Here is a 134,375-nt window from a genome sequence, read left to right as displayed (position 1 = left end):
TATACAAACAAATGTATCAGAACATGTGGCAGAAATGATACCGAACTTATAATAGTGAAAAAAATCCAACAATTATAACTTCTGCACCACGCGTGTTTCTGGTATAACATTCAATAGTTGCTCGAAACAAACGTTTAAATATCCGAAATTTAAAAACAAATTGGAAACATTAAAACAAAAAGGTCTAAAAAGAAAAAAAAATTAAAACGTTCTGAGAGTACTTTTTTTAAGGAAATTGCAACTTTTTAAAAAATTATTAAAATGAACTGGGAAATGATGAGACAAATGGATAACTAAATTCGTACTGTTACCTCTACTTTTACCAGCACAGCATTGACAATGTTTATGAAGAAAAGGAAAACAAAATCACACATAACAGTATTGTTTTAACCGATTACAATTGTTTTTAGATTTTGCCATAGTATGATGAAAACAGATATATTTCGCCCCGTATTTTTCAGTGTCCAAAAATCTGTCGTGTCAGTTGAAATTAATGGGAAAAAATCTGAAATATAGAATATTTTTCCAATGTCAGTTCTGAATATAATTTTTGTGTGATTATTTTATTTTTATATCCATGTCCACTGTCAAATTGAAATGACAAGTTAATGTTTGTGTTGTTGTCAGTTTTGTTATTAAAATATTCAAAGAAAAAATACTTGAGGATATACGATATTTCCTTTGCAAACAGGATACAATGAAAACGAAAGTATTACATATACAGATAAATTTTCACTTTTAACAAGAACAATATGTATAATGATATAAATAAGCTCTTTAAATCTGAAAAACTTGCAAAAATAAAATACTTGGACTAAGAGAAGAAAAGTAAAAACCAGAGAAGTCGGATTTATTCCAGATTTAAAAGATATATATACATTTTTTCAAATTAATCAATTTGTGATAATGGTATGTTTGCTGAAGAAAATCTTTAATTTAGATCTGTATAAGAAATATACAATTTGAATATCATCGACGTCTTAGTGGTTGGATGTCCTTCTGAAGTAGGTTAGGTGTGATCATGAAGGTAGGAATTCAACCACGGCTCCATAGGATGAACAATGTCCGTGTAAACATTTCACCTTATGTAATGGCTACCTCAGCTAGGTCTGCTTGATCTTAACTTTTTTGTTTTAGTGTTGAATTTAAGCTCTTTTTTCAAGTGTGTGCTTTTTCAACCGGTAACAATTTATTACCTTAAACAAGCATACTTTCATTTCAAAATTGCTTATTAGTCAGAGTCACGTTTTACGGAATGAGAATGTACTTATTCTATGAGTTGGTAGATTATGTGCGTTGAATTGGCATACAAAGAAATTAACCGATCTGATATGATGCGATGTTAAGTACCCGATAGTTGTGGTAATGGATCTTAACAGGAATAACACAACGGATAGTGGAGAAAGAGATGTAGAGTATTGTGGAACACACAAGTCCATCCCTAGTGTTAGGTGAGATTCGTTATATAATTCTTAGGTCACTCTGTAGTTTTGTGTTTTACATGCCATTATTTTTTGAAAGTGCATTCTTATTTTTCGTCTTTTTACCTTTTTACTAGTTTTACATGTAGCAGCAAATTTTGAGAAAATAAAAGCAAATCACAAACACATAGCTATACGTTTATAGTGAACACACAATGCACGATATATAATGGTAATCTGAGTATGGTGGACACGGAAGGCTACCGCACCTGGCTCTTACTGGATAAAGTGTTCGACCATCGTCATTGTGACTACGAGTACCTTCAAAGTACTCAGAGTTTTCATCCATACAAATGTATTCCGATGGATACTCATCGTACCAAGCACCAATCAAAACACCAGAATACTGTTTGTGCCATCCTACTGGACATGTTGTTTTAGCTGGTATCATTAGGTTTGTTGAAGCTTCGTGCACCTGACAAACAGAACATGGCACATCATCATCAATAGCAACATTTCTGAAGTTAAACTGATATTCGCTCCCCCAAATCCTTGCATAATAGCCACCGTGGAGTTTTGAAGGAAAATTAATAGGGGTTGGTTCAGGGTCGTGTGGGAGACACAATGTACTTACACCACTTCCTTTTTCGTTCCAGTGCTTGCCTGCAACTAAACCTATAAACGAAATAACAAGAGTTTATTGTATTGTCTAATTGCATAATCATTTTTTCATCGAGTTATTCATTAATATGTACTCTAGTATACATACATTTATTATCTGATTATTCGAAAGATTTATAACTGCTCGACAAGATGAACAAAAAAGTAAAATCACAAAAAATACTGAACTCCGAGAAAAATTCAAAAATGAAATTTCCTAATCAAATGGCAAATTTAAAACATGAAACAAAACTTAAAACGTGGTATGGCTGTCTTCCGCCAAGGTGACTTTGGATTGTATTTTAGCATAACACAATTAGTCAAGAAAAAAATCACTAATAAGAATTTCCATTTACAGGAACAAAGTAATGTGTTATTGTCTTTAATATTTTAATAAAATGTTATGTTACAGACAGTACCTGAATATATTGTACTTGTCCCATTTACAGCAGGACAGGATTTTCGACCCCATATTGTGTATACTGTGGTAACTGAAATAACATAAACATGTCCATTTCTTTAAATTTTATTAAATAAATAAAGGCAATAGTAGTATACCGCTGTTCAAAACTCATAAATCCATGGACAAAAAACAAAATCGGGGTAACAAACTAAAACCGAGGGAAACGCATTAAATATAAGAGGAGAACAACGACATAACACCGAAACGTAACACACACAGAAACGGACCAAGCATCAGACAAAACACCACGAGAATAACAAATATAACATGAAAACCAAATACATGAATTTGGGATAGACAAGTACCGTGCCACGTCTTATCTCAATTTCTCAAAAATAAGAGAAAACACAAACGACTCAACGTTAAAATGCAACACACACAGAAACGAACAACAATATAACAATGGCCATCTTTCTGACTTGGTACAGGACACTTTTAAAGGGGAATAAAAGTGGTGGGTTGAACCTGGTTTTGTGGCATGCCAAACCTCGCACTTTAATGGCAAAGTTAAATATAACACTGAAATGACAACATAATATTACAGGACTACAATACAAATTAATAGAACATATTAGACAAAGAAAAACATGATTATAGCTATAATAAATTTTCTGCAAATACTACTATCTGATTTTTCTGAACTGAATAAATATATAAATCCAAATATATTTGACTACCATTTATTACACACAGATCAGAATTGTTCAATTCAAATTGAATGACAGTCAGCATGCATCAATGTAAACCTTTTCTAGTCTTTGCGTTTTGCTAACTATAATATACCTAGTGTTTCTATTTACTTACCTTGTTTCTTGTTCACCTCGATAGTTTGAAGCTGCTTCTTCATTGCCGAGTTTTCATTCTCTAACTGGGTCATTCTGTTTGTAATCGTCTGTAACTTTTGAAGTATAACATCCTGGTCATCTATTAACAGACGTTTCTCGTTTGATTGACCAAACAAAAAGCTAATATTACCTAACACGACAGCAAGCCAAATTATAAACATTTCTAACGTTAGTATGTATTGCCAGAAAAACTAGTGCAAAGCTACCAAGATAAGATAATATACACATATCACGTGTCACGGTACTTATCTATCCCAAATTCATGTATTTGGTTTTGATGTTATATTTGTTATTCTCATAGGATTTTGTCTAATGCTTACTCCGTTTCTTTGTGTGTTACATTTTAATGTTGTTTCGTTATTCTCCTCTTATATTTAATGCGTTTCCCTCAGTTTTAGTTTGTTACCCCGATTTTATTTTTTGTCCATGGATTTATGAGTTTTGAACAGCGGTATACTACTGTTGCCTTTATTTATGACAAACCACGGTTAAACACTGATTGAAAAGTGTATAATTTTTTGTTTGACTTCAAATGAAAACAGGTAAATTATGATTTGATATTAGAACAACAGGTTTGGAAGCCCAGGTTCTACAAAACGCACTGCAGACAAAAATAAGGATGTCGTTTAAACGCGCGACTGGCGTAAATACAAAAATTCAATCATAGTATGTATGATGAGGTTATTTACTAGACTACTTCTAATATGGCTTTTCCGTATTTTGTTTATCAAAATTATAGAAAATTATGTATAACTGTAATCTGTGTTTGTTATAATGATTTCCAATGTTGATATCATGATGAAAATATCAAGTACAGAGTTTTGTTCACTTAAACTGTGGTGCAAACAGAAATAATTGTAATGAAACCATTCTTTGTTTTATTTCTAAAGCATTACATGGAGCTTTAAGATAACACTGACCCATGTAATACGATAATACAATGACTATGCAATGTTAACTTAGCCTTAATAACTATTCAATTGAATGATAACATCAATGTCTTAGATGTAAAACAGCCTTTAGGAAATTGTTTCTGTTGTCTGCGTTTTGTATAGTATATTGCAAATTCTTGTGAATAATGGAATGTTATTATAATTGCCTAAAGTTTTAACATTGATCTTTATATATATATTATATATAACTTGGGAAAATACCCAAATGTTATAAAGAAAACTAAATTAATTGATTGTTATATAGTATTAGAATAAGAAGATGTGGTATATTGCTAATTTGACAACTCTCCATCAGGTATAAAAGGATGTAGGAGGTTAACAACTGATGACACTGGACAACCTTAAACAATCAGTAAAATCCATACTGCATAGCTATTTTTATTGAAAATCATATTTTTGCTACATGTATGCAAACAATTTTGTATAATACATAACTTCAGATGTTATTGGTTCTTTTTCAGAAGGATTGAACTTCATCACCTAGAATAGATGGAGAAAACATAGAAACAAGACCAGAATAAATTCAAAGACAAAAGTTGGATCAGTTATTAGTTTCTTCACTCGGTCAATGATTTGAAGTTCTTTTAAATACCAAAAGATATTGAAACCACAATAATGTCAATGTTCTGTGCTGAATGACCAAAAAGTTGACTATACGATCACACAATGCTGGATGATAAGAAACTATTAATGTTTTGTGTGGAGGGATATTGTGAATAAAATAGATTTACTTAAATATCTACTAGTATGTTAAGCCTAATAATAGAGTTTTTCATTGATTTCAAATGGTAAAAAATTGTGTTTCAAGAAAATATTCTATAACTCATCAATAAAAATATATTGATACTTACATTATCTGATTTGTTGTTTAAAAGTTTAGTTTTGGACAGTTATAGAGCAATATGTTGAATTAACATTTCCAAAGAAAAAAAGATATTCAAATTAAAGATTCATTTTATAACAATTTACTATCAAAAAGAATACATTGTAACGTACACATTACTGTATATCTATATCTATATATTTATAATTTAAATCCAATAGGATCTTAATTTGTCCCATAGGATATTACAGATCCAATGGAATAATTATAGTCCCATGGGATTTTTTTTGTCCCATGTGACAACAAATATCCCATGAGACCAAAAACAATCCCATGGGATAATGGTCGATCCCATGGGATTTTGCCTTGTCCCATCGGATATTGAAAATACCATGTTTTTATCAATCAAATAGCAAAATAAACATAAAAGTAACAGTAGAAAACCAATGAAATTATTGAATCCCATGTAATTCCGCACATTTTGGTTATATACATGATATTGTAGCTCTTGTTTGAGGCGGCGTCGGATTTGCAAATGAGTGTTTTGCAAATTAAAAGTGTCCAGTGTTGAAGTTATAATTTTGTTTGAGACCACTAAATTATTAAATTGAACTGAGCCAAATATATGACTAAATTCGTACTTTTAATGTTATAAGTATAGAAAAGGAAAAATGACAGTAAAAGCACAATATTACATAAAAGTATTAATTTTTTAATTGTATAACAATAATTTTGGGTTTTGCCATAGTATGATGAAACCAGATATATTTCTTCTCTTTTATTTCCGTATCATAACAACTGTCCTGACAGTTGAAATTAATCGAAAAAGTAAGTAAATCTTAAATATAGTATATTTTTGTCAATTTCAGTTCTGAATATATTTTTTGTGTGATTAATTTATTTTATTCTATATCCATATCCATGCACTGTTAAATTGAAAGGACAAGTTAGTGTTTGTGTTGTTGTCAGTTTTGTTATTAAAATTTACAAGAAGAATACTTGGGGGTATACGATATTTCCTTTGCAAACAGGATGCATTAAAAAAGAAAGTATTACATATACAGCTAAATAATCATTTTTAACCAGGACAATATGTAAACTGTTATACATAAGCTCTTTAAATATGAAAAACTTGCAAAACAAAAACATGCTTGGGCTAAAAGAAGAAAAGTAAAAACCAGAGAAATCGGATTCATTCGAGATTTAAAAGATATATATACATTGGTTCAAATTATTCAATTTGTGATAATGCTATTTTTGCTATAGACTATATTTAATTTAGATTTGTATAAAAAATATAAATTTTGAATATCATTGACGTCCTAGTGAATTTGTGTCCTTCGGAGAAGGTTATGAGTGATAAGGTATTTAACCAGGTAGGAATTCAACAGAGGACCCATAGGATGAAAAATATCCGCGCAAACTTTTCACCTTAAATAATAGCTTCCACTGTTAGGTCTGATTGATCTTCACTAACCCCCTAAACTAGACTGACCTATAATTGAGTGCACACAACTCATTTGAAATCAGATGGATAGCTGTTTCATTCAGATATCATACCACGTCTCAAAAATATTAAAAATTTGAATACTGGTTGTTGACTTAATTTAAAAGCAAAATATGTGATTTTTACGGTAAATTTTGTGGGTCTAATGGTGATACAAAGGAAATAACCGATCCAATTTGTTGCGATTCAGCAATACCACAACGGATAGTTGAAAAAAAAAATTGTCGAGTGTTCCTGGTTTTAAGGATGTTTGCCTGTCATGTTTTGGAATTTTTGTCAGATTTTCGAAATCCTCTGGTTTTATCCATTTGAATGCCTTAAAAAAATTGCCCATGGACCCCCGTTTTTCTTTTTATAAATCTTTACCATGTATAATTATATGCCATTTGTAAAAGTCTTAAGAAATTTTATTTATTTTTCAATAGTATTTGAGAACTTTAACTGGTCAATGATTAAGCTATGAAAAGTCAAGAGAGAACATTTTCCCGCCAAAATTCATATGGCTAATATCTCGAAAACTAGCGCATTGACCGCTATAATTTTTTGGCTCTTTTGATTCCTCAATTAATCCCATAGCAATATATACTAGTTTTATGGAAAGTTATTTATTTTGAAATAGAGCAGCAAACATCCTTAAGTGAGATTAGTTATATTACTAAGTTCACTCCGTAGTTTCCTTTTTGTACATTCATTGTATTTTGACTGTGCATTCTTCTTATCTTCTCGCTTTTTCAAAAGTTTCAGATGTAGCAGGAAATATTTAGATGGCCAAAATAAAATAAAATCATAGGTAGCTATACTTTTATAGTGAACACACAACGCACGTATATATTGGTAATCTGTGTATGGCGGACACGGAAGGCTCCCACACCTTGCTCGAACCGGATAGAGTGTACGCCCATTATGATCATGAGAACGAGTACCTCCAAAGAACTCAGGGTTTTCGTCCATACAAATGTATTCCGATGAGTACTCACCAGACCAAGCACCAATCAGAACACCAGAATACTGTTTGCGCCATCCTACAGGACATGTTGTTTTAGCGGGCATCATAATGCAGGTTGAAGCATGGTTTATCTAACAAACAGCACAAGGAACATCATCATTTATAGCAACGTTTCTAAAGTTTAACTGGTATTCGCTTCCCTAAATCCTTGCATAAAAGCCACCATGGAGTTTTGAAGGAAAATCTGAAGGAGCTGGTTCTGGATCGTGCGGGAGACACAATGTGTTTACACCACTTCCTTGCTCATTAAAGTGCTTGCCTGCAACTAAACCTTCAAACAAAACATACGAGAACATTATTGCATTATCTAATTGCATATTCGTATCATCAAAATGTAATTTAATAGGTTGTCAGTTATTTGATAGATCGAAAATTTAAAAGGGACAGCAACCTGAGATATTCATGTGAAGGAAAATACGAAACAGCAAATTTAATAACCTTTAGTTAAATTCTATACAAATTACTGACAATATGACATTATAATAAATATGTTCGAATTCTTAACGATTTCTAAAATGTACATATCTATATATATATATATATATTATATAGTGTCTAAAAATAGCAACAATCAACATTCAATCTATCTAGGTGTGGATCAGTTTGTAAATAAACTGATGCAGTTACTAAATTAAATTATATAAGTGTCTAAGAATGTAACTTTAACACACTAATGAGTGTTATAAAATTAGTTGTTATATTTTATATATTATTCACGCAATATTTCGCTAAACAAATTAGCTTCATCGGGCGTGTGCATCTATCTAGGTGAAATCGGATGCATGACAAAAAAATATCTTTGTAGCTTGACGTTTTTGTGTAAAAGTTTAAAATATTGATTGATGGGGTATATACAAGATATTTTTGCCGTTTATTGTACATAACAATTTTTAAATCTAAACAAATAGTTGTTTTAGTTAAATAGAATGAAATTCATGATTTATTCCTTTGGTTTTGGGTAGAACTGTTTTTCATCCCTCTCATTAAGTCCATCAGGTTCAAGAGTACGTAGCTGGTGCATCCAGTACCTTTCTCTCTGTTTTCTCCTTTCGGAGTCCCAATTTTGATTTACCTCAATTATTTGAAAGGTGATATTATCAAAAGTATGTCCTGTTCTTAAGAGGTGTCTCGTAATTGGACAGTTTCTTCCTTTTGTATAGAACGACCGGTGATTGTTAAGTCTGATGTTGAATGTAGTTTCTGTTTCACCAACATACTGCAGCTTGCAAGTTCCACAAGTAAGAATATAAATACTATTTTCCGTTTTGAAATTAGATGGAACATAGATGTTGTATCGCTGCTTTGTTACTGTGCTGCTAAAAGAGTTGTCAGTGTTGGCGGCTTTACAGCACTTACAATTGCTTCTACCGCATTGTTTGTAACACCCAAATTTAGAAGTTTCTTGTTTCTTTACTTTTGATGTCACAAGTATGTCTTTGAGATTTTTGGGTCTGCGATAGGCAATACCAGGAGGTGATGGAAAAATTTCTTTTAAGGAAGAGTCATTTTCGATAAGACGCCAGTGCTTTCGGATAGTAGATGAAATATTTGTCAAATCGGGATGGAAGGTTACAACAAACGGAATTCTATCTGCACGGGTCGTCTTATCTTTGTATTCCATGAGGCTAGCTCGATCTTTTTCTTGGGCTTTATCAAAAGCGTCTGTGATGTTTTTGGTTTTATATCCTCTTGATTTCAGCTGTGTTTTTAGTTGTCCCAAACGATAGTTAAGTTTGGATTCCGAGGAGCAAATTCGCTTTAGTCTGATGGCCTGACTGTAAGGTATACTCCTGGAGCAGTGTTTCGGGTGACAACTTTTTGGAGAAAGGAACTGGTGTTTATCAGTTTTCTTTGTGTGGAGATCAGTTGTCATGATCCCGTTTTTAACAAATGTGGTGGTGTCGAGAAAAGCAATTTTCTCGCTTGAAAATTCAGATGTAAATTTAATTGAGTGATGGAACAGATTACAATGATCTAGGAAATCTTGCAAATGTTCTGCAGTATCGTTCCATTTCATGTCAATATCATCAATAAAACGGAGCCATGACAAGGGTTTGTATGGCACACTTAAAAGGATGCGTTCTTCGAGATCCCCCATAAAAATGTTGGCAAAAGAAGGTGCCATTTTTGTTCCCATACTAGTTCCGTCAATCTGTAAAAAGTGCTTGTCGTTGAAAATAAAGTTGTTATTTTCAAGCACTAGCTTGAGCAATTGAACTAGACAGTCAGTTTGGGGATGTTTATCCTTTCGAGTATTCCATACTTTTTCACACGCGGCAATTCCTTCATCTTTTGGAATATTTGTGTATAAAGAACACACATCCATTGAAACCAAAACTGTGTTGTTAGGTAAAGGACTTAAGGAATTCATTTTCTTCAAATAGTCAGTCGTATCTTGAATATGAGATGGTAGTTGTTTAACATGTGGTCTGAGGTGGTAATCAACAAATTCTGAAATTTTTTCGGTGGGATGGCCATTAGCTGATACTATAGGTCTCCCTGGGATTCCTTCTTTGTGGAGTTTTGGAAGTAAGTAAAATCGACCGGCTGTGCACGTTTCGTCTGGGCGTAGATAATCGTACGTATCGTCATCAATTTGTTTATCTTTATTCATTTCTGAGAGGACGTCATTAATTTTTTTGCTGATTTCTTTGGTTGGATCACATGCTAGTTCTTTATAAAATTTAGCGTTTGAGAGTTGACGATTTCCTTCTTCGATGTAGTCTGCCTTGTTCATCACTACAACGGCACTTCCTTTGTCAGCTTGTTTGATAACAATTTCGTCACGGTCTTTTAAGTTTATCATGGCTTGACTTTCTGACTTTGAAATATTTCTGACTTGTTTACCACTGATTGAAGATCTGACTTCAGCTTTGACTGATGTAATGAATGATTCCAAATTGTCGTTTTTGCTTTTAGGGGGATTCCATTTACTTTTCTTTTTAAATTTTGGAATGCATATGTCTCCTTCATCACTCTCATAATCAGATTCATTCATTCCGGCTTCTTTTAAATTTTTCTTCTGTTGTCTATTGGAATGTTCTTTCAACCGAAGACGCCTGGCAAATGCTTCTACATCTGTCTCAAGTTGTAAATTGTTGACGGTTGCTGGAGCTGGACAGAAATTAAGGCCTTTACTCAATAGTTTTTCTTCAGAGGTAGTTAGTTCTATTGATGACAGATTGACAACTAACTTATCTTGAACTGTGTGTTTCTGTTTTTTAAAACGTCTTTTCCTCGGTTGTTTTGATTTACTCTCTTTTAACAAGTTTAAAATTTGATCTTCTTCAAAAAAGGAACTTTGTTGGTTTAAATGGTCTCGTTTGAACTTTTTATTTTGTTTAGCTTTGAAATTTTGTTTCTCTATTCTTTGAATGTCGGTTAGTCTTCTATGAATTACGTCCATGTCTTCTGGAGTAACAGACATAGATGTTTTTATATACGTTTCATTTAATTCCGAATTAATTTGTTTGTAGCCGTAGATAGAAAAGGAGAGTAAGAGTTGAAGAAGTCGGAATGAACAATTGAATAAAATATCGTCCCAACGTTTCATAAATCTGCTGGACTTTACACCCGGTGTCTGAGGCGTCAATTTGATATTTAAACTTTTTGGTATGGTGTTGTTATCTATGTACGATTTAAGATTAGAAGCATGATGTTCAAGCTGTATTTTCTTTTTCGTTAAACTTCTTAATTTATTAAAATATGTTTTGTTTTCCATGATCTTGCAAGGAAATAGATATGAACAGATTACACAAAATAAGATGTGTAATGCGTGTTGCCTGTGAAAATAGTATATAGTGTCTAAAAATAGCAACAATCAACATTCAATCTATCTAGGTGTGGATCAGTTTGTAAATAAACTGATGCAGTTACTAAATTAAATTATATAAGTGTCTAAGAATGTAACTTTAACACACTAATGAGTGTTATAAAATTAGTTGTTATATTTTATATATTATTCACGCAATATTTCGCTAAACAAATTAGCTTCATCGGGCGTGTGCATCTATCTAGGTGAAATCGGATGCATGACAAAAGAATATCTTTGTAGCTTGACGTTTTTGTGTAAAAGTTTAAAATATTGATTGATGGGGTATATACAAGATATTTTTGCCGTTTATTGTACATAACAATTTTTAAATTCTAAACAAATAGTTGTTTTAGTTAAATAGAATGAAATTCATGATTTATTCCTTTGGTTTTGGGTAGAACTGTTTTTCATCCCTCTCATTAAGTCCATCAGGTTCAAGAGTACGTAGCTGGTGCATCCAGTACCTTTCTCTCTGTTTTCTCCTTTCGGAGTCCCAATTTTGATTTACCTCAATTATTTGAAAGGTGATATTATCAAAAGTATGTCCTGTTCTTAAGAGGTGTCTCGTAATTGGACAGTTTCTTCCTTTTGTATAGAACGACCGGTGATTGTTAAGTCTGATGTTGAATGTAGTTTCTGTTTCACCAACATACTGCAGCTTGCAAGTTCCACAAGTAAGAATATAAATACTATTTTCCGTTTTGCAATTAGATGTAACATAGATGTTGTATCGCTGCTTTGTTACTGTGCTGCTAAAAGAGTGGTCAGTGTTGGCGGCTTTACAGCACTTACAATTGCTTCTACCGCATTGTTTGTAACACCCAAATTTAGAAGTTTCTTGTTTCTTTACTTTTGATGTCACAAGTATGTCTTTGAGATTTTTGGGTCTGCGATAGGCAATATCAGGAGGTGATGGAAAAATTTCTTTTAAGGAAGAGTCATTTTCGATAAGACGCCAGTGCTTTCGGATAGTAGATGAAATATTTGTCAAATCGGGATGGAAGGTTACAACAAACGGAATTCTATCTGCACGGGTCGTCTTATCTTTGTATTCCATGAGGCTAGCTCGATCTTTTTCTTGGGCTTTATCAAAAGCGTCTGTGATGTTTTTGGTTTTATATCCTCTTGATTTCAGCTGTGTTTTTAGTTGTCCCAAACGATAGTTAAGTTTGGATTCCCAGGTGGTCGTGTGGTCTAGCGGGACGGCTGCAGTGCAGGCGATTTGGTGTCACGATATCACAGTAGCATGGGTTCGAATCCCGACGAGGGAAGAACCAAAAATTTGCGAAAGCAAATTTACAGATCTAACATTGTTGGGTTGATGTTTAGACGAGTTGTATATATATATATAGCATGGGTTCGAATCCCGGCGAGGGAAGAACAAAAAATTTGCGAAAGCAAATTTACAGATCTAACATTGTTGGGTTGATGTTTAGACGAGTTGTATATATATATATATATATATAAGAAGGTGTGGTATGAGTGACAATAAAACAACTTTCCATCCAAGTCACAATTTGTAAAAGATAAAGCATCATAGATCAAAGTACGGCCTTCAACACAGACCCTTTGCTTACACCAAACAGCAAGCTATAAGAGGCCCTAAAGTGACTAGTGTAAAAGATTTAAACAGGAATGCCAACGGTCTAATCTATATATAAAATACGAGAAACAAGAAACACTTATGAATAAAAACATCAAACGACAACTATTGAACAACAGGTTATGCATCGATAGCAAAGTTACGGCAAATATAATCAGCTACCAGGCTTATAAGTAAATAGGTCAGACGCCCGTTTCATTAAAACATGGCTTGTCGCTGATGCTCGAATCGAACTGATGTTAGGTGAAGTCAATCGAAATTTCAAAGAGCTTTTTAAACCAAACACATTTTGTATTTCAGATAATTGTGCACGTAAAATAGCACATTACGTAAACATTGTTAATGCATGTGGTAATCGAAATACTCTTTTTATTAAAAGTATACCCTTGATAACGTGTCTTGTGCACGTGAAGATACATTATATATATATTTATGTTTGATACACAAAAAAATCAATTCATATAATTCACTTCTACATTGACCTGCTAATATGTAGATTTCTTAAACTAATTACCTGAAAATATTGTACTGGTCCCATTTACAGTAGAACAGAATTTTCTCCAACATATTGTGTATGCTGTGGCACCTAAAACTATAAAGACATCTCGATTTCTATATATTTCGCAAAAAACAAACTTTTCTGAATTTGTGAGAAAAAAGAATTAAAAAAAACGCAAAAACACGACAATGAAATCAAAACAAAAAATTCTACAATACACATAAAAAGAAAATTAAAATGTTTAAATACATATGCTTTTTTTCTGTAGAATCTTAACTAAATTGATTAGATATATAAATGGATAAAAAAAAATGAATAAATCCAAGTACAATTTGAATATGTCTAATACGTCTTTTGGATGTCACACATTATCAACAGACATCTAAAAGTCAACATACAGCCTATGACAGTAGAGAGATGTTCAAACAATGAGTCAACCTCTAAGCTGCTCTGATTAAGATAAAAGTTGTAAATAGAGAAGAGAGAAATAAGCAATGATCATCCATCTGTACCTGGCTTGTTCTCAAGTGATTAATGCATATAAACAAACGTGTCATATACGACACAACAAGACAACCCTCGATGAAACAACTAGTAGAACAAGAAGGGAGATTTGTTTCTAGCTCATTACTAATTGGGGATAAATGCGGCCTTTAAAAACTTTTTGGGTGGTGTTTTTAAATAATGTTGCTAATTTCCTTTGAAGCAAGTGAACAAGAACATAACTTTTTTACGCTCGGTCATTCATTTCAACAATCATGACACCCATTGGTGTGGTATACCTTAAAATATGCATTATATATAACATAATTGTTAGTTCAATGACGGCATACAATACATAAAGATCAAAACTGTCTACTCTTCGTGTTTTGCTGGTGCGCATAATATTTCTCTTTGCATACCTTGTGCGTTCTGAAGCTGCTTCTTCATTATCGAGTTTTCATTCTCTAACTGGGTCATTCTGTTTCGTATCGTCTGCAGTTCTCTGTGGATAACATCCTGATCATCTAGTAAAAGACGTTTCTCGTGTGAATGGCCAAACAAGAAGCTGATATTACCTAAAATGACAACAAGTCCAAGTGTAAACATTTCTACAGTCAGTATTGTCAGTAAAATTAGTACAAAGCTACTGAGATAAGATAATATACACATATGGCAAACCACGATTTAACACTGATTGTAAAAATGTATGAATTTTTGTTTGGCTTCAAATGAAAACAGGTAAAACATATTCAGATATCAGAACAACAGGTCATGCAGGTCTGGAAGCCCAAGTTCTAAATAAATGCACTGCAGAACAAAGATAGGTTGTCGTTTACTAGAATACTTCAAATATGACCTTTTCGTATTTTGTTTATTAAAGTTATTGATCATTTTGAATAACTTTAACGGTTGTTTGTTATAACGATTGGCAATGTTAATATCATGATGAAAAATGTCAAGAAAAGAGTTTTGTTCCCCTAAACTGTGGTGCAAAAAGGAATACTTTATTAGTTAAAATCATTCTCTGTTTTCTAAATCATTACATGGAGCTTTTAGATAAGACTGACCCATGTAATACGATAATGCAATGACTATGCAATGTTTACTTAGCCTTAATAACTATTCAATTGAATGATAACATCAATTATATAATTCTTATTTGTCTTAGATGTAAAACAGCCTTTATTGAAAAACCACTAACCGCATTAATTTGATTAAGAAAGTTACGTTCCTTTTTTACATTGGATGTGATAGTTGTTATTACTACATTATCATGGACATTGAACTTAACACTGTATTCATTGTTTTATGTTGTCTTTTAATAACTATCTTTTATTATTGGTTTTAGGTAATGAAATGAGCAGAATTTATGGAAAAATTCTCCAATTTCCGGCATACAACTGGAATGACGCAAATCTTTATTGACTTTGATACCTTCTAACAATTACAATTATAAGGATTTTCTTTAAAAACATATTTTATTGTATCTTTACTCTTACACATTGATAAAATAATTGATAGCCTGTTGTTATCTTAAACATACATGTTTTTCATTGTTGTGAATAAAGGTAGTGTGTTACGATAGCCTATGAGACAACCATACCCAAAGACTACCGGTCAATGCTTGCATCTTCCCCTAATCAAAAAGTTAAATGACAAAAATACCGAATTCCGAGGAATATTCAAAAAGGAAAATCAGTAGTCAAATGGCAAAATTAAAAACTTGCATACATCAAATGAATGGATAAAAACTGTCATATTCCTTACTTGATACAGGCATTTTCTTTTGTAGAAAATGGTTGATTAAACCTTGTTTCATAGATAGCTAAACCTCTCTCATGTATGACAGTCGCATAAAATTCGATTATTATGTTAATGATGAGTGAACAAAACAAACATACATGTACATATTAGAAAAAAATGTCCAACTATATGGGTACAGCAGTCAATATTGTGTTATAATCTTAGTCACTATAAAACCAATCCACAATCAAATGTGAAACAAAGACACATAAAAGGGAACATAGACAAAGCACATTAGTAAAAGAATAGACAAGAATTAGACAAGAATACAAAAATTTACCATAGCATAATAACACAATGACGGGAGGTATAAGTACAGAGACACATCATGTACATGTAACAAAAAAATCACAAAAAGGCATAAAAACAAAACACAGTTGCATAAATTAAAGACAAGAATACAATTTGATTTACCATAACACAATGTCACAATGACAAATAACCAAAACATGACTTAACAGTAAAAGTAATTTTAAAGACAAAAAAAAAATTAATATAACACGTTATTAAGATGAGAAACAACGTCAGTATATCAAGGTCATCGTGTATTATTTGTGAAGTGGATACGAAATATTTATCAATAAGGTCTGTGACTCTTCCGATGAACTTTATTAGTAAAAGAACGAGATGTTCTTTGACATACCTCTTATCATCAACTTTTTACTCAGTCACTTGTGACGTTTTACAGAGTCTGAGTAGATGCTGCAAGCTCTTGAGAACTGAATACGTTGGGAAATATATATCCCATATACAGGTGGAGTTGGTAAATTGCTACTAAGGTGGAATGAATTGAAAAATTAAAATCGTTTCGTTTGTCATAAAGGTTCTGAAACTGCGATGACTGCGATTGTTAAATTCGAGGTATTGGTCTAAAATTAGGCGGAGGAAACCGTGTTTGTTGTTTCTTTACTTTCTAGTTCAGGGGTATATCAACAGCAATATACAAATCCAACATATCATGTGATTCAACAAGTCTTATAATTAGCATAACTAAGAACCCATCTATTTTTTTAAAACTTTTTAACATGATTTTTTTTTTTTTAGTCTCGCTTATAACATGCAATCTTTTTCAAAGAGTTCAAAACCAATTTGCAGTATACATGGGTTTTTTTTCAGATGAAACTTACTCCAAGAACATAAATACTAAAAATGCTTCTACTACTTAACATGAAAAATACTTTATATTTTCATTGAAGTCATTTAAACACAAGTCATACATTAGCAATGTCTGCAGATAATTTTAAAATAAGACGATGAACAGTCTACATAGAAATCTCTTTATTTTCCAAGACCATAAACCTAAAAATCTGTTGTTCAAAAGACAAGGTATAATTTATTTCAAGTATTTTCTCATATATTTCCGAACAAAACAAATTTCATATCTGATTTGTCAAAATCTCGAATTAAACGTAATATTATCACCCCAAAAGACCAATTAATTTGACGTAACATCGATTAGATATTGGAAATTGTTTTGGGATGAGAACATTTGTGGTTGTTGATTTAATGCGCATGATAATTCTGTGTAAAAAAAACCTCATCAAAGATGCAAGGCTTAAGACCTTCCTTTGTTTTAACCATAAGATGAAAACAACTTAACTGATGAAAAGCACAGAAAATAAATATTCGATCTTCATTGTAATAAAAAAATATATTTGTTTTTTATATAATCAAATATTTGCAACGGCTTTTTTCTAATTTGGACGATTTACAACTGAAAAACAAATAACAGATATTAGTCCGTTTTGTTTCCGATTGCTTTGACCTGACGATAGATTACAAAAAATAATGAACTCAAAACACTCAAAAACCAAATATCGTTCATCTTCGTGTTTTGTCAAAATCAAAAAGACAGTCACTGCTTTATTTTTGACTTGATATTTGCACTTTATAACATTAAAATGGTGGTGTGTTCAGCTTTTCCCAAGCGCATGAATTTTTTACTGCTGAGCAGTCTTTTCTATCTCTAATTTACATTTATCATATATACCAATAAGACACCTACACATGTTATGTGGTTTCCGGTTGTCTTTTACATGTTTTGTCTTTCACGTTTGGTTGTGTAGTCTCTTTTACAGCTGATGCAAAATCTGATGTCCAACATTACGTGACAGAAGTATGTTTAAATAAAGATCCAATACTTACTCTTGATCATGATGGAATATTTGCGTCAAAAATGACTGAGTCCATGTTCAATTTATGAATGTTGCAATATTCCATTTTCCGATTCCTGTCCTCGAATAATTTCCGATACGACTTATTAACGGATGGACGGGTGTCATCACTGGGCAGAAACTGTTTACTCTCCTCGAACTTCAAAAAATGGGCTGAACATCTTTCCATTTTCTAAAGGAGAGGTTGCTCAATCTATAATTTTCCATGTCAACAAATTAAATAAAATATTAAGTATGGGCTATTGTTTGTCTTTTCGTTTATTGATTGTTGATTTTTGTCTCTCTCTTTTGGCCATAATATTGTCCACCCTTCTTTATTTTCATATTTCTATAATGCCTACTTGATTAAATCTTATTTCAAGATGCAAATCTAACAACGCATACGTGTCATAACAGAGACTTGTTTAAGATCTCATTGTGAAAGCAATGTAAAAAGAAATTGGACATTGGTGCAATTTACATTTGACAAAAAATCATACATAAACCTTTCAATGTAATCGACAGGGGAAGAATGCAAATATGTCACCATGTAACCATGTCACACACAAAAAATATAGTTTAATAAATATCGGCATAACATATTTCAGGTTCAGGTCTTCTATGACCTTCATTGCAATATATCTAATTGAATATTTTGAGAAACAAAAGGAGACGCATTGATACTATAAATAGATTGAAAGAAATTTCAAAAATCAAAGAATATCAACTTTTAAAATTGATTTCGATGTTCTTTCAAGAATCTTTCATCAATTAATATAATTGGCCCATAGTTCTCAGAGGTTGATTAATTACATGTGATATATGATGATGTTTTAAAACAGATAGGATATGTAGTGTGCTAATTAATGACCTATAATTGCTACATGATACACGAACAACAACAAAAAAGCAAAAGAACATCTCGGTAAGCTAAATGTGATACAACTAGATCTTGCTGTCGTGTCGTACTTGAATGATTTAGATGCTACATTTTTTTACTGTAAATTGACAGTTCATAAACAAAACCGTATGTTTCGTCTTTCAAAATGTTTGACTTGAGAGTACCTAATGCGGGTTATTAGAGAAGTACGACCTGCGCTGACAGGGATCATATCTTTCTTTTAGTTTAAATTAGTCATTGTAATTTGTGAACAGTCATATTCCAATGTATTATATCCTACCAATTGGCAATGCTGCCTTTCAAAATCACAAAATTACTGTAGGGAATTATATGGGAATGTCAAATTGATAAGTTGACTATAGAGCAAAAACCACTAATCATAATTTATCGGAAGAAAATAATTGGAAGCTGTGATATATGTTGGTAAATGAAAATATCACGTTATACCAAGATCACCTGATGAAATGATGTTGTTGTTTGTTTTCTATTTTTCCGAGTTCAGATATGTTCTTTTAAATTTGTTATTGTTTTTTCTACTTAGTTTTTTTTTGTTGCTATTATGATTCCTATTTTGACTAAATGAAATAATTAAATGTACATTCCATGAGACAATTATCCTTTTTTTGGTTTCTACTTATTTTGATTTCTAAATGAGTTGACATAGGGTTGATATGTCAATGCCATACGTCTTCTTATTTTATGTTATACTACAGACATTTGTGTTGGACCAAGTCAGGAAAATGTCCATTGTTATATTATAGTTCGTTTCTCTGTGTGTGTGTTAAATTTTAATGTTGTGTTTCTGTTGTTTCGTAGATATCCTCTTATATTTGATGTGTTTCCTTCCCTCAGTTTAAGTTTGTAATCCGGATTTGGTTTTTTTTTTCTCAATCGATTTATGAATTTCGAACAGCGGTATACTAATGTTGTCTTTATCTATTTGAAAGCCAACATTTGCTGTCATTATACCATTACAACAACACAGGTTCCCCCGAACTGCTGATACCGTTTCACCTTATACGCCACTAGTTTATTGTTATGTATGCATTCAAGCAGTTTCGAACGCCCTGTTGAGGTACTTTCATTTTTTTTTTATTTCAATTTTTTTTACTTTTTTCTTTCGATATCTGACACTGAATAAAAGTAAAAACGGAATATATACCCTCTTCAATCAGAAAACTCCTACAGACATTTATGTAGTAGTTTATCAAAAGCCCACATTTTTATGTCATATTACTATTTCAGTCACATGTTTACCGAAATTGCAATACTACTCTTTACGCCACCTAGAATTTGTTCCATATTTATTGTGACTAACTCTTGTCTTTCGATTTCTGATATTGTTAACAAATATTATATTTAACTCTCTTCGATCAAACATTTTTTCTTTGAAAACAACAAATTAAAATGAGAAAGGAAATGAGGAATGTGTCAAAGATACAACAACCCCACCAAAGAGCAGAAAACAGCCGAATGCCACTATATGGTCTTCAATACAGCAAGAAAATTACTCACCCGTAGGCGGGATTCAACTGGCCCCTAAACAAAAAGATGTACTCGTTCAGTGAAAATGCACGGTATGCTAAACTCCAAAACATATAAATGAACTAAAATAAAAATCGAACAAGACTAACAAAAGCCAGAGGCTCAGAAAGCAATTTTGTAAAAGTATCAATAAACTCACCATGCTTTGAAGTAAATAATTTATATTTTGTTTTGTCGTCTCATTTGTAGTTAAAAACATGTTCATTTAAATCAAACAATATTCAAAACTACACTTTTCATGTTCCCGTGCGACCTTGAATAATGGGAATCACATATACGTACAGTCAGCTATTAAAAAATTCAAACGGAAAGAAACAAAAACTCTGCATTACAAACCAAAATGTAAACTATTATTTTATTGATTGCCTATTGTTTCCTTTATGATCAGTGGCAAATACTTCATGTACATTTTTAAAAGACGACAATTAATTCATAGATCTGTGAAAAGTATAGACTTGACACTGACTAACATCTAAAGTGCATCATATAATAGCAGCATCCTTGGTTAACAAAACCAAGTTCATTTACTTAATGGACTTCCTAAGCAGCCGTCTGTAATAATATCTAGCAAAAGTAGTGCATTGAATTCAAGTAATACTATTAGACATATTAAAAGGAATATTTATGTGTTAATGGTATGAACTGCTGTGACGTGTCTGTTGACGAACACCGAACATGCTTGGAATAAGATGTTTCCTATTAACAAACAATAATAATATATATTAAACTACTTCCTCCCACATCAAAAGAAATAATAGGATAAGACAGAAGAAACGTCTAAAATGTAAACAAAAATGTTGCACTTATATGAAATAAAGCTTGACGATATTGTTAGTAAAATTAAAACTGAAATTCACATCATATCTATAAGTTGTATTTTTCAGTGATGAATTCGACATACAGTACTATAAGATTAAATCCAACTAAAGAGGTTTGTTTTATGCGTTGTTCTGTTTAATTACATACCACATACAGATTCTATAAAATGCTACGAATAGATCTGTAACAAAATTGAATAACAAGACGAGGTAGCAGTAGAATATAAAGTATATTTTGTAAGGTACTCATACTGATTTTATCTAAACCCTTGTATTAATTTACCCTTTTTACCTTTTTATCTAGTTTTCTATACTTTGAAATATAAGCTTGAGTACTCAATTCTTTATTTTTTAGTGTCATAAATTTATCAAAAAGATGCTTTGACCAAATATTGCTGACGGCAACCATCGACAACTTAAGAATTACAGGGTTCTGACTTTGGACAGTTAAAGAACAAATCTGGTGATATTAAAATTTTGGCGCTCAACCAATCCCCTTACCTGCAACAGTATTGTAACACCAAAGGTGATAGATCATAGTTTAATTATGGTATTGAAATATCGGACTTATAATTTATTGACAGAAATACAGTACAAAAAAACAAGAACACGCTGGACAGACCAATTTATAAATAAATAATAAAAAAAAAAGTAAATTACAACATATAATACCTCAGTAATTGTTTTATATTAAGATTAAAGTAAAACATTTTCTAAATAATGTTTAAGTGTAAATGCATTGGTCTGTTTACATCTTTTCCAAATCTAAGTGCGGGTTGTCGGGAACTCAAATTGAGAATTTTTTTATGAAAATATATAATACGTTAAGACATTTGATTTAAAAGTGGTTATTACTTATATATCAGTATCAGTCACAGAAATACTGTCAAATACAAATATATCACGCAAAAAAATGAAATATTCTATTGGAGCCAAATTTGTAATCCTGACAAGTGATGAAAGGTTATTTCCTTTTATAGAAAATTCAGTAGACATGTCGGTAAAGTACAACTGCACCCTTAAAATTAATGACGTTAACTCCAGGAGCCATTCTACTAAGTTGGTCTGTAAAACTTGTAAGGATTGTCTTGTTTTATTTGTTCAATTGAATAAAGTTTCAAGGAGATAAACACTTTTACAATTACTGACACATAAGTATCCCATAAATTCGTGTAAACATCAGAGAGTTGTAAATAAGAAAAACGAAAACAAAACGAACAAATCAATTGGTAAATTAAATGAATTAATCAAACAAGTCAATTAAATAAAAGTATATAATAGCATATCATACAAGAGTCAAGAAAACAAAAACTAGCCTATCAACAAAATTAACAAAATGAATGAAGTACAATAAAAAAAAAACAATGAAAATAACGAATATTATTAAAATGAAGAAAAACCTTTACAAATGTCAAATTAATTAAAAGTTTGATTTCAATACGATAAACCTTTAAAGTACAGACATGTCACGAATCGTAACATAATGCTTTTGTATGTTTGTTGACTACAAAGCTTCTATAGTCTGTATTAAAGCTATTCACCACTAGAAAATCAGACGCTCAGACCTTAAACGAATCAACGTAATTTGGAAGTTAAGTAGTATGATATTTATACAGTCAAACATCTATTTTATCAAGTAAAGGCATTACACTAGTCTTTTGTTGTCTAAATAATAACAAACGTTAGGTCCATGCAGACTCTTGTTTGGAAATCTCCTTTGAGACGCTGGACGATTTTGAGCATGGTAAGCCGCTTAAATATCGCTGAAGAATAAAGTTAGAAAAATTCGGACATTTCTTTTGTCATTTATTAAATCTAAAAAGAAATGATGCAGGAAATTAAACATGCTACATCTTTTTAAAGACTTCGGACCGATTAGTGATATACGGCACATAAGAAAATGTAATGTGATGGAAAGGATTGCGAGGAAAATTTTATATTTCTACTTGGCCTAGTACAAATTTGTTCTTTTAAACTCTTATACAACCGAGCCACAAGAGTAAAAGAAAATAAGTTGTTAAACTTGGATGATATTGTTTTTGCAAATTTATTTATGCAGCATAGATTGGGTACCATACCTGTAATATTATTGTTAATCATATGTAAATCTCAATTAAAACCAGAATTAATCTCAAAGAAAATCCATCAGTTAATAATGAGATATTTTGTCAAAAGGAAGCCAAATACAGTCGGGTTTGGATACTAAATGTTTTACCAAAGTGTTGTATCATATATTGTGTAATAATGAAAATTGTATTATGTATTATGCTATTTATATTGATATTAGTTTTGCTTTTGTCTGGGGACATAGAAAAAAATCCTGGTCCATCATCGCTATATTCTTCAGATAATTCCACAGTATCATCCGTATCCGACCTCTCCTTTGATGAATTCAAGCATTGTCTCTCCAAACTTATATCATTTGTGCATTTAAATGTTCAGAGTTTAGAGCCTAAACTAGATTTAATAAATGTCGAACTTCAGTACTTGGATATACTCTGCTTTACCAAAACTTGGTTAAAGCCAGATGTACTCGAAAATGATGTTCTGTTTGACAATTTTGTTAAGCCGTTCCGGCACGACAGAGTAGATCGTATGGGTGGTGGGGTGGCTGTTTATGTGAAAAGTTGTCTTTCTGCAAAACGGAGATGTGACTTAGAAGTAAATGGGGTAGAAAGTGTTTGGCTAGAACTAAAGTTAAAACAAAATCGACCCTGTTTGCTCGGTACTTTCTATAGGCCTCCCAGCTCACCACAGCATTTGTTGAATCTTATAGAGCACTCTTTTGATCTCGCTTCAGATACTGGCATTGAGACCATCGTAATTGTAGGCGATTTTAATGACGACCAAATGAATCCGAGGCAATCTAAGATGAAAGAAATTTTCACAAGATATGGCATGACCCAATTTGTAGAGAAACCTACAAATTTTTGTGAAAATTCCACATCTATTATTGATTTGTTATTAAGTAACAACTTAAACGTAGTAGATTTGGTCCATGTAGGCCAACCGTTTCTTCCCGCTAATATCCGATTACACTCTCCTGTTTACGGTATACTAAAATTTCAAAAACCGTCTAATACGTGTTTCAAACGCAAAATATGGTTGTACGACAGAGGCGACTACGACCTTTTCCGTAGGATGCTTTCAGATGTTAACTGGAACGTTTTATCGAATCTAGCAATAATGTCGATGTGCTCGTCGAGAGATTTTCCGAACTATTAATAGATTTTGCTTCGAATGCTATTTCAAATAAAAATATCACTGTTAGGAAAACCGATCCTCCGTGGATGAATAATTACATACGCAGGACTATTAGAAAAAGGAACCGTATTTATAAGAAGGCGAAAAAGGCAAATAGTCCCGAAAACTGGCTACAATTTCGCAGAAGTCGTAACAAAACTGTAAACGTAATACGGAATGAGAAGACCAAATTTCGTGAAAAATTGATCGAAAAGCTTAGAACGACCATGTCTTCAACCAAAATTTGGTGGAATTTAGCCTACCACATAACCAACCTAAAATCTCGAGACATGAATATTACGCCTATCAATTTAAACAGCTCTATTATTGATGACGATAAACAAAAGTCCGAGGCAGTCAATGACTATTTTGCGTCGCAGTCTAATATCGACGATAGCAACAAACTACTGCCTATGGACGACATCCCTCCAGATAGACGAATAAGTAGTATCGTTTTCGAAACGTACAAAGTTAAAAACATTCTTCAAACTTTAAATATCAACAAGGCTTCGGGGCCTGATGCTATAAGCGGTCGTATTCTCAAGCCGGTTGTCGATATTATAGCAAAACCGCTACGCGCTATTTTCAACTTAAGTCTTAGAACAAAATTGTTCCCGTCCGCATGGAAGCTAGCTAATGTAATTCCTTGTTTCAAGAATGACGATAAAAGCTAACTTAGTAATTATCGACCAATATCTCTTCTATCGGTGATGAGTAAAGTGTTCGAGCGTTGTGTATATAAGCACGTATTTAACTTCATACGAGTTTTGATTACCGAGCACCAGTCTGGTTTCATGCCTAACGATTCGACCAGAAATCAGCTTTTATACATTTGTAACGTTCTTAGCAAAGCCTTAGACGAAGGTAAAGATATCAGGTTCATATTTTTCGATATAAGTAAAGCCTTCGACCGTGTGTGACATAAGGGATTGCTCTCTTAGTTGCAAATGATGGGGATTGTTGGTGACCTTCTCCTGTGGCTTAAAGATTACGAGTCGAACAGAAAACAAAGGGTTGTCATAAACGGAGTAGAATCTTCCTGGGCTGATGTAAATGCTGGAGTACCCCAGGGTTCAATTCTCGGGCCATTGTTGTTCCTTATTTATATTAATGACATTATTAACGAAGTAAGCTGTAAGATTAAACTATTTGCGGACGATATATGCATTTATCTTACCTCCTATACATTTCCAGGAATATGATTGGTTAAAAGAGTCCGCGTGCAAACCGTGTATATTTGATATTAGGTTAGTAGGGAGGCGGGGCTTATTTCATACACGGTTAGTAGTGGAGTTACGTCCCTTTATATTCCTTATTAGGTAAGAAGGGGGCGGGGCTTATTTCTTACACGGTTAGTAATGGTGTTATGTCCCTTTGTAAAAAACAAAACGGTACTGAGAAAAAATCTTATAAGTTCCAACAGACGAAGAAATTGATGATTAAGATTGAAACAAGTTCATAAAACACATTTAAACCTTCCAAGTCGTTATTGTTGGAATCTGTTTTTGTAGGATCAATGAAAGTATTTTCTTAGCGCTAACAGTATTGAAGACTTGCTCGTTTTGAGAATCACTAGTCTTAATTTCACACGTTAAGATAGTCGGTAAGATAAATTCGTTACATAGTGTGCTAGTGACGTAATGCGGTATATATGGGGTCAGTAAATTCCATATGGGGATTCGAGCTTCGCTCTCACCCCATATGGAATCATCACATCGAAAATATTAATTCAAAGACGTTACCTCGACTAAACTTACTGCGTCGCCTAAAATTTAGGCTTGACAGAAGATCTCTTGAAAATATGTATTTTAGCTGTGTTCGCCCATTACTTGAATATGTTGATGTTGTCTCGGATAACTGTCCCGAATACTTAAAAGCCAAACTTGAACATGTAAATTACGATGCTGCACGCATCGTTACTGGTGCAACAAAACTCACCAGTCTACGCTTACTTTTGGCAGAATGCGGATGGGAGACTCTTCAACAGCGAAGAGATAAGCATACAATTTTACTTTCTCATAATATGGTGAATGGAAAGACCCCATGTTATCTAAATGATATCCTTCCCGATCAGTTTAGAAACATTCATCAGTATAGAACTCGTTCTGCAAATAATTTTCCATCGGTACCCTGTCGAACTACTCATTATATGAATAGTTTCCTTCCATCAACAGTTCGACTATGGAATAGCCTCCCCCCAGAGACAAAAAATGCTTGTTCTATCGCTCCACTAAAAGCATTTCTTAAGATAAATCATTATATACCAAATTATTATTATGCAGGCAGTAGACTAGGCCAGATATATCATGCCCGAATCCGTACCGAGAGCAGTAGTCTTAGAGATCACTTGTATCAGAAAAATTTGGAATCAGACCCATTTTGTAAATGTAAACAGATAGAAACCTCAGAACACTTCCTTCTAAACTGTCCCAATTATCATCGAATTCGTGAAGCCCTTTTTGTTAACCTTGTTGGTACACTTAACATAGATATGTTACTATATAGTGATCCGAACATTACCGATATAGACAATAAAAACAACTTTCTTATTGTCCAAGACTATATATTGAAAACTAAGAGATTCACATAATTATTCTTGTTGGCCCTACAACATGTCACCCAATATTAAAAAATACTATCTGCATTATATTTTAATTTCCATTAGATTTGATTTCTTTTTCTATAATATTATATTATATAATTGTACACTTTCTGTCCATTGTAATTGATTTTGACATTTAAAAGGAGAGGAATTTGTATAAGTGACTTGTCACTTGTTTTCCAATCCATTGTATTGTATTTATGTTCGCATTTATTTATCTGTTTCTGAATAAATATTGTTTACACTAACATCTTCAGTTTTCATATTTTTCATATTGTGATTAGTTATTACATTAATACAACTCTCTATATCAACAAAATCTTTACCCTAAAGAAGGAAAATAGAAGAAAAGAAACGTTAATTAGATAAGCAGTAATACAGATTCCAAACATATTGGGAACACCATTTTTGTAAAGCATTTCCGATATTGTTTGAAGACCTCTATACAGAGAAAATAGATTCAAGCTTTGCAAACGAGTTTTATTTTTTGAAAATGTTTATGATAATAATAATAATAATAATAATAAAATAAACTATATCATGCATCTGATTTGGTTAAGCGAATAACACACTTTTCGAAAAAAATATAATACAATTACTGTCTTTTGATGAGGTAAATATGCGGTTTTATTGACTTTTGAAAAAATGATATTCACTGAGGCCAAGGGCCGAAGTGAATATCAGTTTTTCAAAAGTCAATTAAACCCAATATTTACTGAAACAAAAGACAGTAATTGTATTATTCCATCTTCCGAGAAAAGAAAATGTATTTAATGACAAACATATACCAAAACAAATTTTACATGAAACATTTTACCATAACGTTGTATGTCAAAGCGTGTGACGTTTGGCACGGTGAAACACTTTCTCAGGTGAATATGCTTTTTTATTCAAACTCCAATTCATATAGAGAAATTTACTAAAATAATACAAATATGGAATAACTGTGTTTACTATCAAGTACAGAAAACTAGATGTTTTAAGAACAGACTCAATAAATGTTATTATCTTAAGTCTTTTTTAAATTGTATTATATTTCATCATGCTGTGACCCTTTGTACCTTACTATACTACAACTATATATGTTTCACTCAAAGTTAAAGACCGTAAGTTGACCTGTACCGTTATTCTCTGGGTCATTGGATCTCTTGCGGATATTTGCCTTATCGACAATCATTCCATATTTCATAATTTTAATATTAATAATTCACTACTTGATATTAGGTATGTTTAGTAGAAATATTGAATTGATTAGTTTGGTCGTCTCAGTGTTTGAACGTGTAAGGTTTAGAAATCGAATCTCCAAAATACGACATTGATATATATATATTGTCGTGTAGGTCAACTTTCCTCTATTGATTCTCCATACGTTATACTCATTATAAATGATGACTTTATCAGTTTGTACCAGATAGGGTTGCTTTCCAATTCATTACACTTCTTCACTTGTTATTATACTTTGTTCCATCTCTAATTGGTTCTTTTTTCCGTTGTAGATTAGAATGAAATTAAGATATGTGATAAGTTTGCCAATGAAACAACTGTAAAGTTAAGACCATTCTACGGATGAGATTGAAAATCTACGGTTTCTGCTTTTACTGCATGGTCAGCTACGGATATAAAAATAAGAAGAGTTTGTATGATTGCAAATGAGAAAACTCTCCAACAGACACTAACATAAATACGTTAAAGCTTGCAACTGCAGGTCCCTTATACAACCTTCAACAATGAGCAAAATTCTTTACTGCACAGAAAGATTGAACATACGCTGAAATAACGATGTAAACAATTCAAAAGATGAAAATACGGCCTGGTTTATGTATAAAACAATAAACGAAAAACAAATATGATATAAAACAACAGACAACAGCAACTGAATTACAGGCTCCTGACTGACGGGGCGGATTTAAACATTTTTTCAAGCGCCAAATTCACGCTCTAACTCAATATTACATTTCATGGAGCAAAATATACTTATGTCATTGAACAAACTTGTAATATTGTTTTTTCAAATTTAACTAACTTCAATCGGATTGTTAGCAAGGTAGGTATAGTGTCCGGCTAGGACCGTGGTTTTTCGAGTGATTTGATCGGGCTTTTTCGAGTGTGACCACTTTTTTTCGAGTGAATATGAACAAAAATGTAAACAAACAGACTTCCTTTGTAACAAAACGTGATATGGACGCTTGAATTTAATAAACAAAGTTATATCATCTATGATATTATTTGAAATAGAAAGATATTACTAATCCGAAATTAGTTTTCGTTAAAAAAAAGTTAAAAATAAGTCAGTAAAATTAATGCTTTAATTCCAAAATACAGAATAAAGCCATTTTTTTCACATAACACTGATAATGATGAAGAAAATGCATACATGAAATCTATATAATTATCCTAAGAAATACAGACACGTTACAAAAATTCTTGTTTTTTCAGCGAAAACGACATTTTGAGACTAAATTCATTTCTTTATGTTCGGGTTTTTTCGAGAGTAGTCCGGGCTTTTTCGAGTGTGTCCGATTTTTTTCGAGTGATTATACAAATTTCCTATAGCTTAAAATGCTATATGTGTCAATGTATTTACGTGTTAAAACAATAAACAAAGGTTCAAATTAAGTACTTTTCTAGGCATGAACCAATGCATTATTCGGTTTAATAATGGTGTTCTATCACTTACATGCTATAAACATTCGTTCATTTGTATATATATATATATTGTTGTTTGTCATATCTTATAACTTACATGTACATTATATACTCCTGATGTCAACAATATAATGTAAGCATAGATAATTTGGATTGAAACTTACATACAGCGGATAGTGTGTATCCAAATGAGCTATTAATTTCATTGTTAATTATGTATAAATCTAATTCAAATGTTTTTGTCAATTAGAATACAAATGGGGCGGATAAAGTGTGTCTGTGTTTGTTTTTATTTTCTTCATTTTTCTTCATGAATTTTTTGTCTCGCATACCTCCTTTAGTAGAATGTGTTTTATCACATAGCATTTTCTGATTCTTCTCTGCTGCCCAGTCCTGAGGTTTCTTAATAAACATCTGCGCCATGGTGACATGATACACCTGCCACGTTTTCAAAGTTCATTTCTCTGATGCATGGTTGTGTCTTATTATGTATTTCTTACATGAATAGAAATTTCTTGTATAACACTACAAGGAGTATGATAGGAAAAAGTGATACGAAAATCTGCGTTAATTTGATCTGCTTATACATCACCATAACACGATATTACGGCATTTTCACTGACTATTCGTTAGGTTACAACGATGTGCATTGCGTGTGCAAAATACTAGAACAACGCTTCGCGGGAGAGTGTTGACCATCTTGAGACAACTAGGTTTTAGAATGGATTATCGCTTGATATCAACACTCGTTATTTAATTCAGAGGCTCGTTTATAATTTTTTTTTGAAATATACATTTAGCTCAACTTGCCCAAAAGGGTCAAGTGAAATTTTCTCATCACTTGGTGTTCGTCGTTGTCTGTCGTCGTCCATTAACGTTTACAAAAATCGTCTCCTCTGAAACTACTAGACCAAGTTCAATATAGATTGAGATAACTGTAAACAGCAAGAATTTTCAGTAAAGTAATTACTACAAACAAGTCACCACCACCAAAACAGAGAATTGTGTCATGAATTCTATTCTTGTCTTTAATGTTGAAGAGTGTCTTTTGTTTAAAATGCACTGCAGCAAATAGACCAAGGTGAGTGACACAGGCTCTTTAGATACTTTAGATTGTTTAATAAAATCTCATAACGTAAAATCTAAAATTATAAAATTCGAAAGTGATGATACCTCAATAGACAGAAAATTCACCGAAGTTTCGTGAAAATCGGTCACAGCGTTTTTGAGTTTTTGTCTGACATGCTGACAATGGACAGATGAACAACGGGGTACCATAATACGTTCCGTATAAAAACTCCATGGTTCACCAACGAAAAAAAAATGTACTTGTACAACAAAAGTACCATGAAATGTTGAACAGATATATCATGTTAAGGAGGGGTATTTGCGAAAAATACCAGTCGAGAAAATGTTAAATTTCACGAGCCGTAAGGCGAGGGAAATTCATTCTCAAGACTGGTATTTTTCGCAAATATCCCTCAATAACATGATATATCTGTTTAATTACACCGAATGTTAATGTACTAAAACGCATTGATGATCGTGACGTTACAAGCGTCCAGTCGGATAGAGTATTTTTTGGCAAATACCACGGCAGAGAGGGTAAAAAAGGCATATCCTTTTAGCAAATACCCCGGCGGTGTTAAAAATGAACGATATTCATTTGATAACAGTAAATTGGTGAAAAATACACTGGCTATTAACCAATCAAAACCCCGGATTCTTACATAAGGTGTAATTAAGTTGAAAAGATTATGATTCCCCTTTACTATGTTCTAAAGACCTTTTAAAGATTCCAATAATTTATAATTTATAATGGAAAGTTGTGGTAGAACGTTTTCCGAAAAGAAAATTTGCATTAAATTTAAAAAGGTTAATTTTGATCGATGAAGTAATATGTTTTTGTGATTTATTGAGAATATTTGATATTTTCATTTATTAGATTACAGATATAAATTAGAAAAGTCATTGCTTAAGGTCTAGAATATCTATTTTAAAAAAACACCGGACCATTTGTCTAAAAATCCGGACGATTTCACAGTTGCTCTCGAAAAAGCCCGGACAATAATAAACACTGAATTTTTTGGTTTAAAAGGAATGCTTCTTTGTTGATCAAAACATGTATAGTATTCAATATAAGATGAGTAGTAATGTGAAAAACTATTATAATTGCGAAATAGCAGTAAATTGAACTTATCGCATGTTTTATCACTCGAAAAAGACCGAACTACACTCGAAAAAAATGGACCAAATCACTCGAAAAACCACGATCGTAGCCGGACACTATACCTACCGTGATTAGTTCTTTCTGTTGTATTGTTTCACATTAAGTTATCCGAAGCCTTACATAGCTGATACCTTCATTCGCTATTAGTTGAAGGTTGTACCTTTCAAAATATGGCAATTTATTACGGTTTTATAATTGTGTATTTATTACAATAAATTTGAAAAACTATGCAATATGAAAGACAAAAAAAGATTTTGTTGAAATATGTAAACATTGACCTGATAGAAGTCCCTCTTGTGAAATTCTGAATTTGTTTTCATAGCTAATTGATTACACTGTTCATTGATTCTTTCATTAGATGCTATTGGCTTTGAACTAGCTGTCAGTAACTGCAGGTACTCTCGGAGTGTCTTTCGGTTGTTTGGATGTTTAAGTTTCCGTCCACGTCCAGTCTGTGTATTTGTTAGATATATTTTTTTTCTATTTGATGAGATAATTTAAAAAAGAAGATGTGGTATGATTGCCAATGAGACAACTATCCACAAGAGACCAAATGACACAGAAATTACCAACTATTGGACAGCAAACGGCCTTCAATAGTGAGCAAAGCCCAAACCGCATAGTCATCTATAAAAGGCCCCGAAATAGCAAATGTAAAACAATTCAAACGAGAAAACTAACGGCCTAATTCATGTACAAAAAAAAAGAAAGAAAATATGTATCAACAAACGACAACCACTGAATTACAGGCTGAATTACACTTACTAGGGACAGCACATACATACAGAATGTGGGGGTAAACATGTTAGCGGGATATCAACCCTCCCCTCACTTGGGACAGTGGTGTAACAGTACAACATTATAAGAACGAACTAAAAAATCAGTTGAAAAAGGCTTAACTCATCAGATGGATAAACATATTAGCCTTTTTCAACTTATTTGTATAGTTTGTTCTTATGTTGTACTATTACACGACTGTCTCAAGTTCAGGGAGGGTGGCGCCTTCAAAGGAGTTTAAGGGTGACTAGATTCTGTATGTGCCTGTCCGAAGTCAGAAGCCTTTAATTCATTCGTTGTCGGTTGTTGCTATCTGTCATATTTGTGTTTTTATTTTTATATTTCATTTTTGTCATTTTTCGCTACCTATTATAATTTACTATGCAGTATAAGCTTTGGTCTTTGTTGAGGCCCGTACGGCGACCATTGTTGTTAATTAGTCTCTTGTGGGTAGTTTTCTTATTATCAATAATACCATATCTTCTAATTTTATTCCCTGTCCTACCTTCTACTTTCCAAAATCTTTCAAAATTGCACTTTTCAGTAATCTATACGTACATTGTAGTTTTGATTTGTTATATGCTCAGATATATAATACATAAATAGTTTTACCTCAAAGTATAAATACGGTGATTTTATAATGTGAACGTAAGACAATTTAGTAATGATTGAAGAACAATACTATGATGTTATAAGCATATCAACTAAACAGTAAATTTTGGCGAAATCCATCTCAATATTTATATTGACTTATCTGTCCGATCGCACATGGCGTTTACTTCTCTGAATTGATAGTTCCTGGCGTGCATGGTCACATTAGTCGGACTTTGTTAACATGGATTAGCTTGCTTCAGAAATCCTCCCCAGTAGGGTAAAGAGGAAGACAGACTGAAACCATTACTACACAAGATTTACGATAACCGTCAAGAATAGGTTGAATCATACGATGCGTAACGGTGTCTTATAAGATAAGATAAATTGTATTTCCAATAGAGGACCCATTATAGGTATAGTCAGTACATTACTTATATCATGAGATGTATGCTATGTTGTCTTACATTTTTATCCACCCGAATAATTGTTTGATATATGAAAATTGACTGATTATCATCTTTTTCCTATCGTGACATTTTCAGCTGACTCAAAACGTATGGTTTAATGACAAATACAGAGAAGGAGACGCTACTTGAAGCATTTGCGTTTCGGGCAATTCCGTGAGGGGGTGTCACACCACCAATTACTCCCTCAAATTTAGAACGTATGTGAAAGTAGGCCTACTCGGACAAAAAATAGTGCATTTGATGTCATTGTTTACTTAAACTACCCAACAAATTTGCAAAAATGAAACTTTCGGTGAAAGAGAAATATATTAAGACCATTTTGAGCCCAAATTTACTTGTCTATGATTTGACATTAAAAATTGAGGATTACTGCGCTCCATAGTATACTAATTTAAGATTTCAAGAAAACCAGGGGTTATTTTTAGTGGTACATCCATTCGGAAGGTCTCTTCTTTCTTATATGGCATTAAAGGTATGCTGAAAATTTGCATGAAGAAAGGTGATACCTGTACGATTCAGGACATACCTGGTTTGTAAGAGGTTAAACTTAAGACAAAAACTTTAGAAAGCTATGAAAATTGCAAAATTTGGTTGAACAGATAGGGACTTTTAATTGGTGGTCTGACACCTATATTTCAAATGGATATTGGATTATGCATCACTGATTTACTAATTTGATTTAATATAAGGAATTTATCTCCCTCATGCAAATCTCTGATTCTTTGACCGATTTTGGCTATACTTTTTGCCCTTTTAGGTTTAACAGCTCTCCATTTTTTTTTTTAAAGATTTGGATTTTCAATAATTTTGGCCTCGACAATTATTGAAGAGACATTTATTGTCGAATACCGTACTAGCCATTGTTGCGTTGTAGTGACATAATATATTCATTGCCAAAACAATACATGGATCCTTGTAGGGAATTGCTTTAAAGGAAATCAACAGTGGATAAATCATACTTAATTTCTTTTTATATCAGTAGACAGTTTTTTTTATATTTTTTATAATAATAATAATAAATAATAATTTATTTTATTAAAGTGTCACATACTTGTCTACAGATTTTTTTATACAGATAATAAAATATACATTGCACAATAATAAAATAAGACAAATACCCAGCCTAGAAAGGCTTATGAGACACTATATATACAAATATATATCTATTTAACAAATACAAATTGAAAAAAAATAATAAAATGTTAAAAATGTTTAAAATTATCCGGATATTTCACATCATAAAAAAAATTAAAATAAGTATTCTCACATAAACATGTATATAGAATTATATCATGTATCTTTTAAATCTTTATATCGTTTTCATTTTATTTATTTTTTAATTCTTGGATCAGTTATTCTTTAAATATGACTCTATACATCAGGAAATTCTCTAGTTGATAGAAAGAAAAATTAAAGTTTAATTTACATTCAATCAGTATCATGTTTAGTGCTTTACAAGCAGCAGTACAGAATTGTCACATTGGATGACGTTTTAATCAAGATTTTTATTTAGCATTTTTTTAATATTGTTTGAAGTCCTCTGTACTTATAATTAAAACCTTGCAAACGTGTTTTCTTCTTGAAACTTGTTATCTCCATTCTAACTATAGTTTTTATATTCTTTAATAAAAAAAAATAAAAAAGACTTTAAAAAAAAAATCTTCTTATTTTTTATTTGGCGTCTTTCATAAAATAATCTTACAGACTGAATAGATGTCTTGTTGCATTCATTTGAAGTATTGTAAAATCTGAAGATTTGGTATTTGAGAATTTTTCAATAAGTTATTGTCTTAATTACCTTGATTTTATTAACAAAATCTATTTAGATTTTTGAAGATGTCTATTTAGCATTGTTTTCTGTAGAAAGTATTATACATGTAGAAGTGGTTTTAAAAGAAAGTCAAAATGTTGAAATGCCATACGGAGGAAACGTAAATAGAATTCTGAAGAAAAAATGGCAACACCTTCATGTCATCGTTGAAACAAGAAATTTCTAAAAAAAATATTTGCAATTCATGGACAAAGATTTGCCATTTCAAACAGGAACTTTCCTTCTAACATATTATGTTTTCTGTTGTTTTGATATTTTGAAACGATCCTGTCTGTCTTCTTGTTCAAATATATATATATATATATATATATATATAAAAAAGAAGATGTGGTATGATTGCCAATGAGACACCTCTCCACAGGAGACAAAATAACACAGAATTTAACAACTATAGGTCACCGTACGGCCTTCAACAATTAGCAAAGTCCATACCGCATAAAGTCAGCTATAAAAGATCCCAAAATGACAATGTAAAAAAATTTAAACGAGAAAACTAACGGCATTATTTATGTACAAAAAAATGAACGAAAAAACAAATATGTAATACGGCAACTGAATTACAGGCTCCTGATTTAGGACAGGCACATACATACATAATGTGGCGGGGTTAAGCGTGATCCCAACCCTGCCCCTAACATTGGACAGTAGTGTAACAGTACAACATAAGAACTAACTATAAAAATCAGTTGAAAAAGGTTTAACCCATCAGTTGGATACAAATCTAAATACATCTAACAAAAACACAAAGTGGAAGTGTCTTTGAACGTCATGAGTCATCGGTACAATCAGACCAACGAAGTAAGATTCAACTAATAATCTTCTTAAAGTTTTTAAATATTAAGATTGGATAGATTTGATCAAAGGTTGGTGTAGAATATGCGTAAATGAGACAGCAACCTAACGACACTTATAACTTAACGCCATTTAGAGGTCAACATATAGACTTCAACAATTATAGATATGTGTCTATAACACGGCAGCATGTCAAGCTTTAAATCGTCCGAATCTAAACATATAACTTAAACGGTGACTGTCGTTTCCATTCTCAATTTTTATTTTACTATCCAAGTACAGTTATCTACACTATACTATCCAAATAACCAAGAAAAAAAAGATATTACGTATGACGTCATTTCGACCACTGACGAGGCTCCTGACTTTAAAATAAGCTCTATTTTTAAGCACTTAACATTCTCCTTTTTAATCTCGACTTACTTGCAATTAGATTAAGCATAGGAGAAACGACTTACTCGACAAAACTGTATAATATAGATAACAAAAAAGCAATAAAAAAGGTAGAAACCTTGCAGTTACTGAAAGCAAGTTTAGATTTTTGAAAAATGTATACACATTCGACTGTACAGCAGTATAATAGAAACTAACCCTCATCGTAGTAGCGTAATAAATTTGTAAATTATCTATTCATATCAAGAAATAGAAACATAACCTCATGGCAGTTTTGTTATAAATTTGTATATGATCACTTCAAATCAAAGACAGAACAAATGTAGCAATCAATAAATATTCCTTACTGATTGTTCAAATCAGACAAATCAAATCTAGATATACTATTTGATTCATTATACTGTGACCCACAGTCATTTAGACAGTTCCGGTTAAATGATAAATATTTAATTTACTTCTTGCTTTACATAACAGGAAATTTATTCATCACGATTGTTCGTCATAAAACTAGTTATAGAACTTGGTTTACCCTAAAAAGCAGTTGATTACTTCCATGGACATATTAATATCTAGTCGTTTAAATAATTTACCTCGCCACCTTTTGCAATATAACGTAAATAATATAAAGTTTTATATTTGTCTCTCGATTAACCATAATGCATCCATATGACAGATTTTGGTTCTATAGCAACAGATTGGATGAGTTTTCTTTTTGTCATTGATTCAAAGGAGGAGTCTATAAGATCTGAAGATTCTCTATTTAGACTATTTCAATAAAATGTTGAAATGATGTGCTTGTTTTTATTACAATTTACGGATAATAACCCGTATTGGTTTCTTTACTTCCGTCGATGTGCATGACGTTTCAATTAACAAAGCATGAATTACGTCCTAATCTGTAACTGGCAGTATGCTTTCTGAGTTGGCGTTTCTAAATTGATATTTCAGCTTTGACAAAAACAATTTCAATATATTGCTGTGAAAATTACATTTGGATAAACACATATTTTTTCTATATATTTCATTGGATAACTTAATAGTCAAGAGGATTCACTTTAATTATTTTTTTTAGCTTTCAAACCAGACGGAAAAAATATTTGTTTTACAAGTTAGATATAATCAAATATGTAACTAAATAGAGTTCACAAGTTTATAATTTTGTATTACTGTATAATGTCAAATGAAAATCGAACCCAAGGAATAAATGCGAGCGTACCAACAGTGGAAGACCTTCTCGTTTTGTATCTTGGAGAAAAAAGAAAAGACATTGGATCCGTTGTTGTGCTGACTATTATATATGCTGGTGTGTTTATATTAGGGATAATAGGGAACCTGTCTACTTGTGTTGTCATAGCAAGAAGTCCTTACATGCACACAGTAACAAATTACTACCTGTTCAGCCTTGCTATATCGGATTTGCTCATCCTGATTATGGGTAAGTTAACATTCTTATTAAAGATGAAAGACAATGAATGCATTGTAAGTAGTATGATACTTGCGAATACTAGGAGACAAGATATCAAATACAAACAAAAACAACAAATCTGAAAGGTATTATGTACATGCCCGCATGCATCATGTTTTGTTTCATAACCCTAGATATGTAGCCAACGAGTAAAGGCATCTCCCTACTAGCGATATAGTTCCAGTTTATATAACCTAGTTGGTCAGTAGTCTAGGGTTCAAGACACACTGCATATGCATGCGTTTAAAGCTAAATATGGGATATTGTTTAGGTATGACACATTGTGAGGGGTCTATTTATAGGATTATAAACAAAATCCACAAACAAAAAAAAAAAGCTCATTCCTTGTAGTTCTTAATCTAAATGTTTACAAATTATGTGAAAATTCAAACAATTGAGCAACTTGTACAAACTGTAAAAACACTATATGTTTCATCATAATGTTGCCTGGTTTCAAACCCGGCCGAGGAAAAGAGATATTGTTCCCTAATTGTTGTAAATTGGAATCTAGTTTTTAAATATCAAATTATTGAACGAAAAAAAAAATTAGGTTAATTTTCTTTTTTGTTCACTTTGTTGAAAAGGTGCAAACTTTATTCTAATTTGTCGTGTTTTTCTTTATTTTTGGTTATCAAAATCAATATAGAACCTGGATACTCATTGCGTGTTAAAAGTCATTAAATACAAAAGTATCGATAGTGCTGAAAGTTGTTAAACAAACTTGAATTAATGGATACTATTGGTTTATGCGTTCGTCTATACATAATTTCTGATTTGAAAACACCACCTAACCACCAAAATCTCGTTTTCCGATACCATCACAGTCACTTCCCTCCCTTAATCTTAACCTTAGGTCGTTTCAGACTTAATATACCGAATTCCACAGACTAAATGTAATCAAGGGTACTAACTTAAGTAAACACTAAATCTTTTTAATTCAGCATTTTTGGTTTCAATGTGTTGCTTATACACTGTTCTGTAAATGAAGACGATTACGGTCAAATTTTAGTGCTCTATATATCCGTTTTTAAATATTTACTTTTTTCTTATATTTTGACTGTTACATTTTATGTGAGTTGTAATGGCCATGACTTTTATATCTTTTTTCTTCTTCGTGTCATTGTAATTGGTTAGATTACAGCAGTCATTTATTTCAATTACAAACCAAACAAAATTTATTAGATTTATGGCGCGAGTTAGTTGACAGCATTTGTGTACCATTGCTATCGTCTGCTGATCTGGCTGATGGTCATGTGTTGATCGTTACTTTTCAGATAATGACAACTCCTGGTTTCTAATATATCGATGATTACTGCATGTGAGGGGATTGAATTCGATACTCAATTACGCATCGTAAATATAAATTCTTCTTTCTCAGATATGGAAAAGACTTGGCATAGATTTATCAAAACATACAATAGCTCGGACAAAAATAGTCATTACTACATTTCTTTGTAAGCTTAATAGGCAAATTAACATAAATTGAACATAAGGACGTAAATTTGAGATTTTCCTGAATGATTTAAGTCCGAACTCTATAAATATATATTTTTAATTTTAGTTTCTTGTGTATAATTCGGAGTTTAGTATGACGTCCATTATCACTGTAATAGTATACATGTCGTGTACAAGTTGCGATTTTGTACAGGTTATAACATGTACAAAAATATTGTACATGTTATAACTTGTATAATGCAAAAATACAAGTTATAACATGTACAAAAGTACCTCGTACATGTTATAACCTGTACAAAATATTGCTTAAAAATGGTTTTAACTTGTACAAAATCGAAATATAAGGATATGTTTCTATTATCGCAACAGATGTTATTAACCTCAATAATATTTTCATAACTTTTTTATTTATTCCTTCATGTTAGTGTGTTTTGTCCTTTTATGATACAGTTAATGTCCAGGGGTCAGTATTACGATGCATTCATAAGGCCTGTCATAAGATATTTCTTAAGGACATGTCTTATGATCCTCTTATGACTATTTATGGACATATCTTTATTTGATGAATTATAATTGTGAGTGTCCACTTTGAAGGCAATAGTAAACTACTTTCATTCTAGTTGACACTAAAAAACATAAGAGGATAGCCAGGATAGATGTGTCTACAAATAAAATTGGGAATGGAAATGCGGTATGTGTCTAAAAGACAACAAAGAGGGACGAAAGATATCAAAGGGACAGTCAAACTCATAAATCGAAAATAAACTGACAACGCCATGGCTAAAAATGTAAAAGACAGACAGACAAACAAAAGCACACATGACACAATATAGAAAACTAAAGAATACACAACACGAACCCCACCAAAAACTAGGGGTGACCGCAGGTGCTCCGGAAGGGTAAACAGATCTTGCTCCACATGCTTAGGCGTCCGTTGTGTTGCTTATGTGATAACAAATCCGGTAAATAGTTTCATTCGGTAGGTCACATTTATGAAAGGGAAGGGGATTGGAGTTCCGACGTAAGGAACATATCCGATATCATTTGTGAAACGGTTATTCCATAACGGTCAACCGTCCATGGAGCAGACAACATCCAAAGGCCACACATACATGCTTTCATAGTAGAAGATTTATATTTAAAGCATCAAAATGACATTCACCCCATGCATTGATCTTATAGTTTCTAAAAAAAAAATAGTTATAAATTTACATAAGTTATGCTGAAGGCCAAAAATGCTGAAGAGTAGATCCAAAGATATTGATAATGAAGGGTGGTCAGATGAAAACTACTTCAGCTCTCTCTTGCTTTAACAGAGTAAACATATAAATACATTGTTTTAGTCTTTGCATGCTATAAACGAGAGGGAGGAGTATTACCCAAAATCATAAGCCATTGTTCTTAAATATTTTGGAAGAGTTTAGCTACTAGTATCGAATGTAATTGTCATTGAGGAAATGCAAGCTTTTAGTAAATAGTGTCGCACTTATTTAAGCAAAGATGGACTGCATAAAACATACAATTACATGAAAACACATTTTGCCAACATACATTTTGTAAGTCATGAAACATATTTCTTAAACTTTATGATCATTGTCATCTACAGAAAAAGACACGCTCTGGCCTATTTATTGTTGTTCTTTATAGCGTTGGTGAATTTAAATGTATATTTTACTTCATTAAGATTAATCTTAAATTTTGTACAAGTTAAAACCATTTTTAAGCAATATTTTGTACAGGTTATAACATGTATGAGGTACTTTTGTACATGTTATAACTTGTATTTTTGCATTATACAAGTTATAACATGTACAATATTTTTGTACATGCTATAACCTGTACAAAATCGCAACTTGTACACGACATACATATTTTTAAGGGGCCAGCTGAAGAACGCCTACGGGTGCGGGAGTTTCTCGCTACATTGAAGACCCATTGGTGGCCTTCGGCTGTTGTCTACTCTATGGTCGGGTTGTTGTCGCTTTGACACATTCCCCATTTTCTTTCTTAATTTTATACATTTGTTTTACTAACAGTTAATTGATCTAGCAGCGTTCGCTTATTCGGAAACTTATAAAAAAAAAGAAGCGACCAAATGACAAAGACAAAAACAACTATTGGTCCCGATACGACCTTCAACACTGAGCAAAACCCATATCGCATAGTTAGCTACATCTGTAAAGGGCCTAATCAAGTTCTACGAATGTACATGTTGTATCCTGTTTTCCATACACTACATGTAAGTAGTAAATTAAACAAAATTATTTGGATTTTTTAAAAAATCACCGAAAGAAAATTTTGGTTTTAAACATTATTATTACATTTTTTTTGTAAAAAATAAATAAATAAACAACTGTTTGATTGAATAAAAAGTCTTTGTAATGAACAAAATGTATGAAAGGGACGGACACTGAATATTTTTAAGTCCATACACGCTTTGAATCAAGAAAATTAGTTTATCAAGAGCAATTTCTTGATTTTGGGTCAACACCTCACCATTGAGTTTTTTCCTTGCTTGTCAGATACACAACTCGCCATGGGACGAGGATGCCACTTAAATTTGAGAAACGAATTGCAGAAAAGATATAACGGATATGCGTCAGCGTCAGTATGAAACAAAAATCAAATGACTCAAACACTTTGGTCAACATACGGTAGTGTCTAAACAATACACGAATACCAAGCTCTAAATCTTATAAAAGATCATATCCAATCGAATAAATTTGTGAACCTTTTTAATCTCTATTCACTCATTACCGGATTTGTTTGCAATTATATATTTCGTACACATAATGAATAGCAAAAGCAAATTGAAACACTTCGACTTTTAACACTTGTTCGAATTTTCATATAAAATGTTACCAATGATATTTTAAAAGAATAACAATGCATACAAATTTGTTTTGTTGTTTTGTTTTATTTATTTTCCTGTAAAGAATATCAATGGCATTTCCAAAGACTCAGATATTTCTAAAAAAAAAAAAAAGTACATGTAGTTTTAAACATTGAATAAGTTAAAGACTTTGAAATGCTTAGAAAACCATGACCAACTAGTTATTACTAGATCTATTACTAGAAAGTAAGGTATAAATGTGAAATAGAAATCTTTAACAATTTTTAACTTTCAGTTAATCAATTCAACAAGTAAATATATTAAAAAAAAAATCTATTTTAAAATCCCCTTTCGTGCTAGAAATTAACAATTTATTAACAGAGATCTCTACTATTAGATAATCTTCCATCTCGTTGCACTTGGAAACCCGTCTGTAACCGTACACCATAAAGGTTAAGCCTGGTTTATCTATTTTTGAATACATGCCTTATAAAATATCTTTAGTTGATTTCAGCATAAAATTTCATTAATGCATAGGGATTAAGTATAAGGCGGTCGAAGTGATATGTATAACAAGTTTCTGTCAAAGTCATTCATTACTAAATTGGACTATTGATATGCTCTCTAAAGATGACTTTATTACGTGTATCAATCTCCATTGATTGCTATTTCTAAGATCAAGTTATATTAATTGTGTCGACCTTTTGAATAGGTAATGTTAAATGAGCCAGATTTTCATTACAATCAATCATTATCCAACCGCAACATGAAACACGTTAAATAATTGGTTATTAAAAGAGTATTGTTCATTTCTCGCCTTTAGGATTTCTATTTGTCAGTAAGAATTATGACTACCTTCAGTTGGTGATTTATTTGTTTTTCTGCAAAGTTTTATGAAAAAGTGTAAAAAACATTATTTCTTTTAGATAAAAATACACTCGTTTTTTTCAAGATAGTGTGAAAAGTTGAATATAACTTGCTATTATTCAAAACAACTATTTTCAGAGGAAAACAATGATCGTGCACGCAATACTTTCATGAAATTACAATACTCTTCTTGCATTAGCTACTTATGGCCACCTCCCCTACGTTACGCGTATAAATTCATCGTTCACTTTCTTCTGTTTGAAATATCGCACTTTTACTCATTTCAATATTTTGTATGTACATGTACTATACATAAAAATACTAACTGACTGATATCGGGGAAGAGTTGAAAAAAAAACATTGGCTGATCTATCTTACAAAACGTTCGTCGAACTTAACATTTGAACAAGGGGCCGAAATGTGAATCATCAGTTCGTTGGGTTTGTTTTCTTTCTTTTATTCAGAAAAATAAAAAGAAGAATGATTAATGCTATTTGGGGAATACTTTTATTTTCAAAATTTAGAATTGTATAAAAATGAAGATATAGTGTAAACTTATTATATTTTTATGAGACAGCCTCGCTAACGAAACGATAAAAGCACCAATAAGGCAATAATAAAGATATATTGACTGTATTTTGGAGATCTGGTATGATTGCCAGTGGTGGGATTCATGTTACTCCTTTTTAGTTTTCCTTATAGTTCAGTTTAATTATTCTTATATCACAGACGACTGCTGTATGCAATAAATGGATACTGTACTCTTCAATAATTAGCAAAATTAGCAAAACATATAGTTAGCTATCAAAGCCACGACAAAAAGTGAACTGTTTCAAAAAACGAAAAACAAATATTACAGACAGCAACAAACGAAAACCACTAAATTACAGACGTCAGAATGGGACAAGCACAAACCGAATGTGACGAAGGGTAAATATATGTGAGAGAGCTCAACCCTTCACATACTAAGTCAGTTAGTTTTTTGTTTTGTTTCACTGAAATCTATTTGGAATGGCTATGGACGATACTATCATGAAAATAAAAGATATTACACGTCAACTAGACATATTCATTTTTTTTTTTGTATAAATAAGGCCGTTAGTTTTCTCGTTTGAATTGTTTTACATTGTCTTATCGGGGCCTTTTATAGCTGACTATGCGGTATGGGCTTTGCTCATTGTTGAAGGCCGTACGGTGATCTATAGTTGTTAATGTCTGTGTCATTTTGGTCTCTTGTGGACAGTTGTCTCATTGGCAATCATACCACATCTTCTTTTTTTTATATATAGTGTTTCTATGTTGTAATGTTGCCTGTACCAAATCAGGAATATGACAGTGTTTATCTATTCGTTTGGTGTGTTTGAGTATTTATTTGTTCATTTGCTTCGGGACTCTCCGTTTAGAGTTTCGGTCTTTTTATTACTTTACTGTATACTACTGTTTCAGGCTCGGGTGATCATTTGCCCTTGTTAAACGTTTAAACCCGCTACATTTGTTTGCATCTGTCCTTGGTCAGGAGCATATTGTCCTTTGTTGATGTGGTTCATAAGTATTCTCGTTTTTATATGTTTGAATGGTTTAACACTAGTAATTTTTAGAAGCTTTTATAGGTTGTTGTTCGGTGTGAGCCAAGGCCCCGTGCTGAAGACCGCACTTTGACCTATAATGGTTTACTTCTACAAATTTTGACTTGGATGGAGAGTTGTCTCATTTGCAGTCATACCACAACTTCTTATATCTATAGACGTACTCTTATTGACGATTGAGATGACCTCCGGAGATGCAGACGGTAAAAAAAACAACGATATAAACAAACATAAATATAAATAGATTTCGACCACTTGCAAGTGAATGATTCATCAGAGATGTTCCTTTCCTTATTTTTACAAAATTGAACTTATCTGCCTGCAAATATTGAATCATTGTTTCACTACTTCACTTTCATTAACTTTTTTACAGAAAACAATTATATATCTTTAATTTTCTTAATATCTCGTAGCTAATGCCGCTTTATGAAAATTATATTTTTTATGCTAACTTTTACAAACACATGTAAAATTTCCAATATTATATCAACATAGTCTTTAACAGCAAAACTACTTATTGATTTTTTTTTGTTTTCAAAGTATGGTTTACTACGGAAGCCGATAAGGGCCATTCAAAAAAAAAAAAATATGTCGTTATTACGACATAGCATGTCGTAATTTCGACATAACATGTCGTTATTACGACATCGCTATGTCGTAATTTCGACATAACATGTCGTTATAACGACATCGCTATGTCGTAATTTCGACATATCATGTCGTTATAACGACATCACTATGTCGTTATAACGACATTGCTATGTCGTAATAACGACATCGCTTAATATAAAAGAATATGTATTATGATTGCCAAGAGACTAAATGACACAGATATTAACAACTATACGTCATCATAATGCCCCCAATAATTAGAAAAGCATCCGCATAGTCAGCTATAAAAGAGGGAGGAAAGATACCAGAGGGAGAGTCTCCGAAATGCTGTGTTGCGGACAGTGTTATTATTCAATTATTAGCTCCCTTGGTAAAACTCCAAATTTCATATTTAGTGCATGTTATTGATAAATAATTTACATGATGCTTAATAAGTATATATTTGTTAATTGCATAGCTTTGCTATTTGAATTCATTGGTTAAAGATATTTATTTATATTGTAAAGTTTAATAGTTGCATCGTCGCAAAATCTTTGGATACCTTCTTTGAATACCTTCAGTGAGAAACTTATATATTTTATAATACACAATCGTGGTTAATAAATTTACGAATATCAAATGGTGGTACAGACAGATTATGTAGATAATACTATGTGAATATGCGAGCCTGTCTCGCCAGCTAAGCATCCCATATCCCTCAAAATAAGCGCATACTACATGGCTTCTTGTAATAAGGGTGAATTAAAGTTTCAATTTCTTTAATGCTACTTTCAAACGTTGGGCACGATATTCCTACAACACGTTACACTTAAAATGTGACGTCGAAGAGGGTCTTTGACTTCGATTAATTTTTGCAAGTTTAATTCGGTTTTTTATATTGTTGGTTGATTCTGGTTCTGTTCGTTTTGTGATGTCATTTTATCAAAAAATTACCTCGAGTTGTGGAAATCGATATAATAATGTTTACCCTTTAAGTTATTTCAACTTAAAATGCAGTACTGTCGCAAGTAATGTAGGAAGGAAAGATGGGAAGGAAGTACATGTATACGGTTTTCATAATTTGTTTTATCATAGGATGTTTAACTTTCAAGTTGCATATCATCTGTCATTGTATATTGTCATTTCTATCTTAATTCATCACCAATATGAATATATCTGACACTCTGCAAGTAAATCGAACATTTTTTTCCCTTGGTTAAATTTGAATAGAATGGTATTTTCCCTGACATATAAGTTGTCGAAATACACCCCTTCAATTACTTGAACCTTGGCTTGAGAATTGTTTCCCAGTCATCTTCAGATATATACATTTTAAAATATAGTAATCTACTCCTGGGTCGTCCGCGAAAACGGCAAATAAAAATATAATCCCAGTTTTTTTTTCAATTCGATGAAACGGTTTTCGTTGCTGTTTGGGATTCGTCTTTCAATTACCTCCATTTCATGCACAAGTATATATTGACGAAAAGTTCCGGCTTCGCTAGTACAGGAATTACTTTCATCACGAAATAACAGGACAAATCGCGAAGTAAAACATTCCGTGAACTGGTATTAAGTCTTTTGTTATTGGTGATTTCACTGAAGTGACGACTTTAAATGATCAATTTCGGAGTACTTCCGTAACATAAATTTCAATTTATTTTATATAATGGGATTTTCCCCCCATTTCCAAATTCTTTTAAATAAATCGTTAAAAGCTATACAATTAATATAAATTGCAAAATTTAACCTGTGTCGAACCTATGCCCCCGGGCGGAGTCTTTAGCAAAATCCACTAATTTTTTTTCGGCATCAATCATTAACATCTTTCTCCAAATTTCATAACACGATTTGTTTTAATAATAATAAACATTTAATTGAAACTTTAGCACATTTAACGTCGGAAATTAGCGTCTTTAGGATTTTAGACGTTTTCAGACATTTGGAAAAATTGGCTACCGTTTTGTAATGTATGAAAGCATTTTATTCCTTTAAGACCCAAATATGTAGTTAATAAGGAAAGAATCTTGGCATTTTTTACTCTTCGTATATCCATAACTTTTGTTTTGATCAATTATAAAAAAACGCCTTAACTGCTTTGAAAAATGAAATATCAACTTGGACAAAATGGCTACCGTTTGAAAAACGACTGTGTAGAGAAGATTTTTATTGAATAAGCAATATTTGAACTCACATGAGGCAAATATTTGTACTTTAATTTGTTAGATATTATTATTGTCTTACTATTTTTATTCATTTTCTACTATAATATGCAGTCGAGTCAAACGAAATTTGGTAAAATAACGGCTTTAACGCCACAAAGAACCGACACATGTCGTTGTTCCTGTCAAGAATCAAGAAGATCAGAGAATAAGAAATAGGATCACTATACATAAGAGTTAAAACAGTTTTTCATAAATGTAGCGTTGGATGGGGACATCCGTTTTTTTCACATAGCTTTCTTTTTTTAATCCTCAAATATACTAGATATTACTTAGGAGATGATCAAGAGCTGTAAAAACATAATTTAAAACATATATTGAATTTGTTTTAATATTGGTTCGTGTTTTCTAACATTTTTATTTTGTTTTGCGGATGAAATTTCGAAGATTCTGTTTTAAATCCTAGGGGTTGTAGGAACATCGCGCGTGCCCAACGTTTGAAAGTAGAAATAGAGCTATCAATATTTTAATACACCCTTATACCAAGAAGCCATGTAGTTTGTGCTTATTTAAAGGGAGATGGAAAGCTTGGCTTGACTTGGTTGTACAATTTCAGTCCTCTACTAATTCCACATTTGATTTACGACCGGTAACTTGGTAATTTAAACGACTTTTACTGACTGTACAGCCCTAGCAATATGGGCCATGTTCATCTAAATTGGTATCTATAACGTATATAACTTTCTCATTGAAGATATCCAAAGAAGGTAACCAAAGATTTTGTGACGATGCAAATATTAAACTTAACAATATAAATAAATATCTTTAACCAATGAATTCAAATAGCAAAAGCTATGCAATTAACAAATATATACTTATTAAGCTTCATGTAAATTATTTAACAATAGAATACATTAAATATGAAATTTGGAGTTTTACCAAGGGAGCTAATAATTGAATAATAACACTGTCTGCCACACAGCATTTCGGGGACTCTCCCTCTGGTAGCTTTCTTCCCTCTTTTATAGCTGACCATGCGGGGGCTTTTAAAATTATCGTGGACATTATGATGACGTATAATTGTTAATTTCTTTGTCATTTAGTCTCTTGCCAATCATAATACATATTCTTTTGTATAAAGCGATGTCGTTATTACGACATAGCTATGTCGTTAAAACGACATAGTGATGTCGTTATTACGACATGATATGTCGAAATTACGACATAGCGATGTCGTTATAACGACATGTTATGTCGAAATTACGACAAAGCGATGTCGTAATAACGACATGTTATGTCGAAATTACGACATGCTATGTCGTAATAACGACATAAAATATTTTTTTTGAATGGCCCTTATCGGCTTCCGTAGTTTACACTCTCAAATTCTGGTACGATTTAAAAACATGTAAATGAAACAAATATAGATCGGAACTTGACTCTACTTTATATTTGATCTTTGCCCTTTTAAATTCACCGAATCGTTACCGGTTTGACAATAATAATTATATTATTTGACAAGTAAACAAATATCAGAAAAATACATTAGTGAGATGGTCGTTCTTCAGCATGAAATCCCATCGGTTTGAAAAAAATATATTTGATTAGTCCTTGATTTGTCCTGTCACTCCATTATGTTATGTGATAAATAGGAAGTCCAATAGAAGCTACAATGACTATTAAGAGGTAATTGAATACAGACATGCAAAAATGATCTATCTTCGTCAACAGTAATTGTGTAAACGTCAGAAAACATTACCCCATATCAGATTATGCCATTTAAATCATTGTTTTTCGTTTTTCGTTTTGGAAAAAATCACGCGTATATCGCAACGTATGATCGATAATATAACGCTATAATTTGTATCTTTCCCTTTTTATTAGTGGAACTTTTTGTGATATAAACAATAAGGATAAAGACAGTGTTACCAAAATTTCAAAAGCGGGTTGCGTTGCATATGTCAATATATATAACAATGACAATCACATTCACATTCAAGTTTTTTAAAACCTATTTTTTTATTTAGAATTCTATGAATAAAGTGAAATGTATCTTACAATTTAAAGCTTGCGTTGTAGCCACGACCGACGTAGGTTCAATGGATGACTTGATGCCCAACAACTTTAAACTACACAAGCCATTGATATGTAGCACAAATGACGAGCTAAAATTCTATCGAATTCCAAAGAGAAAACCATATATCTGACAATAATTCTTATTTCAAAATAAATCAACATGTATGAGGAGATTGGGACAATCCCTCTTAAAATCCTTCGCAACGGAAAGGCACTTCGCAGGAACTAGATACAAATGTAGTACTCAATTATTTATACGTTTTATCTTTAGCATAGTTATCTTTGACTTGAAATGTTGTATTGTCTGTCCCCTTTCGGTTGCAAGTTTTATGGATTCACTCTTATTCGAAGAATACCAATTTCCTTAGATTTCAAGGGAAAACATGAACCACAAGCTTAAATGTTCAACGAAGTATATCTTTTTCTATGGATTGGATTGCAGAATTGGCAAAACCACGAAATCAACAATCAACGAAAAGACTTTGTTTTTCAATCTACGAAAATTGTCATCCTTGAAAATAAATAGAACCACAATATGTGTTTTTCATTTTATATTTTGCTTTACCACCTTTTGCTCACGCGCATTCCTACATGTATCAATAACTGTTTTATGATTATCGAAAGGAGTAATATGGAAACGTTTAAATTTGAATTATTTGTGCTATGTCGATGTGTGGACTGTTAGCCCCCGAGGGTAGTTTGTGCTATGTCGATGTGTGAACTGTTAGCCCCCGAGGGTAGTTTATGACTAATTCTCATCTGCCAATTGCTGTTATTCCGTCACGTGCAGCAAATTATAGACATGTTGGGCTTCCTTCGTGTCATTTTTTGTGCCTGTTTCAAGTAGAGACACATCTATGAATTTATCAAGTGTTCGCTTTGAGCGTTTGTGGTTAAGGTTTATTGTATCAAGTACACTATACTTATTACGTTCTACTTCGAGCATTATATGCAACCATTTTACTCTGAGGACAATCCTTTAAATTAAGAAAAGGAAAGAAAGGAAAATAAATATTAATATTCTATATTACCTCCAACATTGATTTAAAGGCCAATTACATTAAATTTAACAATCTCCAGTCAGCTATTCAATATAATAAATTTAATTACTAATTTTTCAAAACAACATGTTTGATATCATGTACTTATTGTTACTAATTTATCATACTTTTTAAAGTAGTAGGAATCGGCATTGCATTTCTATAGTGAAACTGAATAAGAAAATTAAAATAACAAATAGTGTTGTTAGTTTTAATCGCCTGTTATTTCCTATTCAAAATCTTTAAAAAATTTGGAGCGGTAATGTAAAATTGATTATTTATGTAAATCTTCGATAGTGTCTCTCGTTCCTTTTGTGAAATTAAAACATTACAATGTTGATAACGGCAGCACAGAGTGCAAATGCAAATTTTATCGTTTTTAATTGTTCTAAGAGCAAATATTAAAATGTTTTACGGGCTTATTCATACGTTAGTTGATTCAGAGAAAAACGTTAATCGAAAAGTTCAGTATAATTTCCCTATTTTGCACGGTATATGCTGCTTCAAAGCAATGCACTTTTCAATCTGAAATTTGAATATCATTGAAATTGCTTTGTTTTAAAATCCTGGTACATATTTTTCTGTTAACTTTACAAGGGATTTTACATACAAGCATACTTATCAATTAGAAAAAGGCGGTAAAAAATGTAGACATTCTCCCTATTTCAGATTTGGTTAGATTAATATGTGAAGATGAAAAGTCAGGGTCTTTTTTCATAAACATTTACACAATAGTATTACCATCTTTTAAAATGTAAACTTTAATTGTCAATTGTTAACGTTATCATCGAATACGACTTCATTCATTGAATAAAAATCCGAAACAATTGACAGTATTAATTTCAGATTTACTACCTTTCTGGGTTTACACATAGAAAATCCATGTAAATGACTTCCCTCGACATCAAACGTGTAGTAATGTCTGATTCAAGGTTAAAACGCCGACGATCGGATATTGAACATAAGCTTCCTTATCATTCTTTGACATGAAAGGAGAATTATACCATGGATAGATGGTAGACTCACAGCCATTAGTCGAAGTATAACAATAATCATTTTTCACGATGACAACATAATTTTATAGTACATTCTTCTTTGCACAATTTGTTATTCAACGGATCAAGATTTGAAAAGATGTTTAATTTAATTTTTGTTTTGCCATGGCGATGTCAGAAACTTTCGCTCTTGAGTTTGAATATTCTTTTGTTATCTCCCGACTCAGTTGTTATGTACCTGTGATCGGAACTAAGTTGGTGGTTTTAAGGATGACTTATTGGTAATGATCGTTTGTAGACCTGTACTTGTCTGTTGCTTTCTTTGTGCATTTGAATTGATGTATGAGCGCAAATCGCCTTTGTTTACCTGAATTTTATAAATATTTTACTATCGACCTTTAACTATAGTGACAAGAATATACGTTTGAACATTTAATATTCAAATAAACGATCAAACAAAATATTATCTTTTGGCCTTACTTCTTCTCATCTTCTTATTTCATTTAGGTTTTACAAAAAATCTACGGTAGTTATTTCAACTGGGTTTTTTTTCTTCAAATTGATACATATCTAAACACTAACCAAAGACGGGCTAACATAACATAAAACACTAACCAAAGACGGGCTAACATAACATAAAACACTAACCAAAGACGAGCTAAAATAACATAAAACACTAACCAAATACGGGCTAAAATAACATAAAACACTAACCAAAGACGGGCTAAAATAACATAAAACACTAACCAAAGACGGGCTAAAATAACATAAAACTAATGTAAAGACTCTCTAAACATTAGTATTATTAAGTTCAGTCTGAATATTCCACCAAATTTACTGTTAAATAGAAAGGCTTCCAAGTCCTTTTAACTGAATATTTGAAAGTAATAAAGAAGTCGAAATCGAAATTACTTAATGAACCACAGTACTTGAAGGCCAATGGAAAACTTGTTTTTGCCAAGACGTGTTTTTCTCTTGTATAAATTCAGTTAGTAGTCATTAATTGCATATAGAGTAAAGCACTTTTTTGTCTGGTGATAAAGATTGCTCATTACACTGAGTTGTAATTAATTGTCAAACCATTTTACCTAATAGGGAAAACCACTTTCCAGCAGACAAAAGTATTTAACACATCAACGTATCTATTATCTGTATTGCGGAAGGCACAAACAGATAGAATACATTCATGCGACAGTTTATTTGTATCAAGATATACCGTATGGTAATTTGTGTCATTCTAGCTAATAGTATATGAAATATTAAACCCATAACAGGAATGGAAAACCAATTCAAATATCTGGTATAACCTCATTATTGAAACATCGTATTGGTTTAGATTCAAATCAAATAAAACAAATGTATCCGATATCTGGCATTGGAAAGACGAAACAGATTTATCCTTCATTTACTGAGTATGGTTCAACGAAGGTCATCGTACATGATTTCATACAAGTATTATATATTTATTGGAACTTGATATCTGATTGTATGTATATATAATGACCCTGTCATATGCCAACATATTTATGGCCCAACTCAAAAAACACCTTTTATCTAATGCTCAATAAACGTATTTACACTTTTAGTATTTAGCTGTATTGTGCCTCCGAATGACCTTTTATACTGCACTCGTTCTATTTGAGCAGTCAAAATGCGTTGACTGTATATTTCTATGCCATATACAGTCACTGACCTGATATCACTTTTCCTCATGAATATTTAAATAGAAATTGTCGAAATTATATTTAATTATTCATACGACCTCTTCAACCTGTTCTTGTTTCCAATGTAAACAACGATGCGTTTAACGACTCAAACTTGTTTCTTTTGCAATTTTTGGGAAAACACATTTCACTTATTAATATTTTTTGTTTGCAACCTATAAATCATTATGTTTTATGTTTATTGTTGATATTTTAGTCTGCAACGAGTTCGTTCATCATTGATTGCGGTAATGATGTACATTTCATCGTGTTTTATATTTCTCCGTCTGTGTGATATGATGCCTTTTTAAAGGGGGATTTTTCCCAATATTTAATTGAAATAAATAACATTCACACAATAAACAACAATTGAAAATGTTTTTTTTTAGATTGCAGTATAAAGACAATAATAGTGCATTCAGTAACTTGATATATCAACGATATAAGGATTCGGCCCGAAACGGGGAAAATGCTCGGCACTGCCTCGCATTTCCCCGTTTCTAAGCCTCATCCTTATATCGTTGATATGTCAAGTCAATGCACTATTATTGTCTATATATCACCTCCGAATAACCTTTTGACGTCAAGCAACAATCACCTTTAAGTTATGACGTCAAATGTTTTGAATTATGATGTCAACATTTACGGGAACTCTGTGATTTTAAGGGCATACGATACAGTTACAGGGGAGGTAATGACGTTGCTAACGTAAAATGTTATTTTCGCGACGTCAAACTGTGACATATCGGGAAAAGATGCATTTTTCGACTGATTTTTATCATTCAAACTGATTTAATTTGAAAACGAGTTCATGGACCCCTATTTTTCAAAACGGCAATTTGTTTCATTTTGCAGGGAGATTCTGCTACCCAAATTTTATAAAACTGTAAATAGAGGATTTTTTTTAATTTTGATAAACATGCAGAAAAATATGACGTTTTTTCCTCAATTCATGAACATTTGATAAATATGAGTTATTTCTGAATAAAAAAATGCATATTTTTTTAGGATAATTATAAAATACAGAAATTAACGATTATTTAACAAAAAACAATTTGTGTTTATCTTTTATAACAAAAAAGTTATGTCTTTCTTTCGAAAAAGAAATTACGGCCACAAATCTGAATTTTGAGCAAATATACAAAATTTCGACCTCATTTTACTCAAAAAGTAGCACATGAAGGTATATTTTTTATTACATATTTGATTTAATCAGGTAAAAAATAGCCTATATGCAAATTTTCATGAACTTGTAAATACAGGATCAAAACTGTATCGTATGCCCTTAAGTAATGGCGTACAAATTTGTATAGAAGTGTAAATAGTCTAGGGATGTCAAAAGATCTGAAATTTAATACTCGGATACTCGGTCATGATACTCGAGTACTCGCGAATACTCGAATGCATCTTTTACGTCTATTGAGCAGTTTAGATTTTAGGTGGGATGCAGTGTTTTTATATAAATTTTCATAAACATATTAACGAAAGACAAACGTACTACAAAAATAGCTTGATCCTCTGTTTTTTGTTTCAATTTAACAATGAGTTACCAACCGCCTTTTCTACAAATAACTTATCATAATAGCAATTAATGTTTGTGCATTTGTTCATGAACCGAATTCCAATGAAATCATAAATATTTTCATATAAGATTCAATAAAGTATACAATATATATGTATCAATTGTTCACGAGGAGTTGGTATTTTTTATTATACGACTTGTCCATTAATTTGTCAACAGCAATATTGGACTTCAAATAACTTGTGCCTTTTCGTGTTGCCCAGTCTTACTTTTTCTGTGTGTTTTTTTTTTTTGCACTATCGTTTGTCTGGTTTTCTTTTTTTGTTTTAGCCATTACATTGTCAGTTCATTTTCGACGTTTGGGTTTGAATGTCGCTCTCGTACTTTAAATTGTAAATTAAATAAGTATAGAAATTAAGTTTCAAATGCAGAGTAATTTGATTAATTTAGATGTACATCTCATACCAATTACGTTTACATAGAATTTTTAATTAACAAACAGAGGTAAGTTTTTACGGCTTGTGATGAGTTAATTATTAATCCATGAAAGTGTTGATCCGTGTACAAACACCGTTAAAAATGTCTCTAGTCAGTTGTGTCACTTTGTTTTTGTTTTTGTTTAGAAATATGATCTGGTCAACAATTTCAGACGAAAGACTGTTTGACTGTGCACATGAAAACATTCTCTCGGAAGAAAAAGACGTTGCTGGTACTACTATTACAAAAAGTAGCCTAAGGATAAACATATTTATGTTGTTAATTGATTTTATTTAGTTTTACGAAGAGGATATTTCAACGGAACTAAAGTGAGTGGAAATGTGAAGAGAAATATCTCAAGATGTATAACAGGCAAACGAGTATCCGAGTACTAAATCTGTACTCGAGTACTCAGCCTTCCGATCGAGTACCCGAGTACTCGAGTACTCGTTGCCATCCCTAGTAAATACGTCAATACCAGCCATCAAGTTTCCGATTTCGATTCATTGACGATATTGATATAATATGGGTAGATTCACAAAACTATCTTAATGAATTTCTATAACACTTTTACTCTTTCAACAATTCCATTAAATTTACAAACGAAACATCAATTGAAAAAATGAACTTCCTTGATACAATACGAGTTACATCCAGAACGGTCCCAATACTACGGATCTCCATACAAAAAATGAACGTCCTTAATACTACGAGTTACATCCAGAACGGTCCCAATACTACGGATCTCCACATAGAGTTACATCCAGAACGGTCCCAATACTACGAGTTACATCCAGAACGGTCCCAATACTACGGATCTCCACACAGAGTTACATCCAGAACGGTCCCAATACTACGAGTTACATCCAGAACGGTCCCAATACTACGAGTTACATCCAGAACGGTCCCAATACTACGAGTTAGGTAGCAATACACAGTTAGAAGTTTAGTTTCGCATTATGGCCCCTGTGAATTTTTTAAATATGAAAGTTTTTGTACAATAAAATTGATTTTTAGATAATTGAAGAATAATATAGCCTTCTTAGTGGGTTTATATGACCATTTAGATTGATTTTAACATGTTTTATAGGCCATTTCTATGATTGACAGTCCGTATTTTCCTATCCGTACCGTGCATAGGTCCATAAATTATTGTAGTGTTTATCAACAAAGATTTTGCGCTCGATCTTTTCAATTCAATTTTATGGAAAAACGAGCAGGAAAGCATATGATTTTTTTTGGACCACTTGATAGATATAAACCTATGGATTCAGGAAAGGTATCACTGTAGTTCATTGAAATTTTCCTTTAGACCAAATTTTGGAGACTTTTGTGACATGTTCACCCCCCTTTTTTGCTATATTTTGTATCTAAGAAATGCAGATTGTTGCCATGGTTACAGCCAAAAGGGATTATATTTTACCCTTATGACCATTAAAAATCAAATCTATGGAAGATTTTCTTTCTACAAGTATATACATGCATAACACACATATAAAGCCTTCTTTGTTAGACAGGAGGGGAAAGAGGGTGTTTAAAAATTATGAGTGTCAATTTTAAGTTTTTTTCCTAACTGTGTATTGCTACCTTACATCCAGAACGGTCCCAATACTACGAGTTATATCCAGAACGGTCCCAATACTACGGATCTCCATATAAAGAACATCAATGTTTCTCTCCAAGAAGTTGCTACCATAAAAACTACTCACCTAGTATCACTATCAGTCAGACATTGTGATTCATGATAACTTACTCAATTAAAAATAAGCAAAATGTTTGACTCGATAACTATGCAAGCAGCTAGTTGATCGAGGATACATTAACAATATCATCGATATAGCTTTCGAAAATCAAAAATAATTATTCGCGAAAGACTTCTGGAGTACAAGGATAAGAATAAATGAGTTAACAGAACATCTCTTGTACTCACTTACAATCTTGATTTGAAAAATGTGTCATCCATTGTTGGAAAGCATTGAAGAATTAAAGAGTATGACTCCAATTTGAAAACCAACTAATTTACTCACCACCAGTAATGGCCATCAGAAGAAACACTCGTTTGATACTGTTACTTTCCAAATCAAAGAAGTGAGCCCTAAGTTTGATATCGCAGCGAAAAGGAGAAGATAAAACGTTTTGGTCCAACAGTTCCATACTTTAGAACCTGATGGGCTTAATGAAAAAAACGAGAAAAGATACAAGAGAGCTAAAGAATAATTTATTTTGTAGCTCCCTTCTTAATATTTCTGTAATATCCTGTTGTCATCTACATCTCCCTCTGAAACTTCACATCTGTATTGTACCTTTCAGAGTGGAACATATTAGGTATGAATTGTATAAACAGAATGTATTTACTACAGGTAAAGTAGAATAGGATACCTTTGTTAGTATTGGAGAGTCATCTACGTTGAAAATCAAAAACATCCTGCTTAATATATGATTCACTTCTTCAGATTCTATCTAGAGCGTTCGAAGAAATGAGTTAACAGCATATATTGTGAGATGCATTTTTATAAAAGACGTACAATACGTTGACCGATTAAATTCCAGAAAAGGAACAAAAATAGGAAATGAAAGATATTTTCAGGAAGTAATTGATGTTCTACTACCGTGTTTTCTGCCCCTAGCAAGACCATTATTCAATAATAAATCTGTGTTCTATACAAATATTAGTTTCTTAAAATTACAGGATAGATATTTATTCCTACAGGGGTGTAATGACAAAAAAGCTTACAACAGGAAACATCACTCCTTAGAAATTAAGATTTATGTAAGTAACAGGAACACACGAAACCCTGATGGCAACATGGAAGACAAATATAAAGAATTTTTCGATATCATTTACTCCATTATGTGATTTTTGTCACACGTCATTTGAAATCAATTCGATAAGTTCCATATGATGCTCACCTTTGGCAAATCCAGATTTACCAAATGAAATAGTTTGTTTGTAAAGATATTGTTATGCAGCACATTTTATTTAATATGGCGAGCCTACTATTTGTCAATTTTCCTTAACCACGTTAATGCGTACATAAAGTTAATACTATATGACATTATATTCATTAACATTGCCACCTGAGCTGGCGTACGTCTAGACGAAGGAACACCCTTTAAGGAATATCGGATTAATTTGCCCTTCGTTTTCATGAATTTCCCAAAACTGTGTTTATCCTCAATGATAATGAACAATGTTTGTAATGTTCGATGTACTTTTCTGTCCTTCTGTAAAAGAGGTAGGACCAATTTATCATTGATTAATTTCCTTACAAGACAATTTTCTTTAAAAGTCTCTCAAATTAAATAGGTTCACAACATCACAGCTTCGTTTGTATACTTTGAGAATCAGTCAGCATTAAATACCACTTTTGAACAAACAAAACTCATTTAAAAGCCTTTTGAAATGGCTCAAACTTAATTTGCAATAAAAGACAATCAGAATATAGCTTAGAACAAATTACAAACTTCTCATGGAAGTAAGCTGTATGTTACTTTTCAAATACAACTTATATTTTTTTCTTTCAGATCCATATTTTATAAAAACATTAAGCCTGGTATCTATGATGAGTTTATTATCGTATTTTTTCATTTTGAATTATTTAACGTTTCATCAATGTTCCTATTACGACATCTTTTTGAACAAGACATAACTCGATGACCTTCTCTACTAACTAGCATGGTCACCACTGACATCAATAAAATATTGGACTGAAAAACAAATTATCACCATTTTTCTCTACAATTGTATAATTTTGTACCTATGTGTTTATCAAGGGATGAAAGATGCGATCCAGTCAGTTTTATAGTGGGTGACCCTCCCTACTTGTCTCTCCCTTATAATTTTTCTCACAATGAATTATTAAAATTGAGAATGGAATCAGAGAATTTGTCAAAGAGATAAAATCCTACTAGAATCAGAAAACAAAGCAAAGCCACAAATTGGAAAATCCCACACCAGAAGGGAGGTGCATGTAACGAAACTTTATGTGAAAAAAAATATCAAATATTCGAGATAATCTCTATCTTAGGAACGATTTCAAATGAATCCTATCGCCAAACAAAGTTGATTTTTTTTATAAATATTACATACTAGACATTGGGAAATATAAAATAAAAATCATGTAGTAAGTTGTGCTGGTTTCTCTTCGTTTTCACACCTTGGTGAAAAAATGACTATATATGTATATTGGTGTATCGGTTCCTCGGATAACTTGTTAAACGAAAGGAAACATCGACACAATATTCATAGCATAACTGAAATAGCGTTAACTCTAATTATGTTTAAATCGTTTGTTGTTGGTACTATGAATTCAAATTAATACTGAGAATAAGTAGAATTATAAAAATGGTTAAAAAAAGTCGTTTTAAAAATAAAGTGCCCTCAAACATATATCACGTATAAAAATGGTGGTCAGAAAAGCGTTAGATAATAAAGAACTAGTAAGTGCATCGAACATGTAGCAAACTTAAGTGCTTTAGATTAATAGAACTGTTCTTGGCATCCTATAATAAAAACAAAAAAAAAAACGTTTCTCATAAATATAAATGACAGGAACTAGAATAAAAAATGAAACAACACGTATAAATTTAATGCGTCCTGATTTTATATGACCACTCCTTTTATACAAGAAAACACAACTATTTCTATACTTAATTTCCTAACTTTCATTTTCAACGGAACGCCTAGTGTTATCATTGCTTAGCATGACTATAAAAAAGTTTTTTGTTTAAATATTGTGCTTACTGACAAATAGTTACAGGATATCCTAACATTTCAACTGGGTTAACTACACTCTTGTCTGACAGTGCTATATAGGATCATTTTACATAACATGTCATTATTACAATTTCCAGGAAATGGAAATAATTATTTTCTTTTATACGAGACAATGTGATGTAATTACTATTAAGGCTTCCCTTACAACTTTCCATGCTTTGAAATGTTGTGGTATATTCTTTGATTGCCATTCACAACCTTAAAGTAATTAATGCCTTCCAGAACGGAAAATCGTAAGGTCACGTCAAATCATTGCATGGTATTCCATGGTGAGGGTAGGTGATATTCTTCATCATTAATATCAATGTTGTTTTACAATATTGGAATTACTGATTTTCTAGAACTTTGAAGTTATTTTTTCTAATTTAAAATGAATAATAGGTTATTCTTAAAATGATTTACACAAGGAAGATATTTCGTTATAAAAGTGCACATCTTTCTATTCTATGTATAATATGATGATGATTTTAAACATTTTGTCATATGAACTGCAAAGAAGTAAAATTAATTGATTTATTATTTGAACCATGATAAATCTTTTTTTATATTCAACTAGATCAATTTAATCTTACTCAATTATTTTGTGGTTTTCATTGTTGAAAACTGCCTGGCACTATTAAATATTCTTAAATGAGGTTTGCATGCATACTAGTTTACGTTAAGCTTTTCAACGTCGGATATCAGTTCCGGTTTCAATTTGTGTGAGTTGGTCCGAGTAAGCTCTGTTACGGAATATCAGTTGATTTGTTTAGCCTATTCTATAGACTTGCGATATTTTTCCAATCAATGTAAAGAGAGATAAAATCTTTTCTTTAACTTCCTTATCGCCATAGACATGGAAAACTGAAAATTGTAGAAAAATGACATTTCGTTGGTTGTTACATATTTGTGTTAGAAAACGACCTGTTTTTCATTTATCTATAATCCCATGCAATTTTATTTTTCAAAGTCTTGTTGGACAATTAAAAAAAAATTAAATCTCCTAGTAAAAGTTTATTAAAATTGAATCAACCACCATTTTACACATAGAGGTAGTTTGCCTTTTTCTCTTGAATTCTTCGTTTTTAAACATAAATTTTCATTAGTGTTGATATCAGTGATATAAATATAACAGAACAGAATCCCAAAAGTATTTTGTTGAGAGGGCATATATTCAATTATAAACCAAATAAATGGACTGTCTGTGTTTAATATTGCAATGATTTTTTATCCCGACTTGATCATTAATTATCGATGATCACATTGTGGTATTCTTTTGACCTAAGTTTGACTTCCTAACAAAATACGTTTTATTTCCCATAGGAATTTTAGTAAAAGATTTTTTCTACAATTCTACATTTTTGTAAACGGAAAAGGAAAAGTATATTATACAGTTAAACATGAACAGAATAGATAAGTTTATTTTCTAAATATGGATTATCAAAGATAAATCAAGGTCCGTGTAAAATCCTAAAAGAAATGATTAAGAAAAACAGAAACCAAAAAGAGGCACATTAAGTGCTGATCTGCAAAGTATTACATAAAATATGAGATAACCAGTACATGAACAAAAAATTAAAGGGGGAACAATATTGTGAAGGAAAGAAAATATATAGATAATACTATATATGATTAGAAAATCCAAATATACAAACAGGGTGTAGTAAAAAGTAAAATCACCAAAAATACTGAACTCCGAGGAAAATTCAGAACGAAAGTCCCTAATCAAAAGCTCAAACACATCAAACGAATGGAAAACAACTGTTTATACAATATAATGTTCGGAAATTTCGAATGTTAAATTGTAATATTTACTCCTGCTGCCCGTGCACAAAGAAGCTTCTATAATCTGTTACTGCAATCAGGAAGAGCAGCGGTTGGAGGAGGCAATGCATATTTAAAAAAATGGAAATGGTCGTGTTATAGATATATGTCAACGGAGTTTTGTATGAACTGGACAAAGCGCATGCAATTTCATACAATGGATGATTCAAGATCGAGGAGATGTGGTCGGAAGATGATAACAAACATATTAACGTACAAACGCAAATTTAAATTCCCATATACATAAAATTGAGAATGGAAATGGGGAATGTGTCAAAGAGACAACAACCCGCCCAAATAAAAAACAACAGCATAGGGTCACCAACAGGTCTTCAATGTAGCGAGAAATTCCCGCACCCGGAGGCGTCCTTCAGCTGGCCCCTAAACAAATATATACTAGTCCAGTGATAATGAACGCCATACTAATTTCCAAATTGTACACAAGAAACTAAAATTAAAATAATACAAGACTAACAAAGGCCAGAGGCTCCTGACTTGGGACAGGCGCAAAAATGCGGCGGGGTTAAACATGTTTGTGAGATCTCAACCCTCCCCCTATACCTCTAACCAATGTAGTAAAGTAAACGCATAACAATACGCACATTAAAATTCAGTTCAAGAGAAATCCGAGTCTGATGTCAGAAGATGTAACCAAAGAAAATAAACAAAATGACAATAATACATAAATAACAACAGACTACTAGCAGTTAACTGACATGCCAGCTCCAGACTTCAACTAAACTGACTGAAAGATTATGATTTCATCATATGAACATCAGGCACAATCCTTCCCGTTAGGGGTTTAGTATCATACCATCATAACATATATGAGAAGATGATACTATCATCTTTGGCGAAATGTACAAATTGTATTAACGCAATGACATTGTTGAAAGACGTTCATATTTGATTGTACAAAACGTATTAACAAATATACCGAGCTCAAATAAAGGTATATTAATATGAGGGGGGAATCCATAAATCCTGGACAATATCAAAAGTTGGACCACATTAAATATATGTTTATCTTCTGGATTCCATCGGAAATGAAACTATTAACAAAATAAAGAACGTTTTGAGTATAACAATGTGCTAAACAATATAAAAAGAATTACTAAAATGATATGTCTTCCACATGTTCCAATTGTTATATATTACCATGTTAACTGGCATTCTAGATTTGACTTTTTTATTGTATTTCTTTCGTATCTTCTATTAAGGCCTGTATGTAAAGGCATTAACATATCTTATTTTAGTTCTCTTGGAAAGCCATGTTCGGAGATGTTTATTTGTTTTGCTATAACAAATTGAGCCTTAAATGTGTTGATAAAACCAGATTGTTGACCTTTATCAGTAAACAGTCAGACATTGTAATTTCCTTTTATCCAAATCTGGACAATGTTAAGGCGTGGTAACATTTTTCATTTCGTGCTTTTTTATTGAATCTGTTCGTCACAGATTACATTTATGTGCTTAAGAAGGAAATTACCAGAACTTTAAGACATTTTATTAATGAATTACATCATGCCATAAGCTAGCCTGTAATCTAATTGTGGCGAATTATACACCTCTTGTTGTACCGTGAATTGCAACACGCAATCAGACTGCGTGTTATATATATTTCTTCATTATGGCAAATTTTCTCTCTGTTTCTGTTAGACAATTGACATTCATGCCTAAATCATGTAGAAAAATATTTCTCTCATGGTGTAGATACAAAAATAGCTACTGATTGCATTCATTAGGATGATTAATAAGATATGCCAGGTAAATGCCATAGGAAGGATATGGAGTAACAAATATACTAACTAAGTGTAAAAAGAGAATAAGTCGGGGGGAAATCAACAAGAAACTCACAAAAAATACACAACATATGTACATGGGAGAAGGGGGAGGAGAATTGGATTAATTCTTGAAGTTTGCATGTTGGATAAACCTTTAATATGTCGTTATGTTCCTTTTTTCACTTTTATGGTTACATTTTGGTTGCAACATATCGTGATCGTTGTCAAATACGTGTACTTTCCAACACCTAGTATGGAAGGATTTCTTCCTGCTTCAAGTATATGTTCACGTACACATTTTCCTGCTTAACCTCTTCATTGATTATTCCATTGGTATTTTGTACCTTTAATGAAATCTTTCCAAGCCATGGTCCGATGATCGTCATTACGTATACACAATGAAAATGAAATTGATGCATTGAAACATGTTTTTCGATGTCGGACATCTTATTTAATGACACTCTTGAAGAGTCCGAATAACTTTACAACGTATGGAAACCCTTTAAAATACTTGACGTTGTCTGGCATATATTCTTAATTTAATTTCACATTAAAAGATCACTCCTGATGAATCAAGTAGGGGACAAGTCTTTTGACCAGACGTTCTTGTAATTTATACGTCTTCCGGAGCCACATGGAGAGTCTTATCTTCATCATTAGAGTTACAAAGATGACGAAAAAAGGATAGGTGCGTAATACGTCAATGAGATTGCAACCAAATCATGTAAAAAAAAAAAAGACTTTTGTGTTGGTGATGATTCGGAGATTAACAATTATAAGCAGCGATATCGACCTAGTGACAAAACCCCTTCTTAACGTATACGTGCGTCCTAAAATGTAAAATAAAACAAATACCAAACTCAAAAAGGCGTAATCAGATGACTGAATTAAAAGTTCAAACACATGAAACGAATGGAAAAGATATGTCATATACTTGACTTGTAACAGCCATTTTCTTATGTAGAAAATGATGGATAAAACCTTGTTTTATATCTAGCTATTCTAACATTTACCTTCAAATACTAAGTGAAAGCCATGGGTGTACTTCGATACCTAAAAAGCTATATGACAAATGTTTTATTTTATCTCAATGGACTTAAATGCTTTTTTTCGGACTGAACTTATTTGCATATTCTGCTGGTGGACTATCAGTCCCCGAGGGTATCATCAGCTCAGTAGTCAGTTCGGTAATGTCATGATTTAACAAACTTTTCTGAAATTATCCGTTTATAAATTTTGAAATTATTTAGAAACTAAGGATACAACTCTCTTAGGCAAAGTTGACTCTATATGAATTTGGCTTTTTTTGGGGGGTATTTTTGTCATATAGCTCTTCAACGGTACCGGTACTTATACATCTTCGGATTTCAAATGTTTGGCTTTGAGCGTTCCTGATGAAGGTAAATCCAGAAAAGCTCTTCGGACGCATATAAATATTAAACGTGTTGTTTTCAATTTTTCTTTCCTTTATGCATTTTGAACATATACGAATAAAAGGAGACCGAGAACAAAATAATACTACTGGAAAATCCCAGACATCTTCTGTTCCATATTTTCAAACAATAGTGTATTTTTACATTAACTATGTCGCATACGTCATCTTTCAAATTATATACATGTTTTTTTAAGAAATAAACAATATGTTTTTGAAATGTGAATTCTATACATGTGTATTGTGTATTTATTTTATATTGTCGTATACACAAGAATACAACGAAAAGCAATACTAAAATAAAATACTCAGTAAGTTTAAATTTTCAAATGAATCGATTTCATGAATGATTATTTTATTTTATTTTTTTTTTATATTTTTAGGTCTTCCTCCAGAGTTATACAGTATATGGGAAGCGTATCCATGGCGATTTGGAGAAGGATTCTGTATATTCAGGACATTTTTCATTGAAATGATGTCATATTCATCCGTTTTAACTATTACAGCTTTCACAGTGGAAAGATACATTGCAATTTGCCACCCAATTAAAGCGCAAACCTTATCAAATTTGCCGCGAGCTATTAGAATAATATGTGTTATTTGGATACTAGCAGCAATATTTGCAATTCCTTACCCTGTTCACACCAGGTTGTATCATTATGTACCTTACAATGGAACCTATCTTTCTGCTTCATTAGTTTGCAACATTCCGTTAAAATGGTTAACTCAAATGAAACATGTCTTCCAGATGTCAACATTTGTATTTTTTATATTTCCAATGGCACTGATTTCTATTATGTATATATTAATTGGACGAGCACTTAGCCAATCAGATTTTCAGCCAAAGAATAATTCGAATGACAAGCATTCAACAAAAACAAGAGCAAGAAATGCTGTTATTAAAATGTTAGGTAAGATATTTATGATTAATTGTACATTTATGGTAACTTTTAATGAAGATTAATAGAATGTTCACGAAGTGAATTAAGATCATCACTTAAAGCGTAAACATTGATTTCCGCACGCAAAAACACTTGTTCCTTAGATAACCTCCATGAATTACGCTTGTGACCTATACTATTTAAACATAACTTAGTAATTAAAGGACTGAGATTTTACAAACAAAATGAATCATTTGAATATGACTGGCTTCTAAAAACAGGATAACCGCAGAGGGTTAATAGAGCATAAAAGGGAGACAACAAAATAATATGCTTTCCATGTATACACGTGTTTTTCTTCAATCTTCATCAGAACCGTTCGTGACAAACACTGTTACAATCGGAAAAAATATAAGTGCATTAAAAATAACTATCACAATAACATAAGTTTTACAAAACTTACAATTCAAATCAAATTAATATTTGTGGTTAATATACACTGAAGCATTTAAAGTTGATGGCCGATTGTCCTGTTCGTTGAGATACATCATTTATGTCTTGAATTTTCTTTTTTTTCTAGTATATTGACCAAATTTAATAACCGAAGAATAAAAAAAAAGAAAAGAATGACTTACAAATATAACACGGAAATATTGCAAGAAGAAATTCTCAAATCCATGGACAAATTACTCGACCATTATGTTTGGCAAACTCTCAAAACGGTTCAAGCTGTATATTAAAAGCGTCCAAGCCAAAATGAGTGACGTATTTATGGCTAAATAACCACGTTGTCAATCATCTGTCGAAATCAGATGACAGATATAGCCAAAATTTAATTAAATCAGATAAATTTATGCACATAACCCAACTTTAAGGCAAAGAGGTTATTGTCAGGCTTTTTATAATGTGCGCTTTCAAATTGACGGCTTTTAATATTCTAATATCAGGGTACATAAAAATTAAGTAGGAAATACTAGAATTAGTACATCAATAAAACGATTTGCAATTTGTTAAATATGCAGACGATTTTATTTCTTGGAGAAATTATATGAAACTTAATTAGATATTCTAATGATTTATGTCTTTAGAAAAATTCTTCATAAATGATGATGCTTCCTTCTCATTCTTGCGCACTTCCAATGTCTGTAGTGACGATTTAGATCCAAAACGAGGGACGTAAGATACCAGAGGGACAGTCAAACTCATAGACTGAAAATAAACTGACAACGCCATGGCTAAAAAAGAAAAAGACAAACAGACAATAATAGTACACAAGCTTAAGACACAACATAGAAATGAAAAGACTAAGCAACTCGAACCCCACCAAAAACTAAGGGTGGTAACAAATGGGATATCAAAACTTATTCTTACGGTGATATTGTTTATAGATCTCGTAGATAATGAAACGATTCATTTAACCTTATTGTACCTTAAAATAAAACAACTCTTAAAAGTTATCAATTTGGTGCTAACATAAAATGTTAAACCGCACCACAATCGTAGTGTGCTAGTTGATAATTGCTGTTTGCCATACTTTTTGCTCGTTGTTTAATGTTTTAGTATTAATTAAGGTAACATTAGTTAACCGATAAATTCCATTTAGAAACCGTGTTTTTTATTCGAGTTGTATAATTAAATTTAACCAATATTGTCAACATTTGTTTTAGATATTGAGGTTGTTGTTTGTTTTTCAAGAAGATTCTGTAGGGAACAGTGTTCTATTTGATATAAACCTGCAAATTGGCTTCAATGATGTTGAACATGTCATCATTGCATGGTTTATAAATGGAACGAGTTTCACCCTGTATGCTAACATTACCCATGTGAAATTTTAAAATTGTTTATAAATACATTGAACGACAAATATATAAAAAGAATTCTGACGTCAGACACGCGAATCAATGAATGTGTTTGTAGATAGATGTTTTTGTGTTCTGCTAAATTGTTCCTTTTAAAATTTTTACACGATGATGACTGCTGTACCCATATTTTGTCACTATTTTATTTATTGTGTCTGTTCAGTTCACGCATCATTGTAAATATAACGGAATTTGATGAGACTGTGATCAAAGTGAGAGGTTTAGCGCTATAAAACCAGGTTTAATCCACCATTTTCTACATTTGAAAATGCCTGTACCAAGTCAGGAATATGACGGTTGTTGTCCATTCGTTTGATGCGTTTTGTCATTTGATTTTGCCTTGTGATTATGGACTTTCCGATTAGAATTTCCTCTGAGTTCAGTATTTTTGTGATTTTACTTTTTTTCATGATCCTCATCCTCTCTCTCTTTGCTGTTCATTCACAATAAGAGATTTTTATACCTCTCTTCTTTGGTCTATTAGTTTATTAGTTGACTAAGGTAGTTTTGTTACTTCAAATTTATTTTCAGCTTATTCAAATGTATTTCTTTCTAAGATTCGTTATTTACGATATAAAATAAATTCTTTTTAAAATTAAAAAAAAATGTACTTGTTGATACATATTGTACTCCAGAAATTCAATCACAAAAATTGCATATGTTGGATGAGTTTTTGTTTTCGTAGCTGTTTAAATCATAACTTTCATTGCTTCTGTAAAAAAGTAACTCGTAAATCTTTGATCAATTATTTGCGCATACATTCTTTTCACAAATTTACGACATCTAGTTCTAGTTTGATTTGTGAATTGGAGACTCTCAAACATAAATTAACGACATTTTTTAATTTTAAGGTAGATAGGGTGTCTTCCTCCATCTTGGATTTTGAAATACTAGAAAACAAGGTCTAGATCTTTGATGAAATGTGCAAATTTTTATAGTAGTAGGTAATTTATGTGTAAGAATTTTCGTTATAATATAGAAAATGCCATGTTTGATCATATTTATGATTGTATTTTACAAAAATAAGAATCCTTTTGTTTGATACATTTTTTCCAACTTTGTCAAATAAGGGGAGGCAACTCAAATGCAAGGGCAGATAATCCAGATAGGGTTACTTTTACAATAGAATGTGTTAGGAATTTACCCATTTTTACATGTAGCAAGAAAACGAGTCCGGTGACCCCATTATTTCTTTTTCTTATCTGAAAGCATAATATTGAAGCTATCTTCTCATATTTTATCTCAAAATTCTATGGTGTGGTTTGCGTTTTATGGCGGAAAAATGGGTTTTCCATGCATAATCTATACAAAATTTTGACAATTTTGAACAACCTGTAGCGTGAAAATAAGTCCGGTGACCCATTCTTTTTATTAATGTTTTTAAACAAGCAGGATATGAACGACATTTTGGCAAATTATTAAAAGATTCTATGGATTATAATTTAGACACCCCATATACCTTAACTTTATATGTATATGTTTCTCTCAGTTTAACCGATTTATCTTTTAATGTCTGTTTGTTCACTCACCGTTGCCAATAGGATTGAATTTATGCAATGCAACTGTCATACAGATGAGAGGTTTAGCTAGCTATTAAACCTGGTTTAATTCATTATTTTTTTACATAATACAACGCCTCTACCAAATCAGTTTAATGTGTTTGAGCTTTTGAATTTGCCATTTGCTTGAGACCTTTTCGTTTTGAATACTCCTCAGAGCTCGGTATTTTGGTTATTTTTCTTTTTCCTGAAATGTTGATTATTTGTATTCAATCAGCGTGCTTTGGGTTTTAAATTTGAAAATTACACTGTCTCAAGTGCATGAATACCGTATTACAATCGAAGCAATTGTAGAATCTATATGTATATGTATGGAGATTCCCAATTTCACATAATATTTCATACGGTAATTAATATCTTACATTTCTTTTCAGTGGCTGTTGTCGTTGCCTTCTTCTGTTGTTGGGCACCGTTTAATGCACAACGATTGATTACCTCATACGTGTCAGAATGGACGCCTCTACTTTTTGAGATTCAGTCAACTTTATTTTATATATCAGGTATACATTTTTATTAATATTATAGACATTTATTTCTTGTTCCATATACAATGCCAAAGGATTTACACACGCAACGTAGGAAAACGTGAATGGTTGAGTTCAATAAAAAAAATAGATCTGTTGTATATAAACTCATTATATATACTAAGACTGAAATTGGGTACGCCAATCAGCTATTTATTTTTTTTAAACTTATCTAGCCCTCGAAAAATAGTACAGTTCTTGTTTGAGTCATACTGAATTCGTAGAGGATAAATTTATATATGTCTACTCAATATTTAGATGATTCATGTAGCTATCTACTATGATTGCATCATGTCATTACTCGATTAAAGCAAACCTTCTGTTTCGAAAATAAAACGTACAACATGCGTTTCATCATAAATTTGGGGTATAAGAAATATGTAAAACTATAAAAAGGTAAAAAGAAAATAAGCATTGAAAAATTATAAAGTTTTCAATTCAAGGATGGTGATAATATTATGATACGTTTATAACTTTGGTATTTAATAATGATCAATAAAATCCATACGGGAAAAGAATAAATAAGACCGATTACAATTACTATTTTTTGTCTTGGATGATAGCACTCCTTTAAATTATTATATTTTCAAATGAGTTCGATTGATCCATAGTAACGATTGTTTTTAATAAAATTAAAAAACAACTAAAAAATTATCGCGTAAAAAACTTTATTTTGATCAACAGTGAGCAGCAAAACGAGAAAAATCGACCATAACATGAAGACATAGCCCTTATTATGCAGTGCAGAACCAAATGAATAGTTTTAAATGCAATAATAAAAACACAATCAAAACGTGTACCACCGGAAAAAAAAGTTGAAAATGTTTGAAATGCTCATCATTGAATTTTAATTTGTTAAATCAATTTGCATGTGAATAGCTTGCTGTAACTACTAACTCAGCAAGCATTACTTTGGATACAGCAAATATCTAAACTTTTACAATACTTAAAACACAGTTATAACTTTGAATACAGTATGTATCTGAAATTCTGTCAAATTTAATACGTTGTATAATACATTGATTAAATTTATTGATTTGATTTGATCTAATTATTGATTTCAGGTGTTTTATATTACATTGGTGCAACTATTAATCCCCTTTTGTACAATCTTATGTCAAAGAAATATCGAATGGCTTTCAAAAGAACTTTGTGTCGGTGCATATACAGTCAGGAAGAATTATTAGAACTTAGTGTAAGGTCAAAATCAGTTCTTGTGTATTCAGATAGATCTCCAAACATCCGACGGTCAGCTTATCGAGGCAACCATTATAAGTTTATAAGTCATCCGGATATTCAGAGATCGAAATCAGGAAGTGCTCTTCTTGCAATGTCAGATTCAAATTTTTCACGAAATAACAATTTATCGGTAAATAATTTTTATCCAAACATACGAAAATGGAATAACCAAGGATATGACAGTAGACCAGAAAGCCCTACCAAATGGAGAAGTACAAGTCCAAAAAGGACGAATACCAATTTATTAACTACAGATAGTGACACATCCTTCAAAGGTTCACACGGTTTAAATATTAGTTCTAATTCTATGATCAAAGTTGGCTCCACAGGGAGTATGATCAGTTATGCTGAGCTTCAGCAAGATATATATGTGGAATTAAACAATAGCACGACACAGCTGTGTCGCCCAGAAACATTGTTGCTCAAAGATATGAAACAGAGATTATCGACTTCATCTTTTAATAGTGGGTTAATCTAGATCATCTGTGAAAGAAGAGTTAGAACAATTGATATTTAAAACTATTAAGAATTTCTTTTCTTTACAAACATGGTTGGTGTATACGTTCAAATGACCAACATATAATTTTTTAGCTTATGAAACAGGTAAAAATTTGATATGAATTATCCTTTTTAATAAATGAACTCGACAGATGATAAACAGACAGATTACTTACAAGTGATGTCATAAACATGTTGAGATTGACATATGAAAAAAGTAGCCATTGTTTGGACAAAATATATATGACCTACAGTATTACTCATTAAAATTTGTACAACATATATCTTGTAGCACAATATCCTTTTTGGTAAAGTCTTGGCTCATATCCTTATATTGTACTTGATATGCAACAATGTGTTTGCACTATTCTACTGAATTTAAAAGTTATAAAGTCCTAATGCAGATGTGAGACAAAACTTAAAACTTAAAAATTGAAATACCGATATCGGAAATACTTATATGTTATGAATGTTTGGGGATGTTGCCTCGTTGGTTTATGATATGCTGTTATATTTTTGAATTCAAGAGCCCATTAATATTCTCCTCCCTGATTAAATTTCCTAAGATAAGGACACGTTTTAAATTATTCAGCCTATTTCAATCGCGAAGTATTGTACTTTAGTTGTAAGAATAATCCGAAGAAAAATTATCACTTGTTTGCCAAGTAGTTGTTATGCTAAAATTCAATAAACATAGAACACTATAATTTAAATCATTTATTTGCTTTACTAATGAACCAAAAACAAAATGCATAGTGTTACATAATTTGAACATCGTTGAAATCCACTTTAACTCAACATATTGAGATTATTTTCATCCTTCATAATCATTATCCGCGGATAAAACCCGAAATATCGGACAATAACAATCCCGGTAAACACAGAAGGAAAATATTTGTTTTGCTTACACAAAAATAGTTTGTCCTACCAAAACAAAAATGCCGCAAAACATTTTTTTCATTTTTCAATAAGCCTTAATGTGGAAGGAAATCACATCCATTTCAAAAATGAGAATTAAATAATGATTAATCACATAATCACAAGAACTATGATCTGCTGGTGTAAATTTTTACAAAAAACGAATATTATTTTTAGCATTAAATTGTATTAAAATATGTTTTTTTTTATTTTATTTTGTGTTTCAATGATAAACACTGCGCATGCCTTATAAACTCATTATGGTCTCTGGTGGAAAGTTGGCATTATACCACAACTTCTTATTTGTATAGCTGCTAGTAGTCCATTGATAATTTATAAAAATTATTGTCCTTTTGCTTTTTCTGTAAACTAAGATCCGACTCGGTCTGAATTTATACTGTGTTTGTTGTTACATATATGCTATAGATATAAAGGAGAACTGAAATCTTACAAAGCAAAATGAACCACGTTGCGGTTTTGCGCCTGTTCTAAGTTAGAAAGTGTAAACTTCGTTTGTCGTGTACGTGTGTTGTTTATTTTTTTTATTTTTTTTTTTTTTAATTTAGATGATTCGGAGTTTATTATGGCATTCATTTCGTTAAAAGAGGGGTGAAGGATACCAGAGGAACAGTCAAACTCATAAATCGAAAATAAACTGACTACGACATGGCTAAATAAAGGCAACAGTTGTATACCGTTTTCGAAATTCATAAATCGATTGAGAAAAAACAAATCCGAGTTACAAACTAAAACTGAGGGAAACACATCAAATATTAGAGGAGAACTACAACACAACAGAAACACAACATTAAAATGTAACACACTCAGAAACGAACTATAATATAACACTGGCCATTTTCCGGACTAAAAATGAAAAAGACAAACAGACATATAATAGTACACAAGACACAACATAGAAAACTAAAGACTGAGCAACAGGAACCCAACCAACAAGTCGGGTGATCTCAGGTGCTCCGAAAGGGTAAGCAGATCCTGTTCCACATGTGACATCCGTCGTGTTGCTCATGTTATTACAAACCCGGTAAATAGTCTTATTCGGTAGGTCACATTCATGGAAAGGGAAGGAAATTGTAGTTACGATGTAAGAAACGTATCATCTGTGAAACGGCTATTCCATAACGGTCAACCAACTCGTGATGATTTCAACTTTACTATTTGTAACTCTTGGTTTGATAGCTTCCTTGTGAGTAGCAACCCTCTATCAAGGAAATCATGATAGGACATACAAGCGCGGGAATATCGTATCAATAAGGAGATATATACTCCGTATGCAGGTGCTGCTTGAATGTTGCTACATAGAAATGGAAAGTTTACAATTGGGAACCTGAAATAATCTCGTTTGTCGTAAAGATTTGTTTTCAACCGACCTTCATTGTCTATTTCTAGATGTAAGTCAAGATATGAGGCAGACTTATCTGTATTTGTTGTATCCTTTATCTCTATTTCGATGTGATAGATGCGTTCAACATAATCACAAAATTTTGAATTATTTAGTGTAAGAACATCTTCTATATAGCGGAAAGTAAAGTTAAAGGATATTTCTAAATTCTGATTTTTCATCAGAAGAAGAAGTTCCTGTATGAAGTCAGCCTCATAATGATAAAGAAATAAGTCGGCAAGAAGAAGGGCACAATTGGATTCCATTAACGTAACAAATATATTGTCAATCAAGAAATGAAGCATCTTGATAATGTCTGTTTCAAAGAACTTTTTGGTTGATTCAGTGTGAGCCTTTACAAAGGACGATTTATCCTTCCCTAAGACAAAATACTTGTATCTTCGTTGGCCATTCTTTGTTATGAAACAAAGCAATACCAACTCTTTCAATTTTTCTTTTAGTTTAGAATGGGGAATACTTGTGTAAAGTTTAGAAAAGTCAAACGTTTTAATACTATTGCAAGATGAACGAGTCTTAGATTTATGTACTTTAAAAGATCTTTAAAATGTATTAGTATCCACATCTGATTCACGCCACCTCTAGATCAGTCAGTTTCACTAGTATACAGGCCAAATATCATATATGCACTCTACCAATATAATGTTATAACATATACGTTTGTTGCTTGTAAAATCCTACACAACCAAATGGAAATCAATTCAGCCTAGGTTTTACTGCAGGAGGAATCCTTTTGGTCAATTTCTATACACCAGTCTATTATTTGGAGATGCATTAATTGAGTACTGTTATAACTAATGATTAAAGAAAATCTCTGCTGGAACAAACATTTGGGAAATTCTCGAACAAAATACATATGTAAATAACATGACACCCCCTTAGAGTAAAAGAATTTAAAAAAAAAACATCTTAAAGAAAGACTAAGATATTCAAATTTCACGTCAAATTATTTATACGCTATTAAGGCGGTAATAGTTACAAAAAAAGAACAAAACCGAAAAAATTTTGAAAACAAAATGTGAAAAACCATTAAGCCTATACGATTACAAACGTGTTCACAAACAGGATTAATAGCTAAGCGTTATTGACAAAATAAACTAGGTTGGTATAAATTTAACACCTAAATATAAAGGTAGTGAAAACCATTTAACGTCCAATTCGAAAACATATAAACAAGGATTCACCTCGTCGTCGATTGGGTACATCGCTCTTAAATGGCTACTAAATTCAGTCAAATTCTGTATATCAAATCAAATATCAAGAAAGCAGTGTATTTTCCAACATCATCAGGAATGATAAGGGCAGTTTATGTTTAGTTTGTCAGCAGCTGCCTTCTCAGATTTATATTCAAATTTCAGAAATAGGTGCGTATAGGCAACATAGTAGACAGGAATATTCAATACAAAAACAACCGGATTTACTTAAAATATTGTACTGCGCACTTATACCACAATGCCTATGACTCCCTATAAAATCAACAAACAACAGATGGCTTATTACTAACGACACATTGATATACATGTTTACATCTGTTGTCTAAGGAATAATATGAAGTACTAGCATTTATCTTTTTTCCCGTTTATTCAAGTTTTGAACGTTGTAATATTGAAATGTTCCAGCACCAATTCTGCTGCTTCTAGAGCACTTTCACTCCAGAAGGAAAGAGATTTGGAGTTAAAAGCATTTGAAGCAACATATACTTCATCATGTGAAGATGGTTTGACCATTTGTTTTTCAACATCTGGCATAATGTATCCAGGCAACCACTCACACCATGCACCACCAATAGGATAAGCGTCCCAAATACCAATTACTCCGCCTACTGGTTTTGGAATAGTATGCATATCAATATTATAAATTGCTGCCAGATATTTATGAATGATGAACACGGTTTCAGGAGTGACAGAATGCACCGAATTACCGGATATACGTGGGCCTCGTTTTACCAGTTCTTCCCATAAGGTGACATCATTATCCGAATAAACAGCATCTAAAACCGAAATATTGGTGCCCGCTACAGGCCCGAAGTCATATGTTCGATGAATTGGTGTATCAGAGATAGCGAACTCGGAATACATGTTACTTTTTTTCCACCATGGTTGGTCATAGGCTAGGAAGAATTTTACAGCATGTGCGTCTCTAACGGATTTAGTTATGAGATTCCTTATATTGGGTTGTTTCAACACAGACCAATTCAAATGCTCAAGTGCTAATCTGTTTATTGCCAGAACTACCTTTTTTGCACATTGATCGTGTGCTGCATGATTCTGTTAGTAAATATATAAAAAAAAATTATAGATAATTGGTATAACAATGCACAACAAAAAACAAATAACCGTCTGTTTTCGGTAATGTCGAATTTAACAAAAGTATTTTTTTCATAAATTATTTATTCAAGTTATATGAGTTTGTAAAAAAAGTAATATGCATATATGACTTTAGTATCATAAGGCAAATATAAAACAGACTAAATTGTGCACCCTTTATAGCTTGCAGTTCGGTGTGAGCCAAGACTCCATGTTGAAGGCCGTCCATTGAACTATAATGGTTTACTTTTTATAAATAGTTACTTGGATGGAGAGTTGTCTCATTGGCACTCATACCACTTTTTCCTAGATCTATGTGAACACAGACAATAGCAACAAAAACAATAGAGTGAGATATGTTGCAGCGAAATCTCTAATGTGTGTCAAGTATCTTATGTTACCATTATTGATTCCCCAAATTTGATTACATATTTAGAGGTATGCAGTAAATTATGACATGTCATCAGGCTATACATATTGTACACATTATTATTGCAGTACATTAAAATGATACAAAACAATTAAAAAACATAACACATTTCTTTTTGTATCTTCAAGGCAATTCAACATTTGCAATTTTTTTAATTGCTGATACCTGGAAAGACATGGGACTATTTATATGATACTAGAACACACCCGTGATATCACGGGTACGTGACTGAATTATAGTATATAACTATGCGCAAGCCTTATTTTAGTATTAGTATTGTCATCTGATAAAGTCATGCCGATTATAAGATACACAGTTTTTCTCTGCTTTCAAGTCTTTCTGTTTGAACCCGTCGAACTGAAACAATAATATTAATTATTTGGAAAACAAAAGGTCCTGGAATGGAGTATTTTTTAATCAACAGCATTGTCCTATATAAGTTATAAATACAGTTGAATTCTTTGCTTCGCTGTTTTACGTCATGCCCACTAACAAATTGAAAACTGTACCTATACGCCTTATTTTTAGTCCAGATTTTTAGCATTCGTATTGTTATCTTAGAAAGTCTTACTAATTAAAATACTACAATAGGTAACAATTTGACAATTTAGTAGTGTCAACCCTGTGGTTATGACCCGTATATATAGCATATTAATCCTGAAAACAACGTTTGGTGGTGCGCCTGTCAGATGCGGAACGTACAGATAAGGTAATAGGTAACAGGTGAATATACTATTGGTATCGGTAGCGGACTCGACCCGGAACTTCTTAATTATTGGCAATATTAATTACATGGAAAACAAAAGGGCCTGGAGTGGAGTAATTTTTAATCTACACCTTTGTACTATATTAGTTATATATAAAGTTGAATTCTGTGATTCGTCGTTTTTACGTGATGACGGCTAACAAATTGGACCTCGTAATTTTAGTATTATAGATGATTTTCTCTTGAAGTACATTTAGGTGATCGAAGCAAGTTCCCTTGTAATCAACTCTTCGGTATTTTACAAGGCAATTTAGCATATTGTTTTACTACACATTCAACAAATTTGGTCGATACCTCTGCTAGTGGACCATCAGCTCCCGAGAGTACCACCAGCTCAGAAGTCAATACGTCGGTACTGTCATAACAAACCTTTCTTAAATTGTCTGTTGAAAATTTTAGAAATTTAAAGAAACGAAGTTTTCAACTCCCTTAGACAAAGTTACATGTAACCGTAGATATATGGTTATATAGGTCCTCAATTGTTTAGGTCAATATACATTCTGGGGTTTTAAATATTTGGTATTGAGAGTTCCTGATGAAGATGAATCCAGAAAAGTGCTTTGGATGTATTACATTTTTAACGTGTTGGTTTCATTTTTTTTTTAAAGAAGTGAAACATTTCAAGGTATGCATTGTTTTCCAGTATCATAAAGTTACATCAGTTTTCGACGATGATGTAGATGAAACATAACATTGCGTCAAGGGTAGCAAATTAGTAAGATGAATGACAAGAATCACTCATAAGATAATACTTACTCTGTGGTTATCAAAATGAAGCTGATATGTCCCATCATGGTTCTTAGTTATTCCCTTTAAGTTGTAATTTAATAATACATGGTGCCTGAAAGTATTTTAAAAACGTTAAATTTATTTTTATTTAAAAATTATAGACACATTTTTCTTAAACTTACATAACCATCTTTGATGCTTTTTTGACAATTTATCGAGTAAGGTCGGTGGGCGTGTTTATGTTAAAGACATTTAACATTCTTGTGAGAAATAATACTAGCATTAGGCAAACTAGGCATACTAAGGCTCCGTTACAATAATTAATTATCCTTTTAATTAATTTCAGATATTTGAAGTAAGGTATACATGGGTTGCTTTTCTGGTTTTTTTTTGGAATAAATATACATGTCATTCATAGACATGTTTGTAATATATGATATTACAGTTTTGAAAACAAAGATTTAATTTTTTTTGTCTTAAAACATATTTGCGATAAGGTGTTTCTTACTTGCTGCTTGCATTCTTGAATTGATTTATTAGTTTTTTAGGTATGGTACTAAAACCTTCTTTGATAGTTTTCATATTATAAGACGATTCTCCTGGAGTTATTGGATCAGATGCTGGTAACGCATACGCTGCACTAGTGGTACCAAAGTCTGACAAAAAGCTGTTGATATCTTTGATATAATGTGCGAGTTCTGTGCTGATCGTCTTTGCAAAGACAGCTTGAATACTATAAAATATAACACAAGTATATGCTAATTTTACTTACATTTAAAAAAAAACATATGATATGATTACAATAAGAATACTGCGTGTTGCTAGAACACTCATCTGAAATTCTCGTGACTAAAAATTTAAAAAAACCTTTTGGAATATGAAACTAAATTTAATTTCATATATCTTGATGAACATTTGTCCACCCATTGATTTATGAGAAAACGAAGGATACAAGGATGACATGAAATTGGTACAATAATATCAATGTAAAAAAGAAGATGTGGTATGATTGCCAATGAGACAACTATCCACAAAAGACCAAAATGACACAGACATTAACAACTATAGATCACCGTACGGCCTTCAACAATAAGCAAAGCCCATACCGCATAGTTAGCTATAAAAGGCCCCGATAAGACACTGTTAAAACAATTCAAACGAGAAAACTAACGGCCTTTTTTATGTAAAACAAAAAATGAACGAAAAACAAATATGTAACACATAAACAAACGACAACCACTGAATTACAGGCTCCTGACTTGGGACAGGCACATACATAAATAATGTGGCGGGGTTAAACATGTTAGCGGGATCCCAACCCTCCCCCTAACCTGGGACAGTGGTATAACAGTACAACATAAGAACGAACTATAAAAATCAGTTGAAAAAGGCTCAACTCATCAGATGAACAAAAATACAAGTGGACGTGGCCCGGTACTTATACATCCCGACACAAAAAGACACAATGAACAGATCTGGGAGTACTCGTAGTTATCTGACAACTAGTTCAAAGCCACTAACAACTAATAAAAAAATCATGCATCTAAGACTAAACAATCAATCCGTACACATCCAACATCCAATGGATTTAGTGTAAAGACGTCATAAACAGCCAGAGAAAAACATGACCTTGTGCAATGCCATGTTACAGGTATCGACAGATTGTAGATCCATGAATATGTATAGCTTTTAATTTACTGATAACAAAATCAATATTTATATCAATAAAAACAATATTCAATGATCTTATTACAGTGTTGAATAGGTAACCTTTTAGAATAAGTTATTTAAAGGAGCGACAAGTTTACATGGATCATTTCTTAATTTCCGGGCACGGTTAACAACATTTCCGTAAAAATGAGGATGTGCTATCCCGTTTAAGATAAGTTTTCTACAGGTACAACCAAACTTCAAAACCAAATCTTTATATCTATGGAAAAATTTAGTAAAGGTTTTAAGTAATTTATGGTAACGATATCCCTGGTTTAATAATTTACCAGTAATACATAGGTTGCGTTCGTTAAAATCAAAAACGTCACAACAGACACGGGCATAGCGAACAAGTTGTGAAATACAAACACCGTAAGATGGTGCCAAAGGAACATCACCTTCTAAAAATGGAAAATTAACAGTAGGGAACGAAAAATCGTCTCTTTTGTCGTAAATTTTAGTGTGGAGTTTACCGTTTAAAACCGAAATATCTAAATCCAGGAAAGGACAGTTATTACCGAATAGTTTTGATTTATTTAAAGTAAGTTCCTTGGGGTAAATTTCAGCAGTATATTGAGAAAATTGTTGATTATTTAACGAAAAAATATCATCAAGATAACGGTAAGTGCTGTTGTATTTTATCAATTGAATGCAATTTTAACGGGTCTTTACTGAGTTTAGTCATGAACTGTGATTCGTAACAGTACAAAAACATATCTGCTATTAAAGGGGCACAATAAGTGCCCATGGAGATACCTACAATCTGTTGATAAACTTTGTTGCCGAAACGTACATAAATATTATCAGGGAGAAAATTAACAGCTTCAATCATCTCATCACACCTCAATGACCCATTTTTTTAAATTAATTTGCCTATCATCAATCTATGTTCTTTTGGTGCCTGTGCAATCTACTCCAATCTTCCTCGATTGTGACATCACAAGATGGAAGTATCCTGATATGTTAACTCACTATAAGGAATATGATTGGTGGATAATAGTCTGAGCTTTTGAATTTACCCAGTTTATTGAAATGGTTATTGTTACTTAATCTTTAGACTTTTATGTATTGTTTTGGATCCATTTGTCTCTTCTTTGACCTCTTTTCCTTCGTGAAATTTGTATTATGTCCTGTCTTTCAAGAACATCCATAAACTGTTTTGTGGGATAATAATGTATTGCTGTACAACAACATGAAACCCTTACTTATTCTATCTTTATCTATGTTCTGTAAGAAATATTCAAAAGTTTATTGTCCGTAGGATTTTGCAGTTTGTATAAACGACTGCATAGATATTGCTGAACTACTGAAAGTTCAAGAAATTAAATACATAAATGAGTAGGAAATTGAAACAAAATTCGCAATTACAACATTTGGAATGTTTAAAGTTAAACACGACAATGAGGCTTGACACAATTTTATAATCATCAGACAGACTTTTTTTTCAATGATGTTCAAGGTCAAAGAAATTTAAAAATCCAAAACCTAAAACAAACTGATAACTGTACTGATGAAACATAATGGATAAAAAAAACACCTTGAAATGGCATTAGAGAAAGGCATTATGGAGATTAATTTCTCAATTCCAAATGACTTCGAAAGTTTATAATAGCATATTTAAATAAAACAAATCGTATTTTTATGCCAGTACGAATGTCGAATTACTGGTTACTGGACTGTAATAGGCTCGAGGGCTTAACATCTAAGTAACAATAGCAGTACAAATTCCACTGCATTTGACAAGTTGCAGTAGAATTATTAATTATATGTCTGTATTTAAAGAAATATTATCAAGATGGACAATTAGATGACCGTGATGACTGACAATCAAGTTGCCAATGAAAATTATACTAACACTTTGGTTCATCCGAATAGTTATCAAAGGTACCAGGATTATAATTTACGCCAGACGCGCGTTTCGTCTACATAAGACTCGCCAGTGACGCTCATATTAAAATGTTTATCAAGCAAAACAAGTACGAAGTTGAAGAGCATTGAGGATCCAAATTTCCAAAAAGTTGTGCCAAATACGGCTAAGGTAATCTATTCCTGGGATATGAAAATCCTTAGTTTTTCGGAAAAATTCAAAGTTTTGTAAATTTATAAAAATGACCACATAATTGATATTCATGTCAACACCGAAGTGGGGACTACTGAGCTGGTGATAAGCTCGGGGACTAGACGTTTTCCAAGATTTACCACTGCCAGGAATGATTAAAAACAAGAAAGCTAAGGATGTACAAATACATAAACACGTGATGAAACACCAAACAAAATAGACCATTATTCATTTACATCAACTTTGTCTTTGGAATAGGATTCTTGTTTCCTAAATTATATTTATATCTATCAACAAAGACTTCCACAAATGTATGCTATAAATCATATCAGTACTGAAGCACATACTACTGAGGTGATGATACCAGTGCACCAAACAACACCAGCTAAAAAATATGAAGGTAATAAAAACATTTAAGAAATCATAGTAGTTTCTAAATGTACCTGGATCAGAAACGTTCAAACCCAAAAAATAACGTGATGAGCTATATAACAAAATATATTTAAAAAGAATAGCCAAAATCAAAGGTCAACATTGTCTGCGGGAGTTGGAAATTTTTAAAGTTTGAAATCATTCCAATACTTGACATGTATTGGCTACTGAGCTAATTATATCGTCAGCAGTGGTAACGACTGAGTGATAAAAAACAATATAACCCTTGTAGATGCAACCAAGGTTTTCCCGAAATAATTAATTTTATCATGTCAGAACTCCGGGCGTGATTAACCTTAGTATACATGGGCCTTATGGACAGTGGTCTAACGCATACAATATCAATAGAATACTAACTAATGTTACAGATGTATTTTCTACTCAATTCAAGAAGAACCGAGTATATTTTGACCCTGATTTCCAAATTATGTGTCGTTTTTTTTATCTTCTTGTTTAAGAAAGTAGATATCCTTAAGTGGTTGCACTGCAAATGTTTTTGATGTGTGTTTAGTTTAACGGCATAATCTCTAAATAGGAAAAGGTAGGATTGTTAGTCTCGACACAAAATCTATTAATTTCCAGGTTATCTGAAATTTTAAGGAAATTTGACAAGAATTAATGCTGAACAGATGAACAGAGGTCTATTTAGACTTAACTTAAATTCGGTATGCAAATTAAAGGTCATTTTTGCAAATCGTTATATAAATGACTATTACAGCACCTTTGTTTGTATAGTTCAAGTCCATCATGGGTCTTCAGATGAAAGGAATCTCGATGTTTGTGTTGTGAATAGTCAGTACTGTTAACATATATATTCCTGAAAAATAAATTTCATCGTCATGTTCTATCATCTGATCCGTTACGAATCTCTGTAATCGTTCTGAACAAATTTATGTCACTTTTTTTACATATTTAAATGTCATTTGTCTGTCAATCAATCCACTGTTTAGATAAATACCGGAATCAAGTCTCAAGTAATTAAGAATATCATATCCTCTGTTAAAACAATTACAAAACAAGAATGTGTCCATAGTACGCGGATGCCCTTCTCGCATTTTCATTTTCTATGTTCAGTGGACCGTGAAATGGGGGTAAAAACTCTAATTTGGCATTACAGTTTAAAAGATTTTATCATGGGGAGCATGCGTTCTAAGTTTCCAGTTGATTGGACTTCATAAAAAAACCTACCTTGACCAAAAACCCTAAGCTGAAGCGGGACAGACGGACGAACTGACGAACAGACGGAGGAACTAATGGACGCAATTACCGAAAAAATGGTTTGCCCATGTGTGGTGCCTAGTAAATACTTTACCTTAATATTTGTCGGTATGATATTTTTTCCTCTGGTTTTAAATTATATGGCATCTTGCTACCAACTTCATTATATCTCATGTGAACTCCACGCAAAAACATTAATGTAGAGTCTGAAGCACCGTAACCCAATGGAAAATCAATGACAGTAAGACCAAGCTGTCGTGCTGTTTTATTTAATAGTTGGTGAGCTGAAATTACAAAATTATTTGTCCTTTTATAAAAATATAATATGATCTTACAACTAGCTCCTCGTATGAATACAAAAAATATTCAAACATAAATCAAGTCTGCTAGTACTATTTTTATCAATAACATCAACGGTAACCATTTCACTGCACCAGATGCGCATTTCGACTATAATGTCAGTTATGTTCTAGGCAAAACTATTCATTGCGTTCAAAGAAAATTTTTGCCAAAAACGAAATTTACTGTCGGTGTTCTGTTTTCTCATTATTTTTAATATTTGAATAATTTTCCATTATGCAAAAAACATTTTTTTACTGTAACAATTTTGTGTCATTTATGTTTTTTATCTACTTGTCAGGCCAGGAAAATGATGTGAACTAAAGATTGAAATATGTTTATATGTTTTATTTTGCCACTTTTGCATTCTAATGCAAGAAGAATGATACTTGAGATTACATACGAGAATCAAATCATGATGCACGAAGCGAGATCGAAACAGCACATTCTTTTTAACGAATTGAGCCGATTAAGTATAAATTACTAGTTCTAATTTACCTTTTTTTTTAGGTAAAATGAAAGAGAGTTTTATGTGAAGTGTTTAAATTCTTCTCTCCGTTGTAATAACACTTATTAATGAATAATAAAATGATAAACTTAATTTACATACACGATTCATGGAAGCGCATAGCACCAAGTTCTGCATTGAAACCTTTAACACCATGTATATGGCTTGTAAATATTCGTCCACCGATACGATGTGAATATTCATATACTGAAATTGATTTTTTGCTATTTCTGAGTCGCCATGCAATAAATGAACCAGATATTCCAGCCCCTATTATTGCTATGTCATCACACACTCTTTTGGATCCATCTGTAAAAATAGATTATTTTATATAATGTTTGCGATATGACTTGAACCGTGCAAATGCTTGTATTTTTTTAAACATGATTATTTCAACAAAACATTGTGAATCAATGTCTTCTCGCTTAGAGATCTGCTGCACTTATGAAATTGGAATAGTATTCAAAATGTAAAAGGTTTAAGATACATAGCAAGGGATGTCAACGAATCAATGGGCCCCTAAACAAAAATATGTACTAGTTCAGTGATAAAAGAGGCGATACTAAGCTTTAAAATATATAAATGACTTAGAATTAAACACTTTAGGTCAACTTTGAGTTGAAATCTTAGTTTCTTATCACATTATAGATTTAACAACGACTTTTTTTAGAAAGGTTCGTGTTAAATTATGCTTGTACCATAGTACTGACTACTGAGCTGACGAGACCATCGGGAGTTGTAGTCTACCAAAAAAACGTAAATATTTTTTGTAAATTGCAAGCGTTAGAAGCTTAAGAAGCTTTTTTTTTCTGAATTTTGCTTTATTATGAATGCGAAATGCCGGAAAAGGGACATAAACTATTAGCCAAATTAGCTGGAAAAGATGTTGGAAAAGAAAGACCGTTTGATCTTCAAAATACACCATTGAAAATCGCAATTTTAAGGGAACGCAGATTGAAGACGCGATTAAAGGTCGTCGTGAAAACTTTTCGGTTAACAGTCACCATAAACACTCCACTAGATCACCTTCTACCTGTATGACTGGCTCCTTCGGTACCAGGAACTCCAGAATCATCAATAATAACTGTATCACTGAACAATGGATCCGTATCTGCTATTTCGTCAAAATTAACTGAAAATGAATTAACAGATAATAATCAGAAATAATAATAGCACAATGGTGAGTCATTACAGGATGGTAGAGAAATATATAGGAGAGAGTCAATGTATAATTATAATGACCAATTCTTAATTGAATGAAGGTGTCAGATTTGTTTGTTCATCAGATAACTTTTATTAGTTCTTCCGATAAACCAAGGTTGATGTATCTTTGATACCATATAATAATGCCTTTTCTAAATAGCAACTCCCTGTATTATCTTGTTCCAATGATAACAGATGACCAATGATTCAATATAATTTCCAATGGACTGCAATTATTTATATCGTATGATGGCTTCTTAGCCCACTCCCTTGTACTGAAAGAAGGCACACAAAAACACTACAAAACGTATCTTGCGTCTTTCAAACTCATTCAATAAAGGATAAGCATAGTTGAATCTCGATAATTCTAGCACAGATAAATGAAAATATTGATCAAACGACACTTTAGTTCTTTAAGTAAATAATGATTATCATTTTGTCTCTTGTATCTATCAAGGTCGTAGACATAATTATTTTGTATCTTCAATTCGAAATAAGTAGAATATGTTGTAACGGTTTCTACGTATAATGAAATGTTTGGAAAAAAGTTAAATAATTTCTTTATTTCCAACTTCTTGCAAGTAGACATTAAAATAATATTTATTCCATTTGTATGTATAACTGGATAATCGTGTCCAATAAAGTTTTTTATCATAATTTTGAACTTAAATGCAAATGTATTATTATAGTCCCTTGCTTGATTGTGACTACAGAACAAATACAAAATAACCGATGAAAATATAACATGCTTAATTTAAAAAAAAATAAAAAGGATAGAACAAAAATAACTGAGAATAAATATCCTTTTGGAAAAGAATTCAAAACAATATCGTCACTGCACGATAAAAATTTGCCATACAATGTAAACATTACTTCGTTCCAAAAAAGGCCGTTACATGAGCTTTCGTTGTTCATTTTTGCATATTATACATCTTCTCTTTGGCATTAACATGTTTCTCCTTTTCCAATTATACTGTAGCACTCTCAATTCCGGTTACAGAAATATTTATAAACTCATTAAAAACAAGGCGAAGACAGGGCTGATGAACGGCATTTGTGACAATGCAATGTTGACTTAAACAACTCGAAGTATTTTTATTATCATTATTATTATTTTATAACTCCTCTCCTAATTTATATATTTTTATTACTTTTTGAAGACATATACATTTTGTTCGTTTAATTCTCTGCTTAAATGATAAAACCAGATATGCAACCAAATCAAAGTCTATTCAGTAATCCGATTATAATGGTTATTGTGAATCAATATGATAATTTATTATTTCAAGAAAAGGTAATACAATTCAACATTAAGATCGTTACAACAGAGTTTAAATGGCTTGATTAGCATGATCACCTACCGTTTGGGTTATTTTCATCAAGTAGAACAGCCTGTAATAATTCACATTGTGTCTTCGTCCATGTAAAACAAAATAGAAATAGAATAAACTTCATTTTGATCATTTGAAAATATGCACTTCAATAAATACTGCGAACACCGTCAAATAATTTTATAGTACAACTAGAGTATGTTTTAGTTCAAGTATAACTGAGATATGACCGAAGAGAAAGATTTTGGAAATAGAAACATGATAACCCTGTCTGTGTCAACCGAGTGACACCATTTTGTCAACAAAGTTAGTTCATATTTGATAGAAATTTTAAAGATAAATTTGGACGACAAAAGGTGACAATGTTGGTCTTCGAACAAAGCTAACAGTAAACGTTCAATATGTTGATAAAATGAACGATGCATAAAAGATGATGATGTAAATTTTCATAAAACATACATACACAAACGCACCAATGTAAGCTTTAGTCGTTCAATTCTTTATCCCATACAATCTAAAAGCACGTTTAAGTTGCAAAAATGTCATATTCATTATAGTGAAATATATCTTCTTCCTTTTCTAACTAAAACAAGTTTCTATATTTGACTTATCGGTATAAAAAGTTTGTATATAAATAGTTATCAAGGTACCAGGATTATATTTAAGTACGCCAAACGCGCGTTTCGTCTTCACAAGACTCATCAGTGACGCTCATATCAAAATATTTATCAAGCCAAACAAGTACAAAGTTGAAGAGCATTGATGTTCCAAAATTCCAAAAATTTGTGCCAAATACGACTTAGGTAATTCATGCCTGGGATAAGAAAATCCTTAGTTTTTTGAAAAATTCAAGGTTTTGAAAACAGGAAATTTATAAAAATGACCACATTATTGATATTCATGTCAACACCGAAATGTCGACTACTGGGCTGGTGATACCCTCGGGGACAAAACGTCCACCAGCAGTTGCATCGACCCAGTGGTGTAATTAGTTTTTAAGGTACCAGCATTTTAATTTAGTAGACCAGACGCGCGTTTCGTCTACACAAGATTCATCAGTGACGCTCATATCAAAATATTTATAAAGCCAAAAGTACAAGGTTGAAGAGCATTGATGATCAAAAATTCAAAAAAGTTGTGCCAAATACGACTTAAGTAATATATGCCTGGGATAAGAAAATCCTTAATAATAAAGTGTTTTCATATTTCTGTGTAATATGTTACGTTTGAAATTAGTTAGAGTCATAGATACACATGAAAATATGAAGGTCATTTTAAGTTCTAGGTCTTTACTTACATATATGACCAACTTAATATGCATGCGATCACCGAATGATAATAATGAACAGTTATGCCAAGACGCACGTAATCTTTAAATGAAAACCAGATTCACATTTCACAAGGCGGAACAAGTAGGTAGATGATAGTAATAAATCATCATTCTATCAAGATCACATCTACAAGATCAAGCAACTATGTGCATTTTCCGATTACCTTTTAAAAGGCCATATGGTCTATTCTACATTTACAGACAAACTCGAAATATTTTCTTCATTATTCTACTACTTTGAATACTGTGCACAGTCGCACAATCGCACATTACAATGAATCGACGTTTTTATTTTAAGGGTCAGTAAAAATTGTTGAATTTAACTATTATATTAAGTCAGTAAGCTATTCCTAATCCAGTTTTATTTATACAATTCAGAGAAATGGGATTTTGTCATTGAGACGATGCGTTTAGATAACTTTGTTTTACAGAAGTCTTTTTTTATTCCTATAACAAAACCAGAGTAACAAATCACCACTTTCCTCCTAAGTCGCAAGAAAAGTTGACACTCTTTACATTTATAGATTTCTTTAACTGATAATACTTCAGTTACACATATGTATATATACTGCTATATATAAACAGTGTTTATGCTTTATATATTAAACCGTACGGTGACCTATAGTTCTTATTTTCTGCGTCAATTTGTCTCTTGTGGAGAGTTGTCTCATTAACAATCATATCATATCCTCTTATTTGTATAAGCAATGAGTTTTACCTATATATTTCCTATACAAACATAGTTTAATAAAACATTGTCAAAACTGATTTTAATGAGTTTTTATATGATTGAGGACAGTTCTGTTTGCTATTATGAATTAGTTTTGTTACTGCCAAATGTTTAATTTGCAAAAAATCAAACTTGTTTTCAAACAGTATTTTTCTGTGAAGTATTTAACCAAAAAATTATTCCAAGAAACTGCAGGCATTTCTTCATTTTAAAGACAAAAAATAAGTCGAGTGTAAATCATTAATAATGTGTTTTAAAGTGACATATATAGCGAAATTTTCAAAAGATGACACTGTTTTTACCTTTGACTTTAAGTTGCGATTATTTCCCTGAATGGATTAGTTAAAACTAACATAAATTAAGAAGTTGATCTTGTTATTAACATTATGATTATTGTAATGAGTACTGTGTGTTCTCTAAATGTGTGCTTAATGGCCTGTACATGCTTGGAACATTTTTTCATTACATGAAAACAATGATTTGTGTATGTCCATTTCACATGACTATCATCCATTCTTATTTTACAGCTACATTTTGAGAAGTAATGTTAATTCATATTTGCACGATGCCAAGCTTTTAGTTTCGTAAAATATACACGCCATCTTTAAATTATTTCTTAACAATAATTAGTTTTAGTTGGTTTACTTATGGTGTGGCTAAGGTTCGTTTTGCTTGAATGTGTTATAAAATTATCAGCATATACGGAGAAAAGAAATCGAATATGTAGTATCATAATAAAATTGAGAATGAAAATGGGAAATGTGCCAAAGAGACAACAACCCGACCATAGAAAAAAACAACAACAGACGGTCACCAACAGGTCTTCAATGTAGCGAAAAATTCCCGCACCCGGAGGCGTCCTTCAACTGGCCCCTAAACAAATATATGCTAGTTCATTGATAATGAACGCCATACTAATTTCCAAATTGTACACAAGAAACTAAAATTAAAAATACAAGACTAACAAAGGCCAGAGGCTCCTGACTTTGGGACAGGCGCAAAAATGCGGCGGGGTTAAACATGTTTGTGAGATCTCAACCCCCCCCTATACCTCTAGCCAATGTAGAAAAGTAAACGCATAACAATACGTACATTAAAATGCAGTTCAAGAGAAGTCCGAGTCTGATGTCAGAAGATGTATCATAAACCGGATTGAACAGTAAATGTTTTAGAAACCCGACCGACGAATATATTGCTAGAGGTTGCATTTCTGTAAATATTGACAATGCAATTCCCCATAGGATGAAGTTTTGAAAACAAATCTTATCCGAGAATTGAAAGTTTATATGCACTACAATTTTTTTTCAAAGGTCAAAGTATAGGGCTGTGCGGTAAATTTCAACGTTTATATGCCCTGAACTTCTCAGAGTTTAAACTAACACAAATTTTCTTAACTACCCCTTCCTCGAATGAAAGGTTTCCACATATTTTAATGTAAACAATATGCACATGTATATTTACTGGTAACATTCCCAAGTTATGTCTCTGTTAGATGGAACACAAAGAGCATAACTGGGAACCAGGAATCGATTTCACAAAAAAACTTACGACTAAGATTGGTCGTAAGTATACTGAATTGTTCATAACTTACGATCAATCTTAGTCTTAAGTTTTTTTGTGAAATCGACTCCAGTATGATAACAAAATTAATTTTCTATGAATATTCATTCAAGATCTCCCCAAAAGAGGCGTGGTTTGAAAAACAGCTGTATTTACAAAGTGCAACCTAGAGGATTAAGTGGGATACATATATTTGATAAGCACCGATAGTCAAAATTGACACTTATATCATAATGCATTCCCTTTGTATACATAGTGATACATGTATACCCGATATGGTTTTTACATAATTTCAAATATGATTTTACATCAAATATCAGCAGTCAACATTGCGAAATAGGATACAAATTGTTATGCTCAATATTGTGTTTAATCAAATTGAATGCTGACCGATGTTTCAGTACTTTTATTCGAGATTCGTTTGATATAGTATAGTATGTGATATGATAAGAAATCATATTTCAATATTTAGAACGCACGAGTTTACATAGTACAACAACACAACACACAAGTAATAGCAACCAATATATGTCTTACCACAACATGCATAAGGGAAGGGTTAATTTAAAGCATATATTTACAAAAATGTATGTGTAATCCCGCTGTGTACTTAATGTGCCCTTAATTGTAGACGATGATTTCAATGGACCTCAAACAATTTAATTGATAAGAGAGCGTTAAAATATTTCGGAATGAACGATTTCTAGTATCAGTCTAATCAAGGACATCCGTTAAAAACCTACTTTGTCTAATGAATGATTTTAGGGTTAACCATTTTTTTCAGATTTTCAGCAGTTCGAATTCACTATGAATACTGATGTTATGAGTTCGGACCATGCTTGTTGCAAGTTGCGTTTAACTTAGACCTAAATTAATAGTGAATGTCATTTAACTTTCAGAGGTTGTTATTTCTCTCTGTTAACATCGACTTTCTCTATCAGTACATAATTGATCGCCACGATATATCAAAATCCGATGACAATGGTGTTAGATACAAACAATTAAAAGAACTCAACCTTACGTAACCTTTTATTCGTGACACATAGCACTGATAGCTCATATTTGGTCCTTGTAAGACGATCTAAATTTCATGTTTCTATGATAATAAGTGTAATAGACTTCAAAATAAGAGTATCCGAAAAAATATAAATACAACAAATACATATATAAGAAAAAATTTTAAAACTGTAAAACAAACCACAAATATGATAGGTATCAGAAATTAAGTATACAGCATCTAAGTCTGTTTCCCGGCTGTTATTGAAATTCTTGACAATCATTAGCTCATACTGACCGTTAATATTTGTATATTCCGAAGGCATACTGGATCGCGATTGACAATAAATGATCATTTCTTGTTGTCCAAGTTTTGCATATTCTGATACACAAATAACCTTATAAGGTTGATTTTTGAAATCTGTAAAAAGCTAAAAGAGAGGCGTAAGATACAAAATACCTTCAATTCAACTGAAAACGCCATGAGAGAAAGAAAAAAACAAATAGAAAACTTAAAATTGAGCAATCCGACCAAAAACAGGTTGAAGTTTTCAAGTGCTCCGAAAATAAAAATAGATCTAGCTCCTTATCTGCCACCCGTCACGTTGATAATGAAAACAAAGGTTTAATAGCTTCCTTGTGATCAGCAATCATCTTTACAAAACATGATAGGAAACACAAGCTCGGTAATATCGTATTTATTTGGATGTTCATTTGCAACATCCGCCTGAATGTTGCTTCATATAACAGAAATGTAACGTTCACAAGTTTGAAATCATTAGTGTCAATTTCTTGGTGAAAGTCAAGTTAGTACTGTATCTGTGGTAGCCTTTATTTCAAGTTCGATTTTATGGATACGACCACATAGTTACCGATCTATGAATTATTTTTTAAAAGATCATCATTTGTATTGCAGCACGCAGAGTTTAACGGTATTGCTATTTCCTGTTTATACTTCATTAGAAGCTCATGTGTACATGCTGTTTTATATTAATAAAGAAATCATCCGCGAAAAGAGGTGCACAGATGATTCCTATAGAAAGGCTTATTGTTTGTTAAATAACTAAAAATGAACTAGTCATCCAAACTCAACAATGTTATATCATTTGGGAATAAGCTATGCCTTTGTCGTTAATAACCCTAGATAATAGATATTGCAATATATTTACATTATTTGTAGTTTGAAAATCAACCTGGTGAAGTATGATTTTACATAATAAAAATCTTCAAATGATGGTTAATAAAAACACTGGAGTATTCGTCGGAACAATTAATGACAAATAACATTAACAAAATGAATATTATATGTTATTCAGGTCTCAGACAGGGTATATACTGTGACATTCCCGGCTTAGAGTTTATATCCCCTGAGCCGAAGGCGAAGGGGATATAAGCCCTAAGCCGGGAATGTCACAGTATATACCCTTTCTGAGACATGAATTACACATATATTACGGATTACCCCTGACTTAATGTTATTTTCCAGTGCAGGTATTTGTTGACAACACATACATATTGAAAAACCCAACCTGATATGTTCGGCATACGTGAAGGATTTTCTAATTTGCTGTGAACATAATTTTATCGTGTATGTAATAATTTATAATAACACTTTTAACATTAAATTTAAGTATTAAAAGTGTAAAATTCGTGATTTTGTATCAAAAATGTATTATTGACTGAAGCACGTCATTATTTTCCCTCTGTGAGCCTCTGGCAGTCTGATAGCTTTTGACTACGTCACATAGTAACCGGTGTTATGATGACGTTTTTGAGGTTCCAATTGGGGATAAAAACGTCGTATATACCCCGGCAGTTTCCTGAATATATACTGACATCTCTGTGTTGTTATCCAATCACAAACCTCGACACATTTGTAATCCGTAATATAATTATATATTGTTATTACCCTTGTGTTTTTATTAGCCATTTTTCAATTATAATCATTTTGTTAACGTTATTTGGCATTAATTGTTCTGACGAATGATGGGAGTCATATCTAATTTACTGAACCGAAACTGATTGTAACAATTATATACACGTATTTCTGAAAATGCAATGCTTGAAGACGTTCCTAAGTATCCACATGGTAGTTAAGGTATTATGTATCAGAAAATGCTTGAAAGCAAAAATTGGTAAGAAAAAAATGTTTTCGTTAATAAGAAATGGAAAAAAGACGGTTTAAAATATCCATCTAAAGTATTATAACAAACAAATGAATAAGGACATTTAAACCAAATGTGAAAATTTATAGGATTCGCTAGGATAAAGTTATGCATTGTCTTACAGATACAAAAACAATTTAGTATGCATTGAATTAGTATATCTTTCAATGCTAAATATAAAAAATAACATATACAAATAGTGTAATTTTGTATTTAACTATCTTAGGCCGTGTTCACATTGACCTAAACTCGATGTTGTGTTAGTGGACCTCACACATAAACTAAACATAATTACGTTCCCATTGATAAAACTCAATGTTTATATGTAGTTTAAATCATGTTTTGTCTACATGCAGTCGATAGTCGATGTAGGCCTCGTGTAGGTTAAGTGTACACAAAACTAAGCAATCAGAACCTTATTTTTTCCATGTATATTTAAAAAAGAAACGATTTTTATATAAAGTTGATACTTATAACACTGATTAATAAAGTTCTTTACAGAAATATTTCTCTAAACTTGATACATTTATTTGTTATGAATACTCTTTATATTTACCCCTTATCAAGACTCATCCATCATCATAGCCAAACACATAATTCATTTGAAAAGGTCTTTCCGAATCGACTGGACGTACACACTGACAGAAACATTTGCCACTGGTCTTTACTCAAACAACTATTCACTCATAAATGCATTACGGAAAAAGGGTGAGGTTAATTTTTTGTTTGTGTAGTATCTCAGCGCGTTAAAATACAATTAGAAATAAAAATTTAAAAAAAAATTGCCACCCTCCCCCCTTTGCCAAATACTCCGTGGAGAAAAAATGCATTTGGAAACAAACAGAAAAGATAGAAATTTAGTGATCCTTAACATCGCAATTATTTTTCTTCGTCAGTTAGCACGCTGATGCAGCCTACGTTTTTTATGCGTAATCGAGACATCTTTAAACTACTGAAAATCATCCAAAATGACTTTCTTAAAGGAGCAACAACTTTACTTAAAAAAAGGGGGGGGGGGGGGTTTGAGTCAGAAATTTTTCTCGCGCCAAAGTTTATATTTGTTTTTTTTTCGATAGTACCAATTCAATATTTAACACTATAATGTATGGGGAAACTTTGGATTCAGAATATTTCTTCGTTCTAATTATCTGTATGACCCGATTTATTTTTTAATCAAATTGTAAAAAAATCCATCCCCCCTTTTTTAAGTCAAATGGTTGTTCCCTAACTGCTAGACAAGTTGTTCGAAAATTTGAATTCGGTTCTACGTAATAAACATTTAAACGACATATAGTTTACAAGTGTGAACAAACCTTATGTACAGGTAACTAAACAAGGTGTATAGATGTGAACACATTCAATGTGAAACTTGAGTACATTACATTAAACCAAATGTAAACATGTTTACTGTACACGGCGTTTGGTGTGAACACGGCCTATATTTTAAAGGTGTCGCGTGTAGCAGGATATGTTTATCTTTCCTGAGCATCTAATATCAGTCCAGTGTTAGGTGAGGGTCGTTTTGATCTGGATTTAATATTTTAAATAGTGTTTTGTAGACTGTAGGTGACTTTTATAGCTGGTCGTTTTTTGTCATGACTTTTTTGTTCTCTTTTTTCAACATATGAGAGTTGTTTGTATTCCTTTGTCATATTTCGTCTCTTTTTTGATAAATGGATGAATTTAACATTAAAATACTTCATCTAGGTAGATTATATAGGCTCATCAATATCAAAATTGTACTTATTTGTCACGTTTTAATAAAAGAAATTAAGTTCTGAAACTGCTATTGAAAAACCTTATGTAGGAAATGATTTTCACTTTTTAACAATCGTTTCAAATCTATCAAAGTCGTCAACGTTTTTCGTGCTACGATCTACTAACGTTGTGTTTAATTGTAGAGACACTAGTGTTTTTCATGCAATGAAAATCTTTAAGTAAGGGTTGGTGAGTTTTTATATAGCTTGCTTCTTCTTTTTGCAGACGATTATGTTGGTCTATTGATTTTTTACTTGAATTCTATTTAGATTTCGCCTTCACCGATTTATCCTTCCATGTTGGCACGTAAAATATTGCTTTGGGAGCGTGCAGGTGTTCTACTAGTTTTCAGAATCAATTTACAAAAAATGTTACTTTTAACAGCAGAAACAGTCCAGACATTTCCAGTCTCTTTCATCCACGAACGGTAACATACAGTATAATAGCTTGCAAAATATACACTCATATCTTTTATGTTTTTTCGACGTCTGTTACAGTTTTGGAAATGATGTTTAACTTACTTCAAACCTCAACATTTAACTTTGGGTGAAATTCAACAGTTAGATATTGGACCCTTTTGACATTAATGTGAACCAATGAAAATTAAGATAAAAAACTAAAAATCTGAATTCACTGCAAGATTTAGCATATCAGACAACCCCAAAAATTCATTTTGTATTCAAGTCAAACAAGAAAATTAATTTGAACCTCAATGTAGAACAATTTATAAACGGGGCTAGAAAGCCAAAATATAAATATATGGGAAGATTCTGCATCTAACAAAACCCAAGAATACAAGACCTGCAGACTGTAGTTCTGTCATGTAATGTTGTCGTTTTAGTGCTATAATTAACATTGCCATAATGCGCCAGGTTTGGCTATCCACAAAACCAGGGTTAAATCACCATTTGTTATTAAAATGTCCTGTACAATGTTAGGAAAATGGCAAGAGTTATCTTACAGTTCGTTTCTGTGTTTGTTGCATTGTCGTTTTTTTGGTGTTTTTTTGTTGCACTTCAGTGTTTCTGTTGTTTCGTTGTTTTTCTATTATAGTTGATATATTTCTCTTGATTTTAGTTTGTAATCCAGATTTGTTTTCTTTCAATCGATTTATGGCTTTCGAACAGCGGTATACTGCTGTATTGGACTTTTTGACTTACATTCAAAATAAATTGGTCAAGAAATAAGAAATATAGAAAAGTGTTGTTGTTGGCCTCTCTTTCCTAAACTGTAAGGGTTTTAGCACTTACAACCAACCACAACCTTCCTTTCGTTCGCATTGAACCTTGCGGTACAAATTTATAGAGATCCATAGACTTATACTCAATTTATTATCCTTAAACCAGAAAATTATTTTTCCTTTTTATGCTTCCAAATTACTTAACCCCAAAAAATCATTCCTATTCCATTTAAAGTATGGAACCTTGTGGTACAATTTTAAATAGATCCATACATTCATATTAAAGTTATCAGACGACGAAGAAATCGACGTCATGTCGTAATACGACCATACAAATTAAGCAGCTGTATAAAAAAACTCATAACCGGATATCAACAAATAAATTACAGATTACGTAGTTGATATCCTGTTGGTTATTTTGTTTAAATTTGGGAATTACATATTTATTGATAAAAAGTAAATCACAAAAATACTGAACTTAGAGGAAAATCAATTCGGAAAGTCCATAATCACATGGCAAAATCAAATAAAAAAACGCATCAAAAACGAATGGACAAGAACTGTCATATTCCTGACTTGGTACAGGCATTGTCAAATGTAGAAAATGGTGGATTAAACCTGGTCCTACAGCGCCAACCCTCTCACTTTTATGACAGTCTCATCAAATTCCGTTATATTAAAGGACTTGCAGATAATAAATATAATTAACTGGACCTTCTAACTTTAACTTCATTTCCACAAACAAGAGGCAGGACAAACAAATTAAAATTACCTGCAAAATCAGATTTTTTGAATTTTCAAATCTCATAATTAAAAGTAATGTGCTTGTCCAAAGTCAGCCTGTAATGCATTTGTTGTTGTTGTTGTTGGTTAATGTCGGTCATATTCGTTTATAATCACCTGTTTTGTTATAAATCAGGGTCTTTTCCCCTGTTAAATAGTTTCACATTTTTCATGTTGGGACCTTTTATAGCTTATTTGATGGTATGAGGTTTTCTCATTGTTGAATGCTGTACTACAAAGACCTTAATTTTATTATATTTATATCATTCAAATCATGATGAATAGTTAGTCAATCATAATCATACCATATTCTCCCTATTTCTATCATCGGCAATTTTTCGATTAATGTTTTTATAACATCTGAACATTTCATAGTGTTCTTGGTTGGATGCCCCCCCCCCCCCCCCCCTTTCAACCCCCATCCCCAACCCTCCCTTCCAAACCATCCCCTTTCAAAATGTGTGAATCCTGACCTCTTTTAAATTTATACGGACCTTCATAATATGCAAACTGTGTGTAACTCTATGATATCTTTTCGTGCGCTCCTCTAGAAATTTAACCTTAATTTTCACTTTTAACTTTTTACTGTGTTGTTAAAACTGTCTATCGTTTTAAACATAAATCATAAACCAATGATTTGAAGAAGAAAAAAACTTTATTCATAAAATATAAAATATAAACTTGAAGAAATATTTATAAGCATGCATAAATATGAAACAGTAACATTGTACTTTTATAATATAATTATATTCTGATTTATGCAATGATTTTTTCACATTTCAAATAATACTTCCGTGTGCGGTTACGGCATAAAGCACCCAACGATCGACAAAAATCATTAAAATATTGCCTCAGGCAGTCTTCAGAGGATTATGACACTTAGACAGGATCCTGTACTATAATTGACTATGTAATTATCAAGGTAAAATACAATAATAAAATCATTCCCTACCTGTCTTAATTTTTTCAGTGTCAATGTGCTTTCTAGCTATTTTCTACTATTGCGTTAAAACTTTTCACAAAACGTGAAAAATCAAATATGTCACTCAAACCTCGTCCTAATTGTTAAAACAATTTGATTACCATCTGGGAATTTGTTTTATATGGTTACAAAACTCTTGATTGAAGTATCAAAAATGAAATATTAATTTTTAGTGAGTTCAGGATATCCTAGTCCAACTTACAGAAAAACTGTTATAGTATGTAAATTTCTATGTTAAATGGAAAATTGTTAAATATTTTCATTGTGGTCAATATTTTGTTCTATCTAAAAAAAAAACACGAAATACGTAATTTAATGAAATATTTGAAGGCACAACCTCTTTTAACATCCAATAACAAATAAAGAATATGTTTCGAGGCACAACCTAGCTTACACTTTGAATCAAACAAAAGAATATCTAAAACCGACAAGTTGCTTGATTTCTTGATTAACAACACATTTGTAACGTTTGGAGGTCGTGTTTTTTTCAACAAACTATCGGCATTCCCATGGGAACCATTTATGCTCTCTTCTTGCGGATTTTTTTCTTTATTCTTATGAGACTAGCATCATACAGGAGCTTCTTAGGAAGAAATAAAAGAAGTCAGCAATATCATTTAACTTTATTTTCCGCTATATAAATACTATTTTTGATCTCGCTAAATAATTCAAACTTTGGTGACTATGTTGCACGCATCTATTCCATCGAACTAAAGATAAAAGATACAACAGATAAACTCAAGTCTGCCTCATATTTGACTTACATCAAGAAATTGACACTGAAGGTCGGTTGAAAACAAAACTTTACGACAAAAAAGAAGATTTAGCTTCCGAATTGCGCAATTTCCATTTCTATGTATCATTTATCATAATATCTCATTTAGAAAACAATTCTGAAATTAATAATAGGAAGCATGATATTCCCATTTCTAGAATAAAAAATAAACTCAAGGTACTCGGGAAGCGGTTTGTGTTCGTACCGGCAAACATATTAGAGGTTTTAGATAAAATACATGCTTTTGATGGTCCTTACAATTCTGTTGACAGTTATGATTTTTCTACTCTGTACACTTCACTTCCACACAATCTTATAAAGAAAAAGTTTTTGTATTTGATAAAATGGTCTTTCGAAAAATCTCATTGTAATTGTATTTGCTGTAACTCGTTTAAAGCTTTTTTATGTAACGAAAAAGGAAAGTATGCTATATACACTTACTGGAAATGTGAGGATATGATTGAAGCTTTAAATTTTCTGCTAGATAACATTTATGTACGTTTCGGCGATAAAGTGTATCGTCAGGTAGTAGGTATTCCTATGGGCATTAACTGTGGCCCTTTAATAGCAGATTTATTTCTATATTGCTATGAATCTCAGTTTATGATTAAACTCAGTAAAGACCCATCATTGTTATATTTGGTTGATACATTCAAAAATACCTACCGTTATCTGGATGATATTTTTTTGTTGAATAATCCAGAGTTCTCTAAATATACTTCCGAAATTTACCCAAAAGAACTTACTTCAACTAACTCTTACATAAACAGCAGCAGTTGTCCTTTTCTAGATTTAGACATTTCAATTTCAAACGGGAAACTTCGTACTAAAATTTACGATTTAAGAGACGATTTTTCATTTCCAATTGTTAATTTTCCTTTTTTAGACGGCGATGTGCTTTTGGCTCCATCATACGGAGTTTATATATCCCAACTCGTTCGGTTTGCCCGTGTGTGTTCTGATGTCATAGATTTTAACGAACGTAAACAATGCATCACGGGGAAATTGTTGTGTCAGGGATTTCGATACCGTAAATTACTTAAAACTTTTACTAAATTCTTTCATAGATACAAAGATTTGATTAGTAAATTTGGCTGTACTTATTAAAAATGGTATTTCACATCCTAAATTTGATGGTAATATTGTACTTAAAGCGAGGAAATCACTATACGATCCGTGTAAACTTATCGCACCTCTAAACAAACTTATAAGTAAGGGTTATCGGACCAATATTGTAAATAGATCTCTGAATATAGTTTACATTGGCACTTATATCGATTTTGTCATTAGCAAATTAAAACATAACTAAATTGTATCTTCTTTTCAGGCGGGATGTATAGAGACACAGACACGTTAATTTTTATCTCTATAGAAGTCGCTCTTCACTATCCTACTATCCTGTCGATACATTTATTTTTGGCATTGCACAAGTCATGTCTTCTCTGACTATTCATGACGTTAAAATACTAAATCCATGGGATTTGTTTTTGTTGATTTTAGTCTCTGGTGCATGATGTTTTATTATTATTTTTTTTTGGGGGGGGGGCTTTTAACTAGCTGTCAGTAACTGCGAGTACTCTCAAATCATATTTTCTTGTTAATTCGACCTGTTGATACTGTTTATAATGCTTTTTTGTTATTTTATATTAATATGGATCTTGTCTATATACCAGCTTTGATAATTTGGAATATCTTCTAATTTTCACTTCTTCTTACTACATTTGTATAAACTTCAAGATTTACCGGTATTATTAAAACCGGTTTTTTTTCAAAAGTGATTATTTTCGAAGGTTTAAATATTTCGCAGTGGTGTCTTGCCATGGCTTTGTTTGGACTTGTTTGTTTGCTTTTTGGCCTTGAATGTGTGTCCCTAATATTTTATTAACTGTCCATTTGCATTCAGATATCGCAGATCAAATTTATTCGTTCATAGTGTATTAATTTACGTTTTTTGATTGAGTTAAGCCTGCCAATTGATATTTTATCGTGTGTTTTTCTATGTTGTGATGTTATGCTATTGTTTCAGAAAAAAAGAGAAGGTTTGGTTCCATTAAAACGTTTAATCCCGCTGCAAATGTTTGCACATATCCGAAGTCAGGAATCTGATGTACAGTAGTTGTCGTTTGTTTATGTTATTTATACGTGTTTCTCGTTTCTCCTTTTTTTTATATAGATTATACCGTTGGTTTTCCCGTTTTAATGGTTTTACACTAGTAATTTTAGGGCCCTTTACAGCTTGTTTTTCGGTGTGAGCCAAGGCTCCATGTTGAAAGCCGTACATTGACAGATAATGGTTTACTTTTTTAAATTGTTATTTGGATGAAGAGTTGTCTCATTGGCACTCACACCACATCTTCCTACATCTATCAACATTCCAGCAGCCTCTGCATACGGAGTATATATCTCCCAACTGATACGATATTCCCTGGCTTGTATTTCTTATCATGATTTCCTTTATCTGCTCAAAAGTCAATTATCAAACCAGAAGTTCCAAATGGTGATGTTGAAATCATCCCTTCATAATTTTACGGACGCCATGAGTTATTTGACCGTTATGAAATATCCGTTTCACAGATTATATCGGATATCATCTTTATGTCGTAACTACAATCAGTTCCCATTTCACGAATGTGACCTACCGAATTACAATTTTTACCGAGTTTGTAATAACATGAGCAACACGACGGGTACCACATGTGAAACAGGATTTTCAAATCTTTCTGGAGCACCTGATATCATCCCCTTTTTTGGTGGGGTTCTTGTTGCTTGGTCTTTAGTTTTTCATGGTGTGTTTTGTGTATTATTATTTTTCTGTTTGTCTTTTTCTTTGTTAGCCATGGCGGTTTTTTTTCGATCTATGTCACTCTGGTATCATTCACAACTCTTTTACAAACTTGTAACATGATGTGCATAGATATATATACATTACTACCTTAAATGAGTTATAAAATTATGTTGCAAATAAACATGATAAACTAAATAAGAACAAAACAACACATATGTATATATGTATATAACAAAATGGAAAAATTCAACATACAAATTTTAAAAACCAAATCATAGAAAGAAAAAGGAAATTGTTTTCAAAAATATTGAAGCAAAGATGATGTTAAGTACATGTATATGTCTGTGAGAAAGCAAATCAAATACACACTAAAACAAACACGAAACCTTAATAAGAGAAAAAAAATTGTTATCACAATTGTATTAGAATTAAACCATGAAAACTTTGTATTCTTATTCTCAATGCAATGTTAATTTCAAAACAAAATAAAAATGTTTATTATATGTTGCAATGTTTAATGACTGATATACATATATATATATTTATATATTGCATTTGCTTTTATAAGCAGCACAAGTAACATGAATACCACATCTGAGATAGAGTAGAAAATTTCACATAAACTAACTAGGAATACATTTTTTTTCTTCAAAATCATAAATATTTGAGAATGCAAACATTAATGTATTTTGAACTCGATAGTTGACGGAACACATGTACAACCTTCAATTACAATCTACATTCATTTTAATGAGTCCGTCAGGCACTATTAATATTGCTATCTTTTACCTACAAAATTACACAATATAAAAATAAAAACTTGTACTACATATACATAAACAGAAATTAGAATTATAAACTTTAATATTTACATGTATAATTAAGTCACAGGGAGCAATTAATTTAGGGAGTATATATGACAAATGTTTAAAATGTCCTCTTTTACAGAATGTCGTTTTTATCACCAGGCAATACAGTGGAAGATTCATTGTTTTCATAAAATTGGTATTTGTTGTATGTAATTTAATGAGGTTTAGTGTTCACTGGTCAAAAACAGTGTTTGGTATTTCTATTAAGAGCCCTTGCACCTGAGAAAATCTACCAACGATAACATACTGATGTAGCAGACACTAAACATGTGTACAAATAAAAATACAATCCGGTCAATTCACATGTTCTACAAAGAATACAATTTAAATATATATTGAACCTATACTTGTCATTGGCTGAAAATCTCAGATCATTATAGATTGTATATATGTATTTGAATAAAAAGATCAAGACTGATTAGCCTTCTTGTGAAAAACATTGATTTACAATATATATCTAAACGCTGAAGCAAAATCAAAATACATTTGAATGTATGACACACTTAATCTCTATAAGGTGCTTATATATGAACTTATAAAATTCACTTAATGTTAATTTAGCTAGCTGCTGTGTTTTAAAAATAAATAACATCATGTAGAAAAACCCAAATAATTGTCCAACAGTAACAGGTAACCCTCTAAACATTACAAATATCACATGTTATTTCATTTTACAATTCTATAGTTTAATAAACGAAATAAACCTGAATTTATACTATAAATTATTTAACCTGTACAGGGTACCGTTACCATGATTACAATTTACCACTGTGATCAAATTTCTGATGAAAATAAGATTAATATCTCTATTTAAACTACCAACACAATGACAATATTTTAAAAGTTTACCGGAGTGTATGCAATTTCTAATTTTGAGAAAATTACGTATCTATCCGTACTTAGTTAAGGTCTAACAGATCATACAAATATCTGAAATGGTTAACCTTGCTTCTTCATTACACATGATCACGTTATTTAAATCTGAAAATAAATTTTTAAAAACAGACATTTTAAAGTAACTTATGTCTATAACCTTAATGACAGCTGTTTTCTTAGTACAATGTACATATAATAAGCCCAGGAAAAATCGTCTGCTTTGTGACTGTAGTGAAATATATGTACAAGAATTCAAAAATGCTCACTTTAATGTTGAATAGGGTTTGTTTTGCCTTTAATAATTTGGTTAACATTTGTTATTATGAGTTGACAAATCTTATTTCATTTTCAAAAATAAAAAAAAAATAACATTGTATAATTTAACTCTAACATGTGGTATACACATTATATAAACAAAAAGCATAAAAACAACTTCAGTGTCACATTACCAATATTGATTCAAATTTAAACCAGATGCTCCACAGAGCCAAGGTTCATACGACCGCAGAGGTCGAAACATGAACAATCGGACTACCTCCCTTACACTGCTTTCAAATTGTCTAAATTGTTCATTACCCAGAAAAACCCTGATGTTTTCCCCTTTCTTGCTCATAATTGCTAAATGATTTGAGTCAGAACCCCCCATAACCATCCCTTTCTAGTATGGAAACCTGTGGTATAATTTCAGAGAATTCTACACTTAAAAACAAGTTATTGACTGGAAACTAAAAATGCTAATTTGGGCCCCTTTTTGGCCCCTAATTCCTAAACCATTGGGACCATAACCCCCAAAATCAACCCAAACCTTCATTTTGTGATTATAAACAGTATGCTAAAATTATATTGATTTCTGTTTACTTATACTATATTTATTATCCGGAAACCGGACGACGACGACGTGATACTGATACACGACCATTTTTTTTTAATTTTTGTGGTCGTAAAAACTGAATAGATCAGTTTACACTTGTTTACCATAGCCAACCATGATCATAATGAGATATCTACATCTACCTTGAATATTTTGTATTTCTAAAGGTTGCTCACTGTTTGACAGTTACCCCTCATTCACTTTTATTTATAAATGTGTGTCATTAAATGTGTGTCTTACATGTACAAATGTATTTCACTGTAATCACAGTTGATTTTTTTGCTTCGAGTTTTATTAACACATTTCATTATTCCTGTTGTATTTATCATCATAATGATGGTTCAAACCACCATTATGATAATAATCCCGCCACATTATTTATGTATGTGCCTGTCCCAATTCAGGAGCCTGTAATTCAGTTATTGTCGTTTGTTTTTGTGTTACTTTTTTGTTTTTCGTTCATTTTTTCTATATATAAATAAGGCCGTTAGTTTTCTTGTTTGAATTGTTTTACATTGTCATATTGGGGCCTTTTATAGCTGACTATGCGGTATGGGCTTTGCTCATTGTTGAAGGCCGTACGGTGACATATAGTTGTTAATGTCTGTGTCATTTTTGTCTCTTTTGGACAGTTGTCTCACTGGCAATCATACCACATCTTCTATTTTTGTAATTATTATTCATACGGACATTCTGATCACTTGTTAAAAACAAACTACCCCAAACCACAATGTCAAATATTTAGCTATGTGTAGTATATTTGAAGAAAAAAAAATGTAAATTTTCACCAAAAATACTATAAAATATACATGTACAAATGTATATAAATGTACTGACCTAGACTCAAACTTTTAGAAATGCCGAATAAAAGGGATAACATAAAGTTGTATTAGATATTTGTGACTATTTTAGCAAAAAGGGGAAGGTCATACATTTCTAGTAGAAACTTACATATAATTTGTAAATAATGTAGAATTCCAACTTCCTTTTTTTGCATTTTCATTATTTTCTGATAAATAATTACTTAGCAATTGCTTCTTGGCCATTGGCTGTCTCTTGAATGAACTTACAAAATGTTTAATTGTATCTCTCTTGATGTAAGAAATTACACTCAGGAATATTGCAAGCAAGACAAGCATTGTGACCAAAACACCAACGGCTGCATTACTACTAGATCTGTTACTGCTACTGTCCCCAGACAAACACATAAATTCAGCTGACTGGACTGATACTATGGATCTGTTAAAGAGCAAACCGTCATGACATGTCAGGGTTTTTTTCTTAAAAACACGGACTTCTGTTCTCTTCAACCAGTCATGGAATTCTCGCAACTGGCAATCACAGTCGAATTCATTTCCAAAGAAATTGACCGAAAGATTTGTTTTTTTCTGAATCTGATCTAGTGAAGATAGAAGCCCATAATGGTTAGAATATGCTTCGAATGTACTTATACTATTATAAGATAAATCAAGGTATTCCAGATGTGCCAGACACTGTTTATGATAAAATGTCAAGCTCGAAATTATGTTGTGAGCCAGATTTAATCTCTTCAGTGATGTAAATGTACACATTGTATTAGCAGTATCTGCGTCGTAAACCGATAATTTGTTGTTGTCAAGTGCCAATACTTCAAGTTTGGTAAATGGACCTTCCAAGAACACAAGCCGAAGATGTTTGATATGAACTTTGCTGTCAATCTCGTCATGGAAAGCATCACTTAAATTCAACTTTTTCAAATTTTGAATATTTGTAAATGTCCGTGTGTGCGCTGTAGAAACGTTCCACTGATTATTTGCCAGGTTTAACTCTTCCAAATTTGGCATGCAGTGGAATGCATTTCCATTGATTTTCTTTATCCCATTGTTTTGTAAATCTAACTTTTTCAAAGCATTCAGATGATAACTGGAGTCCTCAGCACATGATCCAACAAGATTTCTTGGCAATTCAGGAATATCCCCATCTGTTATATGAATTTTTTCAAGATCCGTTGTAATTGAGTTCGCAAATTCATCACTCTCAATGTCATCTTGATAAAAACCTTTACACTGGAGAATTTTTGGGTGACAAACGCACTTTCGGTGACATTGAGTCATGCAATTCGTTGGCTGAACAATAAGACATAAAATAGCGACAATAACACTTGTTTTCATAGCTAACTTTCGAGCGTGTAAATTTTCATACACTTTTCAAAGTGTTTTTGACTATGTAAAAAGGTTAATCTCCTTGATTGAAATTTTCTTCACAACATTCGCGGTGAATAATTCGGGTAAAAATTATTTGCAACAGAGTTTTATCTCTTATACGAAATTTCTTTTGTCGTTTTTTTTTTCACTTGAACTTTTCAATCAGCTGTCTAGACCGGTGTATGTAGAAATCCGATCACTCATCAGTAAATTCATTCGTCTAGGGTTGTTTATTCACATTTGTTTACCTGTTTTAAAGAACTTTTGTATTATTGTAGATATTCATCGACTTCCTTGTTTGTGTATTTTCATATCCAACTATCTCCGTCATCACGTGACTTTTACACTTAAGTTGTATATCATTAATGGCCGATTGATTATCAATGAACGTGAACGGGGTACATAGATAAAACGGCCATAACTTTTTTGTTATAATGTATATTTTCTCTCCCAACCCCGCGTTTTACAGTTAATAAATTTTTACAATTAAATATGTTTTAAGTTTCAGTTCAGAAATATGATTTCGTGCTTCGAAATAAGTTTTAAAATTGAGGTGACATAGCCACACAGCCTCCGTTGACATCTTCGTTAAAACTCGATAAAATTGCAATTAGACCTTTTTGTAAAATAAATTTTCTCAACTAATTTATTGTTACTTATATCCTTCCAACCCCTAAAAAGATCGACAACTTATTCATTTAAATGAAATCGCACACCATATCAGTTATATATAGGTACTAAACTTTTTGCTTCAAAATTTGGTTGAAAAGTTCATATTTTGGCAGTCTTCAGCAATATTTTCAAAATGCCGGCCCCTGTTGAATGTTCACAACGACACGACATGCTGGTATTCATTTAGTTATAAATCAAAAAGTAATATTTCAAATATTAATCAAAGTGTGTCTTTTTGTATTTAAGAAATTTCTTTTTTCACATGTTCTTCAATATATTTATTAGAAACAGTCTCTCACACTAAAAATAAAGATTTACATGCACCGACCATGCAGTTTACATGTACATTGATAGCTTTGGGCGATATGGGAATATATATTTTTGAAAATTTACCTTAATGCAGCAGAGCATTAAACATTGTTTCCCTCTGTTAAAGCGGATACATGCTATTTGTTTTGATAAAATTTCGAAGTTACAAAATGGCGACCAAATAATTTTCAAACGTAGACGATGTTCGACACTTATTTTGCACATGCAAATAATTCAATAAGATTTAACTGTTTGTATTGCAATTAAATATGACACGTTATTGTAACTCGTGTGATAATTAAGGATAAAGCTAGATTGTGGAGTTATCAATTAAGTCATCAACGTGAACAAAGAAAACAAACATGGCAACGTGGCCTAATCACGATGTAAGTTTTGACAAGACCTAATATATATATTAGTATTATACGATTGTTTTTGAAATTATTTTATTATAATATTTTATATTAACAAAAGGAAACCACGGATGGATTGCAACAAAGATGAAATATCTATACATACATCTTTTGAAATTATTACACGGGTAACCAGTACATTTAACATAATCCTAATTAAACCAGTCACATACAGAGTTATCGAACCTAATAATGACTGGAATAGTTGCATATGTAATCCAATCTGTTACATGTTTCAGATATTTTTTCGTCATTTTCGTGTGCTTTCTACACACATGATATAAAAGTTCAACCATTTTGAAATATTACTGTTTAAATTCTTTCAAAAAAAGTGGACATTATGCAAAAAGCACATCAAATCGTCGAACCAAGTTCTAAAACTTTCCCTTAGAATAAAAAAAAATCTATTTTATAATCCAAAGATTTTTTTTAAAGAGGCAGTCATTAGCTGTCAAATTTATGATCACCGATTTCACTCAAATTATCATATTTGATTTATTACATGCTTAAACGTAAATCCAAATTTCACAAAAAGTCAAAAATAAACCTTGCATGCACGCTAAAATATGTATAAACATTTCGTTTGTATTTTGTATAGACGTTAACTAACTTACCATCGAGATGACCTTCGAAGACTGTCGACGGTCTTATAACCCAATTTAAATTTGAAAACAATTATCAACAAATACCGACCATACGCAATTAGATTTTTCTAGATCTGTTTGAGCTCAATTTGCAAGTTAAAAGTATGCTGATCATCAAGTTTACCTGTATCAAAATGATTTTTGGAAGCAAATTATACACAAGGGGGGGTAACTTCGATATTTTTTTGGTATAGTTGTGCCTTTTGTGCCTTAAAAAACGTACCGATTTTAATATAACATTCACTAAAATTCAGTACCTATAGTTATATAAATATTTAAGAAAGAATGACCTATACTTATATACAATATTTAGAATATGACCCATGCTTTTATAAGCGCTAACTCATCATCACTCATAATTCATAAATATACCAGCTACCCTTAAGTTTTTATATATGAATTGACATCGTTGGGGCACATATATGAATTGATTTAACTTAATATAATAAATGATCATTAATAATGTAAGATTCTCAATAGCATATTTATATATCATACCCCAAATCAATATACAGTTATCAAACGTAAATGCATTTTAATATAGGATGTCATTAAAAAGGAGGATCATTTTTATATTAAATCTCGCAAAATTATGACCCATATTTTTGGCACATCCCCGTATACCCAATAATAGGAATATGGAATTATTCAACTAAATTGTTCGTCTTTGTTTCACTTCCAATGTTGACATTATTTTTAATATGATAGCTTAAAAACATGGGTTATAAATCTCTAGCTAAGGGGATTAAATCAAAATCACATGATTACAAATTCTATGAGGTCGAATGATTCACTTCCAAATGAATATTTATCAGCGATTGTTCTTGGTTATTTAACAAAATTGAAACAAACTTGGCTGCTCAAAATAAATTATTATTTAATTATTTCACGTTCATTGATAATTGCACCCCTCCCCTTTCCCCCAAAAAATCACACTTTGAACATTTATCATCTCGTAGCTACTGCCCTTTAAAAAAAACTTGTTGGTAACATAATAAATTTCTGAAAATACTTATTTGTTCATCGACCTTTTTGTACAGTATGTTGTTATCAAATTGTGTTTAATGTCAAAAGTGACCAATAACATCGAAATAAGCGTCACGTCATCGCTTTGTAGACCGTTTAACGTGGATTGTCTAAGTTTTTTCCTCCCAATTTTTTCTCGATTTTATTTAAGTTCAACGAGCAAAGGATGTATGCAAAAAAATCCGACAATCTGTAACTTTGCCCCTTTACTGTAACTTGACATTAAATCCGTTAATGCTATAAAATCCTGGTATCTATGATGAGTTTATTTGCAACCACTGGGTCGATGCCACTGCTGATGGAGATTAATTTCCCAGAGGATATCACAAGCCCAGTAGTCATCACTTCTCTTTTGACTTGAGTTATCATTGATATGTTCAAAATTATAAATTAACTATTAACAAAACTTTGAGTTTTTGAAAAACTAAGGCTTTTCTACCTCAGGAATAGATTACCTTAGCTGCATTTGGCAAAACTTTTTAGGAACTTTTGGTCCGCAATGCTCTTCAACTTCATACTTTATTTGGCCCTTTTAACATTTTTTGGATTTGAGCGTCACCTATGAGTCCTTCTGAGACGAAACGCGCGTCTGGCGTAATTATAAAATCTTAATCTTGGTATATATTATGAGTTTATTTGCAACCACTGGGTCGATGCCACTGCAGCTGGAGATTTATTTCCCCGAGGATATCACAAGCCCAGTAGTCAGCACTTCTCTGTTGACTTGAGTTATCATTGATATGTTCATAATTATAAATTAGCTATTAACAAAACTTTGAATTTTTGAAAAACTAAGGATTTCTACCTGAGGAATAGATTACGTTAGCTGTATTTGGCAAACATTTTTAGGAATTTTTGGTCCGCAATGCTCTTCAACTTCGTACTTTATTTGGCCCTTTTAACATTTTTTGATCACCTATGAGTCTTTTTGAGACGAAACGTGCGTCTGGCGTGATTATAAAATTTTAATCCTGACATCTATGATGAGTTTATTTGCAACCACTGGGTCGATGCCACTGCTGGTGGAGATTTATTTCCCCGAGGGTTTCACAAGTCAAGTAGTCAGCACTTTTGTGTTGACTTGAGTTATCATTGATATGTTCATAATTATAAATTAACTATTAACAAAAATTTGAATTTTTGAAAAACTAAGGATTTTCTACCTCAGGAATAGATTACCTTAGCTGTATTTGGCAAAACTTTTAGGAATTTTTGGTCCGCAATGCTCTTCCATTCAAATTCGTACTTTATTTGGCCCTTTAAACATTTTTTTATTCGAGCGTCACCTATGAGTCTTTTTGAGACGAAACGCGCGTCTGGCGTATTTATAAAATATTACTGAAAGATGGTGTTGTCGTGTATAGTTGGTTCAATCAGACAAAACACAACCTTTTTTTACCAATGTTTTGCTTGATGAAATTTGGAAAGTGTTTCAGGTGAAATTTCTTGTTTGTCTTTTTTGTGGAATGTATTGTAATCGATTTTCGAAAACCTTCTCTTGTAAATTGTGTGGGGGGAATTCAGAATTTCATTTTACACACCAACAGAATTCGTTGTGGCTTTGAATGAGTTGCAAACACCGATATGTGGTTGTTTGTTTACTTTATTTTGCTGGTTATTGTATTTGATTTTTTACAAAAAGGTAAATGCACAAAGTAAAAACAAAACATTAGTACATTAAGTAGATACACAATAGGTAATACCTTGTATTATCATGATTACTAGTATATGTCTCTAAGAAACAATATTATTTGATTCATTTAATTTTGAACAAGAATAGACTGTTTTACATGGTAGGCCAACAGAAATCTTCCTCATTCACAGGAAACACCTGCCTTATGTTATGCTTTTTTATATTTTGGTTCCTATAGCATGCCATATAATAAATTCAGCAAAGACATATGTCTCTGACTCATTTTATATAAGTCTATGTAAATGTGTTCTGGAACTTTTATGGGTACAAGTCAAATAGAAAATTGGTTTTATTGACATCTGGTCAAATCGGCACACAGTTTTAAATCTTGTTAGCATTTTGTTACCCGATTCGACACCTAAAGTCTTTCATCGTTTTCTTTCTAGGCATTTTGTTTTTAAGGACCAAGTGTTGACAAAATCATATATAAAACTATTATAATATTATTACACAATTCATTATGTTCCAGATATGTTACATGTATATCAAATGTCAAAAAATATATTTCACGAGTCACTGATTATAAATTGAGGTTAAAAAAATTCTTTACAAAAGCTAGAGTATATAAAACTGATATACTACAACAGAGATCGCAGGTGAAAGGACCGCCTAGGCTAATGTTTAAGACAGTTATTAGTTCCTTTGATAACTATTGTATATTGACACTGTAGTCCAAGGAAATATTTGTAAACAGCATCAACACAACATTTACAATGAAATGTTGTATATCATGATGCACTGGTTGATATTCCATCCTGTATTCCAGTTTCACTCTATGAAATGATTTTAAAATATTTTCCAAATTGACCACACTGACATCCGACTCTTCCAATAAAAGACAAAATAGAGAACAACAAGAGATGGCCTGACTTAACACCAACAGTGATTGGTTTGAATAAGATGTCTTCTGTACTCTCCAATATGTTTTAGTAATAGCTGTTATTCTTTTTTATGAATTTATGAAGATAAACAATGCTAAATAATAAAAAAAAAAAATTCAAGATTGAAGATCTAAATTTACCTCTTTATTTACCAAGGTAGCAAAAAGGGTAGAGGCAGTAGATACAGTATACCAAAATAGATATTCGAAATCGAACTGATAACGTTATCGTAAAACAAAAAGAGAAAACTACGAAAAATACGGTTTACAAACAAATGAAACTGCGTGCTTCTGCTCACTGATGATACCCGCCGCAAGTAGATAATTTTAAAAGTGTAAAAATATGTAAGTAATCGATAAACAGGAAGTTGTTGAGTGATGAATATGAAAATGCATTACACAATATAGCTGACTTGAATAAATCCTGAACCCAAATTTCAGAAATCCTTGTATTGTAGTGTCTTAGAAAAATGCGAAGAAAAATATGCATGGGACGGACGGACTGACGGAAGGATGGATGGAATGACGGACAGACAGACAGAAGTAAAACAGTAAACCCCCTTTTTTTAAAGCGGGGGTATAATTACAACATAGGAAACTTAAGATTGAGTAACACGTTCCTCACCAAAATATATGTAGTCTCATGTGGTCCGGATATTTAAACAGATCCTGCTTCTCATCTGGTATCCGTCCTGATGCTCATGAAAACTTTGATTTAAACAGCAACCTCTGTTCAAGAACTTCAGAGAATGATAGCAAACGAAAACTTTGAAGTATCGTATCACCTTGGAGATGTCAAATACAAATCAAATACATTTGCTGAATGTTCCGTTTTGAATTTTTCTCTGAATTTGTATTTTTGTAATTTTTTTCTACATTAGGAAATGCCTGTACTAAGTCAGGAACTTGACAGTGGTTTTCAATCCGTTTGATGTATTTAAGCACTTGATTTTCCCATTTGATAAATTACATATTTGAATTTTCAATGGAGGTCGGTAGTTTTGTTATTTCACTTTTGTTGCTACACAATGAATAGGAATGGAACGTTCAGTTTTGAAGCTGAATTATATGCTTTGTCTTCAAGTTTTGATGTCAGTTTCTCAGTTCCAATTTCTAGATGTAAGTCAAATTATGACATAGACTTAAATGTAAACGTTTGGGTGTGCTCAAAAACACATTCATCCATTATATAAAAACCAACTGTGCTCCTATTCTTGTTAAGAGAGTATAAAAGGAATGAAAGATCATAGATTTATTTAACGTGATAATGCAGATGATGACATCGCACTAAAAAAAATCCAAGTTAGTCGACTGTGTTGAACGCATCCATCCCATGTAAAATAAAACGAATTGATTTCCAATGATAGTATCAAATATGTAATCAATTAGTAATAAGCTAACTCCAATCATTATTTTTCCATCATTCAGTTTTCATTCTAGATATGCTTTTGACATGAATAATCCTCACAAGTGCCACATGTGGAGCAGGATCTGCTTACCCTTCCGGAGCACCTGAGATCAACCCTAGTTTTTGATGGGGTTCGGGTTGCTTATTCTTAAGTTTTCTATGTTGTGTCATGTGTACTTTAGTTGTCTTTGATGCGTTTGACTGTCCCTCTGGTATCTTATGTCCCTCTTTTACAAACTAAATATTATGACTAATTTGCATTATCGGTAGTTTGAAAGAAAAAATCTTTTAATAAAAGAAAAAATCAATCCTAGCGATATACATTTTTCATTTCACAATTTGGCTGTATATCATCATATGATCATATTTTTTATGTGTTTGAGATTTGTTAAAGAACTTTTCTGTTGTTTTTTTTTAATTTTCCTAAGAGTTCTGTGATTTTTTTATTTGAAATATGTTTATGCAAATGAATATTTTCCCAATTTACAGTTTTGCCTAGGATCAAGGGTGAAGTGCTGCTATACAAAAAATTTAAATCTAGAAATATATTAGTATTAAAATATGAAACCAATGTTCACGTCTTAAACAATTGCGTTAAACTAAATACAATCGACGTACGAAGCCTAGAGGGGGTCACCAGTCCAGTTCAGACATTTTCAATTTCGTATTGATACATTTCGTTCATAATATTGCATGAAATCTTATTAAATTCTAAAAATTATTGACTTTTATCTTGAAATATTTCCTTCATCAACGTACAGTAACATAGAGTATTATAGCTGCCAAAAATTAAATTCATATCAATTACACTTTTTCTGCGTCTGACACAGTTTTTGGAAATGATATTTAATTAATTTCAAACATCAGTTCGTTCTGTGGACGAAACGCTCGTCTGGCGTAAATACAAAATTTAATCCTGGTATCTATTAGTTTATTTTTCATTGTGTTATAAATATGAATATATATGGTCATCAATCATAAAAATTCAACTTTTGATGAAATGAAACGATTAAATATTGGACCCTTTTGACCTTGATTTGGACCAATTGAATATGAGGATCAAAATTTGAAAATTAGATTCACTGTACAATTTCGTATATCAAAGAACCACCAAAATTATTTTTTTATTAAAATCAAAAAAGGAAAAGGTTTATTTGCACCCTTTGACCTCAATGTCGAACAGTTTATTAACGGGGCCAATAATTCAAAATCTTAATATACGGGAAGATTCCGCATCTTGAAGAACCCAATAATTTCAAGACTTCAACTAACATCCCATATTCATTGGTCAAGAAATAAATGATGTATACAAAATATTAAAAAAGTAATGTTGTTGGCCACTAATTCATAGTCTGTTAAGGCCCAAGCACTTTAAATCAACCAGTGCCTCCCTTTTTAACATCAAACCTTGCGGTACAATATTTATCAAAGGTAACAGGATTATAATTTAGTACCCCAGACAATTTTATAGAGATTCATAGACTCAATTTATTGTCCTGAAACCAATTTCAAATAGATCAATATACTTATACTCAAGTTATTGTCTGGAAACCAAATGTCTTTAGACGACGAAGAAATCATCGTCATGTCCTAATTCGACCACAAAGCTAACTTTAACTTCACTTCCTCACACAGGATGCAAAACAAACAATGTAACAATTACTTGCTCAACATTTTTTTTTTTCATAGGTGATTTTAAGTAATGTGTCTTTCAAAAGTAAGCTTGAAATGTTGTTGTTGTTGAATAATGTCGGTCATATTGGTTTTAGTCAATTGTCTTGTTATAAATCAGATGTTTTGTTTTTTCATGTTGGGAACTTTTACATCTAATTCAATTGTACAAGGTTTTCTTATTATTGAAGGCTATACTTAAAAACATAAACCTTAAACTGATTCAAAATATGATGAATAGTTATGTCATTGAAAATTATACCATTGTCGTTTGTTGATGTGTTGAATATTTGTTTTTCGTCCATTTCTTGTACATAAATTGTGCCGTTAGCTATCTCGTTTGAATGTTTTTACATTTGTCAATTTGGGGTCTTTTATAACTGACTATGCAATATTGGGTTTGCTCATTGTTGAGGCCGTACGGTGACCTATCTTTGTTAATTTCTGTGTCACTTGGTCTCTTGCGGAGAGTTGTCTCATTGGCAATCAAACCACATCTTCTTTTTGTATATGATGTAGCAGAAAAGGGACCAAACATACGTATTTAGACTATACAGTCTATTATTTCACATGTTATTCAAAGAATACAATTTTAATATGGTATATTGAACATAACCTGGTAATTAGCTGAAAGTTTCAGATCATTAATGATTGTATATATTCATTTGAATAAAAACAGCAACAATATATATCTAAAAGCTGAAGCAAAATCCAAATACATGTGAATATATGGCACGCTATGTTGTTCCGTTGTTTTCCTCTTATACTTGATGGGTTTTCCTAGGTTTTAATTTGTAACATGGATTTGATTTCTTTTGATCGAGTTATGAATTTTGAACAGCGGTATGCTACTGTTGCCTTTATAAATTAGTTTAAAATGTTTATGAAATGAACTTGAGTTGAAGGTCTAAATAAAATGTATTCAACTTGATTAACATATAGATCTGGCTAGCTGCTATTTCAAATATCACATGTTGCATATATTTCATAATACAATTATAAAGTTAAAGAATAGGTTTCTATTACAATGAGTTCCTTTGTTTTCCTCTTATAGTTGATGAGTTTCATTCCGTTTTAGTTTGTAACCCATATTTGTTTTCTCTCAATTGATTGATGACTTGAGAACACACGTATACTACTGTTGGCATTGTATTTACTTTGAATTTGTTATAAATAGCATCATCATGATAACAATATGCCACTGTGATAACTTTTCTAATAAAAATAAGATTTAAATCTCTATTTAAACTACTAACACAATGACAATGTTTAAAAGTTTAACTGAGTGTATAAAATTTTATGTTTTAAGAAAAGTACTTATTCACCTATTTCAGTTAAATTCTGACAGATCAAAATAATATATGAAGAGGCAAATTGGGCTTGTACATTTTACATTAACATGTAATCAAAGATCAAAAATTAAAAATATAACAGGAATGTAAAAGTAAGTTATATTTTTTACCATGATTAAAACTATTTTTTAATACAATATGTAATTAATAAGCTATGGAAAATGTTTGCTTCGTGAATGTAGTGAAGTATATATAATAATTGAACAATAATCAAATAAAGGTTGGGTTTGCTTTGTTTTGTTTTGTGTTTTTTTTTCTCCATTTAACAATTTGGTTAACATTTGTTTAAATAAGTCGACAAAGGAGTAGGTCCAGTAAGACCCCTTTTTGGCCCCAAAATATAGCAGTTTTACAAAATTGATAAAATGTAAACTTTTAGTTATTTATTTGACAGTAGAATGCTTCTGCTACATAATATGGGCTCTTTTTGACAATACAATGCACATATGTCAGGTACTGGCACCATTAAGTCATGCTAAATTACTGAAATCTTCACAATTCTAGCATTTAAAGTAAATTTTAGACGGTTTTCGTGTAAAACGAAAGTGGCCGCATTCGTGTTCATCCTTATTATTGAAATTTAAATTTGCATTTATGATAATACATAACATATATAAAGGTTGAGGATGAACACGGATGCGGCCACTTTCATTTTTGACAAAAACCATCTGAAAAGTGACATTTTTTGGCATATTTGGTAGATTTTTCATATTTGAGCTTGAATTGGATCGTTTTTAATGACTTAATCAGTTAAAATCTTTCACATAAACTAATTGATTCAAATGAAATAGACACTTAAGTGTTTAAAAAGTGGTCAAAATCTTTCGTCAGATGAACCTGAAATTTGAGGCCAAAATCGGTCCTTATCGGACCTACTCCTTTTATTTCATTTAAAACTGGAAAAAAATTAGCATCTAGTAAAATCTGCCCTTAGCATATATGAACAAAATGCAACGTAAACTTCACATTACCAATATTGATTCAAATTTTAAAAACTGAATAGCTCAGTTTGCCCTTGTTTACCATAGCCAAACATGATCATTATAAGATCTCTACTTATCTATCTTCAAATTCTAAACCAGGTGCTCCGCAGGGCGCAGCTTTATACGACCGCAGAGGTCGAACCCTGAACAGTTGGGGCAAGTATGGACAAAACATTCAAGCGTTATACAGCTCTGAATTTGGATTGTGATCAAATTTTGACATTACATGGTTTTTTTTTACACAAAGCAAATGTCAAGATTTTACAAATCAATTAAAGATTTCTTCTTCAAACTTTTTAAATCTAAAATTAAATAGTTGACACAGCATAGGTTTCTGACACAGAATGAATGTGGTCTAATGAACTTAAAAGGTTTTTTTTTCCTTTGAGCAATTCACTATGCTGTTGAATATTAATCTTCTCAAAAAAATGTTTGAAGAAATTTTCTTTTTATTTATGAAATCTGAAATGAGAAAAATTTAAACCCCCCCCCCTTTTTTTCACATCCCCGTTTCCCTTTTTCCAAAACTGATATCAATTCAAATTTCTAATGGAGTTTGCAACAATAACTACTCTTTTAAATACATCATAAAATATTAAAATGTAAAATAAAGTGCTTGTTATCACTGAATGGTAAAGATTGGTTGGTAGTAAAAGTGAATATACATTGTTTATTGTATAAAACAATAAAAAAAACTTCATCAGCAACATTTTATATTGGCAAATTTCCAATGAAGTTATTTACATAAAGTTATTGGCAAATAAAAATAGAAAATGACATCATAGTCATGTCTGGCAAATGTCCAACATACATTATCTAAAAACATTTTAGATAAGATAAGGAAAAAAAGCTTCATCAGCAACATTTTATATTGGCAAATTTCCAATGAAGTTATTTACATAAAGTTATTGGCAAATAAAAATAGAAAATGACATCATAGTCATGTCTGGCAAATTTCCAACATATATTATCAACTACTATTCTATACAAAGAAAGATAACTCCAATTGAAAATTAATTGCTATTGCACAATGTTGTGCAATTAGATATTTCTTGCTATTGTGCAATACTGTGCAATTGAAAATTAATTGCTATTGCACAATACTTGATATGGAATCCTGATTTGGACCAACTTGAAAACTGGGCCCATAATCAAAAATCAAAGTACATATTTAGATAAAGCATATCAAATAAGCCCAAGAATTTAATTTTTGTTAAAATCAAACTTAGTTTAATTTTGGACCCTTTGGACCTTAATGTAGACCAATTTGAAAACTGGACCAAAAATTAACAATCTACATACACAGTTAGATTTGGCATATCAAAGAACCCATTTATTCAATTTTGATGAAATCAAACAAAGTTTAATTTTGGACCCCCATTTGGACCAACTTGAAAACTAGGCCAATAATTAAAAATCTAAGTACATTTTTAAATTCAGCATATCAAAGAACCCCAAGGATTCAATTTTTGTTAAAATCAAACTAAGTTTAATTTTGGACCCTTTGGACCTTAATGTAGACCAATTTGAAAACTGGACCAAAAATTAAGAATCTACATACTTTTTTTGATGAAATCACACAAATTTCAATTTTGGACCCTTTGGGCCCCTTATTCCTAAACTGTTAGGACCAAAACTCCCAAAATCAAACCCAACCTTCCTTTTATGGTTATAAACCTTGTGTTTAAATTTCATAGATTTCTATTTACTTATACTAAAGTTATGGTGCAAAAACCAAAAATAATGCTTATTTGGGCCCCTTTTTGGCCCCTTCTTCATAAACTGTTGTGACCTCAACTCCAAAAATCTATCCCAACCTTCCTTTTGTGGTCATAAACCTTGTGTTAAAATTTCATTGATTTCTATTTACTTATACTAAAGTTATTGTGCGAAAACCAAGAATAATGCTTATTTGGGCCCTTTTTCGGCCCTTAATTCCTAAACTGTTGGAACCAAAACTCCCAAAATCAATCCCAACCTTCCTTTTGTGGTCATAGACCTTGTGTCAAAATTTCATAGATTTCTATTTACTTAAACTAAAGTTATAGTGCGAAAACCAAGAAAATGCTTATTTGGGCCCTTTTTGGCCCCTAATTCCTAAAATGTTGGGACCAAAACTCCCAAAATCAATCCCAACCTTCCTTTTGTGGTCATAAACCTTGTGTTAAAATTTCATTGATTTCTATTCACTTTTACTAAAGTTAGAGTGCGAAAACTAAAAGTATTCGGACGACGACGATGACGACGACGACGACGCAGACGACGACGACGACGACGTAGACGACGACAACGACGACGCAGACGACGACGCCAACGTGATAGCAATATACGACCAAAAAATTAAAATTTTTGCGGTCGTATAAAAACTACTAAACCAGTGTGCACTTTTTTACCATAGCAATACATAATCATTATGAGATCTCTACACAACTATCATGAATAATTATGTATTTCTAAAGATTGCTCACTGTTTGATAGTTGCTAAACATCCACTTTCATATAATAATGTGTGTAATTGTATGTAACATGTACAAATGTATTTCACTGAAATTCACAGCTGATTTGTTTTCTGTGTTGTTCTATTAACACTTTTCATTATTCCTATTGTATTTATCATCCTAATGATGATTCAAACAGTCATTATTATTTTTATAGACATTCTGATCCTTGTTAGAAACAAAACATCCCCAAAACACAATGTCAAATATTAAGCTATGTGTAGAATATCTGAAACAAATTAAATGTAATTTTCACCAAAACAACTATAAAATATACATGTACAAATCTGTATAAATGTACTGAACTAGACTCAAACTTTCAGAAATGCAGAATATAAGTGATTACATACATTGTACAGTACTAGTTGTATTAGATATTTCTAACTGTTTTAACAAACAAAAGGGAAGGTCATACAACTCTAATAGAAATCTAGATATAATTTGTAAACAAGGTAGCATTTCCATGTCTTGCATTTTCATTTTTTTCTGATGAATAATTACTTAACAAATGCTTCTTGGTCATTGACTGTCGCTTGAATGAACTAACAACATGTAGAATGTAAGCAATTACACTCAGGAATATAGCAAGCAAGACGACCATTGTTACCAAAACACCAACGGCTGTATTATAACTAGAACTGATACTGCTCTTGTCCTCAGAGATGCTAATATCCACCGAGAAACACTCAAATTCAGTTGATGGGACTGACATTATGGACTTTTCAAAGAGCACACCGTCATGACATGTCAGTTTGTCTTTCTGTAATACATGGACTTCTGTTCTATTTAACCAGTCCTGGAATTCTCGCAACTGGCAATCACAGTCGAATTGATTTCCAAAGAATTTGACAGAAACATTTGATGCTTTCTGAATATGATCTAGTGAAAATAGTAGCCCATAAGGGTTGGAATATGATTCGAATGTACTTATACTATTATAAGATAAATCGAGGTATTCCAGATGTGGCATACACCTTTTATGATAAAATGTCAAGCGCGGAAGTATGTTGTGAGCAAGATTTAATCTCTTTAGTGATGTAAATGTACACATTGTATTAGCAGTATCTGCATCATAAACCGATAATTTGTTGTTGTCAAGTGCTAATACTTCAAGTTTGGTAAATGGACTTTCCAAAATACAAGCCGAAGATGTTTGATATGAACTATACTGTCAATCTCGTCATGGAAAGCAGTACTTAAATTCAACTTTTGCAAATTTTGAATATTTGTAAATGTCCTTGTGTGCACTGTAGAAACCACCCACTGATTATTTGCCAGGCTCAACTCTTCCAAATTTGGCATGCAGTGTAATGCATGTCCATTGATTTTCTTTATCCCATTGTTTTGTAAATCTAACTTTTTCAAAGCATTCAGATGATAACTGGAGTCGTCACAATGATCCAAAAAGATTTCTTGGCAATTCAGGAATATCCCCATCTGTTATATGAATTCTTTCAAGAACAGTTGTAATTGAGTTCGCAAATTCATCACTTTCAATGTCATCTTGATTAAAACCTTTACATTGGAGAATTTTTGGGTTACAAACGCACTTTGGGTGACAATTACTCACGCAATTCGTTTGCTGCACAATAAGGCATAAAATAACGACAATAACACTTGCATTCATGTCTCACTTTCGGGCGTGTAAACTTTCATAAACTTTTCAAAGTTGTTTTTTTCTTAGCAAAATAGTTTATCTCCTTGATTAAACTTACTTGTCACAACATTCGCGGTGAATAGTTCGGTTAAATATTCTTTGCAACAGATTTTTATCACTTATTAGAAATTTCTTATGTCGCTTATTATATTTTAACTTTTCAATCACCTGTCTAGACCAGTGTAGACAAAATTTAAAGTTCGATCGCTCATTGGTGAATTCATCTGCTAAATATTGTTTGCTCACAGTTTTTGACCTGTTTTAATTAGTTTTGTACTATCGTCCTATATTCATTGACTTCCTTGTTTGTGTACCCAATCGGTTACAAGTTTCAGATTTTTTTCCTCATTTTCATGTGCGTTCTAACAAATGTTAAAAAAATTGAAAGAATTTCAATATTAATATTTATTTTTTTAAATGTTACTGTTTGAAATCTTCAATAAAGGAGAAAATTCTGCAGAAAGCACATGAAATCGTCGAACCAAGTTCTTAAATTTTGCATCAACAAATCTCCAGTTTCTTATCCATCGATTTTTCTTAAAAAGGCATTAGCTGTCAAATTTATGATCACCGATTTCACTCAAATTATCATATTTGATTTATGACATACTTAAATGATATCTGAATTTAACAAAAAGTCTAAAGTGAATATTTAACAATAAATATATTTGACAAAATTGGAGCATTTTGATTGGTTGATTTTATTTTTCTATCAGCCCATAGATGTTTCTTTTATGGAGATACACCCACATTACCGGAACTACTTTTTTTTTACAATAACAATGGACAGGTTTTAAAACGTTAAACTTTATAAAGAGACATCGATATTTAAAACAAAAGTAAACAAACAAGTTTTGCTGCTGTGAATGTAAAAAAAAATATGTTAGTTCTTCCTGGTATGTACATAATTTTACTGACATGTTTTAGAATAAATTACAACAAATTACAGCAATTTTCGCGTGAATCATAATTCGGCAATTTTCGCGTGAATCATAATTCGGCGATTTTCACGTGAATCATTTTTCGTCTCCCATAATATAATCATGGGAGACACAGAGATGTCAGATTTTGATCTCGGCGATCCATTTTTATATTTGCAAGCCTTATTTGATACTGAAATTGAGCTGGAAGAAGTGCCTGCACCAATGCCTTTCGTAGAAGTATTAGCTAGTACAGAAATAGTGTCAACAGAAGTACAAAGGCCAGATCCAAAACCAGAAAAAAGGTTCAAAAGAGTGTCTGATGAAGAAATTCTAGCCTTAAAAGAAAGCAGGCAATCAGAATCAACAAAAAGAAATACAAAATGGGCAGTTAATATTTTATCAAACACAAATTCAACAAAATAATCATAAATGACATACTGTACATGTACATTGTGATTGTATTTTATGTGTGACAAATATTCAGACCAGGATTTGAACCTGGAACCTTTCAATTTTAAATTGAGCTATCTGAATCTATAATTCCACATAGAAGTACAATGTAAATGTACAATGTATTTACATGTACTTTCGTTAGATTAATATAAGATATAATAAGACAGAATGACACAGACCTTTACATCAAGTAGGGGTCATCGTACGGCCTTTTACAATGAGCAAACCCCATACCGCAATCATGTATAAAATCCTCGAAAAGAAAATAATTTACAATTCAAACTAGAAAACTAATTATATAGCCTAATTTCTGTACAAAAAGATTGTATTAACTTTATTTCTAAGATAAAATAATTATTTTGATATTTATCACATGTTATATATATTCCGCTTGTTTTTTACAGAATGGAGCAATGAAGTCATGGTGAATCAAGTAGACTTAGCAACTGTATCATCTGAAGATTTAAACATTATATTAGGCAAATTTTATGCAGAGGCCACCCCTAAATTCGCTGAAAAAAGAGAACAAGAAATGGCGTCAGCTCAGGCATACGAATACAACAAGAATTCTTTTAAAAGTATAAGGGCAGGCATCAATAGGTTTCTTAGAGATCTAAATAGGGATATTGACATTGTCCGGGACAAAGAATTCAGGATGACATTTTGGATGGGAAATTAAAGTACAACATGAAAAGTGGTTTATCTAGACCTACAAAGCCCAAGGAAGTTATTTCGCTGTCAGATCTCCATAAAATTAGTACATACCTGTATTCTGCTGGAAACCCAGTCCTTCTTCGCTATAGGGTTTGGTACAATTTAGCTATGCATTTTGTCTCACGGGGTCTAGAATTCCACCAGCAATTGAATCTTGCATCGTTCACATTCCAAAAAGATGAAAATGACAGGAAGTATGTTACACTATCACATGAAACACGTCAAAAAAAATTGGCAAGGGGGACTTGGCAATTCAGAAGCTTCTGCCGACAAAAGGATGTACGAAACAAAATCTGACAAATGTCCTGTGAATGATCTGCAGCTACTGATTGATATAACAGATCCTAAAGCAGAATCACTTTTTAATCACTGTGATAAAGATGCAAATCTCTCACCAGATGAACAAAATATATGGTTTTCAATGAAGTCGGTTAAGCAGTACCAGTTTTCAAGATTTATGGGTGATATATCTAGGAATGCTGGCTGCTCTAGACTATACACAGCCCATTGTCTCCGCGCAACTGCCATTCAAACTATGAATGATGCCGGGTTTGAGCTCATGCATATAATGTACATGAGCGGGCACAGAAACGAGAGCTCTGTCAGGAGTTATAACCGTGGATGTTCTGTAATTCAAAAGGAAAGCTTGAGTAAAAGTCTATCGTCTATTTCTTCAGGCTATGACGTGTCTGCACAGAAATCTACTCCAGCACCAGTACTAACCGTGTTCAAATGTTACATCCGTTCCTTCTCCGTTACAAACAACATCAGAGAATGCACAAGTTAACAATCGTACAATGCCAATGTCTCTCTCATCTACCAACTTCATGTCATCAGGATTTATTTCTAACTCGGCATTCAATAATTGTGTTTTTCAATTCTCCGGACAAAATGAAGCAGCCATCATGGCGGCGATTACTGTACTGACGTAAATAACTCCGCGACGTCATGTGACGTCATGGTGTTGAATTTAGTAAACGTTTACGTTTGAATAAAAATTTTGTGTTTAAAAAGTTGTATTTAATTCATTTATAAGTAATGACTGTAATTTAAATTATGTCTGTTGATCCATAACATTAATTACGGCGGTTCCTTAAATGCATGAACACTAAAATATGTATAAAAAATTCGTGTGGCCTTTTGTATAGACGTCATCTAATTAACTATCAAGATGACCTTTGATGAATGTCCACGGTCTTATAACCCGATTCAAACTTGAATACATTTATTAACGAATACCGGCCATGTGCTATTGGATCTTTCTAGATCTGTTTGAGTTCATTTTGTAGGTCACAAGTATATTTATGATCGAGTTTATCTGTATAAAAATAATTATTTGGATCGAATTATTCAACTGAATGGTTCGTCTTTTATATCGTCAACTATTTTCTATTTCGTAGCTAATGACCTTTAAAAAAATACATATGAATGTTGTTGATAAATTTCTGTTTTATGATAGAAAAAAATAAATTTGTAATCGACATGTTTTTACACTATGCTGTATTCAAAATTGTGTTCTATGTGAAAAGTTATCAAAAACGTCGAAATAAGCATAACGACATCGCTTTATAGACCGTAAAACATGGATTGTGTATGGGTTTTTTTTCGATATTCAGTTGAATTTCAACGAGCAAAAAAATGTATGCACAAATCCCACAATCTTTGCCCCTTTACTTTTACTTGACATTAAATCCTTTACTGCTATTGATTTTAAAAAAATGTTCCATTTATAATAAAACAATTATGTTGAATGCCTCTTTGTGACGTTGAAACGAAAAACAGCGATAAAATCGTTATTCTTTTGCTTTTAATTTTGTACACATACTGATTTTGTTCATCCTTTTTTTTCTCTATTGCATTTAACGTTTTAAGGAAGTTTCGTCTTTCTTTTTACATGTTTTTGATAAACATTTACTTATAACCGACGTATAATAAACGCAGTATAACCTCTTTTAAAGAATTTCAAAAAATGATAGGAAACCTAAACTTTGAAGTAACGCATCACCTTGAATGTTCCGTTTTGAATTTTCCTCAGAGTTCGGAATATTTGTTATTTTTTTCCCTCACTATTTTCTACGCAAGGAAATACCTGTACCAAGAAATTGACTTCAACGTTGTTTTCCATTCGTTTGATGTTTTTTAGCTCTTGATTTTCCCATTCGATAAAGGACTTTTCATTTTGAATTTTCAATTGAGGTCGGTATTGCTATTTTACTTTTGTTGCTTCAAAAAGAATAGAAATAGAACGTTCTCAGTTTGGAAGCTGAAATTGTATGTTTTGTCATAGCGTTTGGTTGTCAGTTCCTCAGTTTTCCAATTTCTAGATGCAAGTCAAAATATGACGAAGACTTAATGGTAAACGTTTGTATGTGCTTTTCAAAAACACATTCATCTTTTATATAGGAAGCAACTGTGCTTCTATTTTCGCTTCGAGATTATAAAAATAATATAGGTTCATAGCTTTACTTAACGTGCTCCTATATTCAATGATAATACATGTCAACACAGAAGTGCTGACTACTGGGATGGTGACCCCCTCCAGGATTCGTACGTCGATTTTATTTATTTTAACGCAATTGTAGAAGACTATGAACATAGGTTACATACTTTTAGATTTTTATATTTTGTATAGCAGCACCACATCCTAGACCTAATCGAAACTGTAAATTGTGGAAATATACGTTTGAATAAACACGTTTTGAGTAAAATAAAAAATACAGAAAGGAAAATCAAACGCATGATAACATATGATGATATACAAACAAATTGTGAAACGAACTTTGCAAAAAAGGATGTGTATATCGCTTGGATTGAATTTTTTTTTTTTTGAAAAGGCTTTTTTTCAAACTACCGATAATTCAAATGTATCATACTATTGAGTTTGTCATTGAATGTTAGCTTATTATTACTGATTGATAACATATTTGATACTTTCATTAAAAATTGTTTATTTCATTGTACTGGGATGGGTGCGTTCAACACAGTAGCCTTACTTTTTTAGTACGAGGTCATCATCTTTAATGATACTCATAGCTAAGGTTATCCTGGAAAAAATAATCCTCGGAAATATTTCAAGTTTTGTAAACTGCTTATCTATTATTTACTAACTTTAGCTGAATTTTGCAAAACCTTTCGGATTTGTAATGTTGGTCAATGGATTTTTCAGTTAATTTATGTTTATATTTTACCTTCAACAATCTATAGTTTTATTTGGCACGTAAAAGATTGCTTCGGGAGGGCGCAGATGTTCTACTAGATTTCATAATCAACTTTCGAAAACATTAAAAAGACAGGAACGGACAAGACATTGACAATCCCGAATTGATTCATGTCGTTGATGATGTTGCATAAAATCTTGACTTTTAACTTCGAAATAGTTGTGACCTAGATTATTAAAGCTTGTAAAATTGTACATTTTAATATTTTATTTCTGCGTCTGTTACAGTTTGAAATATTATATTTAATCTTATTTTAAAATCAGTAAAATGTGGAATAAATCTGGATCTCTGTTTTACTACGAAAGCTGTCAGCTAAATACGAATTTCTTCTTGTCTAATATATTCAAATATCGGATAATACGATTCTGTGGTAAAATTACTTAAAGTAGGAATGTTAATTACTTTTAACTAAAATGGTTTGCTTACTGTGAAAGTACTTTAATTCGTGGGTATCAATTTTCGTGGTTTGAGCAATATTTACATGTTCGTGGGTTTTTAAATTCGTTCATTCATGTCTTTATTTCCTCATAATTGAGATACAATGAATACATACAATTAACTAAATATCAGACAACAACAAAAAAATAAACGAAATAGGTACACAACAGTTTTTCTCATATACAGACAAATATATACACTTTGGTCTCTCAGAATTAAGGCCTTCTATAATCTCGATTGATGACATATCATGTATTGCATAGCCTGACACAACGGCCATATAATGCTAAGCACTGAACCACATGGGCGTGACATAGTCTCTCAAACTCAGAATGTTCAACACTTAAATTTAATGGAATTCTTCCGAGCAAAATTTGATATATCTCCTCATCGTCATATTCACTTAGCTCAGAATAAAGTTGTAGCGGAAAATTCTCGATGATAATACCCCACCACAATTCGCGCAGCTCTAAAGTGCAAATGCAGGAACAGCATGCATGTACATATACATCACTAAAGTCATTTTCGCATTCGACGCACTTATCTCCTGATGAATTTGGTATATCAGCTAACAGTTTTGTAATAAAATATGAATTTCGTATTTCTGCAAACGATTGTGCTTTTTTCCAGAAGTTTGTCATAGAAACTGTTTTATGAATATTTCTAAAACGCATAAAATTGTCATCTAACGCAATACGGTTTAACCAGTTGACTGACTGTTGTTCGTTAACTGTTTTGTGAACAATCGATTTCCACTGACTTTTTGATGGGAAACTACCAGTATCAATATATTCAGTAAGATACTGAATAAGTCCATATGTTCTTAGAAGGTCAATGATATCCGGGATGTATCCATAGTGACGGCGGTGAGGGTCTATGAGGAATGAAAATAGACGAATCAAAAATATTCTTTTTGAAAGATAATTGTTATCTAACGTACACAGTTTTTGAAAAAAGAACAGTTTTCTTTTGTGAATAAAACTCATAATCGGATGAATTCCAATAATGCTCTCGCACATATCAGATCTGGTAGAAGTTTTTAAAGCTAAAATGTGTTTGACAATGAAGTGCTGAAAACAATTAAGCGTCGTTATATCAAAGGATTTGAGGTTACACCATGTTTCACAGCCATAAAGAACGCTTGGTAAGACAACAGTTTTGTACAATTTAACTAATACAGACGGATTAGTTGCTCTTGACATTACTCCTTTCAATGCGAAGAATGCGTTTTTACCTTTTCTACAAGCATTTATAGTTCTGTTCTTTGTTTTGAATCGAGAATTAAGTTCAATACCTAAATGTGTATAGTTGTTAGATAATGGAATATTCTTATTTCCAATACACCAGTGGAAGTTAACATTGTTTTCTCTCGTATTTATGGAGAATTGTATAATACTTGATTTGCTTGCGTTAAAACAGAACCGCCAGTTTCTAGAGTACTCGAAACACACATCAAGCATGCGTTGGAGAGACAGTGGGGTCGTGGCAATACATGATATGTCATCGGCAAGAGCAGGTGCACCACAATTGATACTGTATATACCTGTGTTTTGATTGCATTTCTCAACTTCACATATTAAATCATTAATAAAAATTAAATACAGTAAACCAGACAGCACACTGCCTTGTCTTACACCTTCTAACACTGGGAAAAAATTTGACTGGTGCTGGTTAACAACTATAGCACTCTTTGTATTTGTATGAAAGTCATTTACTATTACCCATAATTTATTGTTAACACCTAGTTGAAACAATTTGTACATAAGACCAAGTCTCCAGACTGTGTCAAATGCTTTCCTACTATCAAGAAAAGCTACAAAAATTTTACTACAAAATTCAAGATTATGAAAAATGGTCTCATGTAGATTAAAGGAAGCTGTTAGGCAACCGAGGTTCTTCTGAAATCCTTGTTGTTGACAGTTAGGGAAGTTTATGTTTTCCAATATGATTAGCAAACGGTTTTTTATAACATGCTCAAAGACCTTTGAAACACACGGCAAAAGTGTAATCGGACGGTAGCTGTCAGGAGATGTTTTAGGTTTATTGTTTCCTTTAAAAAGTGGTACCAGTAAACCAAACTTCCAGTCATAAGGAACACGACCTTTCTTCACTATGAGATTAAAAAATGAAGTAAGGCAACGGATAAGAACTTCTCCGCCGTATATTAAATGTTCGTTTTGAATTTTATCGTGGCCGCTGGCTTTTTTACGCATCAATGATTTGACAATATCGCGCACTTCACTTTCTTTGATGACTCCACCAGGTAGGTTCTCGTTGGAGTTACAGCAGGTGTTTAAAATCTCTGAATACGCACTGTCAATAAATTGTTTCTTTGACGCATCAAAAGTATCAGTATTGTTTGTTGTACAAATGTTTGAAAAATAGTCCATAAAGGCATTCGCAATGCTTTCTGGATCATTGCATGTATCACCATTATGTATAATTTCCGGATAAATTCTTGATGTTGATGGTTTACATCTTTTTACTAGTTTCCAGAATAACCGGATATCGCACTCAGCTGCTTCGTTTATGTCATCGTAACATTTTTGGATATATTGTTCGTAAGCTGCGTTTTGCACATTCCGGAATTCGTATTTGGCTTTTTTGTAATGTTTATACGATTCATGACTCATTCCTCTGGGTCGTCCATTTGCCAGCCATCGTTTGCGCATTGACCGTTCCATTTGATGAGCTTTCTTAACATCGGGTGTCCAGTATGGTTTTGTATATGGGTTAAATACGCACTTAGGAATAACGGAATCTGCCGCTTCATGTAAAATACTTTCGATTTCCGTGTTAACAGTATCTACATCTAAATTGTCTGAATTAATTCGGTCGGTTAACAATTCTATTGGTACGTCCATATGTTCTTGATATTTTCTTATATGATCGTCATTAATTTTATGCCAAGCCGGAAATTTGCTATACGAATTCATTATTCGATGTGGATTATTATCTATCGAAAGTTCTACTACTATCGGTAAATGATCAGAAGTACTGCTAATCGAACCTTCGTCAAGAATTTCACAAGACCTCAGTTGCCTTAGGACACTCTTATTTACAAGAAAGTAATCAATCATAGTTTTTTTAGTAATGAACGTATAATCAGGCCCTGTATGTTTAATTTGACCACCTGAAAATAACAAATCGTGTCTTTTAACAAATTTTTGCAATTCATCAGATTTACAATGGTTTGAATGCAATCTGTCTTTAGTACGACAACTAGCATTAAGGTCACCTGCTACAATAACACTGCCATAATTACAATAATAAGAAACTAAATTATCTAACATGTTCAATTCATTTCTCAAATTGCAAAGTAAACATTGACCCGTGTAAATCGTAGTGATAACACTAATTAACCCATTATAAAGTGATCAACAGATTAAAGACTATGAAAGGTGTTAATTAGGCCATAAACATGTCACCTAAAGAAAACAGTTACATAAACAAATACTATAAACGTATCTTAAATTGTCAAATAATTCTTATCAAAATCAAGCCCGGCATGACATTATTATTTCCAATATGTACGAGAACTATGAGGATATAAAATGAACACTTTATCATACTAGCATATCAATACCGGAAATCTGACTTTCATCGATCAAAAATATTTATTATGAGAATCAAAAGATAAAAAATTGTACAATTTAGGTTATTAAAGGTTAAATGGGTATAATCCTGCATGCGGTTGTAGTTCTGTGACTGCTATTAAAGTATTATCAGATTTCGCGTTATTCAATATATTCTCTAGATCATATCAGTAGTCAAACCTACCGATGACGATCTTTCCATGTCTTGATTTGGACAATGGTTGTTTTATTTCGTTGGACACTTAAATTCGTGGATAAAGTCATCCACGAAAACCACGAAAATTGGTACCCCACGAATAAAAGTACTTTCACAGTATACTAATTACATTTGTAGTTTTTCAATCAGCTTTTCCTTTGGTCTGAGTGTCTTATTTCAGTTTCAAATGCATGTAACTATGTTATTTCTATAAATATATGTTACTTGCTAATTTCTTTTTTAATACAAAGATCTCAAGGTTAACTTGATTGTATTTATTCGTGCTGACGTTCTAACATTTTATGTAAACTTGTATTAGTTTCTATTTAAATAACCATGAATCAATTCGATGACCCCTACCTATTTTCACTTATAAATGCTTGTGTCGTATTCATAGATATTGGAAATGTATGTGTCTGTATGCAATGGACTTTGCATCGCAATTATAGTTTGTCATAATTATTTTTTAGCTAACTTGTGCTTGAAATGAAATCATGATTTATCGTTCCAGAGTAGCAAAACTACGTTTTTCATTAATAGCCGAAAATAGATCTATCATCAGGAATATATAAAAAAAAAAAAAAGCATAGATAGTCTTAGCCATATTTTGCTATTTGGCGTAACATGTCGTTTTTGATGTTCTACATATTTGATTAACATTCACAACTTCCATTCGAGCGCCATTGGTAAGTTTCGTTTACCTAATAATAAGCTTAGTATCTTTGATGAATTCTTACTCTATCTTTGAAAAAATGTTACATTCAAAATAAAAAGAAAATAGATAATTCAGCGTTTTAATAAGAGGATAACCGATTTAATTAATTCAAATGCCAATAGTGACATCACTGAGCAAGGATTCGCATAGCCAGTGATAATGCATATCAATAGACACTTACTCTTTCGACGCATCTGATCATGCTCCTTTTGGTGTTCATGCTATTTGTATTTGTTTCATTGATATGTCTTCTCAAACTATTTATTGTGATTAAATATGACTTTGTTGATATTTGATTTTGTTTATTTTACCTTATAATTGTAGTAAATATTAATGTGATTATAGATAGTAATGTTAAGGTTCACTGTCCTAACACGAATAAGTTGATCGTTCATACGATGACAAATGAGCATAGTACGCCTATTGTCGTCACCCTATGAATATCATTGATACCAAATAATTGCATTAGAAATTCCAATTTGAAAGTGTTAAACGAAGCATAATATACTTTCTAAGACTCCTTATGCACGCCCTGTTCCGATACGAGTGTATGTTGCTCAAAACCTATGCATAAGAGGAATATTCAATGTCAGAACACTCTAAAATTTAATGAGATTAAAAGTACCGTTATCGTATCATATCGGCCTACATCATATCGATACTTAAATTTATTAACTGCACAAAGACACGTTTTCTCAGACTGATTAATGCGCCTTCATATGATTTTATCGTTTTGTCTAGGGAAACATGATTAATGTATTGTTAGTATTTTGCTGTGAAAAAAGTAAAATCACAAAAATACTGAACACAGAGGAAAATCAATTCGGAGAATCCATAATCACATGGCAAAATCAAATCACAAAACACATCAAAAACGAATGGACAAGAACTGTCATATTCCTGACTTGGTACTTTGTTTTATAGCACTAACCCTCTCACTTTGATGACAGATGAACTGTCTTTCAATCATTGTGATTACTCTTATATCGATTATTTTGTTCTTCGGTCTTTTTCTTAGTTGTTTGTGAGCTTTCTGTCGGTTTGATGAGGGTCGAGCTGTGTTCAACCAATTCATAAATTGTTCTTATCTTGTGCTGTTACACCACGTTATCAGGTTATGGGATTGATAAGTGCTCCGACACATTTTACCTCGTCAAATTCTGTATGAGGCTGTCATTGTTTACTGTCCATTATAAATGTTTTCAGTGACATAAACATTAAAGTCCTACTCATAAGTTGTGAATGCTTTGAAAGATATTAAAATGATCATTTGTATTGCCTATCACTTAACAATGTTAACAATTTCTCTTAATTATCTATTGTTTTGGCCCAAAATGCAAAAAAGGGTAACAATCGGCATTTAAGGTACTGAAAAAGAATTGAAATTTTCCATTTATGAGCAATAATTTCTTTGTCAACATTATCATTAGCAGTTTACTGACAATTTCAGCTCAGTGACTTAATGCAGATATTGGCTTTTTAATCAGAACTGTTTTGCTCTTTTCAGTTTTTCTTTAGTTTCTATAGTTAGGGACAAAAAACAGTATTATAATTCATGATTAAAAGGCAATAACTTATAAGAGTCAACGAACTTTTAAAGCTATATGAGTTATTTTGCAGTTGTATAAAAAATTGTCATATAAAGGCAAACGTACATGTTATTTCTAGCCTTATATGGTTGGCATGTAAGACACATATTTTGAACTG

General features: G+C 31.9%; 4 protein-coding genes, 1 long non-coding RNA gene and 2 pseudogenes across 5 annotated transcripts; 2 read left to right on the top strand and 5 right to left on the bottom strand.

Moving 5' to 3' along the window:
* Window positions 1-1,533: 1,533 nt before the first annotated feature.
* On the bottom strand, window positions 1,534-3,693 carry LOC139492355 (uncharacterized). Its single transcript, XM_071280562.1, has 3 exons — window positions 3,349-3,693; window positions 2,501-2,572; window positions 1,534-2,096 (listed from the first exon to the last, which is right to left on the bottom strand). The coding sequence occupies exons 1-3, from the start codon at window positions 3,548-3,550 to the stop codon at window positions 1,621-1,623; spliced, it is 750 nt and encodes a 249-aa protein (XP_071136663.1). The 5' UTR covers window positions 3,551-3,693; the 3' UTR covers window positions 1,534-1,620.
* Window positions 3,694-7,466: 3,773 nt separating this feature from the next.
* Window positions 7,467-14,702, bottom strand: LOC139492354 (uncharacterized). The gene is made up of 3 exons (XR_011656803.1): window positions 14,497-14,702; window positions 13,610-13,687; window positions 7,467-7,949 (listed from the first exon to the last, which is right to left on the bottom strand). It is a non-coding gene; the product is annotated as an uncharacterized lncRNA (long non-coding RNA).
* A 23,209-nt stretch (window positions 14,703-37,911) lies between these two features.
* LOC139493467 (neuromedin-U receptor 2-like) lies at window positions 37,912-72,045 on the top strand. The gene is made up of 4 exons (XM_071281873.1): window positions 37,912-38,307; window positions 65,824-66,351; window positions 70,114-70,239; window positions 71,328-72,045. Exons 1-4 carry the CDS (start codon window positions 38,046-38,048, stop codon window positions 71,978-71,980), a joined length of 1,569 nt encoding a protein of 522 aa, XP_071137974.1. The 5' UTR covers window positions 37,912-38,045; the 3' UTR covers window positions 71,981-72,045.
* Window positions 72,046-75,897: 3,852 nt separating this feature from the next.
* LOC139493465 (aplysianin-A-like) lies at window positions 75,898-87,581 on the bottom strand. Its single transcript, XM_071281872.1, has 8 exons — window positions 87,397-87,581; window positions 85,866-85,964; window positions 84,935-85,141; window positions 84,080-84,269; window positions 83,489-83,584; window positions 79,075-79,299; window positions 78,594-78,678; window positions 75,898-76,602 (listed from the first exon to the last, which is right to left on the bottom strand). The coding sequence occupies exons 1-8, from the start codon at window positions 87,497-87,499 to the stop codon at window positions 75,919-75,921; spliced, it is 1,689 nt and encodes a 562-aa protein (XP_071137973.1). The 5' UTR covers window positions 87,500-87,581; the 3' UTR covers window positions 75,898-75,918.
* A 15,492-nt stretch (window positions 87,582-103,073) lies between these two features.
* On the bottom strand, window positions 103,074-107,437 carry LOC139493464 (trophoblast glycoprotein-like). Its single transcript, XM_071281871.1, has 2 exons — window positions 105,978-107,437; window positions 103,074-103,199 (listed from the first exon to the last, which is right to left on the bottom strand). The coding sequence occupies exons 1-2, from the start codon at window positions 107,174-107,176 to the stop codon at window positions 103,196-103,198; spliced, it is 1,203 nt and encodes a 400-aa protein (XP_071137972.1). The 5' UTR covers window positions 107,177-107,437; the 3' UTR covers window positions 103,074-103,195.
* Window positions 107,438-114,836: 7,399 nt separating this feature from the next.
* Window positions 114,837-122,550, bottom strand: LOC139493463 (phospholipase A2 inhibitor-like; annotated as a pseudogene).
* A 908-nt stretch (window positions 122,551-123,458) lies between these two features.
* On the top strand, window positions 123,459-125,292 carry LOC139492605 (uncharacterized; annotated as a pseudogene).
* Window positions 125,293-134,375: the final 9,083 nt, after the last annotated feature.

The sequence above is a fragment of the Mytilus edulis genome, chromosome 10 (assembly GCF_963676685.1).
Source record: "Mytilus edulis chromosome 10, xbMytEdul2.2, whole genome shotgun sequence".
NCBI classification, from domain to species: domain Eukaryota; kingdom Metazoa; phylum Mollusca; class Bivalvia; order Mytilida; family Mytilidae; genus Mytilus; species Mytilus edulis.
This window is presented reverse-complemented; position numbering and strand designations above follow the sequence as displayed.

Excerpts from the sequence above, each read along its gene's own strand:
- LOC139492355 (XM_071280562.1), bottom strand. The coding sequence starts at position 3,550 with ATGTTTATAATTTGGCTTGCTGTCGTGTTAGGTAATATTAGCTTTTTG. Across the intron at positions 2,573-3,348 it reads CGAGGTGAACAAGAAACAAG|TTACCACAGTATACACAATA; the intron begins GTAAGTAAATAG and ends ATGTTATTTCAG. Across the intron at positions 2,097-2,500 it reads GACAAGTACAATATATTCAG|GTTTAGTTGCAGGCAAGCAC; the intron begins GTACTGTCTGTA and ends TTTCGTTTATAG.
- LOC139493467 (XM_071281873.1), top strand. The coding sequence starts at position 38,046 with ATGTCAAATGAAAATCGAACCCAAGGAATAAATGCGAGCGTACCAACA. Across the intron at positions 66,352-70,113 it reads TGCTGTTATTAAAATGTTAG|TGGCTGTTGTCGTTGCCTTC; the intron begins GTAAGATATTTA and ends ATTTCTTTTCAG. Across the intron at positions 70,240-71,327 it reads AACTTTATTTTATATATCAG|GTGTTTTATATTACATTGGT; the intron begins GTATACATTTTT and ends TATTGATTTCAG.
- LOC139493465 (XM_071281872.1), bottom strand. The coding sequence starts at position 87,499 with ATGATCAAAATGAAGTTTATTCTATTTCTATTTTGTTTTACATGGACG. Across the intron at positions 83,585-84,079 it reads TCATACCGACAAATATTAAG|GAATATATATGTTAACAGTA; the intron begins GTAAAGTATTTA and ends TTTATTTTTCAG. Across the intron at positions 79,300-83,488 it reads CTTGAACTATACAAACAAAG|TATTCAAGCTGTCTTTGCAA; the intron begins GTGCTGTAATAG and ends TATATTTTATAG.
- LOC139493464 (XM_071281871.1), bottom strand. The coding sequence starts at position 107,176 with ATGAAAACAAGTGTTATTGTCGCTATTTTATGTCTTATTGTTCAGCCA.